Consider the following 144179-nt stretch of genomic DNA (forward strand, 5'->3'; position numbering starts at 1 on the left):
TGTAATGAAATTTGGAAGGAACTTTTTGTTTTGCAGCCGAATTTAAATATTGAAAACACTCAACATAAAATAATATTTTTTTACTTTTTTGTAAATAACTGGGAGTTAATATACAATTATTGATTTTATTATTACCTTTCTCCATTCAATCCAATTTTTTTTCGGTCCAATTGTTTGGTTCAGCGTACTTGTCATGTTTTGCCACAACAACTGTGAATCCTTCATAGTAAAAGAAGGTCCAAACTTTTTAGAGTTTAACTTTGGATGCTTATGAACAAAATCAATCAACAATTGTTTTTGCTCATAAGTTACACTTTTTGACTTCTTTTTTGCTTCCATTACAAGTATTGAAAATAGAAAAAATATCAAATAAAACTACCTATGCCATTATCGATTTCTCTAATGAGAAAATTCAAAAAATTAGCAAACACAAAGGCCGAAGAAAAACTTGAAAAGTAATAACTAATGAGTATAATAGTATATTATGTTTATTATTATCATCTTCAATCTTGTAGTATACTCACGATAAGATAGTACTATCTTAAATCTGGGTTATAGTGTATTTCAATAATCGAATACCTTGGTGTATTCTATTGTAGTAGAATAAAAATGAACTAAATTTTAAAGAAAAGTGAACGGGGGCTAAGTGGGGAGTGAGTAGTGAGAGAGTAGGTGCGTACCCGGCTCAATAGCCCATAAATTCCAATTCAGATAATAATTACACTACTACTTGATATTATTATTAGATTAAATTTTAGTTTATTAACCGATCTTATAACTTGAAATATTAAATCCACTTACCTTGTATTGATGTAGATCCTTGTTGTGGTGGTGGTAACGTCTCTGGTAGGTGTGGATCGATGCTCGTTACTATTACTTTATGACTTTTACGATACTACGTTCTTTTCTCTAAATACAGTGCGTTTACTCTTAGCCCTTGTGGTGGAATATAGCTGTTTTCTTTTCTTACTTTAATGACACTTAGAAAACTTTAATGCAGTGGATGGATTGGAATTAAGGAATAGAATTAGTCACTATGATTATTTTTTTTTTATTATTTGCACTCTGTGCTTATGTTAGTGTTAAAACACCTTTATAGTTATTCATTCGTTTACTGTGGTGGACGTTGCGTTTTGAATTTGGACCTCGATTTCGCCTATATATTTGAGGTTCGGTTTTTCTTAAGAGACAAGGAATCGGTTGTGAAATTACCTTCCACCTGTTCCAGACTCCTATGATCGAAAAACGTAGAACTGCAAATACACTTTGATAGCCCAAAGTTCGTTATGAACAATGAACTGTCAAGCGGCGCCTAGTATTGGTCGGGTGGCTATACTTATAGAATAGTGACTAAATGGATCGAGTTATTAGGAATATTTTTATTTGAATCCCTATTTTAATATAGGAAAATCATAGGATGATTTTAATTAAAGATCTCTAAGGCAGTGCAATAAATTTAAACAACAGATTTTAGTGGCGAAACAATGGGGAGAATAAACTAATATGAATTCATACCTGGTGTTAGAATAAACGCAATAATTTAATTAACTTCATCAGAAAAGAAAAATTAAATCAAAACGAAATTCACGTTTTCTTGAGACGAGCTTCGTGGACGTGGTGTGCCTTGTTGGTTGTGATGATGCACTGCGCCGACACAGTGCATCGTATGATTGCTGCGGCTGGATCCGACGAGCATAAAGAGTAGAGCGAGAGTGGGAGCTGCTATTGTTTGCGTGTTGTGTATACAGGGTGTTTCACGATGAACTGACAATTGCAATTACTTTTGTTCTACTGAGTATTTTCAACTTCTTTTTTTTTTTAATTGTCAATTGTCGTCTGCGCTACATTTAAAATAATTTTTGATTTTTTTAAACATTTTTTATGTAAAATTATAAATTAAATAAATTTCTATTTGACTTTAAAAAAAAAAAATCAGGATAGCCATTTTGTAAATCCGATTTTTAGAAAAATTTCGGTGTCAAAAACTTTCACTAAGGTCCAGTCAATAATTTTTAAACAATTATTAGAACTTGTTTAAATTCAAATGTATTTCCTGTTGGCTGTTAATCAGTGTTACAGCAATATTATCGATTTTGAATTATTTTTTTCCAAGAAATAACGAAATTTGTTATCACGAATAATCAACAAATATGATACTAAGCCCAATACAGTATTACAATTTACAATACACATTCAAGATTTTCAAGAAGAAAAATTCGATACGTATCGATACGGAATAGTTACGTACCACCTCGTATCGGAGTCCGAGTCCGATACGGGTCGGTACGTATCGCTTGTACATTGCACGTGTAACATCTTGAACGCCCAAAATTGACCCGATACGTACCGATACACTCCAAATTTTTTCTTGAAAATCTTGATTATACAATAAGTAATAACATACATAAGTACATAATGTATGTGAACAAGTGATTCATTTTTCGATGTTTGTTAAAAAATGTTTGGTGTTAAGTGTTTAGTAAAAGTTATGCGTAATAATGTAATATAAATGTCAATTATAAGTATACAACATGATCATTGAATATTATTCAAAAATTAATGACCAGTGACTACCCACCAGTTACCACCACCATATGTGCTGGACTCTTAGATATAAAGTACTTTATAGTTTATATCTATAATAATTAATAACTGGACTTCAATGTTACTGTAATCATGTCAATCAAGATTCATGACAGTAATTCATCCAGCAAGTAAATTATATTACCTACTCAAGTATTCTTAAAAAAAAACCTTACAGACAATTCAAAAAAACATGAAACCATTTTTAATGCATTGTATGCCAAGCAATTTAATGAGTGTTTATACAGTAATGTTGAACCTTGACAATGTTGTATAATACACAAGTGGCCTAAACTTAAAAAGATGTTTTTCAAAAATATCTCATGAAAATTTTAAAGAATAGCATCTACCTAGATGATAAAGTGCTATAATAAAGGTATACTATTTTTTTTACATATTAATAAAAATTAAATTGTATTTTAATGTCAAAGGTAGGTTTTAAGGTAGTTTCCGAGGTAGTTTCATAAACTATTGTCCAATAGTACATAGATAGAGGGCTATTGATTTGGTCCATTCCAGTAATGATAGTTATGGTTTGTCAGTGAATAATATGATTTTCATCAACTATCTTGTACTTGTGAACTGGATTATCAGAGAATAATAGTAAAATTTCATGTTGTTAACTGTAAGTTGAACCATCCAACTTGTAACCTAATACTTAATATTATTAAGTTTTAATACCATTTCAGAACTTTGGTCAGAATACAGAATATGATTGATACTAATTGATAAATTTTCATTGAATTAACCAATGTGTTCCAATCATCACATGTATAAATATTTAATGTTTAAACATTTACGTATTCTATTTTCACAATGTGCTTATTTTAATGCAAATTAGTTGATATTGCACTAAATACTAATAATACCTACAATTAACATTCTAAAATGTAAGTTAATTAAACACATTTTAATATTTAATAATAATAGGTTTTAATTATTTTTCAGTATATCAATTTTAATATTTGAAATAACTATGATGTAATTATTCAAATTCAAATTCAAAAATCAATATGTCGTCGTCATCATTGAAAATATTTGTATGTGCTGAAAATTTTGTAAAATTAATTTATAGTTATAGTTTTAGTTAATTTTATGGCTTTTTTTTTTTAAATTAATTATATTATGTAAATGTACCTTGTGCTGTATTGATTAAGTAATTCTAATCAAAATAGTTGAAGGGATGAATGTTGGTAATAAATTTAGTTTATTACAAATTAATATTTTATAAAAAAAAAAATTAGCTAGGTATTTTTATTATTTATCTAGATTGTAGGTTTTAGTTTGTCCTATTATTAATAATACTTGTGAATAAAGTACCTATCTTTTATGTTACTAAATATTTCACATAATATTCAAATTTAAAATTAATTAATTATTTTAAAATGCCTATTAAAGCATATTATATAATAATTTATTACTTATAAATATTTTTACATTCTATCTTCTATACTTAAAAAGAATACCTCATTCATCGCTGTTATTTGTATATTCTATTTTAGTTTAAATAATATATTATGTACTTTATATTTTGTGAGTTATGGCATTATTTATTTGATTTCTAAGTGAATTTTCAATTTACACTAATACTCTACTTATGCAATCCGTTAAGTAAATTCTAATATTTGTTTAGTTTTTTGAATAAATATAATCAAATACTTGCAAAAAATACAGAACTATATGTATAAATTAAACTAAAAAAGAATACCTCAAAATAACACTATTTAAATTATAAATTACTTAGTACCCACCTTAGATATCAGATTTGTTTATTAATCAGTACACAACCTAAATTAAATAAAAGACTTTTTAGAATATTTATTTATTATAATAATTAATAAAGTTGATTATCAATTTTGTGGCCAACATTTTGGAGTTTGGTAAGATATTGCTCCTCCTTTTTCCCGGTCATTCATAGGACACCGTGGATTGTTCTATAATTCAAAATGTAATACATATTTTATAATAAAAATAATTTATTAAAATCAATTAATTTTTTGTATACCTTATCATGGCCTTGCCAATAAACAAATCTAGACTTTGCCTTTCTAATAAGATACTGATCTTCCAACGATTGTTCCTTTATATTTAGGGATAGCAAGATCTCCATAAATGAAGAGTGTTTTGGACACCACCATTCTTTACAATCCTATCATTTATATAACAATATTTTTTTTAGGTTATATATTCTTTTACTGTGTTCAATTATTAATAACATGTTTGTAAAAATGCATTATTTAACTAAAGTTTTAAGGTATTAAGTACCTCCTTTACTGAGATCAAACTTGTATCATTACTCTCTGTTTTTTCTTCTAAATTCATTTTACCCAGTTTTGCGCACACTAATTTCTCTAAAAAAATCTATTTTAGATTGTATGGGCATCAACTCGTGTTTTTCTACATAACTCCTTTCAGAAGTTGCATATTTCTAAAATATTAAAAATTTAAATTAATTACCGATTCATTTGGATCATTCATATTTTTAACAGTAATAAAACCTTTTTCCATCTCTAATCCAACTAATTTTTTTTCAAATGTTGCCTATACAAAAATTATGAAAAGCATAGTTTATAATACTAGAGTTATTCAGAAATTAAAACCTACCAACTTATCCTTATAATCTTGATTTTCCCATTCAAGTTTTTCTGTACAACATATTTAAACTTTAAAGCACCTTTATTGTTTTATTATATTAATGGCTTTAAATTTATTATAATTATTATACTATAATATTTAAGTTTTTGTAAATTTTAAATACTTACAATTTTTCCATTTGACAAATCAAGTTTTACTTTTAATGTGTCCTACAAATATTTTATTATAATAGGCATTTTTAATTTGTACAATACAAGATTAAATAAAGGATTTAGTAAGTATTACTTACAATTTCGTTGGTTAATAATTTATTTTCATTTTTCAATGCCTCATTATCATCCGCACTATCTTTCAGCTCAGTCTTTTTGTTATTTAGTTCATAAAGAACTGATTTATATTGCTGTATATAATATTTACCCATAGTTAGTTTTATATTATAATGAAAAATTAAAATAATTGTACCATAGTATTATTAGTATAAGTTATTTTTTATTGTATTATTTTGTATAGGTATGTAATGTATACATAATGTTGTATTGCATTTTAACATAAATTTAAATTTAAAAATGAAATTATTTATTACAAATAATAATGTATGATCAAAAAATAAAATTTTGATTATTGAATATAGTACCTGTCTTAAAACATCCATTTCTGCAATTGATTCTTGGAATGCAAATTTGAAAAATTCCAATTCCGTAATCTTTTCGCCCGATTATTTTTTTTGTACTCTGTGTACAATGTACCAACGTCTTCTAGTACATCATTTTTGAATATAATGTATGCATACAAAATTAAATACTGGAGAAGTAAGTAAAATTGTTCAACCAACGTGTTAATATAAACCCTGAATATATGTAGAACTGATGACAGTTATGTGAATATAATCTATCAAGATAATATAATATCTATCTAATAAGATAAATAACTATTTGGTTTTTACTATGATGTGCTATTTTTAAAGTATAATGTACTAAGTGTACTATTCAGCTGTATGATAGGTCTATCTGACAATTGGCAGCTTTCTGTGGTAGTAAGCTTACATACTAATTGTTATAAGCTTTGCAGTGTTTTTTTGATTATTTTTTTTTTTGGTTGTAGTACAGTTTTCCCAATCCGTTTTTCCCTATCAATTTTTTCCAATACATTTTTCCCAACTTAAACATTTCTAAATCTAATATTCCCAATCTAATTTCTCCAATTTCAATATTTACCAAAAATATATTATCCCAATATATATTTTTACAAATTTAATATTTCCCAAAAAAAAACCGACACTGAGTGCATGTTAAGACAACTAAATCTGGGACAAAAAATAAGGAATGGTCGTAATATGGTACGACTAAAAGTAGAGGAACGAATACATATTATTGTTTCAAAGTATGACGAATTTGTTAATAACAATGATATTATTGCATATCTCACGGCCATTGGTCATAATTTAAAATTTTAATACAGTTTTATTTATTTATACTATTTTTTTACTATACTTGTACATTTAAAAATTAAAAATTAGTTAATTATTTGTATAATAATTAATAATTAAATAATTTTAACTACTTTTTTTATAATACATGCTTATACATTTTAAAATTAACAATAAATAATTTCTTATATTTGGTAAGATCGTATTATGATAGATTTGATATTGTGAAAAATAACTTTTGGGAAAAATGGTATTGTGAAAAAGAACTTTTGGGAAAAATGGTATTGAGAAAAAGAACTTTTGGGGAAAAAAAAATGTGAAAAACAGTTTGGGAATAGTGTCTCCCTACCACAAATTTAATCATGCTTAGTAGGAAATTGTACTAAGAATTATAAAAAGCTTTCAATTAGATTTAATTTACTAACCAACCTAAATTTCATTTTAAATTTATTACCTACCAACGTACGCTATCATATTAGTTAATACAAAAATAACAAAACAAAATCAAAAATTGTTTTAAAGTTAATATTCTTTAAAATAATTATATATAAATAATAACACATATACATTATTATTTTTTATAAATTTTAGTTTTATTTATTTTAAGATTTAAAGAAAAGTTATAATGACATAAAAACGTGACTTCAGAAAATAAACAACAAAATATATCTAATAAAATATAAAAAAATCCTTGCCTAAGAGTAGTATTAAAACAGTATTATAATTAAAACATTAATTTAATTTACACATTAACACAGTATACAATATCTCGTAAAAATATCATAAAAATTAACATTAAAAATAATTATAAAATAATTAACAATATTACTACTTATCATTTAGGTACTTTTCCGACCGGTGTAAAAAAAGGAAAATCTTGTTCTGCGTTGGATGAAAATCACCAAGTTAGTGTTTTAGCTGCGTTTGAACTTCAACCACATGCATCAATAAGAATGATAGCTAGTCAAACAGATATTAGTTGTTCTTCGGTCTACCGTATCTTACATCTAAATTCTTACCACCCTTATAAAATCCATTATGTGCAGGGGTTAAAACCTACAGACCCAAATAGAAGATTGGATTTTATATCAATAATGTCAGTGTTGCATGAAGACGATAAAAACATTTTTTCAAAAAATTTTTTGGACTGATGAAAGTTGTTTCAACAATAATGGCATTGTAAACCGTCACAATTTACACTATTGGAGTAAAAATAATCCACATTGGACGCGTGAAACAAATGCACAAATTAGATGGTCAATCAATGTTTGGTGTTTGATTTTTAATAATCAGTTAATCGGACCATATTTTTACGACGGTACATTAACTGGCCTTCGGTACCTGGATTTTCTGGTCAATATTTTGCCTAATTTGATGGCTGATGTACCTGATGTAGTTTGTGAAAATATGTGGTTTCAGCAGGATGGTGCTTCACCTCACAACGCTAATGTCGTTAAGGATCATTTGAACCAGCAGTATCTGTCACAATGGCTTGGTACAAATGGTCCAATCAAATGGCCTCCACGATCTCCTGACCTGACTCGGTTGGACTGTTTCTTGTGGGGTTATTTAAAAGACAAGGTGTTCGAGCAACAATCGACATCCTTGATAGACTTAAAAGAACGTATTACTACAGCATGCCGTACAGTAACAACAACAATGTTGAAATCTGTCATGGATTCAATCATACAGAGATATGAAAAATGTTTAGAAAACGATGGTGGGCATTTTGAAAATTTATTGTAGTTAATAGTTATTGTTATTTTGTTATTGTTTAATAAATTAAATACTTAATATTACATACACTGAACGAAAAAAGGACGTATTATTAAAAAAAAAGTACATTGGATTAATAAATTTAGACATCAAAATATCTCCGATGAAAACGGTAATTGATATAATCATCTAATGTTTATAAACAACATATTTGATGTATCGGAACGTTTAATGAATAAAAAGGGTTTTATTTTATTTATAATTTATGTTTATTAATATTATAATTCTAATTATTAATATAACGTTCGAAGTTAATTTTATTAGCAATACATTTTATCATACTGGTAAAGCCTGGTTATTTATTTGATATGTATGAATTCTTGATTCAATGTTACAGATAATTCTATCAATAAATAGTTGTAGTTGATTCAATTGATAGGTGTTGTTGAATTAATGAATGCAATATTTATTTATAAAAAACTATATAATTGTATAAATTAATTTAAATTATTAATTTAATGGATGCAATATTTATTTATAAAAAATCATATTATTGCATAAATTAATTTAATAAATATATTTTTATAATATACCTGATTAATTTTGCTTTACAGTAAATTTAGTTACTGTTAAAAATTACTATCGTTGAACTAAATAATTAGTTAATAATTAATTAAGAATTATATTATAGAAATATAATATGTAATAATTTATTAAACAAATTATTAATTTACCCTATATAATATATATATATATATATATATAAGGTTACCTATAAGTGTTAAAAAAAGCTAACCAAAAAGAAGAAGGTTTGTAAATAATTGTGATGAAATAAAATTAAACAGATTTATATTGTTTAATATAGTTTTATAATTATATAATATTAATAATAAGCATAAAATAATAATGTAACAAAATACCTATTGTAATATAGTAATAAAATTATTTATACATAAAAAAATTGCACTCTTCAGTATCTTTTTAAATTGTTATACAACTATATAGAAATGTAGGTAGTTAATAATACAATTTTTAAAATAGAAAATAGGTACATTAAAAAGATAGTAAATCATTGTGATGAAATAAAATTAAACAGATTTATACTGTTTAATATACCTAGTTTTATAATTATAATATTAATAATAAGCATAAAATAATAATGTAACAAAATACCTATAGTAATATAATAATAAAATTATTTATACATAAAAAATTGCACTCTTCCAGTATCTTTTTTAATTGTTATAAAACTATACTGAAATTTAGTTAATATTAAAATTTTAAAAATAGAAAATAGGTACATTAAAAAGATTTTTTTTGCAAGTATTCTAATAGAATATGAACTTTAGAATAACTTCTGGTGCCTTTAAAGTTATAAAAAAAACATTCAAGAAATGTGTAAAACATATTTGATTCTTCTGGAAATTGCATGTCAAAAAGATACATTGATTTAAAACAAGACAAGTATCTAATGCTTTTAAAGCGCTTTTAAAATTATAACGCACTCCCTCAATGTGAAGGAATATATCTTTAACAGTAAATATATCTTCCCCAACGCAGTAGAGTGAAGGCTGAACTGAAATTTTGGTTTTTCGAATATGTTCGATGTGATCTTCTATTGCTTGTTGTGTTTCCCCGACAAAAATTACAGATTCTTGTGAATCTTTTATGGTGAATTTTGTTGTTACCTTCTTATTTGTTTTTGGATCGATTCGAATTATTTTATTGGTTGGAACAAAATACCCATGCAATGCCCAAATCAAAGCAGCATCGCGTCCATCTAAAACATTCATAAAACATATTATAATAATTGCAAAAATTACTTAAAAATATGATTTTAACTTACTCTCCGATATTCCAATATCAGTCTTTAATGAGTCAATAAGTTTTTTTACATTCCTATCTTTAATTCGGTTTTCTTTTGATAGAAAAGATATGATGGAATTGAAAGACCGTTCCCATTTCTCAAGAAGAGTATCACCTTGACTAAACGCTGTCTCAAAGTCCATGTCGATCTACAAAATTATAAATATTATTTAAATACAAAAACGTATGTGTTAAAAATAAAACATACCAGGCGATAACCACTAGGTTGTTTATAAAATGGCCATTTTTCCATTAAGTCTTTTGTGGTATTATTTTTAATATATTCTAGACGAAACTGACTACATGCCTTCCACGTGTAATCAAATTCAATCGAGCTCAAATTGTCAAATTTCAACGCTTTAAGGCAGCTTTCTGCATCATTTTCTGGCTCTGAAAAAAAATTATTTATACAGTAAGTAATAATAAAAATTAAAAAAAAATATTATACCAAAATGTTTTAAATGTCTGCTAAACTTTTCTGAATTAACAGATGATTTCTTTTCAGTGGAGAGTCCGAGTGGTCCAGATACCACTTTGAACGATGTTGTCAGATTATAAAACTTGTTATAAAGTTTTCCTCTCTTTGACGTTCTGTAATATTCCTGTAAAATTCCAGTATTTTACTGTTTGGACATTTATTAATTAAAATTAAAATAATATTAATATTAATGATAGCATATTACCAATTTTTCGGATGGAAACCTTTCCAGAATTTGTTGTTCTAACTGATAACTGGCAGCTAGAGACATCTTGACACCCTTCTCTTCATAATATTGTGCAATCAAAGATATGAGAATAGATCTTTGATCTTCGTGGAAATTTGAAAACTTGTTGTATAACTCGACAAGACCCTTTCCTCTAGATGTTTCATTGAGGATGTCACTCAGAACAATTGAGCATGAGTTATCAGGGCTGGGTGTAGATCTTTGGTATGGTATGGATTTTTGATAGGGCGAAAATCTTGACGGTGTATTCAGTGGCGGCTATCCTCAAAAAAATATGCGTTGCTGAAAATATTTCTGAGGACCCACCCACCTTCCAATATTTATTAGAAAATACAAATAACCAATATTCAATCAGTGGGTACTCGTTCACATATTTTTCCGAATTTTGGTTGTTATTTAAACTGTGTGATAATTTAAAAAAAAATATATACAACACTATTTTATAAATTAGTTACAAAATTCATTATGCTTATAACCTATTACTTTAAAGTTTAAGACAAGAACAACTAAATCAAAAACTATATATTGTACATATTATGTAAAAAATAATGATGATGATAATATAATAATATTATAGTCTCATAATTTCAAAAGCTTAGGTTAATCACAGTTTAGTTTAAAATTGAAAATAGTAAATAGGTAATTAAGGAACTAGGAAGAATTACCTATAGGAAATATATTAGTGCAGTCAATAATATAATATACTTTCTATATTACTACTTTTATAAAATCTTTATTTATTTATAACCAAGAATAAAAAATTATGTATAACATAATTATTTATTAATCATAACTTATTAATTTTTAAAATATGTAATACAACAAATATTTAGGTAATTAAATTAAATGTTTCCTTAAAATTGTACTTTTTTCAGAAAATATTTTCAGTATTTCTTCATGGTCAATACTTTTAGAAATATCTTTCTCACAACTTATGATCATCAAATCTTCTAACCTATCTTGAGACATTGTGGTCCGAAGTCTATTTTTTATTATTTTAAGTTTGGAAAAACTGCGTTCCGTTGATGCGCTTGCAACTGGTAAGGTCAAAATAATTTTTAAAGCTGTATCTATCAAAGGAAATATAGTAGCTAGGTGATTAACTTGAAATATTTTATATACAGTCTTTATACTATCAACATTTATGGTTTTTTTTTGAAACGGAAGCAATTCTTCTTTCCTGTTGTTTTGTATTTCTTCTACTTTTTCTTCTTCTTCTTCTTCTTCTTCTTCATTATCAATAAGATCTTCTTCTTCGCTATTTTCTTCTTCTTCACATTCTGATACTAAACTTTCATTAGTTTTAGTATGAAGATAAATAGGTAATTGTATAGTTTCTTCAAATGAACTATAAATATTGCAAAACTGTATATACTCATTTTTTAAATTATCTTGATTTAAAAAATTGGAATAAATATTACAAAAAAATAGGAAGCTATCTTCAGGTAAAGAATCTGGATTTGCTTTAATTTCATTTATCCTTTTTTTTGTAAGCAATGACATATCTTTATAGATTCCAATCATCTCTGTGTTAAAATATTCTCTTATATTATTTGTTAAAACATCCAGACACTTAATAAAGGTTTCAATTTTAAATTTTTGAACAGGGCAAACTATAGGGCAATCATTTGATTGTTCACCTGGCATTTTCTTTTTTCTACGAATACGTTTATCTTGTATATCTGAAAAAATGAATTCTTCTTTGTCAGAAATGAAGTCATCAACCTTGGTCATTAAGCTTTCAAATACTCCATCTTTTTGTCGGAGATTATTAATTTTTGATTGCGCATTAGAAATACTATGTATGGCTGCAAAAAGATCTAAATCTGAAGATTGTAATATGGTATTCAATGGTGATAAGACATCAAATACTGTTTTAAAACTTATTGCTGTCATAATAAATCTTTTGGAGAGCAAATAATTTAACAAACAACCAGCCAAATGACCAACACTGTGATCATTTCTACCTTCAGTGTCTCTAGTTTGTTCAAGTGTATAAATTACGGATTCAAAAGTATCCAAAACAGCTTGCAAAGCATAATCTTGTGACATCCATCTTGTGGTTGATACACGTTTCAGTCTTCGTTTTTGTCCGGTATTTGAATATTTACTTTGAAAATCTTCGTAAACTGCAACTCTCTTTTTGCTGCCAGTAATAAAATTGTAAACTAATTCGAGGTTTCCAAATAAATCAATGGCATCATTGTTACAACTTACTGCTTTACCTACGACCAAGTTAAGGCGATGCGCAGAACACCAAATAAATGTAGCAGTTGGACATTTATTTTTAACTAAATTTTGTAAGCCATTTGTTTCACCTCTCATATTCTGAGCTCCATCATATGATTGCCCTACCAAAAATTTAGTCCAATCAACACTCAATTTAGAACATACTTCTTCAAATATTTTAAATAATTGTGCTCCTGTTGTGATTGCTGAATATTTTAAAGCTAATAGTCGTTCGAAAATATCACCATTGTTGTCAATGTACCTGATGATGAAAGAAATTTGTTCTTTTCGGGAAAGGTCAAAGGTCGAATCTACAGAAATACTAAAAAATTTTGATATACTCAAGTCTTTTTGAATAGCAAATTTTATGTTTTGCGCAATTGATGAGATTAATTGATTTTGTCTCAATTTTGATAAATAATTAATTTCAGGTTTTTTAGATGAAGTCTGTAATTTTTCAATATAAGCCGATAAACATGGTGAATATTTTGATATTACTCGAGCTAGATTTATAAAATTACCTTGGTTAGTGGTTATTTTTTTTAAATTTTCTCGATGACCACGAAATGGCAGGTTATTTTCTGACAAAAAAAGTGCTATATCGATTAAACATCTTACAATTTCCCTATTAGTAGCTTTTTCTTGGTTAACTTTTTCACGTAAAAGAGGAATAACTGGCATTGAACTTTTCCTTAATTTAAATTTTAGTGAAGCTTCTATATGACTATCTGAAGTTTCATGATTTTCGATACTTAATATTGCTCTAGGCCATGTTTTAAATCCAATTTTTGTCCAAGATTGTTTTGAGTTTTTACCAAATATTATGCAGTGTAAACAAAATGCACTATCACTTTTAATAGAATAACATAACCAATCTCTTTTTACTGTAATGTTCCCAGGTAGACTTTTCCAGTACCAGGCTGATTGAAAACTTCTACCATATTTATCCTTGGGAAATGACTGATTTTGTGGTAAATCAGATTGAGTAGGTTGCATTGGACCTTTCTTAATGAGATACTCAATAACTTCTTGAGGAAGAGTTGACAGCATACAAAAAGTACTAGGATCATTTGAGAGTACATCCAAATCATCAGTAATATAATTATTATCATGATGAACCGTATTCTCAGTGATCTGCAATGTTTTTTCACTTGAACCTAATTACAATTAACAAAATATATATATATACTAAAACTATTTTTCATAAATTAAGGAAAAAAAAATAATGCAAATTATTAATTAATATAAAATATTATCTGATAGTTTCGGTGAATATGTAATTAATATAGGTGTCTACTACAATGTGTATATTAGCTAATTTGATAGCTAATATTTTTTCTTATAGGTTTTTAAAAAAAATTACTGATTAACTTTAATTAAAAAAGTTGTGACCAGGAGTAGGATTTTGCTTTTTATTTTACCTTTCTAAATAGTTTTACAGTTGTAAAATCTAACAAAACAACAATGAGTTCAAAAATATAACTTTTATATTGCTTTTTAACATTTTTGGAATTTATAAATTAGCTTTTACAGTCTTAAGTTGTTTTATCATTAAAAATGTAATTAAATAAATACCTAACTTATACCTATTACAGTATTTCTATAATATTAGGTAGGTGTGTTGATATGAATGTATAATATATGTTATAAAAATTAAAAAATATCTTGTTGAACAAGCATTAATCAAATAAATAATTTAGATTTTGTATTATTACCAGATATTGTTGCTGAATTTGAAATTGATTTATCCGTTCCAACAATTTCATTATTTTGCACCACATCAAAAATGTCTTCTTGCATTTTATGTGAATTATCTATTTGAATGTATAAAATACGTTACAAAATTTAAGCTAACTTATTGAATTGAACATGTATGCATAAATGCATTTATCAAATAAATAATTATTTTATTTTATTACCCAATATTGTTGCTAAATTTGTTATTGGTTCATCTGTTCCAACAACTTCATTATTTTGCAACACATTTACAATTTGTTCTTGTAACAAAAAAAAAAATCATCAATAATTACTTTATTGTGACATTTTATTAACAATTTACTTATAGAATATTTATTTATTAGATTCTGAGCGGAGCGATGAATGTATTGATTTTACAATGATGTATGTTTTTGTGTCTGTCATCACGTTTTAGGACAGTGAAAATGCATAGATTTTCTCCATCAGTACTTTTTCTGATAGGAAAGTGAATCTAGTTGGTACTTTGGGGGGGGGGGAGGGGGTTCAATAGTAAACATTTAAAAAAAAATAACAGTAGATACATGAAATTTTGACTGAATGTTTGTATAAGCAGTTTCTACACCATACCGTTTTAAAAATATTTTAAACTGTTTACAGACATTTTCAGTTTTCAATTTTTTTAGTTTTATTTTTTTAACTGTCAATAAAATTGTATATAATGTACAAAAAAACGTGAATATTTAATACAAGGCTCCTGATATATTTTTACATTAGTAGCTTAAAAATAAAAGGGCACAATTTTTTTTAATAAGCACTTAAAGTTTGAATTTTGACAAAATTTATCAAAATTATGAAATGTTCAGTTTTTATAACTAAGGGTAATTTAAAACAAAGATTCTCATAAATAATTCATACATAAAATAATAATAATTAATAATTAAATAACAAAAAAAAAAAAATGAGAAAAATCAAAAAGAATTTATGTAAAACTATTAAATATTATAATTTCCCCATGAATTAAGTTATTGGTACTAACCTGTGAATTCACCATGTAAATTTGAAACAACAGATATGCTGCTGCTAGTCTCTGTAAATGGTATAGAAAATGATATAATGGTCTCAGTTTCTATAGACAAATTATTATTAAAACTAAGTAGGTACCTCGTAACTCGTAAGTAACAATAACTGAGTCAGTGAGTCCCAACTAACATCATATTATTTAACCTAGTTGATTTAATTTAATTAGCTATAATTTCATACAATATACTATTACACTACATTAATGCAAGCTGTTAAATTAAACCAATTTTTATTTTATAAAATTTGTTTACGTTATTAAATGAGTACTTACCTGGTCGCAATTTTTTTGTTTGAGTACTGCTCATTTTAGTTGATATCGTTGCAGCTGATCTTTTAAAAAATGATGAAATATCTGTATTTTGAATTTTGTTTTGTCTCACTTTACATGACGTAGTATGGCGTGTCCAATTTGTAGAATTAATATTACCTTTTTTTTTACCACATACGCAAACGTAAACGTAATCGTCATCATCGAACATTATTAAATATTAAAAAATATTAAATAGTATTTTGTAAGGCGTGAAGTAGAATAAGTATGTACCGAGTTGCGAGTACTGATTACTAATGTTTTTAATTATTTGCAAACCAATAAATACATCAAGATATTGTTAGCTTTAAAATATAAATTATATTCAAAATTCAAATTATGTAACTATTTTGATTTTTGAATAGTGATAAAAACTAATAATAGTAATTATTATAAATAATAGTGCTGATTATCTTCCGAGTATCCAATAATATTATATTTTTAGCATAATATCGGTTGCAAAGAGTAGCTGGTGGGTCGGTGGGAGGTGGTTACACTGGTAACTACTAACTAGTAAGTAGCCGGAATATCAATATTCAATAATCAAACTATTTTTGTTTATAAATATATCAACTTCCAAAATATATATACTAGTCTAGTCCGCACAATGCACATGCATGTCGGTAATCGGTATTATGTATATGTTTATTGTAGCTTACTAGTTGAATAATGATTATAAATAACATTCTACAGGAAACGTTTTCATCTGAAAACGATTTATTCCAGTACTCGTATTTAGTATTGTTTTGTTTTAATTATAAATCATAGTATAATACAAAATTACACAAGTACCCAACATCCATCCAAATTCCAACCACCCACCCGGGTACCCAACCACCCACCAAATTTTGTATGTGTTGCTCAAGCAACACATCCACCATAGGATAGCCGCCACTGTATTCACTTGTAAGACGATGGTCGTACGGAGTTGTACCACATTTTTGAGTTACACGATTGGGTACGTTTTGTTTATCCAAGATTTTTGTGCCGAATTTTCATAACGAAATATATAATTGAATAAATAATGTCGTTTATGGGAAGTTCAAGTTAAATTGAAATAAAATATTGCGTCAGTCGTCCCTGTGTCGGTATAATAACTAGCCATAATTGAAAAAAAGCTGACGGAAAAAAAAATATGCTGAATGACATCCAGATCTGCGTTCATCTGTCATCATGGTCGCTGCAGTACTGGTGCAGTCTTCCGAGTTCTGTTAACTTGACCTAATCTCAGACTTTTTAAGAGAAACAAAATAAGACTTAAGCCAAAATACCATGTAATATAATATTATACGTACACGTGTTAAATATTTAAATAATTAACGTTATAAATATAGGGTTTCGTCAAATATGACAATAAAAGTGATTTATTGTATTTCTGCTGCAGTGTAATATTAAGGTGCGATACAATGTGTTCAGGCCATAGTAAGGAATTAGTGAGACAATAGCAATAGTTATAACTTATAAGTTCCGACCGGAAATTAAAAACCTAACCCGTGGGCTGCTACCCATCAAGCACCGCGCGTTCCGTATTGAAATCAAAGTGTATGTATAATATATTACAATGATATTTGAAATAGATTTGGCGAAGAGAGCAATTATATTTCAGATGTATAATATATTATACGATTGTGCAGTAGTTGAGTGATTTATAATAATATGTGTGTTCGATTTCACGAGTACCCATAACATAATATGAGCGTGCCCTGACTCTGGCTTCAGGGGCAGCATCGGATTAATACTGTCCATTTTCCAATAGTAGATATTAAAAATAGGTCTGTTGCAGGTATGCGTTTTCAAATTTGGGCTATAAAAATGTAGAAAAAATGTAAGATTGATTTTTTTCGTCCGTTTGATGCCTTGTGAGAAAGAGGCTGTTATGCTGATTATTGAGGAAGCGGGGACAATAAAAGTCCAAAATGTTATGGCGAGGGGAGGGCGGGAGAGATGTTGAAACGATTCTACATATTTTCTAAAAAATACATAAAAAATAGTTTTTAATCATGAAATATTATGATTTATGATGTACGTTGTACATAATTTACGTAAATATAATTTTATGGAAGTAAAATTTACTGCTGCCCATAATCCAATATTTGGCGGCCGTGGCTGTCCGAAATAAGAGTTCAAGTGCAGTATTATTGTATGCTGTATCTGCTGCCTTCGTGCGCATGCCTATGGTCCATAAACTATGTTGGGCAAACAATCACTGAACAGGTCGTACTGCGCATAATACATTTTAAGATATAATTGTGACAGTAGATATAAGTAGTATGAAAATACTTACCTACATGAGTATGATATACGGTTTAAAGTTTTCACGGAAAAACAAAACGCATAAATAAGCACCTACAACACAAACATCTATATCGTTCAAGTATATATTATATTATTATGTAAAGGTGGGCTTACACGTCTTAAAATTTTTTCAATAGTATGTGTCCATATACGTTCAACTATTTGTGCAAATCAGATCTGCGAAAGTCGGGTTGTTTATTATGGCCAAAAAAAATTTGCAAAATCCATAAACAATCGTTTACACCTTCCGATTACGTTTTAATTTGTATCAAACACGGTTTTATTTTAGGCAATTCCGAAATTCGAGAAAGCCGCTTGTGAAAATCAAATGTTTGTTCAAATATCCGTCAACACGGTCAAATATTTGAAAAAACCGGATTTGTGCAGCCCAGTTTGCGCATGTAAGACTGAACATGTAAATCCATACATTTAATAGGTACATAATAATATAGCCATAGTACACTACATATTATACATGTGTCATAAAAGGGAAAATAAATGGAGGGAAACTCGACAAATGTCTACGGACGGCATTTAATATAACACAACAACAATGGTTTACACCCCTCTATAAATAGGTAGGTACACGAAGAGTATAATATATACGTGGCTTGTATTATGTTTTCGAGACTTAAAAAGTTGTAATACGGCAGTTTATATTTATCGGGAGCGATTATATTATGTTTATACTTTATGTAGATAATGCGGATGAAATATCACGCACTAAGGAAAACAAAAAAAAAAACATTATAGATTTATTATTATACAGGGACGAACCGACGAACTCACCTTCGTACTACAAAGTTTATTACATTGTCTGATAAACAGAGTGATTTACCAAGCTCGATCACTTCCAATCACGGTTATCTAGTAGATAACCGTGCTTCCAATCAACCGTATAAATAATGATTTTTTTCAAAAATGTCCTACTACGTGCCATCTTACCTCAGTCATGGACCACGGTGGGACAAAAATCTATTTTTATGTTTAGTAAAAATATACTACAACAAAACTGATTGGAAATTTAGAAACTACATATAATTTTACATAAAAAGCATCTTTTCTTTTTCTATAAAATAATAACCCCTTAAATAAAATGAAAGTCAGGTGTCGCATCTTACCTAGGTCCTAAAGTTAATTGTACATTAAAATCTTTCAAAAATCAACAATATGATTTTTTAGTAACACCAAAACGAAAAAGTTACAATTTGCAAATTATTTTGTAATTAAAAATGTTTAAAGTGTTTAGCTATTATATTTAAATAATTGGATACAACTATACAAGGTTCCATATTTTATAAGTTTTAATTACAAGAACTAAAAAAATGTTGAGCATAATTACATAAATATTTTTTATGAACGTTAGAAGTTTATATTTTAACATAATAATTGGATATTCACTAGTCGATTTCTCATCTAACTATTTTAGTTTTTTTGTTGTAATTCAAAAATATTATTCGTGAGGACTTGAAACTTTTATATATATTATTATATATTGTTAATAGGTATATAAACAATGACATTTTCAAAATATTTAGAATAATTTTAAGTTATTACCTTTTTATACTACAATTTATGTGGTACTGAGCTTTTACAGCATTTTCAATATTTTGTTAACATTTTGGGTTATTTATCGATATTTTAGATTTAAAAGTTTTCATACGCACTCAAATACTCAATTATATTTATTCCTACGTTTGCTCTTATTAGTTATCACATTATACAATTTTAAATTGTTAAATATTTAAATATGTACTTAAACATTTAACTAAATTGTACGTATTACACCACCTGAAACTTCGCTGTTGAGAATCGTGTCATTGAATGCAATATTTATTGATTTATCATCGAATTCAAATGCAATACATCCATTATAGTGACATTATCAATGACTGGCAAGTCTCAGGTACCTTCCACTCGACGCAATTCGAGTGGAGGTCCCAGGGCATATACCAGGACTAGGAACGATCACAGGTAGTATGATACTAGTTGATTTTCATATTATTTTAGGTATTACACTTCGAGGTAAGATCAGCATATTAATATTCTTACATTCGGTATTGTAACTCAATGATAATTTCAATAATTTATATTAGCTAACTGTATTGTATTTATGAAATATTTATAAAAATTTGAACTGGAAAATTAAATATATTTTACTCATGATTATTCTATTAAATTACTGCGATAAATGATAACAATATTATTTCCAAGCCTCGGCCCCCGGGAATATCCAAAAATAAGTTCCCTAAACAATAATATATCTACATAGTACAATATAGTACTGCTGTTGGTACATGTACGGCATGTACCTATTAAATTTCCTGTACATACCTAGAAGTTTTTGACCTTAATTATTTATAAAAGCATAAATTCATGTACCATATCCCCATGGAATAAAACAAAATATCTTTAACGGCTGTATTTAGTAATAATATAATAGTATCTGGTGTTTGATGACGTTGCATATTATGATTATTCATATTAGGGTTGAAAACATAATGTTCTCGTTACTTGTACTGTAGTGTAGCCAGTTAGGTGGGTAAGTCAATGAATATAATTCAAGTTAAGTCAAGAGAGCACAATAGTGACGAGATAGAAGTTAACAGTTACGAATCAAAACTTTAACTCGACAAGTTAAAAGTTATAATATAGAAAAAATAATTTTAACTTAGTTTAAAAAAGTTAGTCTAATCTTTTTTAATTAGTACTTATATGTGGATCACATATAGAGTGAATGCTTTCTTTCTAATTTCCTAAATAATTATAATAAACGATTTTATTGAACTTTTATCGTGGTGTAAAAATACTTATTTTACTTAACAATATAATTATTAAATATTTACACTATACTCATCCCAATCAATAATTTAACAAATATTATTCTTTTTATATTAAATTACAATGTAAAGTCATATAATACTATGCCTATCTAATCAATTAATATATATATATATATAAATGTACACAATTATTTTAATAAGAAAAATAGTAGATATTGGATTATTTTTATATAATAGCTGACCCAGCAATGCTTCGCTATTGCAAAATTTCTCAGATATTATATTAATATTTATTTTCTGATGTTAAATAATTATTTTTATTTTAGACCATTTTTAGTCACGTCTCCGTGGTAATGCATACATATCAATTTAGCGTCGCCACCGCGGATTCTTGCATAATGTTGAAAACAATTATTATATCGTCTGTTTTTGGTTACCAAACAATTATTGTATTAATAATACTATAATTTTAAAATATTCATAGGTATCTCTCCGACGATTGTTTTAAAAGATACAAAACAGAACTTGTAATTTTCAATTTTGACCTTTCAAGAGTCCAACTAAATATAATTTGCTACCAGAAACCGCAATTGATTGATTATAAATACTAATAATAGATACTCAGATAAAATTAATTGTTTTTTTTTGTTGCTAAACTAAATAATTATAATAATTGTTTATTATTCCACGTCAATACCGACCTGTCTAGAAGCATCTGTGATTGTCAAGTTTAATTGTTATTTATTTTCAGCCAGCGAGTATTTATTACTAAAAAAGGTATAGGTATACAATTTACACATTTATTTTAATTAATAATAACTTTATACTTATTTTTTATTGACAAAAGTGGTACTAAAACCTTCAGCAGAGTGTCGGGTAAAACAGTAAAAAATGTCAGCCAAATCGGTTCAGTAGTTTTCTCGGTTAGTGCGGTCGTAGAAAACCCCTTACAATTGTATATAATAGTATAGATTTACGTATAAAACCATCAAAACGAAAAATTTCAATAAATGTTTAACTTGACGAATTTTTAAATCAACTTAGAAAAGCTAAGCTATTTCAACTGCCAATTAAAATTAGTTACTTTAAAAAGAAAAATAATTAATTTTTTAACCATTTAATGCCCACATTTGAATGATGTGTATAATGCATACTTGCATGTTTATGGGCATTAGAGATTACAAGTATATTATTGATACATCGGCAATAGCTATTAAACCTATAAATATTCTATATAATTATTGGCTATTGCTACATATATAGGTAGGTATATCGAAATACTCGCTTTTATATTAAGTCGACCGGAAATATTTGCTGCAGGAAGCGTGCTCCGCGGTTATTACCAGTTTTCAGTGGTAATACGAAGGACGGACACAATAACAGCGATAATATATATATATATATATATATATATATATATATATGGGTATATAATATAAATAGGTTGGTACATATTTACCATATAATATACCGCGACCACGTCCGGTGAGCGGTATTCGACGGAAAAAGTTGAACTAAAATTTGCCGTTTGCAGGTAAACCTGGTAAACTGCAGCTTTTCACATGCACCGCGTCGAAAACTACTAAAAGTGCAACCACACAAAATCATATAATAAGGTACCCATGCTCAAACCGTCTAGACGGAACTAAATATGCGCAGGAAGGTGGCCTCCCTCGGGTAAAATGTAATATACGTACAGGTACAACAACGAATTCGCCGCAAAGTATACGTATTAAAACAAATTATATTTTGCAAAATTTACACGGTCCCGACGCGTGTATAATATTATAAATGTATGACTGTACAATAATTATAAAGTTAACCGTGATTTTTGTGGGAAACCTTTAATTTTATTTTTCTCATTGTGATGGTATATATTATAATGTTGCTCATCATATCTGTCTCATCACGCATCATCATTATAATATATTATATATTCCGGGCGCATTTAGATTCCACCGATTTACGGGCATTTGATTTGAGGGTCAGATTCCATACCGGTACGTTTTTTAGACCCCAAAAACAAAAGTAAGCTAGTAGGTACCTACCATAATAGTCATAAACTCATAAGTTTATAGTTACATGTTGGTAAATGGATTTTATGTTTAAAAATTAATGGTAAAGTAACTCGTTCAGTGAGAAATTGCTCAAAATTGCTCACAATAATTATCAAATATATATGTATAGGTATGCCTAATATATTATACATATAGTAGAAATCAATAAATTTAAACTAAATTTGACAATTATGGTTAGGCGATAGCGGTATAGTTAGAGTGATAAGAACTAGTCCGAAAAATGATAGTTATACTTTGGGAAATGTAACTTTATCAGGACAGATGTCAACTTTACAAATATATTACTTTATTATAATCTAAATTCTACAATGTACACGATAATAAACAAAATCAAACATTCAACCAATAAAAATGATAGTCCATGACATTTATTAACATGTTGTGTCTGAATTAGGAATTAAAATGTGTGTCGTTATAGTCGAATTTAGTTTTAACTTAAAATTAAAAAATAAAGTGGTTTCTGAATTTTCTCTGCTTCTTTTACTTTGTATAGAATCCAGAGGCACAAATTGATTATTTTTTTATTTTTTTAGTCTCCTGGAACTGCGTGCAGGTTATTAGCCGGTTGGTTCGGAACACGTGAATGTAGTATGCATGCCAAGGATTTGTCACTATGAGAACCCGAGTGGTCACCCATCCGGCAACTAGTGACACCTGCCGGTGCTATCACTCGGAGAACGTGCGGGACTAAAGCCAAACACCGCTTCACAAAAAAAAAAAAAAAAACAATACACAGTCAACTGAAATGCGCATATACAGGATTATACGTCCAAATTAGTTGGATTTTAGATAAGCGACATGAGATAATATTATTTTTGATCCCAAATTCGCAACATAACCTTATATTATAACAATGATAGTTGTACGTTTGTAAATTTGTAAATCAGTACAATATGCTGTTATTCGACTGTTACTCTCAAAATGTATTATGAGTACACATATTATATAGCAATAATGGCCAATGATTATGGTCCATTCGTTCATGCCAAACCCTCAAACCAATATTCACGTCTCGCGACAAAAATATATGACGACCAATGATTTGGTCGGGTTAGGTAAATTATTGACGGAAACTCGAGAAAAATATATAGGTGAAATTCACATAATTACATCGTTAAAAAAATTGAACTGAACGAATTTACAATCACGTATTCTATATGTACATATACATACGTTTGTAGTTATAACGTCATAATAGAACGTGATTGTACACTTATTCGATAAATTTTTTTTCGATGTTCTTATTTATTTTACTCTAATAAACTCGTAGTTAAGATATGGAATTCTCATTTCTGCATTCATATATATTCTTCGCTCGAGCTGAGATTGCATCAATATTTTGAGGTATTATTTTTACACTCGTTTACTAATTATATTACTGTTGTGTTAAATAGATTAGAAAATAAAGTTATTGAGAGCGAAAATCGTTGAAGCTAGTCTGACCTTGGTAGTGTGGGTTTTCACATCGGTAATACAATTAAAAACTTAATCGATATAATTGCCAATGAAAAATGGGAAAACGGATTTAATCCCTTACTGTTTAGCATCAATGTAATACAACTATTATACATCTACGTAAAATGTTTTTGACTATTTTATCGTTTGAGAACCGAGAAGGTTAACTTAAACCGCGGGCTATACAATATAGGTAATAAACTAACTGTACAACCATGACACTTCACCCTTGAAAAAATTAACAAATGTTAAATATATTATTAAAATATAATAACAAACTAATTAGAGATTATTTTCCCAGGGTTTTATTTTCCCATATAGCCGAAGCTTTTTTTTGGAATACCTATACGTCCTATACTTACAATTCAGTATCACCGAATACCTTGCTAAAAACGTTACGTTCGGAACTAAGCAGAGTCGCTATAAAATCTCGTAGACGATTCTCGTCGGAAATACAACCTTATTGTATATAAATCAAAATATTATATATATATATATAACTCAAACTAGTAAATCTACGCAAGACAAAAACTTTTAATTATTATGCATGATTTAAATTTAACTTCATATTATTACGCAATTTATTAACTAAATCAATGTTATGTTAGTTTATGTATAAAATACGCAGTAACTATATAGGTATATTATGTAATTTACACATTATTCTATACAACTTACTTTGTTTAAAAATATTATGTAACGTCCAAAATGGCCATAATATAGTCATAAAGATGCAGCGGATCGATTATAATAACAACAATAACAATAATAATAATAATACTATAATAATTATAAAACTAATACTACTACTACTAATAATAATAACGAAAATAATACTATATACTACTGATAATAATACACAATAATAATATAATAATCGTTCGTAAATCGTTTAATTTAATATGATCCCTTACAGATAAATCAAATTACATTATTCACGGCTGCAGTGACCTTCGCTGTATTGTTCACCCGCTGCAGTGATCTGCCGGCCAGATCTGAGGATCATCTTTATAATATAATATATATATACATAGCGTTGTAGCGGCGTGCAGTGTCCGCGTGCCGCGTTTCGCAGATATAATATGCATAATACAATAATTTATATAATATTATGACTTATGACTTATGAGTTATGACGTATACCTGCAAGGCCGCCCAAACCCAGAGGCCCGTCAACATATTTGAATTTTTCCGACAATATTCGCTATCGTATTTTAATTACGACTATTATAATTTCTTAACTTTTCGTTGTGTATTTAATTTTATTTACGGGAGTGCGTGTCCAGTTAGCATTGGGCACGCGTTTATTTATCAAATAACATGTAAACATGTGCAATTTAAAACTTTGTCTCGTTTAAGTACATATCTATTTAACTGTATAGGTATAGAAGAATCATATAGGTGTAAGCACGTCTTGTTCATAAGACGCCCCCCCCCCCCCAGCTAAATCCAATTGAAATTATAGACCGCTTCCAGAATAAATTGGACAGCCTTGCAGACGTATATAAACTGGCGGGATGAATATCGCAGTGTATAGCAAGGCATTCGAATAAATATGTTCAAATAAAAGTAGGTGGGTACTCAAATACTACTTTTCTCATTCGAATAATATTTTAAATCAATTGAACTCTAGAGAGAGTTTTAAATTTGTGACAAAACAAATTTTTCTATAAAAAATCGGGACTCATTAAAAACCATATTATACGAACAATAATTTTTCTCTTTGCGAATGAAATACGAGATTGGCCTACGCTAATCTGCATTCTCCAACCATTCTAGGACTGACAAAAATTAATTGAGGAAAAAAGCACATCCCAAAAGTATTCGAATAGGTATTCTAAATATAATTTTTTTTTTTAAACGTATCCTTATACGTATTCCGAACACGAAATAAAAGTAGGTATTCTTTACAAGACTGGACGAATAACATAATATCATCGTGATCAGCGCAGCCGCCGACACGAATTCAAATCGTCAGGTGGCATTATTATTATCATTAGTATCCATCACGCGGCCGCAACAGCTGCAGTTGATATATCATAATCATCCCGGACGACCGTGGCCTCTCGCACCCCGAGAGTCATCGCTTGCGACTTGAACACCCACCTCAGCCGATATGCGGTAATTATTGGTACATATTACCCATCATATGCATACCAATACGGTTACACATATCACAAGTATATGACGTATGAGTGTGTGTGTGTGTGTGTGTATTATCACATACGTATAAGTATACAGGGCGAAGCACTTATCGTTTAACTCATTAATTCGAGAAGTATAAACGTATTATTTGAAAGAAAAAAAAATGTTCACTTGGTTTCTAGACGTTACAAAAACAACGTTTATACGATACACAATTGTACACATATACCTATACAGGTTTATATATATTTTTTAAAGTTTTTTACTTTTTTTAAACGATAACATATACAGTTTTGATTCAATAAGATATAATAGAGAGAATATTTTTTTTAGTATTTCGACCCATACATCAAACAATCGTTTTTAGGACGAGTAGTTCATGAGTTATAGGTATATTTAAAGTTAAGAAGAGTAGAGTTGTGTGATCGCGGTTACCCCGCAGAGTGTTAGTCCACTGCTGAGCGTTACGGTTCATCTCATCATCTAAACTTTAAATAGATAGGTACCTACCAATAACTCGTTCTGAATTCGATTTGTAGGTGTCAAAGGACCCGGAAAAAATAGTCTGCTTTCGAATATACAATTAAAACTATATTATGTTGTAATCCAAAAAAGTAGAAAAATTATGACAACGAATATTTAAAAACATAATTTGAAACTAACGACATTGTTTTGCAATGACTTGAAATCATCTTTTCAAAAACAATAATAACTTTTGAATAATGAGCATGCCTTACTTAAAACGAATCAACCGGTATAGGTATTTTTTCAAATAACATAATCAGACAACACTCGCATATTACATACCTACTTATACGCTTAACATAACATCAAAATATATTATTGTGCGGCGTACGTATAATTATTACGTTTTTCGATCGCTCGCCAGCAAATGATAATATTGTAAAATAAACCCATATAGGTACCTATCTCATATTATATACCAAACGTTTATCGCGATCCGTGACCTATGCGCACACATAATATTGCCTACACCTATAACACGACTATACACTGCTGCTGCAGGGAGTGTCCTACTATTACGACTACAATCACCGTGTGCAGTACAATAATAATAATAATAATAATAATAATAATAATAATAATATACGAGTACACATTATAATGTTATTATAATATTTCGATTGCGCGCGCGGTTGACCTTTGGCGAATCAATCACGCCGCCGCGGCCGGACACACGCGCGGCCTCGAGTTTTATTATTATTATTTATTTTTTTATTTTTGCACTGAGTGTGCGGTGTCGCAGGTTCACTGCAGTGTGTATAATAATAATAATAATAATAATAATAACGATAATATTATATCTGATAACGTGATATTGACGATACACTTATTAAATATTACGTGATTCAGTTTCCCCTCGGACCGAACGAATTAGCCAATTTTCGAAAAACGAATGAAGCCGGATGCACTGCAGCAGCTATGTGTCGTGTGTCGTGTGTGCTATGGCGGTGTTGACTGTGGTTACAACGTGCAACTATATTGGTCGGAGCCGGATTCACGCAGCTATACGTCGTATCTTGTCGATCGAATCGTATCGTGATTGGGCATCACTCTCTTGGTATCATGTACTAACCAAGTTGCAACCGAGTATATACCAAGATTTACTACAGCTCAACTTTTAAACCAACGCGAATACTAATAATTGACTACAGCTCAACTTTTAAGCACGGCTTAGCTGTAAATCCAGCTTTAAAAGTTCAGTTGTATATTCAATTCTTGGTATACTCGGTTGCAACTTGGTTATTACCAAAAAGTATATAAGCCTTAATACTCCAATCGCAAAACCAGATTCGAGTGCATAATATACTACCATCGGGCCGGCGCGGTGTCTGTTCATTATTACTATAATGCCACCGGGTGGCAAATCGCTGAACATTATTTATTTTTAACGAATAGACAATACACAGTGCAGAGTTAATGGTCCCATAAACGTGATTTAGTGTGGCCCGCACATTAAATAAATAATAAATCGTCCACGCACCCCGGAACGTAAGTCGGTCACAATTATCTTACCCCCCGAAGCGACGTTATTTATTTTTTTCGACCGTTCCGACGGGGGCTCTGTAGATTATTGCAGATGATATTAAATAGATTCTTCCACCCCCCCTGGACCGAAAATCGTATAATATGGGTAGGTAGGTAGGTGCTCGACGCGTGGCTAGAGTGACAGCAGCGCGATGCAGGTCTGCAGATTTTATTCGTCTCGATTTCACTGGGAAATTCCTCATTTTCTTTTCCAAATACCCACATCGACCGTTGAGTATATATATATGTTGTCGGTACAACATATAGTATAATATATATATATATATTATATATATATACATAATATGATGTAGTCACGACCTCTGGACGTAAATGTTACCCACATAATATAATGTAATATATATATTTACATATATATCACATATTACACAGTTATATGCACATAATATAATATTGTTATGTTATAGAATTTTATTATAAAGAACACGACGGAGAAAAGTAAAGCTTCACAATATTGACTAAGATCACGAGTTTATTGTACAGTTCTTTTCGAAACATACACATAATATATCTGTCTTATAACACATGTGTATTTATAGTTTTTTTCACACAAAAATATCATCTATAATAACACTACATAAAAAAAGAAAAGAAAAAATACATTTACAACATTAATAACATATATATAGGTACAATAACAATAATTATAATATATTTTATGTATAAATTTCTGTTTAAAAATAAATATTTTTTTATGTGGTTATACAAAATTACGCAATAATAATAATTTATGATTTAATGTTTTTTTAAAAATAATAATAATAATAATAATAATAAATGTGACACTTACATATAAATATATTTATTCTATAAAGTATTATATCATCAGTGAGCTTTGTTTTTATTCATTTGACTTAAAAAAAAATATTAACATTATGTATTGGAGAAATAGGGCGGTAGGGTGATTAAGGATGGTTGGATATATAGTGAATACAGGAGATACATGACCCCATTACCGAGGATTTATACGTCGAATTTTTTTTTCTATGCGTGTAAACGATAAACTAGAACACTCTTTTCCGTGTAAAGTTTGCAATGAAAACAAACCCACGGGTTTAAAAACAAATGTATTAGAAAACGTACAATCAATTCTCAATGGCCTGGGGAGGGGGGGGGAAGGATCGACTTACGAGAAAAATGTTAGGGTTGGAATTCAGATTATACAATTACTACGCAATAATCAGTCTAAATTTATAACATAAAAATACGATTTATGGAAAACAATAATAGTAATAATAATAATATGCAATATGTTTAATGTCTGGAATGTCGAGACGCGGATAGAAAAAATAGGTAAGTAGGTACGTTAATTTTTTTCCGATTACATAATAATTTTATATTATGGGTACCTTGTAGCATTGTTATACACGCGTATTGTATAATAATTATATTATATTATACTATATTTCAATTTCTCCAACCGTATGAGCACCACAAAAGTAATTAAACAAAAATAATAATAACAAAAAGTATTACGATAATATAATATTGTATAATACAGATGTATAATTGTATCTTTGGGCCAGATTTTCTGAAAAATATTTTTAACACGAGCTAGTTAACCAAAGCTGTTTATTTGGAGTTATATAAAAAACAAGTTGATGGGTCTCCTTCGTAAAAAATGCTCATTCATGCTGACACTCTTTATAGCATAAGGTATGGTTTCCTGTAATGTCTAACATTGGAACAGCACACCGCCGTGACGCCGACCTATGTCCAGACTGGTAATTGACGCTAGACATCGCGTCCAGACGCGACAAGGAAAACGTACCTAAGGCGGCAGTTGATTTATAGAAGAGAAGAAACAAATTCATCGCATATAACCTCTATGTTAACTAGAATATTAAAATTTGAAGAAAAAAAATAAAAATTCACATCGATAATCGTATAAATATATATATATATAGACAAATAATAGTGTAAGGATGGCAAACGAATGATTTATCGTCAAAAAAATTGATTTGAAACATTGAAACACTTAAAAAAAAATAATACATAATATATATATATATATAGATATATTATATTATATACTCGTTATAAAATATCGTGTACGTGTTTATTACATAATATGTATTATGCGCGTGTGCTATGGCAATAATCATCGTCAAGTCCAAAAATATATCGTCTCGGGATGTGCAGTATAACAATATAATATATAAACGTAGATATACCTACATACAGACGCGACGAGGACGCGAAAAGGATTAGATGGTGATGTTGTTGTTGTTATTGTTATTGTTGTTGTTGATGATGATGGTGATGATGATATGTGTGTTACGTTATACAAAATATATAGGACGATGACGATGTTTATGTTACAATTGTATGCGGTAAAGACGAGAGAGTATCAAAAAAAAAAAAAATGGCAAAACACAACATTTTTTTTTTCCATCTCGTCGTATAGGCATAGTATCTCTACACATCCATAATTTTAAGTATATAATAATAATATGTAATACAATTACGACGGAACACCGTCGCCGGTCAAGACGTGGCCGTCAACGACGAGTCGGGTTGCGACAGATCGATGGAATCACATTCGGGCGGCGGCGGTCGGGAACTGCAAGCGCTCGTGGCCAGACTGCTTTCGATGCTGTCGAAGAAAAACTCGTCGTCGTCGTCGTCGCCGGCCCCGTCGTCCAAGTCTCGAAGTCGAGCGGCCGCGGCGGCCATGGAATCGTCCGGTGGCTCTTGTACTTCGTCGACGGCCGGCAGGACCGGTTTCTTGCAAGCTTCCATCAAGCAACGGCTCTGCCGCACGAGGTTACGGCGCCGAAACAGTTTCTTGGAGGCGGGCTGTGGGCAAACAGGGAGAAAAAAAATCCGTAAGAATCGAGCACCGTAATCGTTAAAATGAAATCGTTATTAACATTGATCGCTAAATTATTATGATATATAGATGTTATGTTTGATATTAGTATTATTACTATGCATGCAAGTGAAGCGTTTGTTAGATTGTTGACAGGTATATAAGAAAAAAAATCAAAACCGAAGGACCAGAAGTAATATACGCATCGTACATAATAGGGCTAGGATTTATATGCAATAAAAAATTGGAAAATATGCAAAAACAATTTTTTTTCATTTCTATATAACATTTAATACTTTTTAAATAAAAATTAGAAACTAATTGAAACATTAACTCTACCTACCTACCTACTATTTGTCGTTTATACAGAATCATTATTGACTCATACATAATACAGACGAGTTAATAGTTATAAATAGGGGGTACAGGTCGAGAAGTCTATTTATTCGTGGCTACAAAAGTATTTTAAAGATCAACGCGGACTAAGCCTGCTAACCGACTTCACTATATATTAATACACTAATAGCCCAATAGGTATACAATATGTACGTTGTTCATCACTATAAATATTACATAATAATACGTGAAATATAGCAGGTCGGCAATGAAGTCAAGGCGAGCATAAAAGCGATCGGCTTTGGTATAGGATATATAATACACATATATAGTGTATATGATACGCTTACAAAAATACACGATTGCACGGCGGAAGTCTTTGCGCGGGCTCGTTACCACTTCGGAAATTTTTTTTAAATCCTCTATATACAATGTATTTTTGAAATCTCGTCATATACTGCTGCAGCAGTTGGTCACGATTTAGAGAATGTTTGGTTTTTGGTTAAAATGTTTGTTTTAGGATAACGTAACACAAAAATCTTATACCCTAGACTCTAGAGCAGTGGTTCCCAACCTATTTGGTACTATGGACCACTATGAGAACTTTGGATACGTCACGGACCACCTCAATTGTATACCATATTTTTCTTACAAATAAGAATCAATTTTTTTTCACATATTTTAGAATTTTGATTATTATTACATGAATATGAGGCTTTTAATAACATGGATTTCACTATGTAATATAAATTTATAAAGAAACGACGTACTATACACGAATGTCAGTAATTAGAGTTATGCCTCAAAGGAAAATTAAATTATTAAAATATTTTTACATTTTGTAAGTATGGCTCACGGACCACTAGTGGTCCACGGACCATAGGTTGGGATTGGGAACCTATGCTCTAGAGTATCAATAATTAAATCATACTATTATTTAAATTACTAATTTAGACATTTAGTATGAGCAAGTTTTAAAATGTATAGGCCGCTATAAAATATTATGAATTTATCGAACCGGTAAGTTCTGCACTCGACACTCTGTATATATATAATACCTAAACAGTATAGAAGTGAGTCGGCAAATTTCGTGTGTACGTACAGCAGCTTTTATTTGTTATTATTTTACAATTTATTATACTATGTTAGATGTTACAGTATACTAAAATACTACTACTATGAGCTATTATAGGTATACTATACATTACGTGTAATCGATTGCAACGAATGTTAACGCGAGAGAGTAACGCGATTTTCTTTTTCGACGGTTTTATATATAACGTCTCGCGGAGAGATTTTATTTATTTTGTCGTTTAATCATTTTTACTCGTATCGCGTGCGTATGTGCGTGTGCACACGCGAGCGAATGCTTTTGATTGGAAAAAAATACCAAAATCGTACCCCTATATTATATGATATCACTTTACATCATTATATACTTATATAATAATAATATATATGATATAGGTAACACGGTCGAAAAAATCAGAAATCCGTTTTTGGCTGGCGAATCTCGTCACTGCTGAGGGAAATCTTGTACAGAAACATCATTCTATGCGTGCGCTCTGTATATCGTAACAGTGCACCGTGTAGCAGATATTTATTTCTTTCAGCGGTATATTCGCTGCACAATATACAAGTCAGGGTCAATTTATCGCGAAAAAAACCAAGTCTGGGAAACGAATCTCATGATGCAGAGGCTATACGGTGCACACAGAGCAAAATATAACGTTAAAATACACACAACGGTTTATAACGCGGAAACGGAATATAATATTATAATATGTATATATCGTTTTAAACTGCAGTCATCTGCGAAACTCGCTATACATTTATATATAATGAGCGTATCTCATAGCGCAGAGTGTTTGTCTCCTCGCCCGTCCGTCCACCTATACCAATAAACGCTGTGTAAATACGTAAGTATTATTTATTAAGCTCATATCTTTAGTACCTAAATATATACGCACTTCGTACACCTTTATGTGAAGCATAAAACACACGAATAGGGAAATCGATAATTCAACTTTTAAAACATTTACGCTGTGCGCACATAACTGGGCCGTCTCACGAGTAGTGGAGCGGAGAAAAGAATTTTTATCAACGACGGTATACACTATACACGTAGGACGTAGATAGGTAGGTACTCGACATCTTTTTAACAGACGGGCCCTTAAAAACGTTTTTCAAAAATATTACGATCAGAGTTGAACGTTAAACACACCAGCTGAATGTATGATATTATTATATAGCGTGGTGCGCGTCGTTGTGCGATTTAAACGACAAGATTAGAGACGCAACGTACAGGCGTATGCGGAAATCCGTTAAAGTCTCGGAGGAGGTATATTCATTTTTTTTTCTGACGTATTATACCTATGTGGATAGAGCACGCAAGCATAATACAAGCACACTGCTCAGTCACTGCAGCAAACATCGCGTTTATACATTAAACACACGACGAACCGCACGCGCGGTTTCCAACGACGATAGATCATTTTGATAATCGTTGTACTGTAGTACATATTATTATACGTTGTATTTCTATGTAAGGCGAGTGTATTTAAGCATTCGGGATATTTCCTCAACGTACTGTTCACCCTGTTATGTATATGTATATATGAGCCAGTTAATATTATATGTTATATGTATATACTCAAATATATATATATGTGTACCTATTGTACAGCTTTAATACACATTTGATATGTACTACGGGGTGCGATCGAAATTAGTTAGGAAAATTAGTCCAATGGAGGCACATAGTTTCTTCTAACTATTAAAACAAGAATATCGTACTCGTTTTTATTCGTTACTTTATTCCAAGCTCGGGAATTTATATCAGCATATCAAGTCGAAAAAGTAAAATTAGTAAGTAAAATATAGAAAACTATCTATGATAATGTAAGAAACCACATCAAATATTTTATCGCTATGAAATTATGTTTAAATCAAAAATAATAATATGTATATAATGAAAACTCATTCCAAAAAGTATTGATATATTTTATAATACTTGAAAAATGGGTCACTAACGAGCTAAAAATCGCTTTTATCTTGTTTTTTGAAGGTTCAATTGTATTTTTATTTTATTTTTATGGTCACTATGACACTATGACGTAGTATATGGTGTATAAATTTGCCGTAAAAATTTTTCGATTAACACGAAGACACACACGTGATTTTTACCGTAGGCAAACCAAAATAATACTTAACAATTACCAGTAAAATATAGATCGTTAACGTGTTAACAGGTACCCTGTATATAGGTTTGGTTAGGTTACCTACGCGTTTACGAGCAGCATTATATTGTTGTACGTACACAAGTACCTACGGACCTGCACAGGAAGACACGGTCGGCTAACCGCGCGCGGTTGTTATTATAAATTGGTGTCGCAATCCGAAAGCGACAGCGGCGGTATAATATATATACTATTATAGAATACATGCGAGTTTCCCATATATAAATTATAATATTTACAGTTTACAGTCCGTATTACTTGTTAACGTGTGTACCCGAGTACCTATATAATATTATTGTCATTCTACCGTATAATATATGTATAAGTCGTTGTCGTCGTCCATTCAGCGGGCAAGGGCGGTTTTCCGGGTTCAACCCATTCTCCCGAAAATTTTAAGTTTCGATGGTCGGTTTGTTACATTGTGACTTAAACGTCCCCCTCTTTCAACAAAAAATTACGATTTTATAACTTAAAACTAATTTATTAGATATATCATTACCACGTCCAGAATACGGTCCTGTCGCCGAGCGCGATGACCTCTGCAGCGGCGTTTGGCAATCGGATAATATGATTAACGATTTCTCTCCTGCGAATTTTTAACGACATTTTACGACTTGTATGCATAACACCCCCCTCCCCGTCACTACTATTCGCGTCATACCATACTATTTAATATATCTATACAACAATTCAAAACATGCGCTAATACAATCACTGCAGCAACAATGTCATTCAATTATACTCCGTCGGATTTTTTAAACGGATTCGATTTATTTCGCGGTAATTATAAATACATAACACTACTGTAGGAGCAGTGGCGTGTACATCACGAAATGGTAAGTTGATGATGGGGGGGGGGGGGGTACTATATTATTAACTTAACTAACTAAACTAACCTTTGTTATTCGAACTTACTCATATAGTATGGGCTTATACCTATAATATACTGTATGTTTGTATAAGTATTAAGTACCTAAGCTACAACCGTAAAGTGTACAACTGTACACCCCTATAATATATTATAATTCTCACCGGCCATAATACTTTGTCGTCGCGCAAACTTGGCATCATAGGATCCTGCAGCAATTATACAGAGTGCGTTGCATGTATATAGACAAACAAGAGGCCACGATGCGCGCACGATGTAAAATTACACAGTACATAAAAAAACGTATGCCTACAATAGTTAATAATAATATAATATCTGCAGGTCTATCGGTCTGTCTACATCGGTCCTATATAGATTTATACATACTATATAGATAGGTTATATATGTTGGCTGGCGTTGGGAAATCAGTGACGGACCGAGTGTGAAACGCCTCGAAAAAACCGAACGCTTTTTAGTTCATATTCTTATTATTTTTATTTATAATTGAACAACACTGCTGATCCGACGAAATCGTTTACGGTTATTGCTGTGGTCTCTTATATAGGTAGATGTATATTATATATAATGTATAATAACGAACCAACAAAAAAAAAATCGGGAGAAGATTATGTGTTATACACCATGTATATACGAGCACGCCAAGTAGGTTAACATTTTCTTTTGCGGTCCGTAACGCAGCTCACTATTATATTACCTACCTATATAGGTACAACACACGAATGTATAACATGGCAAATTAAAATATTAATATTATAATGTATTATATAGGTACCTATATCCGTTGTAATATGTATATACATTGTTCTCAAAGTGATCTTATTTTACATCAATACACCAAAATACACCACATAATATATACTACAATACCCGAAATCCAATAGTTATAACTTATAATATACATGCATAATACATGCCCATATTATATATTATGCCGCGATAACTACAGGTAATATACCTACGTAGTATAAATTGCAATTTGAAAAAAAAATGATATAAGTACTTATAGATAGAATATTATGTCATATGATTTAAGAAAATTATATTAATACATACGTTATTGTATAGAATTTTATAATAAATAATGTAAAATATACCACGATAAATGATTTCATTTTTTTCGTAGATAAAATATACTAAATGAAGAAAATCATTTGGAACGCCTGTTGTGATTGGCTCGAAAATTTTAATATTGACTAGGCATATTATATATATAAAGTATATAATGTAAAAAAAGAAGTTTTTATGATCATGATAAAAAAGAAATTAAACTTGTAACGATTTTTTTCTCTACACATATATTGTACACACCTTTACTAGGTACAACACAATAATATGTTGATGGGCATATGATTAACTACTATAAATGACATTAGAAGTCCCGAATGCAGGAAAATTTCATTAATCTAGTCGAAATAGAAAATTCCTATGTATATATAGGTACCTACTAGCCATTACCGCTTATTCGAGTAATTGTTTGTGGCTTAAAAATTATGTACACGGACAGCCGTGACTTTCTATGCGAATTAAAAAAATATCAGAATATAATATGTACAGATATACAAACAATACCAGACACCGGTGGATTGCAATTTTATCAAGAAAACACACACACACATACACACATACACAAATTATATATAAATATATAAATATTATATATTAATCTGTAGCCAAAATTAACGGATCCAACGTTTTGACTTTCGTTTTCGTATATCATAATGGTACCGATGAATTAAAAAAAAAAAAAAACGAAAAACGAATGCGATAACTGAGTGTAAACGAGCGAGAGTTTATAATATTATAATACAAATAATATACGATTTAGGCGCAGCGATTACTGCGTTATAATAATACATCGTCGTGGTATACGGTAGGTACATCGTATATAACGCAGATGAACGGATAATCTGTTAATACATTAATATAAAAAAAAAATTCACGACGCGCGATGCGGGCCGATGGACGCGCGGTACGTGCGCTATTGTAATGTGCATAGCAATCAGGAAGTGACAATTTCCGGTCGTACACGGGCGGCTACTCTATTCCTAAGTTATAAATTATAATATATATTTAGGTAAAAACAACCGAGAGGAACCGAAACGCGAATAATATTATCGATGACCCGCCGGTTTTCGGACAACGACGCAACGCAATTAGCAACGATTTCAATTCTCTCCGCACAGACACTGAGGTTCGTCCGTCCGGACGAAAATTTACTGGTATTAAGGGTACCTAGGTATTAATGGTACCTAGGTATATAAATAATATAATGTACCGGCGACGAGTCACAAAAATACGTAACAAGTATCACTATTATTTCCGAAACGATTTCGCAAAGAAATTGTGTTATATTGTTGTTATCATGTGCCCAAGAAGCTGCAGTATACGATTAAAATAAGAAATCTGGTCCACACCGAATGAGCAACATTTTTTATTTTCGTCGTTAATAACTATTTCTGTATATATATATATGTAATTACTAGCAAATGACGATATCTGTGTATAATAATATATAATGCACCTACAACAATCGACGCGAAAACGTATTTTCTCTCGAACCATATAATATAATATATCTATATCTTCTGGCGCACGTGCCTATTTGTTGATTACAATCGTTACTACTATAGGTACAGTGTGTGATCATATATTATGTACAGGGTGTACCGGTGTACGGTTTAACCGGCCACACTAATTATTCGATCAGTCATTATATGAATTCGAAAAGAAAAGTGAAAATGTTTTTCTACGGTTTGAATAGTATACCTACCCACTCTATTTTTGCAAAAATCTATTACAAATTAAATCAAATTTCTTGATGTTTTATTTTTAAGAAGTATTTACTTTTAAGCCAGGAGGAGTATATAGTAGTGATGAGGGAATTCTTACACTTCCCACAAGTTTGCGGTGGACTACTTCGAAGATCTCTAAACTTAATTTGGAATATTGAAGTGTTAGATTTGAGAAAAGTAAAAACTCCAAAAACATTTCTGTGATGATAACAAATTAGTAAAAAGTTGTAACATTTATAGTTAAAAGTACTCGGAAGACGGAAAACATTTGTTATCTCAATTAAATGACAGAAAATGAGTGCACTACTCCAAACGGATTACTATCCGTATACACGATGCTACGTGCTGCAGTCCACATATTGTTGCGTTGGGATTTTCGACTATAAAGGTCAGCGCTCAGCCGGAAATCGAACGGAAGTAGAAAGTACGGAGCTATTATATTATACATACCTACACATAGGTACTAAACACCGGACAACAATAAATTGAGCGGACGGACGGACAGAGTCGAAAAACGACGCTGAGTACTATTATTATTGTACAACGATGACGGGCCGCAATTTAAACTCGACGGCCGATTTTCTATCGAATTGTTTTTCGTTTTTCTAATAATTGCTAAATCAATTTCGGGACGTATATATACAACGCGTTGTAAAAAAGCGGCAGTGGAGTCGTTTGTACACTATATTGTAATATAAATATAATATTAATAACATTTTCACTCGGCTTCGGCGCGGTCGCTCGTGTTTGAGTCGAACAGGGTGACGAGCGACGACAGTATAATAATATTATTATGTTATTGTCGTCGTCGTCACGTAGGAGGTGACGAGGAGCAAAGAGGGAAGGGGCGACGAATCGTTTTGTGTGAAACGATTTAAATTAAAAACTTATGCTGCAGCAGACGTTGTGGTTTGTGCCTATATATAACATAAGTACGACGGAAAATCGTTATAAGCGTTGGGCACGCGTGGACGCAGAGACTGTATATATATACACATTGCCCATTGGTATACGAGCATTACATATAGGTGTATAAACTGCTGCAGTGGATACCGTTTTTGTCCTTGATTTCGAGTTGAGAAAAAAAAATAATAAAGAACCGCCGAATGGAAAAAAAAGAACAAACAAATTATTGTAATAATAATTATACGGCTGCAGCGAGCGGGGAGATGAGACGGCGGCGACTATGGGCCTTGAATCTCTCGATTTCTGCTCTATCTCTCTCTCTCTCTCTCTCTCTCTCTCTCTCTCTTGTGTCCGTATTTATACACTACACGCATGCGCACGTATGCTATATACATACACACGAGGTATATACCTATTGCAGGTCCTTTGTATAATATACATTATAGTTATATCGCTAACCAGACGCTAAAAAGAATTAACGGACCGTGTCGCGTCGAAATATCGTTGATATTATTACTGTCCATATACACGTATAGGTATATTATATTATACAACGCGGTTTTCATTATTATAATCGGACCGGGACGCAGAAAAAAATCCCATTAAAAGTTCGGAAAATACGTGACGATCGCCGTTGGATAGAGCGTAAATCGACCTCGCGACGAACAACGGATTTATCATACGACGGACGGACACGGGCGGCGATCGCGGTAGATGATAATCCTGAATGCACAGCAGCTACCACCACCGTCGTTGTTTTCCTGCGGGTTTACGCGATTCCAAGGCAAATCGAAAATCGGTTATTTGTAGGCAACCATATAGGTATACACCTATAATTTATATTAGATCGTGCGGATCGAACGAGCGCAGCGCGATGTAAACGTCTGAGTATATTATACTGCGGTCTGAGGGGACTGGAGCGAGACGAATTTTTGCTCAAAAATATACCTCCTTGATCGACCATATATAATATCGTGGTCATATTTTATGGCGTGGTCGAATTCGGATTCCCATTATAGTAACGATTGCCACGTGGCGACTTTCGAGCGTACAATAGATTGAGCGAAAAATTAACAGTCCTAAAATGAGCAATAGTTACAATACATAAAAATCAAATTCAAAAAATCAGTAAGCCATAATCTATTTTTTAGTGTATACCATTAGTGATATAATGAATCGCATATATATCAGTTTATTAATTTTATTTGTACATGCGCGTAATTAATAAGTGAGTTAACGCGCTCAAACATATGACTCGTAAACATCATAGATTAATACAATAAATAATATTATGACAATCGATGAAATATAATAAAATTCCTAAACATTGCCTATCTATAACACGAGTGAAGGCGAGGAAAGTCTAAAAAATAATAATGCTTGTTACACGCGGAGGGAGATGCGTGACCTATACATCATGCAATAAGCCACAACTCTACAAAATAATACATATAAAAAAAAAGGGCAAGAAGACGGTTATGTAAAATTTGAAACTTAGTAAAAAAAACAAAAAAAAAAGACAGAAAAAAAAATTATCAGACTTACGGGTTTCGGCCGACTTGAGTCGTCGCGTGTGAACGGTGTGTGATGGTAATCGCGGGGACACGATATGCATGCGTAAATGCACGTATGTACTATATTATGTATATATTTGTTTTACTGCGTAATGTCCAAAGAAGCAATAACAAGCACACGTCGAAAAGCTAATCCTTTTTCGCATCATATATAGTATTATATAACAGATTTTTTGGTATATTTTTTTTTTTTTTTTGGTGACTGCGGTGTGATCGGAAACAACAGCATGGTGCGATAATATATATATATATATATATATACTTATTATATTATATATATATATATAAAGTACAGCACGCACACACGTACGCGCACACACAACATATATTATATATACATATACACTATCGACTTGAGTCGGCGTGCGTGTGAGTGTGTGTGTGCGCGCCAAAGTATACGATACATATATATTTATATATATATATATGTGTGTGTGTGTGTGTGTATGAGTTTGTGTATGTGTGTCTGAAAACGTGCGCATGCGCACACGTTGTAGACCATCGGACGATAATATGATGACACCATCTTATAATAATATATAATATATACGGCCGAGTGTGTGTGTTTAAAAGCCTTCCGTTAGGATTTCCGCATCCAACTGTTAAGCATGTTGGTGAATCTCTTGGTCGGCCGTACCTTGTTGGTATCGTCGGCCGCCGACTGTTGTTGCAGCAGATGCAGCTGATGACCCGCGGCCACCGACGACGCGGTCCTGTTGAAGTCTTTGGCCGCGCCACCCGCCGTCGACGGCGACGAAGCGGCGCCGCCCCGGTGAGCGTGATTGTTTTGCGACCGAGCTCGCGTCAGGGACGCTCCGCCGCCGCCGCCGCCGCCCGAATCCCTTCGGGACCTGTGTTGGTGAAGGTGATTCTGCGACGAGTCGAGTTTGTTGCCACGCTGTTTGACGCTACCGACGCCACTGCCGATGGACGACCCGCCGTTGCTCTTGTTGTGACTGTTGTTGTTGTTGTTGTTGTTGTTGATGGACTCCCAGTTGCGGGGCAACGACTGGTCCGACTTGCATTTGGTCCACGACTGGTATTGCTGCACGTCGCTTCCGCGGTACGACGATGTCGGCCTGGGCTGCACCGGGCACGACGTCGGCTTGACCACCGGTATCTTGCTGGGCTGATGTTGCACGCTGTGCCTGCCGCCGCGGGTCTGATGCGCCGACTCGGTGCTGCTGCTGCCACCGTTCTCGTCCTGGCTGTGGTTGAGGTGGTGGTGCAGGTGGTTGTTGCTCGTGTGCGGTGTGGACATCGCCGCTGACGGCGTTCCAGGCAGCGCGATCTGAGGTAGGATCGGGTTCGATGGCACCAGGTCTAGCCACTGGTTGGTGGCCGCGGCTGCAGTGCCGGCAGATTGCGATCCCGCGGTGACGGGACCGTGTTGCTGCTGCTCCTGGTGCAACTGCAACAACCTCACCCGGGCCATGGTCCCTTCCAGCTCGATACGCTTCTCCTCCAGCTAAAACAAACAAGCATGTGATGAAGTCCAACCCTCCATCGACACGCCACTATCGTCGCCGCGGCACGGCACTCACTTGGAATTTCAGTTCTTCGTTATCCTCTTTGCTCTTGTTCAGCTCGTTGGAAACATCGCTCTTGGAAATGTTCAACATCTCCATCTGACGAACAAGATTCTGAAAATTGAAACGAGTTAACAAAATTCAATATAATAATAATGGTTTAGGACATTTTGAGAATATGTACAACAATGATGCAGCTTATAGCACAATTGCGCAGCAATAATTCCTAGTTTCCAACATTGCTTAGACAAAGTATAGAACAAAAATATGGTGCAATATGTGAATATTATCGAATTATTAAAAAACTGCAGACTATAGTGAAACTATAGGTATAAGGTACTAAAAGAAATATAATTTTGTAGATTTTAAATCAAGTAACATTATAGTGTAATATTTAACAATATTAATAAGTTATTAGGGATAACCATCAATTTGTTCGTAATTCTATTGTTATATGCGTTTTTTGGGACTTCCAATCCATTTGTGTAATTAGCCCACGCGCGCGACAGACAAAAGCGTAATTGTATGCTGTATTCGTACCTATTTATTTTTATATACATATAATTCTAAAATGCGTATATAGAAGCGCACGGCGAAACCCATCATGGCCAATGTCATCGAAACCCCATAAATCTAATACGTGTCGATCGAACATATACGACAATACTCACATCATAAAACCCGAACTGGATTACGTATAAGTATATAATATTATTGTGTTTTTTTTCCTCTCATTCATTTGCGTCAAACGTCGCGAGCCCGCTTTATAATCTCGTCGAAGGGCGTTGGCCCGTTTTCGTTCTCCGTACTATATATAGATACACAGGTATTTATATTTTATTATAGGGAACGTTAATTCGTCGATATTGCGAAAGTGGATATCGCACACACGCACACACACACACACACACACACGAGTACGAGCTAAGGTCAGTTAATTATCACCGGGCCAGCGACTCTACGAATACTCGATACCATTGGTATAGTATAGTACTGCATCACCACAACCTGGGTGTCCCAGATGACCAGGACTGTGTTTCTAATTGGCTTGGTTTCCGAATACCCAGTACAATAATATATAATGTAATATTATTATATATAATATTTTTAATGCTATAGGTAGCCAGGTAAACAGCTCTATACTATATTTTACGGTTAGGATTTTCGTTCTGCGTTCAGGAATCACGGTTACATAACCCTGTATATACCAACTGTATGCCTACCTTACCTGCGGGACCTACCATCATTGTTTCTCGAACAAAAATGCATTCGAATTCACAACTCCTCTGTAATCGTTGTACGCGTCAGACGGCATTAAAAACAACAACGGCTGGTGTACGAATTCATTACAATAATATTTTATTATACAGAAATAATAATAATATTGTCGTCGTCACCGCCACGGGATAATTAATTATTATCGGCTCTACGCAGCGATTTATTACTATTGCATTTCGATGACAGAGAATATTATAGTATATACACATAAATCATGCGTTGTAGAGATAAATAAACGCCATACATCCTTGAAAAGTGCATAATCATAATCGTATGCGTGTTTAGAGATGAAATATTAAAACAGCAATACGGTCCGCCTACCGAAAAAAAATTAAAAGTCGAAACAATGAAGACCTTTACTATACACACAACAATAATAGGTTTGGTGTAATAAATTGGAATCGCGTGGGTTTGCGCACCACTCGCAGTGCACGTATATGGTCAACTTGTGACGAACTTGAAACTTCAATGTAAATATATGTCAATGTGGGTTCAAAAACAAAAATTCATATAGTACATAATAATATTAATAATAACGACAATAATACAAACGTCCGCTGCACGACAAAAGGGGTTCTTCAAACCGGTGGGCGGTCGATTAATAATACCGAACAGTCTTTCTAATTTTGAACGTCGTTTTTACATTTTTTTTAACCAGATACCCCCATGAGTCTTTCACCATCACTAGCAATTCTATTATATTGTGTTTATAGACGTCGTCGCATCGCTACAATCATTTAATTATTTATCTTCTATATAGCTCTTAATTGCACGGCAGTCATTATACTCTATAACGACGTTCAACACGTATTCATCGAATGTATTTAATGCGGGTTTGGGAGCGTGTCCAGAAAAAGTCTACAGCAATTAAAACGAATAATCATGATCATCTGTGACTGACTGTTTAATAAAATATGATGTTCTTTATTGAAACCAACTGATAGATATGCTAATAAAAGCGAGGAAATATAATATATTTTATGCATACGAATTGTTATTGGAATAAAATATAAGACGACGTACGGTAGGATGCAAGAAAAAATTCGACATTTATTTTTGACCGCAAAATCCTACAATGATATTTCATGTATCACGCACCAACATCCTATAAAGAAAATTGTATCCACTCATTGAGGGCGGACGTGTCAGAATATATTTGAGTTATATTATGGTCAGAGCAAAATATACGTGATTTAAATGTAAACATAATTTCAGGTAGGTTTTCTGCACACATAACCCTCGTAACATTCGCTCACGTAAATTGCATTTTGATCTCATTCTCAATTTCTCTATCTAATCTGCGGATTACGCGTGGTTATGAATCGAACCGCGTGTTTGCAAATAGAAAACTTTTAGCACGCTTTTAACCGCAAAGAAAGTATCTAAACAAATAATTGTTCCAAATTGAAAGCGTATATGTTTATTACTACACGAGGAAAATCGTATTAGAGATGATATATATATATATATATATATACTATATTATACATTATTCATAATAAGAACGAGCGCGTACTTAAAAGTTTGTCAACTGGAACCATTTGAAACGTTCATTAATATTATAATATACATATATATAAATATATACATATGTATTGTTTTCTTTCAGCTGTATCAAATTGAAGAGGAAAAAACAGATTTACAAGTCGTAGACATTCTGGGCGCACGAGAAGGCGCGAAAGTAAAAAAAACTAAGATGATGACTCATCATAAATAATTTCAAAATTACAGGTGAATGATATTATATCAAAAGAAAAACACACAAAAAAATGTTAACCACAAAAGTAATGCGCGAATTAAAATGGTTTAGTTGAAATAGACTTAACTACCAACCACTTTCCAAGAAATACCAAAATTAAAAATATTTGTAGTTCTTCCATTATTACGATCGCGTTATTATTCGTTACGTTCGTATTAATTTCATGTAAAATGTAACACAAATATTAAATTATGATTATAATATTATAGGAGTAGTTGTTCGTAGCAGCACAGAATGCGAAACACTCAAAGTACTAACTGCAAGTACTCGACTATATTATAATTTTATGTTTGATCAAAATAATTTTTTTTTATCAATCATTTTAATGCGACCAACAGCAGACTATACTTGTCCAAACATAGCTCACCTTGTTCTCGTAGGATACGGTGATGAGGTGACGCTGGAGTTCGATGGGATTGAACGTTTTCAGTATGGCCGCCAGGGTTTTTTTGGGCAACGGGGTGCTAAAACCGGGTGAGTAGGGTTTGCCGATCCGGTCGCCGGGACTGCTGACCACGCCGTCCAGGGCGCCCAGCCGCTTGGCGAACGTCGGCGACCCGATGTCCAACGGCGGCGATGACGCGCGGCCCTCCAGGTTCCGAGAGATCGGGTCAGAAGGCCGGACCAGCAGGACCCTCCTGGACCGGTGGCGGGCACGATCCCGGTCATCACCGTCGTCGTCCATGATGGCGGATGACGAAGACAGCGACGCACAGGACGCGGAAGACGAACCGTCGTGCAACAGTTTGCCACACTGCAGTTCGATGGACGATAGGTTGCAGGCAGAATGTTGGCTAGGGGTGTAGAATGCGTCGCGGCCGGCCGATGACGAGCTGGGCCCCGTCGACGATTCGGGCTGAACCGGAGCGAAGCCGCCGTTATGACTAGATGACGATTTCCTCGCCGCGATGGTCGCGGCTGCTATGGCGGCGGCGGCCGATGGCGACTTGCCGCCGCACAGCCGTTCTTCGAGTTCTCTGTTCTCGCACACGACAGTCTTGAGTTCGGCGAGCAGCCGGTGGATCTGTGCCGCGTTCGACAGGCTCTCCGCTTCCATTTCGGTGACCCGATCGAGCAGCGCGTCCCGTTCGCGTTTCACGTTCGCCACGTGCGCCCGGAACACGTCGTAATCGGTGGTAGCGCCACTGCAATAGGTGCGTAGGTCGTCACCGTCGCACGGTCCCGGCCGCAGCAGATCGTCCACGCTCCGACACGGCCGCAACCGTAGTCGGCGCCGGCGTCTCCGCAGCCGCTCGTCGTCTACCAGCAACCGGTTCTGCAATGACTCCACCTCGAGTTTGAGCTTGGTGCCTTTGTCCTGGATCATCTCCAGCAGGCTCCACAGCTCGTCCTCGTCGTCGTCCTTGCCGCAGTTCTTGGTGGTCATCGTCGTCCGAGAGCTGGTCGAGCTGCTGTCCTTGCTCTCCGTGCAGAAGCCGCTGTCCTGCACGGTGCCCACCGACGAAGCGGCCGCCGGTTCGCCGCTCTTGGGGCCCTTCCCGTGGCTGTTGCTCCGGCTTCGGGGCGCCGTCCCGGCCGCGGCCACCAGTCCGACACCGCCGCCGCCTCCTCCGCCGCCACCACCCCCGCCGGCGATCCATCCCGACGACGAGCCCTGCAACTTCCGGCGGACCCGCACCCCGGGCTCCCAGCGGCTCTCCCCGGAACCGACGCCCTGCGATCCCGAGCTCGGCTCCGGGCTGGACGCCTGCTTGTGACGCAGGTGCGGGAACGTATCCATGACCATGTCCCTAAACTCCAACAGCGCGCCGACCTCATTCTGTAATTCCTGAAACATTGCAATTGTTATACGTTCAGTGCGTCAGTTGATAAGTAGGTAAATATTATATTTAGACGGGGTCCGGAGGCTGCGAGAACAGACTTATTATTATATAGCCGCATGATAAATACTGCGCTGAAACGTGTTGAAGGCTAATTAAAACATATTTACGGTATAATATTGTACCTGTGGTATTTATTATTATAGTAGTATTCTGAGAGTAAAATTTTTACGTTTTTCAACAAATCGCAGTTCAAATTATATTATTATAATATGCGTTCTACATTTTTTATTATATATATATATATATATATATTTATTACATTATTATGTGCGAACGTCAAACGAGGCGGATCGTTATTGCAATGCCTTCCTAAACGAAACCATAGTTGGTCTTGAGATTCGGGCGAAAATAGTAATTATTCATTATTTTATTCATTCATATTTAGTTTAATAATAAAACGAAACGTACTTCCATTCCAAAACACATCAAACGTATAGGTTTTATTTATTCAATTGGTGGGATTAAAACCGTGAACATCATATACATGCGACCCATATATAGAATTATAGACGAATCGTGTAACGTATCTGCACATAAACTTTTTACTATGATTAAAACCTAATTAAAAATGTATTTCATTAAAAATTTAAAAACGCACTAAAATGAATAATGATATACACCCATGTCGTGTTCCTTTATCGATCAAACGCAAAATACGAGTTTGTATAAGCGTCTACAAAGAAACATTTCTGGGAGGAATGTTGGTTAAAATCAATTGTCGACTCAGTATAATAACACAAAATTATAACATTAAAACATTATTTTTTAGTTTTAGCGTTTAAAATAAATATTTGTAATTGACACTTGAACAAAGTATTTTAGGTATTAACGAGGAAATAATTGTGTATTTAAAATAAATGCCAAACCCACTATTATGATGATTGTAAATTTAGACTTATTAAAAATAATAAAATGTACCCAATAGTCATAGGTAATAACAATAATAATAAATAATTATTATTTACAAAAAATCATAATAAAGCGTTTTCGAAGCCATTGAATTAAAACGCATTAATAGTAATAATACATTTCAAGGTCTATTAAAATTAAAAGAACAATACAAATTTAAAATATAACTCTCACTATGACTGTTAAGTGACCACATAAAGAAAAAATAGAAAACCTAGCAAATAAAATAATGAAACATAAATCGCCCGATTTTTTTTAATGCATTTTAAGTCTTAGTAATATATTTCTATTATAATTATAGTTATTTTATAAGCCCACACTTCTGTGGTATCACATAAATATAAATATAAATACATAGTAGCTACCTAAAGTATCTAAAAAAAGGTTTAATGTTTTTACATTTGAATACGAAAAATAAGTACATTACGTTAAAGTGGGAAGAACAAACGTCACAAGAAACATTTTGTTATTAATCGAAGAATCAATTTAATAATGTGATACTATTTTACATGTGTAAATACATGAATGTGTTAATTTTTATATGACATTATAATTTACAGACAAATTTGTACGATATAACACGTCCATTGTTCAATATCGTGAAGCAACACTATAATAAATATAGGCTATAGTTATGTGCAAAATATTTATATATGATATTATGTTTTATTAAAACTGTAATAATGTAAATTGAAAAAATATTGTTTAGTTTTATGAAATTTCGTTATAATGATAGGCGTCATAAAAATTGTAATACTATATAATGTTAAATATTATATCAACAATGTACGGCGTAATATTTTGTTTTACAAACACATATTTTTTATTAAAAAGAAAAACCTTTGGTCTTGATGAATTGTATTATTAGGTATTGTACAAATAAAGTTGAATTACTTTAAGTCTTTTTAGCCATGAAAAATTACTATACTTGACCTATTTTTATACAAAACTAAAATATATAAAAATACCTTCAATTATTTCTATGGATATTTTGTTTAATCTATAAACTAATATAAAATTCAATATAAGAACATTGATCAAAAATAGCTTGCAAAAGAAATTGAAAATGTTAGCTGGCTGTGGCCTGTGATCCCTGTATGCCTGTAAACGTACATAGTAGATTTTACTTTCGAAACACGAAATTCATTTACGATCATGACGATTTTGGCATCAATCAACAGGAAATCGAAAGGTAAAACTTTTGTTTTACCTCATTCGTCGAAAATATACAAACCGGTTAAGTGGGTCATGCATGCAAGTCATATGCGGGATTATCATAACCAAATAATAATTAAAAGAAAATACGTTCCCGATAAGGTATTTTTGAATTTTGAATAATATAACCCGAGGAATACAATTTTAATAATTTTTCCCGAACAACAAATGATTTATTTGAAAGCGGAATGGGCAAATAAGCCGCGTAATAATAGGTTGTATTTTTTAAGTCATGCTTAAAATATTATATTATTAAGTTTCAATTACCTACAATGTAAAATATATACTATTATATACTCATCTTTAAAAATCTCTAATAATTAACATGCAATTTAGACATTTTAAAACATTATATTTTATATTAATAGCATAATGCATAAAGGTACACGCACACCAACATAATATTTTCAATCACGATGTTATAACTTATAAGCAATATAGTACACCCACGGATAAATACTTATACATGCAGTGGTCCTAGATAGCTGTCTTCGAATACACCACCACGAAATAAGCTGCAACGCTACGCCATATGCAAAGGAGACAACTCAATAAACAATTAATGTTATCGATATTAGATTATTATCAATTTAATACATATTATATTATAAATGTATTCTATTTTTATTATTGTTTCAAAATGAAAACTTACTTATATTTTGTTATTTATCAGTTCTCTGTTATATAGTTAAATAATATTATGTTTTATATTATTAGATTAATTTATACAACCTATGTACGTATATGGTATACTTTTATACATACATTTGGGATATCACTAAATCGTAATGTTCTATAAATTATGAAACAACGAAACACCGTCAAAAATACTACGATTTAAATCGCAGGTACTACAGGTAACATTATTATTATTAAAACGGACAAAATTGTACAGTTAGCAAAAAAAACGTAGAATAGGTGTACCGTATACATTGATTATAAAAAAGAATAGTTCATAGTTTTCGTTAGGTCGAATAAAATATATAAGTTCAAGCCTAAATTATAAATTATAATTGAATTTACCAACGATAATTATTTTATTTGAACAATATTTCATAAGTGATAATTTAATCTATATGTGTCTGATAGCGTTTGAGTATCGAGTAGTATAAATTCTTTGCATATGGCGGCGTGTTTCATTGATAACGAGAAGACGGCTATCTAATATTAGTATAATATATCTGTGAGTATACTTGAATAATGGTTGTTTCAATGTTATGAATCTCTGCTAACCTAATATTATTATACATAAATATTTGTTATTTATCAATATGTACGGTAACAAGTGGTTAAGAAGACATTGAAATTGATATTAATCAAGAACTTAATACTTATTGTTATCGAAAAATCAAGTTAGTTGAATACGCAGAAAAATCACTGTGATGTTGCAATCCATTTCATTTTTTTTATCAAAAGTATTCTGAGATTTTTAATATTACTATAAAAGATTAAATAAATGTACAGTCCACATTAACATAATGAAATAGAATTATTCAATATTACGAAACTGCCTTTCCATTAGAAATAATTATTCACGACATTTTTAGTATTCGAAATTATCTCCCATTATATAATAATATGTTATATTATATCATACAAGCTACATATCTATTGAAATTCAACTATCCTTTAGTAATTGGGAATAGTGATAGGCCAATGTAATTAATATTAAACAAAAAAGTTTAGGAACACTCGAATAATATTATATCTTCTTCATAATTAATAGTAGGTTTTTTATACATCAACCATCAACGCAGACATACACTATATATATAAGCAACTATAACGAGATGATAATTATCGATTTCGTAACACGTGTTGTGCAATGCATTAGTGGGTAAAAACAAAAAAATATTGAAATAATAGTTTACACCGACCTGTAGAGCGAGGATAGACTTTGCCTGTTCGTTGATGAGGTATTGAAAAGGCACAGCTTGTGCCGCTGTTCTGTTATTGTGTTGGATGAGCTCGTCGCCACGGCAGTCCATCCCACAGGGGCTCGAGGCCCCTCAAAGTCTGTAAACAAAAAATTAGATGCCATTTTAGTTAATCCAATGAAAAACTTCATCACAGTATGTCAATATGTGGGTAAACTTAGGCCGTGTCTTTGAAAAAACGTTATTCGTTATCTTTATATTGCATGTTAAAGAAATACACGCAAATGAAACGGATTCAACAAAAACTCGTTTGCACAGAGCAGCATATACTATACTATTTTAAGTACATAACGACGTAACATATTGCAATACATAAGTCCTATTTCATCGAATCGTCCAATTCCGGTTATCGTAATATTCACATATGTTACCTATATTATTACCATTAAAATTCGCAAAAGAAATAACAATATATTCAAGGCCTGCTATTCTTCATCGGCTGCGAGCGAGATTTCGAATATTGTATAAATTTTTTATTTTTTCCCCATACACGTTCACGTGATACACATGCACGTTATAAATGTACAAAATACGTATATTATAGTATTATTTTGGATTTCAGTACAAATCAGTGCTGGTCCACCGAACGCGGTATACACGAACACGAGTATATTATAATATATAAGTAGGTACACTTTCCTGTTATTTTAATATAAATATACACGTGTGCATTACGCGTTATGGACCGTTCAACAACAGTCCTGCATTTCAAACACAACTGTTTTCTGTATTTCACGCATTATTAGCTGCTGTCGTCCGCGTGTACCTACTACGTGTAATATAAATGTTCTTTTACGCGCACCGAGACAAATCGTCCGTGGACATTATTTTTTAGCTTGTCGTCCCGAGTTGCGGCACAACCTCCCTCGAACAACGTGGAGTACCTCTCGCGCTCCGCATAAGGATATAATAAATGAAAAAATAAAATTGTCGAAAAAATCACAAATCATTATAATATATTATACAATATACTTGACCGAGAGAATAACTGTGCATGTACAAACGCATGCGAATGATATCATTTATATTGTATCCGGTACAGAGGAAAAATTATTTCGAGTCATCGGAACCTGTGGTCAATTTCTAGCTCGCAGAAACCGCTAGTCGATCACACGCTCGCGAACACACACCGACTCGCGCACGCACATACTGTCGACGACCTGATTTCGTGCGATATCGGAGAATATAATTTTATATATACATTATATATAAATAGGTGGTAGGTTATAGGTATACCACTATACCCATCGACAACCGCTTATAGCGCGTGCGAAAGGCGTCGTCGTCGCGCCGATCGATCATTTATCGCGAAAATAAAAAATGTTAGCATTATGTACCAGACAGTTTTCTATACTACGACCTTCTGAGTGCGAAATAAAAAATACTATATTTAATTAACTGGTTTCGTAACGCTGCTGCTCCTACTGCAAAAAACAACTGCAACACACCGACGATCTGCACCCTCTCTCTTCGGATTCATAAATAAAACGAACGAAATCGAACCAGTCTGGAAACCCCGAAATAATGGCACGACGCGGCCGCGGCCGTGAAAGTCGTATGTTACACGGCGGTAACCTATAAATAAGTACCGTGGTCGTTATAACTTATATTATAATATGTATATCGAGCGTCGGAAACGTATTTAACACTCGGTCGATTTTATTACAATCCTACATTAACTACCATATACTTGCACAAAGATAATAATACCTATCAGTTTTAGCGCATCTATCTGGTACAATTTTAATCGTAATCGAAAAAGTATTCCATAACAAGAAAAAAATTAAATGTAAAATGCAATAATAATAATAATAATTAATAATAAACGTAATTTTTAACTAATTAGACCATGTGAACGGACGATTAACGTCATGTCCGCGCACGCTTTATAACGTACCTACTACACTAATTACCACGTCGTCGGGATGGCCTAGATCAAGATTTTTAAACACACAATAAGCGTACACGTATATATAGTGTAATATAAGTGAAGATGTTATATCTTATATATACACATTTAAAAGTGAACGTCTCTCAAAATTACAGAATAAATGAAGAAAAAACATCATTATTGTTCGCGGAATCTGTCCGATCTAGATAACAAACGCGGAAAACAACGAAATCCTAACAAATAAAATAATTAATAACATTAATAGCCGTTGTGCGCACAACACAGGATGGATTATGCGAGGCAGAGCACCCTAGAAATTGGACAATAATGCCGCTCCTAACTCCAACGTGAATATTAATTAGTAATGACGAACGCTGAAATGCTATACGTTAGGTAATCACTCGGTAATAAATGAAAAACGATAATAAAATGAGTATTACGCGTGAGCATAATATTATGCATAAATATATGCGTGACGCATTTAATCGTTATCGAAATGAACGCGTGTCTTAATACGATTTATACAAACGAATATTGCTGAATTGCATCACCCAAATAGGTGGTAGTTAGGTGAATAATATATTTCGAGCAAGTTGGCGGGATCAGTTTTACGCTCATTCCAGACGATGGCAAATTTATGAAACCTATAACAAAATCAATATGGAATAATATAACAGTAACAATATAACACTATATTATTTATCTTCACGTCGATGTCGCACAAATGCACAATGATTGTTTAATCTTTATGTATATTACAGTAGTTACTTGTGCACATCGAAGTCGCAAAATATATAATATTAGTTACCAACAATTACAATTTATAATACGTACATTATTATGGTTACCGGCGACAAAACACCTAAATAGTTTCTGAACAGATAGTATAGCCGTTGACAATTTGTCATCCATTTCGGTTACCTTTATTATTATTAAGCGTATGTGATGATCGTAAATACGGTAACAACGACTAGGATGCAAATCGTTAAAAATTACAAATATCTATACTATACGACCTTATATTTTCATCCTTACGTATCTGTGTGACTGTGTGACTGTATGATATATTATAAAATGTATGATAAACGGTATGTATTTGATGGAATAATAGTAGACGCGAAAACACAATTTTACTATACTGCATGTCATGACAAAATCGTTACATCAAGGAGTTCAAAGATATTATTTTATGGCGCTTCAAAACCTACACTATGCGATAAAAAATAAAATAATGAAAATAAATGTTCAAAACCGATCCGCTAGACGATTTAACGATTAACTATATCGAAATACTGATAAAAAAAAATTTCAAGAATTATAAGGGAAAAAACGATAAAAAAATAAAAGACGACAGAAAAACAGGATGTGGAATATGAATGGTATATTTGATATATTTTAAAATAGATAAAAAGATTACACGAATGATTCGATAACAAATAGTCAATAAAATCATAAATTCATTAGATATACAATCATTAGTTATTAGTTATAAGTTATTACTAACAAATAAATCACATATATATTATGTAAAATCAAATTTTAGATTTCACTTCTTCGTACAACAAAACATCTTTGCTTGCACTATATTTCTTGGTATTTTACAAAAACATGCGAATGGTAATGAATCCGTTTCCTGGGACAAACAGTTCGTGGTCTAGTGGCAATTATAATTTATATTATATTTGTTATTCGGATAAAAAAAATTATAATACAACATTTTCAAACCATAGTTTAAAAAAGCGATTAGCCGCCCACCACTGTTCGCACGATATATAATATAAATATAAATATAAATATACTTCAATCGTAAACAACACAATAAAATATTATTATTATACTCCGAAAAAAACTGCTTTCAAGAATAGTCATCGTCGTCTGTATAACATAATGTGCGCGTGCATATCCGTTTATTAACATAATGTGGGACAAGCTAGAACAGACTTATCCTCACTTATCATTCTTGTGCAATAAAATTAATATTTAATAATATTTATATAATCCGCAATAAAATGTGGGTAGTGGGAACATTTTTAATTACTTTGCGAGACAACCACCGAAGATCTATCCAGCAATAGATCACGACTATCCCTATTTATTGGACAGGACTAACATAGTTACCCTAATTAAACTATAAGCCCATAGTTCACTCAAAATAGTTGGACAAATATATTGCATAATAATACCTACACATCAGCAGAATCAACTACAAATCGACTGCAAAATCGTTAAAATATAATATTTTCTTATCCACCTATATCATGCGGATCACTCGTTATGGGTGGATACAGAGCACATTATTCCCCCTCCCCACAATTGGACTGTGCAAATCGTAGTGTTATACACTAATTTACAACATCCCCTCTTCAACATGAGAAAACAAAAATTAATAAGAATTCAAAAATTAAAATTATTAAAAATTACAGATTAATTTTCCTTTGTACTATATTGTTGAAAAATCTCCTAAAGTCAAATACCTACATGAAGATTCAACTATGGCCCATACTACGATTGTTTTTTTCACGTTGACTGCAGGCTCGCAAAAACATATGCTGACGAGTGACGACTGACTAAGACCATAATCAACACCATAATTCTGTATGGCGAGTGATGGGAACCCTCCATGCGGTAAATCGGAATATTATATATTATATTGTATATACGTATAATTGGCAGAAGGACGACGCCCAGCTTTTAAATTAATGGACACACCGTAATATATTATAGTTAACAAAACCTAGTATATAAAAAATATAAATGATTACATTTGATGACGTGCAGGATAAAATCTAGCCTCCGATAATAATATTATTTAATATGTATTCTTGCGGATACAGCTACAATCCCTTTGTAATCCGGTATAATGCATATCATAATAATAGTGCAGTTTGATTCCTCCGTCTGATCCAATGCGAATCTTTTATCACGTTGTATCAATAGGTATAATGTAATGCATGTACTGCGTAGTAATTCATGGCATGTAAGCAGCCATACAAATCATTTCATAGATTTGTAGAAGACGAAATTACACTTACCTAACATGTACCTATGTCTAACAACGGATAAAATTTGGGTAAAAGTGACAGAAGAGATACTTCGCAAAATAAAACCTACCTAATTATTAAAAAAAAAATGTTGGTTTATTTAAGTTTTCGTCATAAAAATCTATAATAAAACGCAGAGGAAAATGACAGTGGAGATGATCTTATATTAATGATAGTCGGTAGACAAGCAAACGAACAAAGGATATTTTTTTACATGATTTTCTTTTACGAATTTATCATACTTCGTTCACGGATTTCTCGGTGTCATAAAACCGGCAACGCCGTCGTTCGACTCAAGTCGCGACGTGTATGAGCCAAGGATACTGGAAGGGAGAAAACGACAGTCGGACAGCCTCGTATCACATTTTCGTTATTGAGTTATTATTTTCAACCCGTTGTGAATGTAAACAATGACGGCAGGGCGTAAGGCCGATCGGGTCTATACTCCGCTATACTAATTATAGTATAATTTTATGAAATCGAGCTTGTCAATTATGATGAAAACAGTGGCCAGAAGTTTTTAGGAGTACCTACAAAATTTATAAACTTACAATATCGCGTGTCAGCCATTTGGAGTAAGTTTCTGGAGGGTGTTAGCAGGGACAATGAAGTAGATCATTTAAACTAGTTTTTAAATAATAAATCCTCTGCGATCTATCACCTCACACAAGTGCTAAAAACATCTATAATGTATATGGAGATATTTTTTCTATCAGCTATCCAACTCCCTACGTATCCCTATGTTTACATCGCCTGCACAGAGGTAGTAAGGGTAGCAATCACCTAACCCAACTATTTTATGTGTGACGTAAGATCGAAATACTTATAAATTATTTCATAATACTATATATCATTTCGATGTCGACCTTAACAAAATGTAACTGAATATCTATTTATATGACATGACATCTGAGAACTACTTAAACCAGTAGGTATGTAACATCGAAATACCATATTACAACGTAATTTAAACTCAACTCATATTACATAAATATCTTGATTTAGGACAACTTTATGAATCATATAATACATCAATGTTCTAGAGCTAATACAAACAAGTATGCATAAATGTTTTATTTTGTTCTCGCCGGTGTATTTATTCATAAACATTTTAAAATATAAATGTTTGTATCATATTACTTATACATAATATATATATAATATGTGAAAGATATTATTCTTATTAATCTTATAACTAATGTTTAAATTACCCAATTATCTCTCATTAAATAAAATTGATTGTTAATTTTGAAATATTTCATGTTTTAAACAATGTGCTCGACAGTTAGGCCATATATTCAAGTTATCGTTTTATACTTACGAGTTATGACACATTCAAGTCAACAGAACTCTACCTTTATATTATAATCATACAATAAAATATTATTATATGTTTAAAATATTTAAAACATGATAAACCTTATTATTAACCTATACATCAATGCAACCAATGTGTAAACTGTTCTCAATTTTAATAGATTTTTTGTAATTATGACACTTCGATAATAGCAAATAGTAACCCAAAACATACCTAAATTTAAAATGAATTCAAAAAAATTTATAAATTTCTGGTATTTCAAATAGTAGCTACTGCCGTGTGCACTTACATGAAATATTTATTATTTATATTATACTGTTAAGAAGTATTAACTTTTCTTTAGGTATAATATCATGATAAATCTGTTTTAAAATACCCGAAAGCAGTGTATATTCTATAGTAAGTCGATGTGCAATACAAACATTCTTTTAAACAGGTTTAGCACGTGAATTGTGTGACCGGGTTAACGAAATGCATAGGTACATGCCATATTTATACAATAAATATTACATGCTTGTGTAAGTTACGTTGTTTTCTTTTTATATATTACATATATTTAATATTTAGGCAACACTTAAGATTTTTTTTTTACATGAGGAAATAATTGTATCCTACATCTACGGGACATGTGTGTGTGCACACGACGAGATTATAATCTATTATTAACTACGTTAATAGAAAATGGCATTATTTTCACAATATTGTAGTACATAGTCTTGTATATAGCAATATACATTACATATAATATATAAAAGGAGATTCGCCGTGAACGACAGAGATGATTAAATTCAATGGAGACTGCAGCGACATTTTTCCATCATTTTCTACCATATTGTTATACCAATCTCCACCAACAATTTATCGTAAAATCTATCTATTCGACAATTAATTACATTGATAACCGGAAAACGCAAAAAATTATTAAAAAGTCTAATTCCGAATTTCGCGTATACGCGCGGGTGCTTGTCCGGTATATATAATAGAGATGACGATAATAATAGTACATAGGTAGATATTATATATATATATATATGTAATAAACTGGTAAATAATTTAATTGCTGCATTGTACGCGGACATATTTTCTATCTAACGGCATCTTCTCTGAGCGTATACGCAACGCGTTATGTATAAATACTACTCGTGTTACAACGTGTGCTGTGCGTGCGTAATTATACATTATACATACATTATAAATATATACATGTTCATAATTATACATCTCAGTTCGATAGACTATAGAGTATAGGAGAGTACATAGGTATACCTATGATAATAACTGCAGTGCGAGACCAAAACGGTTTACCTAAAAGATTTGATCGAGAATGTAAAAACATCATTTGCACAGATTTTTAAGTTCATTCGTAGAGATAACACATGGGAAATCCAATTACACGGGAGTAGAAAGCGAACAAAATGCTGCATCAGCGACGGTTTTATTTTAATTATCAGTGATCTATATAGTGAACCTCACTAGGTGAATCGTCTATTTTTTTCGCCCGTCTCCAATAAGCGAGTTTTTCCTCTTACGAGTACAGTGACGTGTAAAGGTCGCCGGAATATCGTATTAAAAATTAAAATATTATAAATATATATGCATGTACCAAATGCAACATCATTACGCGCATATTATTCAGTTGGTCATTTTTGTACCTTTTCGGAATTGCGAATAATTACTACACGCGTGGTGCAAACGGCGGCCGTGTGTCCGGGACGACCACAACATCAGAGAAAGTTATATACGTGTATCTATACGTTATAATATGGTATTTTAAAGGAAAAAAAATGAAAGTCGATATATTAATATGGCCGGACATCATGATGGTCAATTGTGAGGATTCGTACAGCGGGTATATTGTATAGGCGAGTATTATAATATTGTATCCGCACGCATTGGCATCGACGACCTTTAAAACAATAGAATGTCAAAATATCCGAGACGAGTACAAAACGTGTGTGAAACAAGATCCACAAAAAACTATTCAAATTTTATGAAAAAAAAAATGTTTTGATGATTTTCAGAATGAGTCCATTTTTTATACATATAGGTACGTGCGGCAATTTCTTGTGAATTGTGATCGTAAATATGCTAAAAATGGTATCAACTTAGAGCGGTGTGATTTATTGTAGTGATGATTAATGCACATTGTACAATATAAAGGTTAATAATAGTAAGCTATGTTAAATGTTATTCTGAACAATCATGTACAAGCCATTAGGAGTTTGAGACTTTAATTATCCATATTTAATTTAAACTTCGAACAATTAATGTTTACATAATTACATAACAATGTATAATAATTGTTGTCCATATAATATATTATAAATATATAGTTATTATTAATTATTATCATTATGATTAATTGCATAACCAAATCAAAAGTATTTGATAAATCACAATCGGAAAACGCAAAACGGCTGAAAAAAAGAGTAAAAATTAAAAACTTGGTGAGAAGCTATTGATGAAAAGCGCATAACTGTTTCTATACACTATCGAGGTGTTACCTACGTTTATATTATAATAAAATTACTACAGTTACCTATTATGAGGTTTTTTTTTTTGTTACGGCTTGGTCTGTATAATATAATATAAATAGTATACAGATTTTATTCGACAACCATACGACAGCAGAAAACCGTAATACAATCTTATATGAATACATAATATAGGAATATTTTTTTTGGATTCCGGACAAGCCAAGGTTAATATTATGGCATGTGCAACGAAAAATTATAATAAATGACCTACCCACCCCGAAATCACTATCACCCAAAGCAAACGTAGATAAAGCGTATAACCAATGACCATATAGCTAGTATATTATAGTATACTCGTATATCAATAGATTACCAACGCCCTTCTGCTGCTGCTTCGTCACTATAACTAAAAACAGTGCTTCGGCAGAATCGATAATGTTCCGACACGTTCCGTTGGCGTTAAAAACACGAAACCCACATTATAAACAATTACTCAGAGAACGCGAAACAAAAAAAAAAATCTGAAACGAAAATGCACGGGTGTGAGCTAGATGAGATTATCTTACATATATATATAATACCTAAATGTTATAATATAGTCACCTTCAATACGCATGCAAAAGACAACGGATCGAACAGTTTTCGAACAACGGCGTTGTACCTACACTAAACGGACAACCGTCGACCGATAACACAGCAGTCAGCAGTTGTAGCTACTTACAAGTATATATAATAATATATCTTATACATACGGTCTGCCGTCTAAAAACGAGTGAAAGCTTCGGGTTGTCATGACTATGAGATGAATAAAAAACAGCCTACTGATTAAGCGGTTTTATACAACGCAACTATATACTATTGGGTTGTTGCCCCGTTCGGATGTGAAGTCACGGTTATCAAAAACTCGTCGGAGAGTAATTCGGAAGGCACACCGCGCGGGTTTTGAAAATTCAATAGAAACACATAATGCATGCTCTACCTATCCAATAACATTGCATAATACGTTTTTTAACAATATTTTCGTCGGTCCAACACACACAACGCGTGGCCTCGGCGCAGATGCAACCGTCTATAGACTTTAGTGGCCATAGTGGCTATTATACATGTATTATTTTTGTTTATGCGAGAGTGTGCGTGTGCATTTGCATTATACATTTTACAATAGGTGAAAAATAATAATAAAACCTACGTGATGGTGATATTATGTGGAACCTATTATCGCAATAGGATTTGATTATAATTATTTTTTCAGTTTTACATTTCCTGTACGAATTTATTTAAAGGCTACAGTCACACACACTCATAATAAACACACACACACACACACATACACACACACACACACAACCGTAACATAATAATCGGCTTCAACTTATAGACCGAATGGTCGACAACCGTGACGGAGCGGACAGCCCGTTCAATTGAATGTTTCACAGCCTGGTAGCTGAACATTATAACAACCACACGCAGTTTGTTATACAGCTGTAAGTCTGTATTTATAACGAGTCCTTATACGTTATTTTTAGTTTTCAAAATTAAAATTAGACTTTTTGTTATTATTTTTTCACCATTTCAACAAGATAAAGATAATTTATAAATCGTAGAAATACGAACGTTCGTGTCAGTGTCACACTAACCACGCCGATTCAACGTCAACCGGCGCGGCGGTGCCTGGTACCGACTACCGTTCGAGTTTATTACGTCATTTCAACGTTCCTAGTCAAACTTATCCCCTTGTGTATACTTCTCTCTGAATACACAATATTTCGACAACCCGACAATTTCAATTTAACAATGATAATTTAATATAAATATTATAATGTATAATACACCTACTTAACCCACTTACTCATGTGCCCATGTAAAATTATTTTTAGCAAATCATATATGAACAGACACACAAATTATATAATGTACTATAATATATAATTAAAATCCTTGGCATCGGTGGGGTATAATTATTGTATCAGTCAAATAACAATTCCACCGATATGATACATAAACATCACTGCACATACGGGAAGAAAATAATTTGAAAAAAAAACACTTATGACTTATGAGTTATGAGTAATGTATATAATATGTATAAGTAATAAGTATATATACGACGGTTCTATTGAGCATTGCTGCAATCATTTATATAAATGATGTAGTAATGTGTATTGGTTATATAGGTACCTAGTCATACGTTAAAAGTTAAAACCACTAAGTACTACTACATGTTACATAAATAATCATGTCATTAGAAACTGTTTAATATACCTAACTTATAAAATAGTCTTTAAAAATTACCTTTAAAACTTTATTGCCACAAATATTTAAGCAAAAATGTTTCATCCTAGTTTATGTATGGCATTGTCCGTTTAAAGCTTTTCTCAATTATATACTAATATCATGGTTATACTATATAAATATATTTTTTTTAATTTAAAGTTAAGCTTCAGCATTATTGGTTATTAGCGAACAGTTGTACAATATAGAGAGAAAAAGAAAACAGGTTGAGAAAATTAAAATTAAATACATACAGATATTTACAATATTTTACTACTTAACTGTACGGTATGTAAGAACTTGTACATTGCTTCTGTGTTTTCTTTGTTAAACGATAGTCGAAGAGAAGAATTATACTCTATTATAATAACGAATTACTACAGTTTCGAGGTCCATATATACAATATACTATTATCATCATATGTCCAGTACATATTATTCAATAGAAAACAGCATTTAGGACCTATCACCTATATATAGTTATGCGACCGCTGTATGTGCAGTTACACATTCATTACGCCATATGTCGAAATATTTCGTCAAACCGCCGTGGTCACACTGTCTATAATATGTATATATACGTATAGTTATAAGTATATTACGTAGCGTACACTAGCTACTTCTATACCCAGCTGTTGTCAAACGTATATAGACGTAAAGTATAAGTTTGTCGGCTGCAACTGCGAACACAGGACAGTTACCAGATACCTATAGTAGTACCTACATAATATAATATTATAATATTCTGTATAGCTTGTATTATAATGACACCGTATAATGTTATCTCGCCAGCCATGGCGTATGCCACAATGTAATAATAATATGTAATGTAATAGGTATGTATAACGAGATCCCGCCATCGCGAAAAAAACGGACTCGCGGAGCGGCGGGCGCCGCCTCGGTCACGACCGTACTGAGCGGGTACCTCGTCCACATCCGACGAGCCATCGAAAAAGGCACAATTACTGGACAGGATTTTATTTTTCAAACGAAACGACTTGTAAGCGTTTTCGTGGTATCTAAACTCTAAACATAACCGGTTCCACCGACTGGTTGTTCGCGGGTATAATATTAATAACTAATACAATAAAATGTATTTACGAAAAATTATGTCGAGAATCACACATGCAAACACCTACGTAAATAGCCACTTGTGTACAGTTGTTTCCGTTGCCAATACATCACAGTCCACAGGCCTCAGTAATACGAAGAAAAAAAATAGTCCGACGAGCGAAAGACTGCACAAAACAAGAAGAACTCGAAAAAGAAGACGTGAAAACGCGCTTCATCGAATGTGTTATCGCGGCAGATAAGAAACCATATACCACGCGTAAGACTTTTACCCGTACGTATAATGAATGTCACTATTGGCTGTCCGAAATAAGACCAAAAAATACGAGCTAACGGAAAAATAGTGTGTTGCAGATCCCAATTTTTTTTTACATTGCACGCGGATAGACAGCTATATATTTTAATAGTATAGTTGGGGGTAAAACCGCAACTGTGCTCGGTGGTGATGCCAATGAGAGCGTGTTACGAGAAAAACATTTTCGTCTCCTTCCACGGATCGCACGTAGTCTGCACACTTAGTCGACTTTCTATGGCGGTGGTCTTTGCGTGACATTATGATGGAAATTCTGAAATACCACCGTATATAAGACAATATATAAGACGTATATAAGACGTATATATACAACTACAATTATAAATTTAGATATCTATAATACATTTACTATGTGTTATTATTTCGCTGCAGAAAGAATGTCAAAACGAATATAGGTATCATAGAATGTACAAATCGTATAAATTTATATCCACAAGAGATTAGACCAAACTCATACATACCTCAAATACGAAAGACGAAAAACTATGAAAATCTGTGCGTAACTATATTATAACAATGCAATAAGTTTGCAGTGCCGGATAGAAGTAAAAAAAAAATACATATTTGTTCTCGAACGCGACTGCTCTGCAGCTACAATCAACAATTGATCGAGGGCCTATGAAGAAACCTATAGATACCCACTATCCGATATTCTAAATACGATTGAAGTTCACGATGCAAAAGCAAATACGCGTAACGATTCATATACATTATCATCATATATATTATATTATGTCGAGCAATATTTATTTTGATATTGGACATAGAGATGGGGAGGAGGGTTCCAAGAAAGAAAATTTAAATCAATATCAAATTTAAATCCTTCTTTGTTCAATAAAATAATTGAAATAAGTATATGAAATATATAGAATTTTACATATTTCGCAGGTGCTCGAGAAACAATGTGTATATAATTACCGGCGACGTTCGATGTAATGAGTAAATAATTCATATTATATTGTATGAAATAAGAGTTTTTTTTCAATACATTAAATTATTTTACAAAACAAAAAAATGCGCTTCTAAAGGTCTTCCCCTTAATTCTTTAAGATTGAATTACATAGAGACGATCTGATTTTAATTTAAAATTTGAATACATCTGATATAATACCATTCATGTTTTAATTATTTTTTAAGCAGTAATGTTCTACCTATACACTGTCTTAAACTTTGTTTGTAAAATATTTATAGTTCCCGTGTTTTTTTAAGTAGGTACACGTAGAAATGTAGAATCTATATAATTATTACTTATAGAACAACTATTGAATTTAAAGAATTTTCCCACAGAAAATTTAGAACACATCTTTAGTAATATTTCAATATTAGATTAGAAACATTTTTAAAATACCTTGTGAATGTATTCAATAGTATACGTATTGTGCAAATACAGTGTCACATTTAGACAATTTCGAAATTCAAATGAACTTGAATTATCCTTATTTCATATAGAAACTACATATTATCTAATAAAAAGAAAAACCTTTAAAATATTTTATATTTACATCAAAGAAGAGTTAATGTAAAACGTTAATATGTGATTTATTTGGTAGTAAGTGATTGGTATAAGTGTGGTTCCCTAGACAGATAGTTCGACAGTGTTATTACTGAATAACGTCTTAATGCAAAATACTATAAATTGCATTCAAAATTATTTAATATTTATATTATTATCTGGTTCAACAGGGTATACTCGTAAACAAAACAAAAAAAAATAATTCTACAGTTATTAGTTATTATTTTATACTGACCACTCGCTTCGCTCGATGAAACGTCACACTTTTAAAAAAAGTCTACTTTATTAAACAAAAATCAAATTGCTTGTGTAGTTAGTGTAGTTACGTAATGTAAATGAAATAATAAAATAATAATAAATCAAAAGTAAAATGTGCATACAAATGAGTCCCTAGTGTTAAGCTAAAGAAAATATTAAGTGTCTATTGACTTATTTAAGGCTCTTAAAAATTAATTTGACTATGAAGTCGTTAGAGTAATAGGTGGAAAGTACCTAACCCATTTAGAATAAACATTTCAATTTTAATCAAGCCGTTTAAAATTAAACAAAATATATAATAAGATTTAGTACTCTTTTACAACCATTGTCTAATTATAGATATATTCACATACTGTATTATACCTATTATAATATGCTTAACTTCATAAAAACTTAAAGGCTAAGGCATAGTTTTACGTTTCCACGTACATTATATTTAGATGCAGTATACCTATTCACCACTAAAGTTAATTATTAAATTACAGCATTGTAACTACGAAAATATTATTGATTTGGGATATTATTATAGCGATAAGTGGATATAACGTGGGAAGTAAGGGTAAGGGAGAAATACAACCAAATAAGCGTTATAAAATATATTATATACAATATCTACTGACTTTTTATTAATAAAGAAGGAACATGAGATTCCATAGGTTATTTTAATAATTTAAATGAGAAATGTTTAATTGCAAAATTTTAAAATTCCTTTTAAGCATCTTGTATTCTTGTACCAACCATAAATCATAATCGTTAAGTAGAAACAATATTTTATTAGGGTTGTAAACGTTTATGAAAATACCTTGTATAAAACAACGTGATAAACTCACGTTTGGATTGACGTATTTTGTAGTATTTGACGTGACTTAAAATAAGAAACTCGGGTTAATAAAAGTTTTTCGTGATTATAATAAAGTTTAAAATTTAAATTCATAATTATTTACTACATCAAGTTTCAAATATATATAACATCTATATAAAGAAATATAAAGAAATATACATATATACGATCTCATCACAATAAATGTATTGTTAATCACGAACAGTTTCCATTCGATATGGTAATTACTACAGGGCTAGTAATTGTATGTCCTATAAACATTTTATAATATTTCATTTATCTCGAAAACGTGTTATTTTATTTTAAATTAACGTATAAAATGCATTATAAATCATAAAAATGTTATTGAAAATTAAAAACCCAGTGTCAAAATAAAATTTGATATAAATATACCGAATAAATACCGTAAATAAGGTGTAAAACAGATTGGTACCAAACGATCATTCAAAAGAAAAATATGCCAACTAGAAACATTAAAATCCAACCCCAAGTAATTATTATAACTATAGGTACCTGTTATTTGTTTAAAAAATAGCATCATTATTTTTTTTAATAACTTTTCCACTGGTGTGGCATCTATATATAAATTACCTCACATGGTTCTACAGATAAATGTGCCACGTGCGTCTTCTTTTCTGCCATTGTCTTAAAACGTGTCACAATCCCACTTGCCTCCTGCCACGTACATATACGTATTTTATTCTCTGAAAACCTTCATGGTTTTGCCTTTTTTTACTTTTTGTCTTTTTAATTTAATTTTTTATAAAATATTTATTCTCTCGCTCACAATCGAATGCTTCTATAGTTCTATACCATCTATTCGTCTATAACAAAAAACCGCCTCCGCCAATCGCATTGTATGCTATATGGGTATATATAATACATAATATACAGTAGCTTCGGGAAATATACTAGTACGCTTCGTCAAAGAAGGTAATCCTTGCGCGCAGATGACACAAGTCCCACAATAATCTCCGTATTAGCCAATACATATTATATATACTATGTAATACCAGCTAACCGGACGATAATCCGCTAAATAAATACTTGCAATTTATTTTGTAGTTACAAGCGTGTATATTATGCTACTTGCGAAGGTGGTTTTCGCTAGAACAATAGGCGTGATAATAATCGGACTCGAATGAGCAACAGGTACGTTTATATAAATAACATAATACATAGGACATAGGTACCTACCTACCTAATTTTGTTGAAATCCTTCATATCAATAATCAATGTTTCGTAAATATAGCCCGAGTTACCAAAAACCGCTTAAATTGCATTATATACACCATTCTAATTTTATATGTTGTTGTTTAAATCTGTTGTTAACTCAAAAATAGTTAAGTAATAATTAGTTTCAAAGTATGCAAATATGTATGTTTCTAATTTTTATAACAATTGTTATTGAAAAATACGAAATTATTGTGAGTTTAATGGAAAACATAATAATAATATATAATATATAAAATATGTTTCATATTTTACGTTAAAAAACAAAATTATTCGTTTGCTTACATTAATTCAATTAGAATAATTTATGATTTTTGTACAATAAAAAAATAATATATTATACCTATAGAGCTCTGGAGCTATATATAGTTGAAAAATATATTTCCCCGCAGGCTTAAACCTATTATTTGACAATTAAATTAAACTTTTATATATTACATTTTTAATAAAATGTAAGGGTACAACAATTATTGTTATATTTTAAAGTTTTCCACAGTATCATGTTATATACTTAAATAAGTAGATTTTCCCATGAAGTGAACACAAGATAACGAGAAATTTAGTGACCAGCTCTATATACATCATTAAGGTAAGTATTAAAATATTAAAATAAATATTTATGTCTTATAAATAATTTATACATACATATAATATATTTAATATGTACATAACATATAAGTGTACATTCATTTCAATCTTTAACTTTAAAACCCATTCTAAGGTAAAAATGGACTAACATTTATATAACCACTAAAATAAAAAAATACGTTATACATAAGTTGTTATAATAAATAATAATGAGTTCCAACTTCTCAACAGTCAATTCCATTGCACAAGAAAAAATGAAAATATTATGTGCTTAACAATGTGATTATCACCTAATTGCATAACATAGATTATTATACATCAATTTAATCCAGTTAATAATAATAAGGATACCCGGACATCATAATTTTTGTTTCGACTTCAACATATTAACCATCAACAATCAACAGACATCTACAATGACACCAAATAAATGCGTTATAACTTGTTTTAGTTATTTTGCAAACAAATACATTTCTCAATATCTTACATAACTAAATTACACGTTCCTTCAGATTATAAAGACATAATATAACATTTATAGTATTGGTGGTCCTCCTTTTATATTTCTATAGCCACAAAAATTGTGGTTTTGAATAAATCATTAATAACTTGAATCTCAAAATAACGTGTACATCACAAAATTAATAGAATTTGGTTCACCCGCATTTTTTTTACAAAATTACATAAAATATAAGTATATAATAAGTCTACTTTAAATGGAAGAACTACTTTAAATTTTTTCATTTTCTTCCTTACTTAACTCATAGATATGAATAATATATTAGGATAGTAGGTACCTATCCTCAATTTAACGCGCACTGAACTCCCCACACATATATATATATTTTAAATCCTACACTATACAAAACCAACGAGTGCATATAGATTTTTTTAAATAGTTTAGAATAACTGAATGGGATCACTGACATCATGTTGATATACTTTTAATTATACGTTGAATTGAAATTGTATATACATGGTGTACTTACTGTACCTATTTTTAAATGATAAAATATTAAATTTTACTATAAATTGTAAAAAAATCAATTAAATACAACTTATTTAGGTATCAAGCAATATTATAATCACACAATAATGTAAAATACACTATCCGATTTTTAACTTTCAGTTGTTAGCTATTTTGCAGAAAATAACAAATGACTCATAATATCCTAAAAAATAATAAAAACTATGTTAGTACAAAATAATACATTATAATATGTTATCCTGCAGAAGTGAAATATATTTTTTTACCACGTCTTTCATACATATTTATACTGGTACAGTGGTACCACATGTCACAGTAAATTCAAATATACTTAAATATTTGATTGAAAACACTAAGATTCAAGTTGCTTTCTAAGTAGGCATCGAAAAATTACCGAAAATTATTATATAAAACGAACAACGAATATAAAATATACCTAATACTCGTCTGCTTGTATATTTATAATTTAAAGTGATTTTAAAAGTGTTTATTATTAATTATTATTAGGAACCTATCCAGTTATCAGTAGGTATTATTAATCAATAATCATGAAATAGGATGTGTATAAAAAATAGTCTAGTACTATTGTACTAACATATTATTATTATTTTTGTGACATTATAAATATAGTACCTACCTATATTCACATAATTATTAGAATATACCTAAAAACAATATAATAATTAAACTGCTAAAAACAAACCAATACAAATTAGGTATTAATAGTACATTAAAAAAAAAAATTAATAATAGTTTATACTCTAGTACAATTTATAATTTTATATACAGTGTATAATACCATGCATAATAATATGCATAATAATATGCATAATCTCACATAATTAATAATATATAGGTATATTATGTACAGCAAACTAGAAAAAAATCCACATAAATCAAAGACAAATATATTATACGAAACAGCATTGACCAGCGGGCTCGAATGAAAATTTGTCTAGAGTAACAATCGTATATATTTGTATAGAATCTACACATAATATCAGAATACCTATACGTTTACATATAGTTACATAAATTATGTTAAATATATTATATTATATTTTAATATTATACGACCAATATATTATTTTCATACATTAATACATGTATATAACACGGTAAAATACCATCCACCGAGGCCATTGCCGCAAAGTATGCCTATATAATATACATAATATAGCTGTGCTCTACATATTCGTCACGCGAACGTTATACTTAATATAAAATGGGCCGGAGGCTAGGTAGGGGAAAATATAAAATGATGCAACTCCTTTGGACAAAATGCATCTGATCAAGTATACGTATATAATAATAATAATACTATCACCCGGAGACCATAATATTATTTTGTTTCGGGTGGCATATAGCGACCGTATAGCGACGTTCGGGGCCCCACACGTATAACTGATATGCATTATGTATTAGAGTGGCGGCGGCTTATATAGTGCATGCTGTCTATTGTCAGTGTAACTACTACACAATATAGGCGGGCGAAAAAAAATTTTTTTCGAACGGTGAAAAAACTGTATAATATATGATTGAATCCGTGTATATACTTGTTATATGAAAACTATTGGAAAAATATGATCACGGTGTTTTGGGTGAATATAAGGACTGACCGTGGTAAAAGATCATTTGTCACGGTTGCCCGGATCCAACTGACATCGAACAGTATAAGATGATGGTACATATAATATACAGTAGGCATACACACACATATGTACGCGCGAGCTCATACACATACATTCAACATTGTATACATACACATTATACATCAGGCCGTTAACCTCGTTCCATGTTCGGACACATGGTATAACTGACCAGAAGTTTACATAATGGTGTATTATTGTAATATATATATATATATATGGTTTTAATTGAAGTACACGCAATAATGTGCAGGAAAAATAATGGAAAATAATTTTTTTTCATACATTATATTGTCAGCTTTTGCTATACCTAATACCTATAATACTATGAGCGATTGTACTCTTTTTTTACACCCATAATATCGTATTATAATTTATAACCCACAGTATAGGAGAAGAAAAATAAACGCATAGGTATAAAATAATAATAAACTACCTATTATATCATACAAATTATTATATTGTGGTCCAAGCACGTGGCCACTACCCCAGAGATATTTTATGTTAAATAAATGCCGTGAATAACACAAGCGAAGATACAACAATAGACGATGAACACACGAATTTGACATAGATTTTTTATAACAGACAAAGCGTTATAATGTAAATAAATTGCACGACGAATAATAATATAATGAGTAATGACCAACAAGTGGGTGAGACAGCTAGGACTTCAGACGGGTACTAGGTATACGAAGCCGGAAACATATCCCTTTCTCTTAAACTAGAGGTATACCTGATATAATAATAATATATTTATCATACGGTTTATGTTCATATCACAATTTTTAATATTATGAATAATTATTTAGTATATAATGAACGTAAAGTTATTCAAAGTAAATCATAATAACTTGTTATACATTGACTGTTTACTCACATTCACATACACAGTACTTAAGACTCACAAAAAATATACAATAAGTACTAAATAGGTATACCTACCATAGAACTATCATAAATGTAAACATTAAAATACTTGATTTAATTATTATATGATATACTAAAAAATAATATGATTCATATAGTATTTAGTATTGTAGTGTCTTCTATATTTATACAAATAATAAACTTATATTTCAATGGCATATTATTAAATACTGTCTATTGAATTGAATCCAGGACCAGGGCAGGTATTATCGATGATACAATGAATACTGGTAGGGATTTATTGATGACATATTTTTTTTTTTATTGTAGTAGAAAGCATGTAATTCGCCAGGATGAATGCTTTGGTCGCATTGTTCTGATACCTATCTAACGGAACCATGTCGTTATACTGCTTTTGTTATAACGTTTTTTTTTTACAATTCCTAATCGCGATTGTTATCGTGTCGTATATAGGTACACATTATGTGATATGATGATAATTATTCGAAAAATATATTTAATTACTCAATGGCAATGGTGTAATAGAAAATGAGTGAATAATTTAAATATTCTTCGACTTACATAATACTACCCACGTATAGTATGCATACTCGTACAAGTCGTACAGTCGTACAACTGTAGATTTTTACTGTGATAAATAAACTATATATTATTAGATAGTGTATAAAAAAAAAATTAAATCTCATTGGGCACAAACAGTTACATTGTAACGAAGTAGATTTAATTAATAATCTTAATTTAACAAATAGGTTGTTTTCAGTGTAGATTTGCTGCGTATCAAAACATGTAATTGACGCATAACGGTATATTTTATATTTTGGTAGAATGTTTTTGTGCATCAGCTAAAATGTGACTTTTTCCGAAAAAAAATAATGCAATCACATCTGTTATAGACTGAAATTATAACAACATTTTTTACTCCTATACACATTACTGTACAAGAGATTGTAATTAATGAGATATACCAAATGCCAGCTGGCTTTCAATGTCTAAAAATGTTCTCACTATACAGCTGCACATATTTAAACTCAATTGTACCAAAAACAAGTAGACCATTTTATGAGTAGAAAGTATTAGACGTGTTGGATTAGTTATAAAAAATATACACAGTGTAAGGGTAAAAAAATGAAAAAATATATACAGATGAGGTTATTGCCATCATTGTATGACATCGAATTCGTCGTGCATGTTGAAATTTTGTTGAACGATAGAACACATGATGTCATTGACCACGTGCATTTGAAGAACACCGTATCAAACACCGTGGAAACTATTTGATATTGTGCGGGCAAATAGCTATAAATGTAATGAAGAAACAACATAATATATTGCAGACGAAGCGTGCTAGTCTAACAAAATATTATCATTTTCAATTTGCCTCTTGCTCAGAAGGTGCACTTTTTGCAATAGCGTAGGGCGCACATGCCTTAAGCTTTGTTTACGCCCCCCAAACTGGCGATTTAAACATTGTGTACACTTGAGTATTATTGCCACTTTCCAGAGAAGCAATCAATTTTTTCAACAAAGCAAGGTCGTTTAACTAACTGACACTATATACCATGTAACAGTATTAATATCCTAAATAAATATGCAAATATTTAATTTAATTTAAATTTATATTAACAACAGTAGAATTTTACGTTTGAAAAAGAAAGAACAAAATTAAAATTTGAATAAATTATGCACCTAAATATGTGTAATTGAATTAATGAATTACTATAAACACATTTGAAGAAGAATAGTCTTACCCAAGCTATATATGTTTTAAACCTTTCACAAATAAATATATATCTGTTGGTATCAGGACAACCTTGAATAGAATCGATGGAGGTGTGTATATAATAAAAAATAGCAAAGACTAAAGATTATTAAGGTATTATAAGTATGAAAAAATCAATAGAAATGTAAAATCTAATAAAACCGCATAAATAGTAAATAAGATATCAAAATTGAAATTCTATATAATTATTACCAATATAATCTTAAAGAAATCTGCAATATTACTGTCTTGTGATAAAAATGTATACTTATTTTTATATGTCAATCTATTTTTGTATTTTGTACAATTTTGTAGTATTATCATACTATATATATCTATCTTGGGTAAAAGACAGTGTAATAACATACAGCAATAGTACAGTTCCAAATGCAATTATTATGAAACACAATGAATTAATAATATTCGAGATAATATTAATAATTGTAAATTTATTAAATTTATTATATGTAATATTAATACATGTTGTTTTCTCATTTACAGTAAATACTAAATACTAAATAAATAAATAATTCATTCAATTGAAAACTGAAATCAAAATTTTTTTGTTTTCCTTTGAAATTTCAGTTGGCAATGACACTCACCTTACTAATTTAAAGAAAGTCTCGCTATACCTAGGTACTACACAGACAACTTAATGAGTAGGTATGAAATATGAATTACAATAATTAAGATGGTTTAAAGTTTGGGTTGCACTCTCTGCGAAAGCAAACTGGATATGCCATAAGGGTTTAAAGTTATTAGAACACATCAAAATATAAGTCATAACTCAATTATAACTTATAAATTAACGGTATTTTACTATCAATATCATTATGACATAAACCTTATACTAATACTAAAATTACTTTTATATAATTCAGCTTATAGACATTTATTTTGAATGAAAATCTATTCATAAAGTCGAATTATCTACCAATATACTCAATGCGAATTAATAGTCGATTCTTAGGTAGATACCTCGGTAGATACTAATTTTAATTTTATCAACCTTGTTACGATTTCTAATGATTTCAATTGATTTTTACGGACCTAGATCCATTGGTTATCTTAAAATTATTTTTTGATGTAGAATAACTTCACTGAATATCAAAACGGACAAAACGAGGGAAATAATACCAAATGAAGAAGCAAAATACGGAGAAAGTATACGACGTAGGAAGGTCGCACACTATTTTGCAGTGTTGTGACCAATGTTCACTGTTCCGTGATATCAATTCTAACTGTACGAATGTTAAATTAAATAATAGGGGAGTAATCTGATGACACTAGAAAAAATAACTGATTGTATAGCGAAGATAGTGAGTATATTATATTAATATTATATATTATTTTTATAGTATATACAATTATAATTTGTAATAACATAACAATGCTTAGGTGATATTGTATTAGATCGAAACCCAACACCGTCTTGAAAATGTATATCTATAACATAGTTTTCAAATTCAAAAATTCTCAATGGTCTTTCTTTAGTAAATAAACTTACCTATTTCCTATTTTCAATTGTTAAAAGCGTATTATGTGATTCGCCTTGTGGGTTATGTGCCTATATAATATGTGTACACACATTACATTGAACAAAAGGCTTTAAATTATGAACGTACATTTTTAACTTATATCACATTTTATACGGTCTAATGTACTATTGTAGGAATGAATAACCGTTAAGGAGACCATATAGTAAAATGAGTACTACAATAGTATTAACGGACAATTAGATTGCTTGTAGCCAAACACGAGAGCACGACTAATTTGATAATTATCTCGTTGGTAAAAACTTTTTAAAAAGTAACATGAACACTGATTTGCACTTACGGTTTATAACAAAGTTTATAATCATTTAAGCTGAGAATGCATATAGATAATTTACAAAAATCAACATGATAATTATTAATTTATCTGGCTATATTATTTGGTTCATTCACAAAATATATATTACATACATGGTACTTTATTTTACATAAATTATATTGTGTCAAAAATATTAAATATTTATATTTGGGCCAAAAAGAAACGCTCTGGGGGACTTCGAATTAAGAACAAACCGAGAAATAGAAGAACTATATGGTGAAACAAATATAATTGGAGTCCTTAAGAGTAATAGACTGGGATGGGCTGGACATGTGTGGAGGTCCGGGGGCCCCATAGGATTGGCCTCAGGCTAGAAGCCGGACACAAAACGGCCGAGATGACGACCCAGACAGCGGTGGAAAGACTGCAGGATTACAAAAGATGCATCGAGACTGGGAGTGAATGACGGAAAAGAACTAGCTCAAGATAGATAGATGGAGACAAGTGGTTGTTGCGGCAATGGACCTAAATGGCCCGTAAAAGCCAAAAAAGAAAGGAAGAAAGAATATTGGGTCATACCTAGGAAATTCTGAACCTCAAAAAATGTAGTTCCCCGATGGTTAATACTGTACTATACTTATGAACACAATTATTTTAATCAGTAGGAAAGTTGCATTTGTATAAAAAATACCATAAAAATAAGGAAATGTTTTAAGTCCTGGGCCCTGACCATGAACTATTATATAATTGAAAATTAAATGGACTTTCATAAACATTATTAATTTCAATCGTATATAAGTTGAAATTTTTTCGATTTAAAATATTTACAAACAATATTTTTTGTTTTTTTTTCTATGGGTGGTAAAACGATTAATATTACTCATTAGTTCATACCAATTCAAATACAGCTTAATAAATATGTAGAAACGGACATGCATAAATAGGTATAAGAGTATTAGAGTTGTAATCAAATTAATGAAGTTGGGTATTTAAACTCATCAAATATACGCCAATAACGGTATTACTGACTAACGATATAATTTATGAGTATTTACTATTTACAATACACAAACAGTGGAATGTCGAAATGAAATCTGTCATTTTCAAAACGTATGACAATCAGAAATACAAGTGTGAATAAAAATACTATAAGCTTTAGAGGTGAAACAAAACGATTCTGGTGTTTAAGTGGTTTACGCGAATATTATGAAAAGTAGGTAATTTATAACAAGCAATAACATTAAGTCGACAACCAAAATATTTTGTAAAAATAATAAAAATGTTTGCAATAAATGTAGCGGATTTATTTCATGACAATATATTTTAAGAGAAACAAATAATTATTATAACATAATACTTGATAATAGTTAGCAAATTCAGGTCAAGTATTAATTAGAAGCTACATTTAATCCACGTGATCTGGTAAAGCCTAAAGTGTGAACAAAAAGTAGTTCAATTTGAATCTTTTTTTTTTGTTACCTATTAAAAGTACATCATGAAATATTACAATGAAAAACTAAAATCAAACCACACTTACAAAGCAAAATTACTCAAATATATTAAATAATTGGATATAGGTACAACTGCATGAATGTTGTAACATTTCTTTCCAATCAAAATAAGTTAATGCACCTAGATTTAAGATATAGAAATTGGTGTGGCATTATTTAAAAATTCTTGATTATATATATAAATATCAAGGTGAAACCTCGGGTTTTGAAAATATAGCATAAACAAAGTACAGAGACAAATTTAAATTTAATATTTTACATACTCATAAGTACTCATTACTCATATTTAATTGATGGAAGTAAAAAATAGCAACACAGAGGCAAACGATTGAATAATAATAACTACAATAGAATATACCTATGTAAACATTTAAACAAAAACATTTAATAACTCATATAGTCATAAACATAACTAATATTTTATTAGTAGGTCACAGAGAAGTCCAACACAATTAGAGGTGTCGATCGTAGCCAAATAATAAACTATGGAAGACCAAATAAGTCAATAAGTTCAAGTTTTTAGTGTTTGATAATGATACATATAACTGTTCAAAAAAAAATATGAACTTTTTATTTTGATTAGGTACTTACTGTCATTGTAAGTTAATTAAAATGTTAAATAGTTTAGTCTCTGACTACTTATATTGATTTTTTGGCCCCAATAATTTATAAGTCTATTGCACCAAATACCTATTAATATAGGTACCTTATATTATGTTCACCAAACAATATTAGTTTTTTCTTCACATTTTACACTGCAAAGAGCACCACACCCCAATCTAAGCTAGGTATAATTATTGGGAAATCATTCTACAATTTGTAAAGTATAAAAACATTATAAGATCATTTTACATTTTTAAAGCAATATGTAGTAACAAAAAATATTGTAACAACTTCCAATATTTAAAAAAAATAACGAATGGCCTCAGTCTTAAAGATTAACGCACTAGCCACTTTATAATAAATGTTTTATAAGAAAATAGAATTAGACGCAGCTCGATGAAAGTAAAAATATGATAGTACGACACCAAAGGCCAATGTCAATTTTTTGGTCTAGGACAATTTGGCATCAACTTGTTTTGCAATAATTGGCAATCATATCTAGAAAACGAAATGTCTACTATTACTCTTTATAAGTATATCCGACCAAAATAATTATTCAAATAAATACGTCACAGCTGATCCTAGTATATATAATATAATTATTTTATTAAATTAATAATATTTAAGTATTAAGATAAATATAGATATAAATATTTATACATTGTAACTTGTAACTTGTATTACGACATAAAGTATAAAAAATGTATAAATAAAAAGACTGCGCCCCATTTAAGTAACGAATTCCAGATGTTATAGAAATAAGCCATAAGATTTTCTATATAGATTTATCGCTCTGGAGGGTTAATTCTGTACAGTTACTCTCCGTGGTACAGACATTTATATTGATATGAAACGTTTCTGCTTTTCATCGGCTTTCGTCAAACATTTCAAAGAAGGATATTAACAATCAGGTAAACACTAAAGACTAGAGTGTGTGCATTCTGTCGACTGGAAATTATAAAACTTTCATGACTTCCGTTTTAATAGTCCAGCATATTATGCTCTTGAAGTGAAACAGACTAAAACTAATAGGTTATAATAAAATCGCATTGTTACATCAACATGGAATATTGTGCATGCATATTTTATTAATACATAAATAATTTAAATATCATAAGTTAATGACTACAAGTTTAAACAAAGGTATACGCACATTAGTACATAATATGCTACACATACCTACCTAATAACTTTAGACGCAATTCCGCTGTTTAACCATACATAATTATATTATTAAAAATGAATAATCATTAGGATTTTTTTTTATAATTTTTTAAACCAAAAAAATAAAATGTTTCCATAATTTTCCTAAATTTTCACGGAATCCACACTTCTCCTTTTTAGTCTTATTGCACACAGGGGTGAGGACATAAGAAGGTACTTGTCATGTCCATTGCAACAATTGCGTCATGAAATCATAAATTGTATATTTGTATATCTACCTATTGGCTATCATATTGCGATACAGTATAAATGTATAATAAATCAACGAGAACCAGCACGTTGGACAAAACTAGTAGGGCATTACATAGTCGGTGCTTGACAAGGCGGTAGTCCTAGTTAAACAACCCGTATGGACGTATAGTGGTAATAATCGCACGATGCGGCCGAATTCATTAAAATACAATATTGTAATCACGATTTGATGAGTCACGCGCGAGTGTGACCGGAAACCGATTACATTATTACAAGCATGACCTTCATAGGCCTGTAGCAAAGATGGATAAAAAGTCAAAAAGTCCATTTTGAAAAATAGTTTTGTGTAGTTACATATTACTTTTGTCTTTTGATCAACTCAAAAAGAAAATAGTTCTAAAATTTTAAATTCATACACAAACAACAAAATGTAGGAACGTAACCTAAATGGCTATATAGTAGGCCATATAATGGCTATACATAACACCATGAGCTCGACTATGAGCGAGTTAAATAATATATAAAATCATAAATGCACAGCAATGAATGTTATATTCATAAGTAAACCCATACTTATAAAATAATCATTTTGAAAAATTATTTACCATCGATCGACTAAACGATCATCGGTAATATACAGCAAATAGCAGATAGTTCGGACACAACATGCAGCTAGTGTGGTTCGATGTATTATAGGCACAATAAGCATGAGGAAATCGAAATAAACCGTTGTAATTTAATGTCCTACTACATTACACACCTATAGCTGATGTACGGCTAGATGGACCGACTAATTTGTTTTTGAAACAATGTATTTTTATTGGTTTTGAGCAGTAATAACAATTGAATTTGTGCAAGGCATCAAGAATGAAACGTACGAGAAAAAAATTAAACAAAACGTGACCATATTATAATACGGTTGTGATACCGTTAAAATTATGTTTATTTTCTGCGATATGAACAGACCACAACTATAAGAGTCCAATATCCAAAACCCACTTATCGTATTGCAATTTATAGGTATCAAATTAATACCACGATACAACACACAAATAATAATAACATTACAATATAGTATATACATTTCGTATAAATAATAAGTAGTAGATAAACCTAATTCTATTTTGATATAAATATATCATATTATATATTCATAATTATTATCAGGTGAATGTAATTTTAAAAGTGTACCTGTACAGTTATGAATATTGGGTTATATATTATCCGAATAAACCGTGTATAATAGTGTATGGTGTATATATAATGTAGGTATACCTGCTTCTTAGTTTTTACTATGATAAAACCAATTTCGCTATAGTATTTTGATAATGCTCAACAAGTCGAATAATAACAACCAGTTTGAACTTTGAAGAGCGAAATTATATAAGTGCTACCTACCACATACATCAATAATGACAATTATTAACAATAGAATTTGTGAAGTAAGACAACACTATATTTTTTTTATTATCAACATAAGTGTGCCGTTGAAAAAAAAGTCCTTTCGTAAATATAAATTTTTGAGCGCATGTAAACTCTGCCACAAGTACCTTTTTTTAGTGTAAGCTCCGCCAGAAAAAAACAGGTAAAATTGGGTTCATGTAAACTTTGTCAGTGAAGAAAATCAAGTCACAGTATAAAATAATATATACGATAGATATCATGTACATTATTATAATTTAGAATATCCCAAAAAATACACAAAAACTAATAAAAATAATAATTGTCAGTACAAATCATCCAAATTGCCATGAGTAGTATTAATCTATTACCATAATAAATAATTTTAATAATCATAAAATATGTATCTGGCAACCAAGGTATATTATGTTATGTTATAATAAACCATATTGGAATATACCAGTTGTGGAACTGTGAACTAAAATGATGAGATACAATTTGTAGATATTCTGACATCTCAGTCTAATATAAATCCATTATCATAACTATTTATAACGTTCTCTAACACTATCATTTTGGATTTTTGAGCTTCTTTAATTAAGATATATTATTGATTTTTACATAAGCACTAGCGGAGTTTCCATACATCTATTACAGGTAAGAAAATAAAAAAGTCGGTATTGTCTAATATTGTTTTTTTTTCAATACACCTACCTAATTTGTACTCATTCATTTTTATAAGACTTTTATTATACCTACAATATTTACGTACTCTCATATTTATATTATTTTAACTGTTTAAAGTTAATATTAATTATATTTAAAAATATATCATTGCACAGTTTTGAACCTGTGAATATTAAATATAAACAATGGTATTATTCTTATTAACATTTTTTTTAATATTGATTTTGTAGGTAAGCAACTGTTTTTTTTTACTGAAACAAAAAAATGAAGGTTGATAGATAAACCTAAATCACGCATTCAATAATTTATTTATCTTACTAATTTTATCTTGGTTCTTAAATACCAAATACTTTAAATTCATTTTTACACACCAGTGAAACAAACATGATTTCATACTAAGTATAAAGTAGTAAAAATAACGTATACAGTAGGTAAGTATAACAATACAAATATTTAATAAGTATGTAAATTATTGTTATGAAGATTTTTAAGTTTTCTATGGTAACAATAGGGTTTCCCATATCTTTTGAATGCACTGATCACAAATGCCCACACGGAAAGATATATTGCTTATTATTTCTTTAAAAAAACCTCAAACATAATATACGTAAATTGGCTTTCAAACATGCATTATAATAATATAAAATCGTAGCCACCCAAAGAATAACCTTAACAAGGGAGTTGAGTTAAGGCTCTCATAGGGTTATAACTTATATTTCACTAATTGCTTTCAAAGCATCATACACAGACGTAACATAGTACATCAAATAATAACATAATACGTAATTAGTTATTACTGATTAGTGGTTAGTTGCCTACCTATATATATATATATATATATATATATAGAGAGAGAGAATATTAATACTATATTTATGCATTAACTCACTACAATCATTAAATGAAAAACAAAATGTATAGGAATATTCAATATTTTATATTAGGTATAGTAAATAGTAATGTTTTCCTCGCAGCCGTAGCCATCGAAACTGACGATTAAATGCAATAAGGCACTAATAATGCAACGAGTGCTGATAATTAAATTAATGCATTAGTGCTTATACAACGACAATCGAAATCTCGACCAACGATAATCTAATAAACTTATAGGTACCTACTAAAAAATAAAAATCACGTTTTCCCTGAAAAGTGATAGACAGTACGTATTGTGCACCCAAATACTGAAATACTGAGTGTTATCAATTATCACTTATATAATATACATAATATCCTTGGCCCAGTTATCTGCAGTACCTAGTTCCAAATTTTTTTACTATTATTATTAAAAATTATAACCATTCGTTTTGTTCAGATATTACGCCCAATGTCAAACGACGGTGGAGGTATGAAATTCACGATAAATAAGAATGCAACAACAATAAAAATAATAACAATAATAGACAGATACACACACACCTAATATACAACCATACAGCTTTCACAAAACGGCGGTGGAAAAGAGAAGAAAATTATTTGACAGTTTGGAAAACTGTCATAACAATAACCTACACCTCGACCAACACCGAGGTACCAATAGTTAAAGACACGACTACTCGACTAAAACATAACTGTTAATAACGCGTATACAACCGACCGAGTACTCGACCTGTCAATAATACCTACTGCACAGATTATGACCGATAAGTACTAACTATTAGGTATTCGGTATCAGCTTCCTTATCATCGTCTGTATTTTACGCAATAATCCTCCATGTCCCTCGGAAAAACCAGTGGCAAAGACAAATCATTCCGGAAATAAATAAACAATTATAGATGACTTTACTAGGGTAAAGAGCATCTAGGGCGGATGAAAATATGATAGCGAATTAAATTTTACCTTATTCGCACCAGTCGCGTAGTCGGTGCTGTCCAATGCGTTTGCAGTGTCATTTGCGAAAACCGACGGATACACCTTATTTACGATTGCCACTTTAGATGTACAACTCCAAAAGCCTGTGGACGGCGAGTTGTCATATTTATTATTGGGAGAACTAAAGGAATTCGGACGCACAAATAAAATACAATAATAATACACTAAATAGGCAGGTACGACCTATGTTACCGGTCGTACAATTAGGAATTGCGAACGCTTAACACGTATCGTTTCACCTCGTCACAACAATAAGAATAACAACAATAATAAAACATAACGATAATAACAAAATGAAATTGAGCAACTACCGACGACGGCGGATTTCGACACTATATCACGGGCAATGCACTCGCGAATTTATATTAATTTACTATTTTCACCAATCGGTACGCACACCAACTACACGAGAGCACTCGACACCAGACGGCCGCGATCGTTACCGGACGATTACGATGTATTAATTAGACTGAAGGAACGGACGTAGATTGACCGGACCACACGCGCCGTGGTTTACGTCGGTTTTATCTTTCAATTTTTATTTCCACGATACCCGCGACGAGACGGTCGAACTTTGCACTACCATATCGTTCTGATAACAATATCGTTTGTGATTAATGCACACCACAGACGGACGGCGCACACGCACGCAACGTTCACGGGCACTGCACTGCTGATGGAGCAGGCTGTGGCAGTGACTGTCTGGCGAGTGGTGGGGGCCGTGCAGTTCCAGTGTAAACACGACCCGGCCGAACGAAATGTCTCGGACCACTGGTGGACGCGCACAGTTGGCAGCGCTGCCATCTCGCAGCCGTGAATACGATAAGTCGATAAAAAAATGTTATTGTTTATTTCGTCAATGGTTTAATTTGCTATTTAGAAAATTCACTGTTACATAAAACAACTAATAAGTAAACAACAGATACCTGTGGGAAAATTATTACTTAGAAGAAAAATGAATGACCACGGACCAGATCTTTAAAACAACACTATTGACCTACAGACTGTCTACAGCATTCTAATAAAATACATATTTACAATGTAAACTTGAAAAACTTTGAATACTGAACAAAAAATATCAATTGAACACCTTTAGTTGTAGAATTTTTAAATTTTTATCACAAATATTTTTATAATAATTCCATTCATCCAATTTCCAATTTATTATTATTTTAACTGTATTTATTACTATTATAACATAATTATAGAGGCAGTATAATATATATGTTCCTAAGCAAAATTTAATATTAATATTATTCATTATTAATTCTAAGTAAAGCTAATAGCGATGAATTTATACGTCATATGTGTATTGGTTTTACAATGTGTGTTTTATTGTGACTATATTTTTAGAAATTTATAAAATGTTCAACTTTTATAGCCAAGTTTGAAAATGTAATACACGGTTTCTCATAAGTAACTAACTACCTCATACTAAAATCCAAAAATATTAAACTCACTTGCCCACTACTTTTAGATTCTGAACGAAGCCATGAATAAATTGATATTACTATTATTTTTTTTTTGTGTACATGAATTATAACGAATCAATACTTAGATTTTCAACTTTGAGGGGGGGGGGGTGCTTTCTGATTGCAAATTAGATCTTGTTAGTACTTTAGGAGGGATCATAAGTAAAAAATTCCCAGTATTTTTCAAAATAATCGGAGAAAACAAAGTAAGTGAGGAAAAACGGGAATTTTCACGCAAAACCAGTTCATGACAAAATGTTTTTTGTTTTTTGCTGATACTTGAAATTGTCATCAAATGTTTATACATTTACATTTACTAAACACTAAACAGTTTAATTAATGATATAATTTTCAAAATATATAATATTTTGGTTCTTTTTGTGCTATATCTATAATAGACAATAGAAATTTGAAATTTTCTATTTTTTAAGTTTATTTCCTGTACACAATGAAATTTTCAAAACATTTAATTTAATTTTAAGCCACTAATGTCCCATAAACCTATTCACACTGCTTAGATAACAGCTTGTTCGAAGTACATATCATTATCCGATAATCGAGATAAACATTGATTTCAGAACATTTCTTAAGAACTGCAGTAAACATTTCCTCGTGAGTCATGTGTAATAAGAGTTTTTTTTTAATTAACAAAATATTGGTATTATAAAATTATCAAACGTTTTAATTATAATGACATATTATTGAAAACTAAATTCCGAATTCAATTGTTTAAGTTTGCATCGCAGAACCACGCATCTACTTCTAATAAATAAACTTCATCCAATGAAAAAATGATTCGCTCATTCGATTCCGGATCATTATCATAAACTAAGAATCTTTCGTCATTGTTACTCATTCATTTTAAATTATAAATTCTGACAAACAATTTAAAGCTTATCAGTTACAATTTCAGGAAGTTACTAAAATGGTCTGACATTTTTCGTCATTTTTTTAAAAACATTTCCACTGAATACTCGAAACAAGTTTATGATAAACCGAACATGAATACCCATTAAAAACATTTTTTTTATTTTCTTTTTAATAATCACCTGCATCTCAACTAAACTTGTCACTATACAATGACTAAGTGACAAATTCAATTTATAACTCACGTTCGGGACGTACCCCAGGAAATCGATTGCATCGATGAAATAAATTTATGTTATATGGGCACTTAAACTACTTACATATATTATCTAGATCTATATAATCATCATGGTAATAATACTGATTATTGCCTGTTGGTATATAATGAGTAAAAATGTAATAACAAATATTAGACCGATTGAATATTTGACTGAAGAAAATAAAGGAAATAACATAAAATGTATTTATAATATAATATGTGCCTTTATAATATATATGTATTTTGATCACCTGTATATTTTTACATTCATTTTTTTTAATATAAAATAAATATGCATGGGGTTATAGATACCACATAATTATGTTTATGATGCATTATTTTTTTTTCTATCCATAATTAATAATTAATAATTTATCATGATGTACCTACAAAGCAGGACACTTAATATTATTTGTAATTACCAATTACTTAAATGTTAGACTCATAGAAAAAATAATAATTGTGTAGAAAGGTACTAAGTAGATAGGTAGGCATGACAATATGACATGATATTCGATCAATACAAAATTGACCAATGTAAACACGATAACATTCATATAAATTGTTTTCTACTAATGGCCCTTGCTGTCAAGTTGTAATTCCAAATCAATAATGAATAAAATTGTTTTCTATAATTCATATTTATATACATATATTTGTTTCATGTTTGTATATTATTATTATTGTATATACTTTTTATCAATATATGATACAATTATTTTACCTATGTTAAAAGCAAAATTCAGAATAAGACATATGTTAGGAACATATTATTAATATATTCTCAACTATTATCATTTATCACATATGAGTATATGACATAAATAAATATGTGCTTAATATACTAGGTATATATAAATCTTATAAAAGTTATTACTTTCGTAACTTTGGAGACTTCAATTCTGATTTTTATTACGATTTTCGCATGTCAAATTACAGTAATGTGGGTATAGCACTGTAGCATTATAGGTATACTGTGCCTGTAATGAGTTTATTAAGAAATTCACTCAACAAATAGGTACTTATTTATTTTTATAATGATTCACTTATGTCAACATTGTTAATGGTCATTGGCCTTTCATGATTACACACGGTGATTGAAACTTTTATTTTCGTCGTAAGTATTTAATAGATAAATAGTTGTCATTAATCCATTAAAAATATATATTTTTACAGTAAGTATTATTATAGTTATAAAGTTTATAATATAGTACCTACTATATTATAACACTGCAGTATATTTTAGCCGTAGATTCTAAACTCAGTGATTTTTACGTTAGGTGCTGTCTAAATCAGCCGTTTTTAAATTGACTGAGCCATGTACGTTCGGACTCGCTACTGAAAATACCGGAGTGTGGAGCAGCCCTTACCTACTTTTTTATATACTTCTCAATAATCTTTTTCAAAAAAGTGTAGAACAATATCGCCGGCCTTAGTGACTGTTTTCCTAAAGGCGGGTTTCCACTACACACGTTGGCTTAAAACCTTTGCTGTGATTGGTTGGTTACCTAAGTTACCTTGTTGTTGAACATAGCTGAACATTTTTCGTATACCTACACGGTACACACGTATAATATAAACCCTCATTAAGACGAAAAATATCACTGTTACCCGAAAAAGTTTACCACTTTTGCGATTCACGGGTTTAGAATCTTATCGAGCTGTGGATTACTGACTACTGTGGTATCAAAAGTCTGATATTATTGAGATTTGGTGATACCTACCGATTATATAATAGGTGTTTGATAGTTTTATTTTAAAAATACCAAATTTGATTGTTAGTGATTAATTATGAATCTCAAAACCATCTCAAATAATATTCTAAAGAATTTTTTCTACGTGTTATACCTATACCTATGCACTAAAAATTATTCTTTTACCTATAACGGCTATAACACTATTAAATATTAATTTCCATTCCATTAAATACACCTGTATGCTTATAAATGTACCAAAAAGTCCATCACGTATAGTTATTATCTGCATACTTCTTATTACTCTGTTGCCTAGTTTCTACTATAAATATTGTAATTACCAAAAATAATACCCTCCACCTCGTAAGGGTCATAGGTACTTCAGTACTTGTAATTTTATAAAAAAATTAAGGTATAACATAATGAATGGTACTATTGTTATTGTATTTTACAGCAGTAATAATAATATATAGTTCCCAACTTCATTGTTCTGAGTGATAACTAAAAAATGTTTACTTCCCACATTATAATTTGTAAATTGTAATTGTTTAGGGACATTATACTCTATAGCTAGGTTAAAAATTAAAATAATTAATAATACTGAACATTGAACAATACAAACAAATTATGTAATTTTACTAAAAAAATAATGTATTATTAATTTGTAAGAATTTATAAGCTATTTTAACTTTTAAAGGCAGATACTTAGTAGGTAGGTACTTACTGACTATTCATTAGGTATCTAATGTTTAATAACTTATTATAATAAGCTGTAATATTTGAACTTTATATTTTATGTATTACCCTCTATTAGTGAACATAGAAATGCTCCAATTATGCATAAGTACATTGGTGTTTTTGTCTAAGCCAAAACTTAATAGTTAATAGTTTCGTCACATTCATTATAATTTCTTTAAAATAGTAAATGAGACACTTTAAGAGTCACGCGTTCAGCGTGGATACAAAATATTCTTATGACTGCGCACTTAAGTTTTATGTTATATTTTTTCAACTAAAAAATTACCTGGGTAATACATGTTTATATCGTTTTACATTAAAGTATACATTAATGATGGAAGGACATATTCATTAGTCTTATTATTTTTACAATATTTCAAGGTTTCCATTATGTGTAAATACGAGTTTTTAAGTTGAACAATATAGAAGTACCTAAATTACATTATTATACCTATGTATAATATATGTATAGGTAACCTAACTTAATGTATACCTAATACCTATATTGAATATATATGGTACATAATTGTATACATGTACATTGTATGATGTACATCAAAATAGTCATAAATTACAATACATACAGGCAACAATATTATCCTATATAGCCATATATAATACTTATACCTATTATAATACGTTAATTTTTTTGCTATAACGTATACAAATATAATTTATAATATATCAGTGGCATGGGTAATGAATGAGTGTAAGCAGTGATACATCCTAGCTTACCCCTCCTCTAATTATTACTCTTCTTAATTCCTAAAATATAATAATAATATGATTAAAGGCAAATTGAAATATTTTACACTACAAAAAAGAAACAGTGTTTGATGCTGATTCTGAATCTGAACCCATCTCATTGTTAGACTTCTATTTTTTGACCCGAATTTTATCCCTGAAGTGTAACCAGCAGATGAATAACTCTTAAAAAATGCAATTCAGCAGATGAATAACTCTCAAAAAATGCAATTAAAATTTATGAAAAATATGTAAAAATAATTTTTTCTGGTTTATCTGATAAGATTCATTTTTTTGTTGACCTAAGCCATGCACATACTTTGCGATGATTATTATAATTTACTGATTTCAATAATTTTTTCTTAAAGAACGCCTCTAAATTTATATCATGACTATTATTAATACACTTTTAATTTTATCCACGCTACCAATAAAAATTAGCTTTATTTATATTTTACTAACCACTGTGTTTGAATTAGTATCTATTGTTGGGGTTTTTTTTAGTACAATATACATTCTTCGAGAGAGTTGTAAACCTAGGACTGAGGTCTTACGCGTTACGAAGGCTTATATTTTTTTTAATTACACATTATTAGCTTAACTGGCAAATGCAAAACGATCTTAAGCACCCCCAATGCTCAAATTTAGCACCTCTTGATTTTTTAGGTCTATGCCTAACTATTATTTCTAAATTGAAATAACATTAATTTTATGTTTTTTAACTATAAAATATTTACAGAAATTTATTTTTGAAAATGTCGATTATAATTTATTCATAAGGCATAATATTGTATTATATATCATATCATACATTATTATTTATTATTATTATATATTGTATATTAAATATTTTCATAAGGCATTATATTAGTTCATTATAAATTAAATAGACTCTTGATTAACCCTCGTAAACCATCATGATTTTTTAAAATAATTTTAACTTTTTATCCTAAAAACCTTAATAGATTATTAATAATATTATAAAGAGTATCTATTGACTATTATAATAGGTATATACAGTAGCCAGTAGGCATATTTTGTTTTTAACATTAATATGAAGTATGTTAAAATGTGTTCAAAAAGTTTCCAAGTATCAACTGTTGGATAAAAAAATCTTTATTAAAACTAATTATAAGTATGTAATATTAAAATATTGGTAGTAGAGGTGTAGACGTATAGTCGAGACCTTTTAGGTTAGCCACGGCATCCCGTCGGCCGCGGCGTCTCCTTGTTAGCCGCGGCGTCTCCTCTTTGTCCGTGGCATCTCGTCGGCTAAGACATCATTGGTCGTCTAACTAAGAATAACTTTTAAGTTGTAATTATAAGTAGGTATAGGATTAATAATTTTACATTGAAACATGAAACAAACTAAGCTATATATACCAATATAAATTAAAATGTTGAAAGTGTTTACTTCTTAATTTCCTGATATACTTCGGTTATTTTTCGCTGTGGTTGTCAGGTAGTCATACAACATAGAGCCTACTTGGCCAGCTTCGATTCTTAAAGCAAAAATAATAATAATAAATTTAATGCAACATCAACAATTTTTTGACATCAAAATTTCTTTTATGAGTACAATATTGTACACGTAAGCAAAGCTTGTGCTGGGAGAGCATTTATTTAAAAAATATAAATTAGAGAAGAGAGAACAATATAATAGAATACAATTTTTTATGGAATAAATATAAATAGTATTTAGAGACGAATATAGGACCACGCAATGTGCACATATCTGCCGTGACGTGGAATGAAATCAAAACCATTTTGGCGTTTTATCATTTTACATGGATGATTCGCACCATGCAACCGTATGAATATTCAATAGCAAATACTAAAATACCTAGGTACCCTAATTTTTTCTCTTATTAATAATTAATTCAAATTTAGGTTTTTTAAATTGTTTTGTGCCTGTATTAAAAGGCCATGGGTATATTATTTTACATAAAGATAATGCGGTACAATCTTATCTTTTTTCAAGATGAGAGGACCATTTTTATTATAAATTATTAGCAAATTATTTTTTTTTTAAATATACGTTGTTGTTGTAGGTAAGTATGTATTAAAAATCAAAATTTGAGTTAGTTGTTTCAAAATTGTCATGCTTTATGCAGGTAGGTAATATAATAGATTGAAATATATAAAAGGCAGAGGCTATGATGAACTGAAAATTAAATTAGTAGGTATAGGTATTTTAATATTTTATATTTTGTAAAAACGTATATTTTCATGGAATTACTAAGTAGTAATAACGATGATAAAGAATTTTATACTTTGATCATAAAAATGATGAGTGTTTAATATCAACATATTAATAAAATGATCCCCTTCCGAAAGTTGTTTCAGTTACGGTTTGGTCAATGAATATTTTTAAAATGTGAAGAAAACGAATCTTTTTTTATAATAAATAAGTAACTACCTATAGTACCTATGTGTTCAGTGTTGATACTATATTGTCTTCTAAAATTTCATAAAAATCTTAATTCTAATTTTGCAATTATTTATAACCTAGTTATTAGCTTAAATCTTAAAATTCTTTATAAGTAGGTATATAGTTTAAAGAACAAATGATTTGTAGGTAATACTGTGGATACAAATATGTAAGAGTGCAACATACCTCATCTACCTATATAATTATTAATTTTAACGACGTGTGTCTTATTTCTATAACGCAAATTGTATCGCTCTAATTATCAAAATTAAAAAGGTATACCTATTCAAGTTTATGTGTTTTGTGAACCTATTTAATGCGTATCCATAAATTAAATTATATTTTTTAATGGTTTAGGTTTAGGACATGGATGAAGCATTTCATACGATTGCATTTCCGAGTCCTCATCTAACGACTAACACCCGCCAGTTTGACACCGATGCACCTACATACGCTTTAATATCAGGGAAGCGATGTTATGTCAATGAAGGAATCGGAAGCCACTCGTACAACATATTTTGGTAGCCTATACATTGCAGACGTGAAGATCTATAGGGCACACTAGATCTTTAATTGCGTCACTATACCTAAATCTGTGATCGAAGATCCTTATTCAGGTCCACTTGGCATTGAAGTTGTCCGCTACGATCACCGCACCATCAGCATCGAGGCATCGAGCAATCAATATTATTCTTGACTGCCGAGGAACGCATTGTACCTATTTAGTCATGGTGACATTGGGCCATTGGACGAACAATAGACCATGAGCGTGCGCAGGATTTTGCGTCTTGTGCAGTACACATTTTTAACTGACCCGACAGAACAATAAGTAAGTAGCTATAAGTTATTTCCCTCATTATGGCATAGTAGTGTAGTACTTGCACGAGTAAAACTAGGTGGTGAATGGTTTGCAAGGTAAAAATGATGAAGTCGTAAATCATTGGATTATATAATGAGATTAAAATGTCGTTTAGTATAATTAACCATGAACTAAGAATCTTAGTTCATGGTATTAACATATGTACCTATCTATGGGTACTTACTACATACTACATACAAATGGGTTATGAGTATTTAATGTATGTACTATATTATGTACATTGTAATGTCTCAATGTCTATAGCCTGTAGGTATGTGTAGTGTGCTGCACATACATCGAACACGTGTGGATATGCCTATCAGTATAAAACCCAGACTTATATTAGGGTCACAATAATACATTTTACTCTGTAATTTCTGAAATTAGAGAGAATTTACCTCTGAAAAATTCAAAGGCAAGAATATTATCTAGGGCAACTTGGAAGATTTTATTAATATTATTATTTTTAAGTAACTAATGACCATTTTTAAACTGTACATTTAAATTTGGCGTGTTGTACTTCAGATTTTGTAAGATGGAGACAACAAATGTCCGTTGGTGGTCCTTTTAATAAATACATCATTTATCATTTTTCATCAACATTTCGTGTCCGGACCAACGTCCAACATCCAAATTTTTATTTTGTTTTGAATTGAACATTTTTAAAATTATTCATATCAAGTTCCTAAAGCCGTTTTAAATAAATATTATCAGCAGGTGTAGCGAAAGCACCATTCGCTGCATCTGTGAGTACGAGGTATCTACCATCTACGTCTATCTAATGACGTTTGTCATTTTTTAGAATCCGCCGGAAGACGGGGTTTACATCAACAGCGCCTATAGTCGGATTGTCGTTGGACACAAATACGGCAGTTCTGCCTACAGTATCGCTGCACCATTCCACATCTTAGCTTACGTTACGGTAGGACGTAGGTACTGACTATAGCATGGGCAAGTTAATGATAATTGTTAACTGATTTAAATTATGTATATTTATGTATTTACATAAATAGCCAATATGATTTAAGATAATATAAATCATGAATATTATTGAGCACAGGAAATAGATTTACAATACGTGTAAGGTATAACAACTACATTTTGAAAATAAAGGTACAGATGAAAAGAAATATGTAGTAGGCACCAAAAGCATACAAAATAAATATAACCTTTTAATTTATTAATATAGGTTTATTTTTAAATTATTAAATAAAAACAACATGGCATTTAAGTCATGCCGTATAAATAGTAAAACAGTAAACACTAATAGCTATTACTTGACACATAGCGATATAAAATAAAATTATAAATTGGCGACTTATGTTAAACAATGATAGACACTTCTAATATATACACCATCTCGTTTTAACATCCTCATTCCTCGCTCGGGCCACACTGCGTGGTGAGCGTTCCAGTTACCTATTATATAGTTCAATTTGTGAACCTGGTTTAACTATTGTAGTCCATAATGCGATGTATTACATCGGCAAGCTGCTCTGAAGTATGAACTCCCTGCTTGCATTAAATGCCATAATATTTAGGTATATCAGGCGCGTACACAAAAAAAAAATTTTGGGGGAGGGTTTTGCTTGTAAATTTTCATACTTATATAATCTAACTTAACCGATAACCTAACAAAGAGTTTACACAATTTCAATTATAGTACTATTTATTTCTTATAAAAAACGTCATACTTAAAAAAAAAATTTAATAATTGTTAAAAACATGTATTTACTATTTTTATAATATAAAATCTAATTTTCGAGGTAGTCTTACAAATCTGTTAATGACTTCGTAAATATCAATGTTATCGTTTCTATAAATATTCATGAGCGCTAATCCTGTCAGCCAGTCTTGTCCAATATTATTTCTCAAATAGGTTTTCAGTCTCCGCAATGTTGAAAATGAACGCTCTGCAGTAACAGTCGTTACAGGCAAAGTAGCTAATATTGTTAAAAGGCACTTTATATTCGGATAGAAATCACTGGAAATTTGACTTCCGTCAAACTTCATTCATCGTTGCTATTGTAATAAAAATTATATCGGCTTGCATCGGGGTTTCATATGAAATCTATATTTATTTTGATGTAATCATGTAGGTAGTGGTCCGATTAATGATTGTAGATAAAGATCGATCACCAAACGAGAATGTAATTCATATTACGAATAGGCAATGCGGGAAATTAAATAAAACCAAACTAACAAATAATAAAACTTATTTCCTGAAATTTCGGGGGGGGGGGGTGAACCCCTGACCCCCCTCGTATACGCGCCTGAGGCATATTATAGGAAAAACGTAAAATGCTAAATACATGACCATTTATCCATCAATTTTAAGTAACATTTTTAATCGTATTTTAGTTCCTGAGATCAGAGCGATGAATGTGTTGATTTTACATCATTGGTTTTTTTTTGTCGTTTTTTTGTGTGTAGGTCACATTTATTATATTAGAGGGAAGAATGTTTTGTTGTTCAACTTTAATATAAAACTTCTACTATTTTCTGGTAGCAAATTAGATCTAATTGGTCGTAGAGCTGTCTCCCAATGTATATATTTTTTTTTGATAAAAAATAATCAGAATAAACAACAAAAATAAGAGAGAAAAACGGGAATTCGTTTTAGATAAAATTGAAATTATTTATTTATTGTTATTCAAAAATTAACCTAACCGTAGACTTGAAATTTTCACAAAATATTTAAAAATATTTCGACTCATTTATGCTATTTATAGATATTTGATATTTCCAATTTATGTAAGATACAATATTTTTTTTGCCAGCAAAGAAGCTTGATAAAAAATATTATAAAAAATTGATAATACAATCTTTATCTTAAGTAGTTGATATTACTGTTAGGTAATAAATATCGAAAATTTAGTCGAGTCTTAAATCTACATATTATTTTTTATAAATATCTAAATTATGTACCTACCTAACATTTTAGCATCATTCCAAAATAGATAGGTAGGTACATAACCTTTAACTATAATACCTAGATATTGGCTCAGACACAATTAGTGTTTTAATTGCAAGATGACTAAACTCTTAAGCACACATTTAACATAAATGAATTTTCCTCTAATTAAGTTTATGTATAATACTAAAATGTATCAGAACAAAAAGTATAATTTCTCTACGAAAATAATGATACCATTTTAAATTAATAATTCAATAATCTAAATTTCAATTTAAAAAAGTAAAATATTCAAATTTCTTATACAATGAACATGAATTTATTATTATTAGATGTTTTCATCAACAATTTAGCAGCATGTAAAGTTGAAATTGAGATGGACTATAATATTAATAATATTTACATAATACATCTGTAATCTAACAAATTACAGGTACATTTTAGTATAAAAAATTTAAATAATCATGTACCTATTTGACTAATAATTGCAAAGTTTTTGTTAAACATTTGTTCAGCCTGCATATTAATAATATTAATATATTATAAAATATCCCCATTTCTTTAGAGACAGAAGCAGCATTGTCAGCAGACAAATTGTCTCTGCTCAGATTTGTTTGCTACTTTTCAACATAATGCTTTATTGTTGATTTAACACATCTTTCTATTGATCTACTCAATGAGGTGTCAAAGTATACAAGATAGCTAGCTAACAGGTTTTATTTTTACGCCAACGAACAAAATATAAACAATTGTGTACTAAACACTAGTACAACTGAACAATCTCATGACAAATAATGAGCATGAGTTATTGTGTATAACTTTTTTTTGTAAGCTTTGATATAGCAAAATACCATAACATTTTAATTAACAAAATGTAACCTATAACATTGTTATGTACAATTTGATTTAAATGTAGAATATTTTAACATAGGTAAGTAATATGATGACCATTTTATATCCATACAAAATTAATACTGAAAGTATTTGTTGGACATTTTAAAGATGTCTTTATATAATATTTTTATTACAAATCCTAGATAGTAGACAATAATAAAAGTAATAAATATGTATGTTTACAAAACATATTTATATTGTGCAAAGAAACATGTTTATCATACAATAATATCATAAGACAAAGATTAAGAGGATGCCAAACTCTTAAGTGTTGTCACAAACTGGTTTCAAATTATATACTTCATAAATTTTCAAAATTCCATCAGCCTGTCCATAGCAGTAAGTACTTCATTATAATGTTTTCCTAAAACAGATTAATAATAGTTGATTATTTTTAAAATTAAAAATTTGTTTTTAGTTGAATATATAATTTGTATGGGTTTAATTAAAACAGTTGTAAAACATAATTGAATATCAAGGTACCTACATACTGACATGAGCATTTTGTTTTAATAAATGGTAACATTTAATAATAAATAATAAATATTAAGCATCTTTGAATAAATATTTCAATATGAACGATTGTTTCAATTGTTTTAACTTATCATATGGAATAATTGTTCTTAATATTTGAAAGGTAAGTAGGTTATGTACGATTATAAATTATTATTATTAATTATATATCAATTAAACTAAAGTTACCTCCAGATGGGACCTTAAAATTCCCACTTATCAAACAGTCTTTAAGTTCACATCCAGCACTAATTACAGCATCATGACATACTATGCAATTTTGAAGTACACATCTGAAATTTCCAAGATTTTTCATCATTTACAATTTTAATTATAATAATATTAATATATATATATTTTTATTGTTAGTTAAAAGGCATATTGTTTAACAATTGTAAAAAACCATAATTATTATATAATAAATTCTCTGTCTCGTCTAAGCTTGACTTGGGAGTTGGGGGTTGCAATGGGCATGCCTAACGTGCACCAAAGAAATAGGAATAAGAATGTATCTCGTCTTAAAGGCGGCAACCAGATTCTTACTTGCAACCTTATTATAGTGATAAATATAGTGTTATAGTCATAAGCTTGACCTGTACGCAGCTCAGATACATTTTTATTCCAAGCAGAGTAAACAGTCTTGTGAGCAATGAGAATCACTTAATTATTCTATAAACTGTCTTTTAGCAGACTTAGTTTGCAATTTTTTTAAGATAAACAAGGGGCAGTGTTTCAAACCAAAACTAACAAACAAATTGTCAAGAAGTGTAATCTGACAAAACTAAAATAAAATAGGTCAGACTTAAACGGGACAGAGTATATGCACATATCAGAATATTATGAAGTCATTACTCATTAATAACAAAAATTTAATTTATGTAGCAACTGTAATATAAAAGAAATGTATTTCAATCCGGGGTTAAAGGGGGGGGGGCGCAGGAGGACTCAGTCCCCTTAAACAAATTAGGATTTTATACATTAGACATTATACATAAAATTATATATAGATCGCTTTAAACTATATGGAGACAATAGTGCCCTTTGGAATTTTTTCTCACTTTAAACTCTGATTTCAATACTTGAAGTCAAGAGTAAAATGTTTAATGTAAATATCCATTTATCGTAATTTGCATATTTTAAATAATTGGAAATTAATATTGAATAAAAAGTAAAAGCTCTAAAATTATAATATAGTAAGTTCGTTGTTACAATAATAATAATAATATATGTTTATTGTAAGAATGGATTATTAATCTCAAAGATTCTAGTTATATGTTAATACTAATCACCGTATATAAAAACTACTGAACTATCAGTCACTAATGATTGTTGGCAAATATCAGATATTTTTGAGAGAATAAATTACCTCTCTTCAATGGTAACGCCATTCATTAAAATACAATCAGTTATTCTAGTTTTTGAATTGATTGTACATCTTGAACCAATAGTGCTACTTTTAATAGATGTTTTCTCCATTATTTTAGTATTAGGTCCAACAAAACAAGTCTCCTTGTCAAATTGATTTGATAAAATTTCAGCACCAGGTGAAATTTTATCTTTTTCATCCCCTAGATTTATGTTTAACTTGTGAATCTACAAAAAAACAAGAAATTAAACAATATGTTAATACAATTAGTTTTGATTATTACTTACAATTTTATTGATTCTACAATAGTCGTACAAAGTGTTTGCACGTATTCCAATATTTGAATCAATCACACAAGCATAACATTTAATCATTTCTTCAACATTTGATATATTACCAAAACAAGACATAGAACGAATATTAGTTTCAATATCAGATTCTTTTGATATGTTAAATATATCAGGTTTTTCATCTTCTTCGTCTTCAATACACTTTTCATTTGATTCAATTTTTTTACAATGTTTTGATAGTTGTTTTTTTACTACAAATGGAAGTAGCTCTCCTTTAAGTGTTGAAATATTACTAAAATAAATGAAAAGTAGTTTAAATTAATAATTATATCTACATAGGAGTAAAATAAATAAAAATAATTTAACTTACACATCTTTTACAAGATATTTAACCAGCCAATGTTTCATAATATACATATGAGAATCTAATAATTTTGAGCAAAGGGTTAGATTTGAACATTTATTTAGTAATGAACTACTGATTGGCATGGTTTCTTCATAATCCGAAGCTGAAGCCATTAATAATAATCTAGACGTTTTTGAATCATATCCAATAATATCTTTTTCTGTAACATTTAATATTAATTTTAAAATTAGAAAATAATAAAAATCCAGTAAACACAGTGTCCGATAGTACTATTTCTTATAGTAATTGATTTATTACATTTTTAACAATTTGATTTTTGAAGATCAATATTGTATTATTATTATTAATATTTTTATTTCAATTGTTTTCTAAATATTATGTTGATGTAAGTATGTAACACCAATAAAATAGTTTGTTAATACTTAATTATAATAAATAATAACATTAAGTTTAGTTTAAAGTATTTAACAATAGTGATACACATTTCCCAATATTGAAAAAATCTTATTTATACTTTCAATAAAAATTTTAAAAAAATCTCAATTTAAATGAATTTTCATCAAAATGTCATAATTTTGAAGTGTTTAAATTAAATGGTAGGTTGGCTAATTGAAGAATTATAATTAGAGAATAGTATCAAAACTTTGAAGAAATAAAAATTAATAATAATTATACAAAGATTAACAAAAGTGGTAGGTTAATGTAGATATTGTTAATCTAGTTATTGTTTAGCAACACCTACATATTGTTATGAATTATGGCTTTACCAAACTTATTTTTTGATTTAAGGCCAGGTACAGTAAAAACACACTGTTCATCCTGTGATGGTGAAAAATACAAAGACACTAAGGATGCATTATTATTTCTGTAGATATTTAAGACTTGGTGTAAATCAACATCAGTTATTAAATCACAACTAAGAACGATGACATCGGTCTGAAAAACAAACAAATAAATATTATAAAGCAAATAATTGATATAATATAATACATATATTTACTATTTTAATTATTAATAATAAATTACTTGGATATAATCAGAGATATGTCGAAGAGAATCAGCTGTACCCCAATCTTCATCAGATGGAATTGGAACAAAACTCAAATTCATTTCAAAACCAAGGTGATCTACTTCTTCTTGTATATCACTAGCATAGTTATCTGCCACTATTATTTTTGTATCTAAAACAATAATATGAAAATTCAGAAAAAAAATAATTTAAGGGAGATTATTTTATTACTGACTACCTACCTATGTGAAGATTAAGATAGATATCTTTAAATTTTATTAATTTTTCAACTTAAACTATCAAATTAGTAGGTATATTATTATTTTCCTTTAAGTCAGAAATAAACTAACATTTTCTTTTTATTTGTTAAGATTTTCAAAAAAATGTGACAATTATTATATTATTGCTCTAAAGTGTGAAAGTCAATTAACATTGCTAAAATCTTAATATCTCATTGAATATGGGTACCTAATTGACAATAAAAAGTGGTAGTTACTTGTTAAACAGGATCCTTTTTTAACTTTTACAAACAGGTAGGTTTAGTCAATGTAAACATGCAGCAGGTACCAATACGCTATAACATTATCTACTCACCTCTGAACCCGGCGTTCTCAAGCAGCTTAAGAGGATAGTATATCATTGGCTTATTGCCGACTGGCAATAGACACTTTGGTTTCGTGGCCGTCATCTCGGGTATTCGGGACCCTTTGCCGGCGGCCATGACGACCGCTTGGAATTCCAACCAATTTTGCATGGCGATTAGCTACCGTCGAAGAGAAAGTTCTATATTATTATACTGTCAAAGGTTAGTCACAGCCCATAGGCGAGTGGCTACACAAGTCACAAGCTCACGAATCGATTTAGATGAAGTTACAAAAGCTTTTATACTAATATCGAATCTCGTAAAACGCAACTGGAGTCTGACGAATAGAATTCGTCGTCTGACCGTCTCACAATCGGCCCATCACCGAGATTGTGTGTCGCCGTGATAATGGCACGTCGAGATAACCCTTATCACTCGCAATGGGGAAGACGCGACGTTCCAGCGGAAGGGAGCCGCAGCAGCTGAGCTGACGACTGGACAACTACAGTTCAACTTCAATTCCAGCCTGCCATCAGTCACTTCAGCAGCAGCCAGTGCGGCCATAGGACTGGAAAATGGATAATATACGATAGGTTTTGTGAACGGTCTAAGCAAGGCGAGGGAAGAACATAATAATTTATGTTCTAAGGTTTAGCCCCATAAATATCGTAATAATCAGGTGGTCGGCAACACTGCACACAGTTGCACCTTTCGGGAACAATGGACTTGTAGTAATGTAGTAGTGGTCTGACTAGGGAAGAGAGAAAGCCCTACCAGTTCCACCTCCGACCTCCATAGATATCCGATATCCATTATTTTTATTATTGTTTGGTATATAGAAGGTTTTTTCCCCCTGTGTACCTACCTATTGCAACTCTTCTGACCGATAACAAAGGACAGCCAAAATACGAAATGGATCTCAAGTGTTCGTGATAATCGTCTTGTGTCGTAAGGACACCGCGAGCCGACAGCCAGCGGTCCATCGCTCTCTCCGTTCGTCGACGTCGTCAATATTCGCCGCTGCCACCACTGACATGATTGTCGTCACAGGGTGATCGGGGTCAAAAACCTCTTGTTCCAAGGGTTCAAGGTTGTTATCGTTCCTGACCGAGAGAGGCTACGATGCGCTAGGCTGCATAGGCCCACTGCACAGCACACATACACACACACACACACTCATAATTTCATTCACTTACATACACACTCTCCCACGGCGCACAGTACTGTCTACACATAGGATAAGTAGCATCAGTGTGTATCCTTTGTGTTTCTGAAAACGGTGTGAGCACTACTCATCCAAACTGGCGCATCCCGTTTTGCCCAGACGTTCCGGCAACGTCCATCACGATGGTCGACCTCCACTAATTGATGATAATATGCTGGCTTTATGGCATGAGAACGACCGTTTCTCGTTTGAGGACTCTGACCGGTTTGAAGAGGATTCACTATGTACATGGAGCAGTGAACCTGAATCTGCTTGCATAAACTGGAGAGGATGGAGGAAACCGACCGAACTGAACACTGAGGACGGTTAGTACATACCATAAAATAAATACTTTTGTGTTTTATATAGGCATGCTAGTTTGTCATTTCTTTTATTAGCAGAAAGGTGAAATGTATATGGTAGAAGTATTATGTTTTTAAAGCATCAACGTTCAATATGTCTACTTACTCAAATAGATTAGGTGACTAGGTACCATAATTATATATTATCCTACAAGGTATATTTTCAAATTATATTTTTCAACTACTTTAATATTAGCCCTGATATAAGTAAGCAATTTTTGGTATATTTCAAATAATTCTTTGGTTATTTAATACGATCATAAATATAAATTTTAAGTGTAGCTATGCTAGACTAATGTTTCTAATCTTGTGATTGTAAAAACAAAATTTAACCTATACAACTTGAATAGATTGTACTCTGATTTTTCATTAAATTTACCATCTATGGAACATGAGTTGCTTTTTATTTAACTTAGATATAGGTAGGTATTCACAGGTATTCAAGTCTAATGTCAGCCAGTTTATTAATTATAATTAATTTTATTAATCATATAATTAATTAAAATAATAAAATCTAAACATTTTAGATTTAATCCTGATAAATTAGGGAGATCCAATATAATTTATATATATTTGAGATTGCCCTATTTTCATCAATATAGATAATATAGTTAATATGGGTTAGGTTAACCAGTTTCCAGAAAAAAATTCTTTAAAAATTGAAATTTAAGATTCCTAGTAAAAATTTTTTATAGATGCCTAAGTTGCTATTTTAAAGTTTATATTATTTATCTATTGAATTTTAAAGTCTTAACAAAAAAAAAAAAAATGGGTTCCATTATTTTACATGATTTTTTAAAAGAACATTCTGATACTGTATCTCCCAATTATAACATTTATTTTATGGTTGATATATTTAATAATTTAAATTATCATTATATGTGATAAATTTAAGTCACTGGTTTAAGGTATTGCAACTTAAAAGCTTTGGCTATGTGGCAGTACCTATGTAGAAAAATATTCTCCCTTAAGTTTTAAATATTGTAGGTAATGATTTATTTATTTTTATTTTCAATTTTAGAATGTATTGGTATTGGTATTTTCTAAGTTTTTGATAACAATTATCCTCACATTAATATTTAACTGTTTTTACTAGTTATAATAAAAAATAACTAAAAAGTATAAAAATGTAGTTTTTACCAATTTACAACGTTTCAAGTAATGATTAGCAAAATTTGTTGCAAACTATCCATTTGTAAGTTAACAATCATAATCATTTCATTTTCAAAATTGAATTCAAACCATACATTTTTCTAAAAAAATAGCTTGGAAAATTAGGCAATTCATAAATACCTATAATTAAATATACCATTATGTACAATGCACATGAGGAATATTAAATAATGTAGGAGGTATTTTAGAATTAGATGATTATTATTATTTTTGTAAAAGAAAAAACGTGTATTAGTTAGGTATTAGGTATATTTTTTTGTAGTACCAATGTCCTATTAATGACCTAGTTACTGTTTTCTATGGTTCTGGTCCACACACCGATAACACTTGCATTTTAAATGTGGTTTTAAAAGTTCTATAGAGAATTGACAGTTTTCCTTGTATTATCCAAATAAGTATAATTTCCTATTATTTAAAATATCTTAATACGCATGTAAAATAACTAAAACAATTTATTATTATTATTAATAATTATAAAGAAACAAAACAGTTGATTTTTCAAAATGATACTTATAATATTATTGTTTTTATTAATAAGATAAATCAAATGATGACCTAATTAATTTCATTAGGCAATTATTAAATTGCCTATTACCTAAAAATATTTGGTTTGATATTACTGCTCAAAATTACACAAAAAGTAGCTAATTTTGGTTATTTTGTTTCATAATTTATATTATAAATTTCATAATTTATTAGTTATTACCTACTTAATACATAATTTAAGTTAAAACAAACGTATAAGTAATACATTATTATGTGTGTAGTAAATATTGAGTTATAAAAATGTACTTAGGTCTAACCTGACTATGATACTGTATTTTTGGCAAGAGAACATTTTCTTCCTAAACAATTTTAGTTATAAGAGACATTTTATTTCCATGTTTAATGTATACATAAGCACATAAGCATATTGTACTCTGTTTACATTCAGAGCTTGACTATTGACAATCCAAAATCCAATATTTCTTGTCACTGAATGGAATACCTATATCTTTTCTCAAATTGTCAATCCTCATATAGTATTGTATGATACAAAAATGATACAAAAAAAAAAACCAAGTACCTAATTGTTAATAATTTTTTTTTTTGGTACATTTATAGTTATATATTCCATTAATTCTATCGTAAATATAATGTGAATAAAAATGCCCAACGCTCTAAGAGAAAATTTTCTAGATTCTGTATTCTCGCCTTATCTCATAAATGAAATATTCTAATACCTATCTAAATGATAAATGTATTATCAATGTACCATTGTAGATTATAAGCTAGGTACTATTTGTTCAATTTTTTTATTTAGAGATGTTGAATTCACATATTATTTATGAGAGATGTATATGAATTCCTGGCTTCTAACATTTTAAACATAGTTTAAGTTTTATTAATTTATTATAATACCTACTAGATGCTGTTCACTTAAAAAATTTTGGATGAAGCTTTCGAATTTAAATTAGAGTTTCTTATTTCAAATTGTATGTAATTTATATAATTATTAAAATAACAACTATTAAATGAGTGTAGCAAATTAGAATAGAAGTATACATAGGCATGAATTTTATTTTTTTAATTGCAATAGGTACCAAAGTCAATTTGATAGTTATTTCTTCTTTAAATATTATTGTAAATTTTTCCGTATTAAACAATAATAACAATAACAGCATTAATTACATTGAGAGGGAGGTTCTCCAATATAGGAATCCTCAAACTTTGAAGGAAAATGTCTTATTAACTTTTTAATCAAAGAAGACAGCTGTTCAAGACATCAGTGTCTTATTAATTAATCTCCAGGGAAGTGTATGGGAACTAAGATGTAAGTGTTTATTATAAAAATGTTTGTGAAAATTTTATCATTTCTCATATTGATTTATTATAAAATAAATCCCTTGATACTTAATAGTTAATCTACATAAATATATTTAAAACTGTCTACTTGTATTACCATTTCTCCATTTAAATATTATTCTATTAAACATAATATAGGAAATCCAAAACCCAAATAAATTTATTGCGGTAATACATGTGCATTTTTATCTATTATTAAAAAAATAAAATTATTTTTTAAATATTGAATGTATAAACGTTCTCCTACACTTATTGATTTTCCATTTTTTTAGCTCATTATTTGAATTATTTCCACAATTTTACACCATCTACTTTTTATAAGTAGTTATTAGGCAATGTTGTGTGGTGGGAGGGGGGATAAACACTCAAAACCCCTCCTAGCTATGCCACTGTGTAAGGATTTATCGAGATTTCTTTGAATGTTTTTGGATGCTATTGTGGGGTCATAATTTGTAGAAAGAATTTCTGTACATCAGCTTAAGTGGCTATTAATGTGTTTTCGGAGTTAAGAATGTCAGCTGTGAAATGGTAAGAGATCTAGTCATAAATCAGATGTATTCCTGATTCTTATTGAAAACGAAATGAGAAGGAATTACCTTGACAAACAAGAAATATGCTGTTAGAAGGTAAAATTGAATTAACAATTATTTCTAAATATTTACTATAGTGAAAAACTTTAATCCAAATTTTCAGACATGTGGAAAGTCATAGACCCAATCTAAACTAACCTAACCTTATACAGACCCATAATCCCATTGCCAGTACTCAGCAAATTATTTGACAAAACCATACTCAAAAGAATCATAGGTACCCAATTTCAAGTCCCAAAAACTTTCCCAACTACCCATTTTTGTTTTGGAGCTAATCACTCCGCAATCCATCAAATTCAACAAATTCTCGATAAAATAGCCTCCTCGTTCGAAAACAAAAATTACCACCCGGGTGCGGCATTGTATTCTTTCATGGTTCTAAAGCTTTTGGCGGTGTGAGATACACTGACCAGCTTTTTTTAAAATTTAAAGTTAAAGTTTAAATATAATTATATTTCTTCCGCCACAGCCGTATATGTTGTTTCCATCTTAAAGAACGTAAAGCATGACAACATTTTCGTTCACAATAATACACTGGACCGTAATTTCTAAAATTAGAGCGAATTATTTTTAAGTTAGTTATGATCATTTTTAAATGTACAGTTTAAGAATTTGACGTGTTTTACGTCTGCGTTCTCTTAGGATTGGATACTTAAGAAATATTATTGTATTGAAAGAGCTGGTTAGTGTATTATACACCGTCAAAAGATTTAGAAACGTGTAAAAATACACCGCCGCCCGAGTGATAATTTTTGTTTTCGAACTGGGAGGCTATTTCATTGAACATTAATTGAACTTGATGGATTGAAGAGTGATTTGCTATATAACAAAATTGGGTATTTGGAAAGCTTTTGGGACTTGAGATTCGGCATGATTCTTTTGAGCCTGATTCCGTCAAATATTTTGGTTTTGTGTCAGTTTAAGGTTAGGTTAGTTAAAGCTGGGTTTATTACTAGTCATTTGTCTGAAAATGTAGATCAAAGTTTTTCACTATAGTAAATATTTAGAAATAATCGTATTATATTTTTATTAATGGTACATTGGTACTCACAACCTTGACGTTAAATTATTTATCAATTTTAAATTTAAAAAAAAAAAGTAAAATAATGGTTGAAATTACCAACTACTATTGAAATTTGTTTTTTAAAGGAAACCTATCAATAGGTTTCATAACAGTTAGTAATATAATAATAGTATAATAATAGTAATAACACTATTACCTAGCCACTAGTCAGTAGTTAAATACCAACACGTCCAACACTATGTGCAGTTTATTGTATATTTTATAATAATATAGTATATAGTTTAGGTACATCAATATAATCCTATGTTATCTAATAAAAAAAATCAATTTTTTATGAATACACGCCGAGGTATGAAATGTACTAACGATGAGCTAAACTTTATTCAACTTGTAGGCTCGAGTTATTCTGTGATCTAAGAAAAAAAATAAAAACCACACTGTACAAAATTGTATTTTTCTCATTGAGCAATAAACCATAAAATGTTGTATTATAATTATTATATACATTTATTTTTCATTGTTTGATTTTTATCTTTTCTGAACCATATCCTTTTGCTTGGCATCTTAAGAGGACGTTATACCCGCATGCATTGTCTCCGTCTTATAAGAGCGTAACATATCAAATTTTACGTTCAGCTGATCACATTTAACTCAGTTAGCTTAAAAATTAGAGTGAATTGACCTCTTATTAAAATTGAAGGTAAGATTATTACGGAGGGCTTCTCTTGGGATTTTTGTTATATTTTAATTTTAAAGAGAGTTATGAGTATTTTAAGTTGTACAAACAATTTACAATTTTAAAATTAAAATATAATAAAAAGCGCTCGAGAAGCCCTCCATGATAATCTTATCTTAAATTTTAATATGAGGTAAATTCATTCTAATTTTTAAGTTAACTGAGCTAAATGTGATCAACTGAACGTAAAATTTGATATGTTACGCTCTTATAAGACGGAGACAATACATGCGGGTATAACGTCCTCTTAATTAGAAATAACTGTTGCAGCCCGCTTAACAAAAATATGCAGCGGCCCAAACAAAAAATAATGCGAGTATAGCTATTATAATTTATAGCTAATAATATTATATTATAGTTGCTTAAAAATCTGTAGGCACCCATTTACTTGTATATTAATGGGTTTGCTACTACTACTAGTTACTACTACTAGTTACTACTACTATTACACTATAGTGTAATTATAAGTATTTATAAAATAGTATACTACTTTTCAAAGTACGTATTTTTATTTAAAAGTATCGGGGCAGTTATCACTTACAGCCCATTAGTTATAACTGTCCTTATGACAGGCGTCATTTTCGTACAAAAGTGTCTTCGAACGGCGTCCAGTAATATTAAATGTTTTCCAAACAATTGCAGAGGTAGAGCCGTAGAGGGGCTTGTGCTCTCCCTCACTCTTTATTTCTGTAAATAGTCACCTGGCGGCTGGCCCCGCTGTACATTGGCTATATAGAAACAGTGGTGGCGTGGTTCACAGTTAGTGGAGGGGATCAATAAATATCGTACATGATTTGGTGTGTGTGTGTTTTACTTCTTTCATTTATGTAATTATTTAATAAAAAAAAATGACAGCTGCGTCGTCACCACTGCTAAGCCTAACTGTATTCTATAACATTACGAAAATAAAATTAATTTTATTTGCTCTCTTCTTATTATTTGCATTTCCTAATGTAAATAAAAATAATGCCATAATGATGTTTTTTATGTAGGTATAAACATATTCATGATTTTAATTTTTAATTTTCAGAGTTAGGTATTGAACAATAGATATATTGTGTCTTGACGACATCGGTACGTTTAAATTATTAAAACCTTCATTTTGGATATTGTTTTAATAACTTAGAAAATAAAATATAATTTACGAGATTGGAATTACGGAAATAAAAGTATTTTTAATTGCAATATTTTACTTACTCATAACTTGCTCAAAAATTAAAATACCGCATAAACATAGATAATGTTCTTACTTTTAAGTTTGATGATAGCCAATAATAGATCAATTCACTTTTATATTGATGATTATATAAAATAAGTTCTAATGAACTCAAATTTGCAATGTTATACACTTGTAAGAGTAAGAACCCTTACAGTAAAACGGTGACAAAACAACAATAAACAGGGGTGTTTAGTGCTTACTGCAGCCTCTTTAAGTAATCAATATTATTGTTCGGTTATATCTTATATAAGTATATAATTCAAATTTTTAATATATATATAGATATCATTTCCCTTAATAGTTTATATTTTTCAACCTTCTCAGTATATTATATTCACTTTTCTATTATACTTCCATCGTAATTTTTATTATTTCTATTACATTCTTTGGCCTTAACCCCGTGTATTATTTATTATTTTTGTATAGTATTAGTTGTTTTAACTAAATCTAATTAAATAAATGATATCTATTGTTATCTAAAATTGTGATGTTTGATTGTTTTTAATTCATTTTACTACATCCTAAATTAAATGTACAGGGACATTTACTATTATTAAAATATAACCAAATCAAATAATAATTTTGTTGTCATTTACGAAATACACAATACATAATTTAATATTTAAATAAAATGCTTGTATAATTATTATATCATTGTTTCAAATATGTAACCAGTATTCGTTTCTTTAATTAGAATATTAAGAATAGAATCCCTGTTTTTTCATTCTACTACTGACGAATGATGATCATAAATTATAAATGTACTTATGTTCATTTTTCAGAGCCTAGAAATGTAGTTAAATCACTGGTTGAATTAGCTGCTCAATGTGTCGCTCTATTCATACCTTATGAACTTGTTGAACAAGAGTACCCACCTGTACCAGAAGAACTTCAGCTTCGTATTGCCTTTTGGAGTTTTCCCGATAGCGAAGACGATATTCGCTTGTATTCGTGTCTGGCCAACTCAAACTCCGACGAATTTTTACGTGGTCAGAATTTATACACATCCAACGCTGTTAAAGACTCTGTACAAATAGGATTTCATTTGAGTGCTAATGTACATCATGGTGGCCGCAGTGTGTTCAATGTGGCAATTACATTCGACCGAAAAAAAATAACAACATGTAATTGCACTTGTGAACCCATGTCATATTGGTGTTCTCATGTGGTTGCTGTCTGTTTACATAGAATATACTGTGTAAGAAACTTATCATTACTTAAAGCGAAAAAAAAATATTATGCACTTATGACAGTATAATTAGTGCATACCACCTGGTGTAGTGAATTTTCTCAATTTTTGTGTAATATTATATTTTATTTATTTTTGACATTTAGTCTGATGAAGTTTGTTTGAGAGCACCTGTTAGTGAAAGCCTTTCCCGACTAGAAAGAGATCAACTACAAAAATTTGCACAGTATCTGATTAGTGAGTTACCTCAACAGATATTACCTGCTGCACAACGATTACTGGATTCACTGTTGTCTTCACAACCAACTGCTATTAATTCTGTAAGATTTATGATAGTTGAAATATAAATGTCATACTAAATTCTAAGTTTTACCATATACTGATTATCACTGTATTTTAGACAAGTGGAGCACCAGATCCAACTGCAGGTGCATCTGTGAATGAACAAACAACTTGGTTTTTAGATGAAAAAACATTGCACAACAATATTAAAAAAAGTTTGATCAAATTTTGTGTTCCTTCACCCTTAGTTATTAGGTAATATAATACACTCTAGGTTTTTTTTTAAAACTTTTCAGAATTGATTAACTTAAGTTTTATTTCTTAGCGATGTAAACATCTTATCACAATCTGTTCCCCCTGCTACTGCAGAATGGGCAAATCTATTGCGTCCATTACGCGGTCGTGAGCCTGAAGGATTATGGAATTTACTATCAATTGTGAGAGAAATGTTTCGTAGAAATGACGAGAATGCTTTACATCTGTTGGAAGTGCTGACAGAAGAAGCTATTGCATGTGATCAAGTATGGAAATATTGACTGTTATTATTATTTGTTTTTTTTTCTAAACAATGTTTAATCATTATTTATAGATCATGGTTTGGTGGTTTAACACAAGAGTAGCATTACATAGCGGAGGAAGTGGAGGAACTAAGCATACTGGCCCAGCTGGCAATACCAACACAGCATCTCATGCTTGCGCTTTACTTTGTGATGAAATGGTAACTCTGTGGCGTTTGGCCGCTTTAAATCCAAGCATTTCACCTGATCATAAAACTTCATTAAAAATAAAATTTAAAGACTGGCAAGAAAAAATATTCACTAGAGTAAGTAATTATTTATATAATTTAACAATATTATTTTATAAATTTGTTTACTTAAAATTGTAGGTGATGAAACACAGAAATTTGTCAAACAGTAAATCACTAAATAATTTTCGCCAAGATACAGAAATTTTTGTGGGATTCAAACCTGCTTGTGAAGCTTGTGACCTAGACTGGGTAAATTATCCAATAGCTGGAATCACTTATGGGACTAATTGCTGTTGTGATGATGGTTCTTGTGTGCACATTAAACGGACAGGAACAGCTACACATTTTATGGGAGACCATATAAACTGGAATGAATGCAGTTCATCTGCAAGAGTAAGTTTAACAAAGGAAAATATCCTTAATAAATTGTATATTGATATTTTTAAAAAGCTTTTTATTTTTTAAACTGTGTTTGCAATAATAAATATTACTTATTCTGATACTTCATAATTATTTTAGGGGAATTCTTCTCAAATATGCTTAGATGAATGTTTCTTGGATTTAAAGAATAATCGACATTTGCACTTTGGAAGTAGGACACATCGATATGATTACCGTACCAGATGTAACATGATTCGCAACCATATGCCAAATAATGAGTATGCTTAATACTAATAAGTTCAATTTGTGACAAATAATAATAATAATAATAATAATAATATAGGAATAGAGCAATGACAAATGTCTACTGGGTGCATATGCCAAGAAATATATCATTACCTCCACCGGATGATGAAAACGCAAGCAATAATACCACTAGTCCTGAGGAATTCTCAACTAATGAGTCTTTAAGTGCATCAGCAAGTTGTACAAGTAATTATTTCAATTTTATGTTCTACATTTTAAATTTAAAAATACATGTTCATATTTTTGTTTAATTTTAGATTTTAATGCATCTACAAGCTCCTCGTCTAGTACCCAACCCAGTACACCTCATCAAATCAATAGTACATGTAACACATCTGAAAGCTTGAGTAGCGATGAAGGGGATCGAATAGCTGCACAAAAGTCTACTTCTTCCCAGACTATCACACCACCTGATATGGATGAATACAATTTCCTTTACTTATATAACCCAAAAGACTTGACATCAACAATATCCTCAGATTTTGTTGCTAAAACAATAAAAGATCTTGATCATCAAATGCCTTCGACATCCAAAATACCTGCTACACCTATTACTCCATTAGTAAAATTAGATGCAGAGTGGGAAACAATGTTTGCAAGAGCAGAAGGATTGTATGGTTATGGTCATACGAATGAAGCTTGTGTACTTTGTGTAAAGCTTGTTGACCAGTTTTTAAAAAATCCACCTAATTTTATTATTGAAATACCGCCATCAATGATAAAAGGAAAACGAAAAAAAGTATATACTCATTATATTAGAACTGATAACAATATTTTCTCATGTTAATAAATAAATAAATAATTATTTTATATTTTAGATTAATCCCGTCAGTCACCACTTGTCTACATTGGCATCAGAAATTCTACAAAAATGCTATTTTTTGTGCTCTGTTTTAGCAGAAAGGAAAGAATATTATTTACATGCATTTAAAATTGGTTTATATGGATTGGAGATGCCAAGACTGCCTGCTAGCACAAAGCCTTTAGAAGTGAGCTTTGTCATTAATAATAGGGCTCAAATTTGTATATTCTTGTTAAGTTTACCCACTTTTGCACCTAACGATCTTACCTCTCGTAAAATACCAGATTCTCTATGATTGATTGGCAGCTACCACTGTAGATACAGATTACAAAAACTTAATAATCAAACATAAAAAATATTATATCATCTGATGTTCAGGGGCCATATAGTACCATATGGTTTCATAGCGTTCGACACTAGAACTCTTAGTTAAGTACCATGACTGGTGTACACTTGCCAAGTGCACCAATAATTAAGTTGGCTAACTGTTCTAATGACTGATATATTTGTCAAGTATATTCATTAGTTCATTGACCGTTCTATGACTTGTAACATATTACCGATAAGGTGATAATCATCGGGAAAGTTACCAGTAACCAATTGTACAAGTATATTGTAATTAGAGATGGAGGATTGAACATTTTTAGTAAAAATCATAAACATCATACAGTCAAACTACCTCCAAAATATCTTTAATTCTGTATGAAACAGAATTTTTGAAGAGGATATCTGCAATATTTGTTTTTTCTCAGACCCAAACGCGACATACAGAAAACCTTTTCACTTAAAATTGTTTTTTAAAATGTTTTATTAATTTAAGCAGCCCCTATACAATCAATATTATTGGTATCAATAAAAAACCATTTTTGTTAGTCAGGTGTGCACTGTATGAGTTGAGTAAGCATAAGATAATATGATTGATGAAAGTGTGATTAAAATACTTTCAGAATTCTTGTTGAGCATATTTGAGCATACTCCAACAGTTTACAATATTGAGGTCAATATATTTATCATATAATGTACATTTAATAAAAATTTATAAATAAACATTTCTGTAACTCGTTTATTAACATAATTTTTGGTCCATAAACAAATTGGATTTAAAAACGTATCGTAATTTTTGATCCATATTAATCTGAGCTTTACTCATCGCATTATTTACTCTATGATAAAATGTGTATTAAAATTAAATAGCATGTATATTGTATAAGCATACTCCACATAATATATTATGTAAAATAAACAAAAAAAAAAACTGAAGTAAAAATTATTTTTTAGGTTAAAATGGCTCATCAAGAAGGAGAAATATTAAATCATTTAAAACGCATGTTGCCATTAGGTAAAGAACAAGTGAGCATTCTCCAAAATAGGGCAAAACTTTTACGTGAAGGTCAATAAAAAACACGTGGTGAATCGTTATTGCCATTAAATTTGGCCTCATTAATTTTCGAGTGTTTGGCGATGTGTCAGTCACCTACGCAAGATAAAATCGGTGATGAGACTTTAGGTTTTGAAGCATCTGTAGCCGCTTTAGGTATGAAAGCGAACATAAGTGAAGCGGATCATCCATTGCTCTGTGAAGGAATTCGAAGACAAAGGTTAAGATTTTGCTAGTATTTTTAATTATTCTTATAATGTATTGTTGTGACTAAATTATATCAATTATTTTAGGGGTGATTTGGCAACAAATATATTAATCCGTTATAAGAATAATCCTACTCGTTTGGCTTTGGCTATGGACAAACTATTGGATAGAGAAGTTCATCCATTTTTACAGTCAGCAATGGACTCTTGTTGGTATCAAATAAGAGATCCTAGGAATTTACCATTAATAGCCATGAAGAATGTTGCAAACAGCAATATTCATAATCAACGTAAGTATAGATTTATGACAATCAATAGTGTCACATTCGTTTATTAAAATTTTTGTTTGTTTGAATGTTTAGCACTACAATGTCACAATCCAAATGTAACCAGTGTTCCTGGAGAGTTGGACGCAAACATAGCTGTTATGACGTTAAATCCCATACCGCCTCAATCGTCTAGTAGTTGTAATGTAGGATTATCCTCTCATAGGAAAGATAATAACAGGTATTATTTCATTAATTTTAAATTTTATGATGGATTAATACTTTTGTTAAGGTTTCTAATATTAATTTTTAATAACTATCTTTAGATATAAAAGTAGCAAACGTTTATATCCCAGTCAACCAAACCAAGCTTCCGAAGCAAATGCTCACTACTTATTTGAATTGGGTAAAACGATTCTGAGCAAAGTAGGTGGGCCGATACAAACTACAGTATTTTCACAACCTCCATTACCTACTCAACCACATCGTGCACTACACATGTGTGCATTCCAATTGGCCTTGTATTCTTTGGGTCTTCTCAACCGTGTTACGCCCAACTGGCGAAGTCGCAACTATTCATCTCAAGTTACATGGATTGCTGATCACGCAATGGAAGTAGGTGCACCAGCCACACTGTTCCTACTAGGTACATGGGATGGTCATTTGACACCAACCGAAATAGCAAATATTGCTGATAGAATGTCCAGGAGTCATGAACGTAATACTGTCGAGGCAGCAGCACAATTGGCATTGTCATGTTTAAAACATTCAGTTGCTCTCAATCCAAACGAAATAACAAGAGCTATAATACAGGTAACACATAATTTTATAATTACTAAGAGTTTCAGATTTTTAATAAATCTATATGGGTTTTTGTCATGTCTAGTGTAAAGAACAGTCTGATCACATGATGGAAATTGCTTGTCTCACTGTAGAAATGGCAGCCAAAGGTGGAGGAGTTTTTCCTGAAGTTTTATTTAGTGTAGCAAAACACTGGTTTGACTTATATATGAGGGTATGTGTTCTTGGTTTACTTGTGTAAAAGTATTTTAACTTAGGTGCTTTTTATTTTTATGCAGAATTCCAATCCAGACGAGGACAATTACATGCTACAAGTTGATCCCAGAGAAGAATTCAAATGCCCTTATGTTTATCAAGCCAACTATTCAATGTCAGTTGACACTTCCCAACAACCACCTCCTCCTCTATATGCGCATCAATTGATGGTGCCACCTCAGACATCTCCAGCTCATGTGTACCAACTATCATACTTTCCTAACCAATCAATTCCTCAAAATTCACCACCACTCAATACTCAACAGCCCAAATTAATGTATTATCCATATCCATCTGTGTCTACATCAAACCAATACGCACAACAGTACTATTCTCCATACATACATCAAGTAATAAAAATTTTTTTTATTATTTATATGTGAACTTAATGAATAAATAAATGTATTTTTAAACTCTAAAAACTATTGATAGTTTAACTTCTGTTTAAATTCAATGATAAACTGTTTCTATTTAAGACTCCTGTGCAGTATCAAAATGCAAATCCTCAAAGGCAACCACAGCAAGGACCACCGCAATATTTTGTTCAGCCTACTAATCAAATCAGAACCCCACAGCAACAAGCAGAAGTATACATTTTGTTAAATTTAAAACAAAAGCACAACACAATCTTAAAATTTGCTATAATTCAATTTATTCATGTAGGCAAATATTATGTCCAACCTTCCACCACCAAATTTCAGACAAATTCATCATTTGACATCAGCGTACCGTGTTGGGCTTTTAGCTTTAGACACGTTGGCTAGACGTGTCCACGAACCTAATCAGGCAAAATACTCTAGAAACCCACCATTCAGAGAAGACATACAATGGTTATTGCGTTTGTCAAAGAAACTAGGTACATGTTTTAAATCAATTAAAAACAATACACACCAAAAAAAGCTTGGTGGTCGACTTATATATTATTTTTACAATACACATATATTTCAATATTTGTTGTATACAATTTATATAATTTTTATTTTTTCTTATTTCTTAGGACCTAATTACACTCAACAGTTTTGTTTGGCTGTCACTAACAGTGTAGTGAATCCTTTCACACTACACGATGTTGCAATGGAGGCTGTTATGTATATGGCACATTTTAATCCCAGTCCTACCATCTGCTCCACATTGAGTCCCTTAGTGGAAAAGTGTCATTCAATGTATGTGTTATTACATTATTATGTATAAATAATATGCTGTTTCGAATTGATCGGTCTATAACTTGACTATTTGTACACAGGTATATTCAACTGTTACATCAAAAGTTATATCAATTGTCAGCAGCAGACTACGAAGAGTATGTCGGAATACTCTATTCTGCTTATGGTGCATTCGCTATGACACCTGAAGGCGGTACCATGTTCAAAGACTGGTTGCAGTCTGTTAGAAGGTGAGCAATATTTAAATTGATTTAGTATTTAAACAGTATTTTTCATTAAATTAATGATTATTTATTTGTATTTTAGATCTAAATCGTGTAAAAAAGAACTATGGACCATGATAACAAATATGCTACCCACTACATGACATTGGTGTTCTGAAGTAGTTGTATTCTCCGAGGGCCGCGTTTCGCCCTAAACAACGATAACATATAGCGATTTTAGATTTTTATTTTTCTTATTTTAATTTTTAAACAATTATTCTCAGTTAAAACAAAATGAAAACTCCAATGATTTTCCATACTCGTACTGTGTTGACCTAAACCTATGAAATAACAAATTTTTCAAATGTGTTAGTTAATTTTTTAATTTTTTAATTTTTTTTTTTTGTTCACCTAGCTAATTTTTTGTGAATTATATCTATATTATCATTAATATTGCGTTTACTCACATTTGACTTTTTCTTACTTTTTTCTTTCATTTTTAATTATTATTATTATTATTATTACTATGTTGATTTTTATTTCTTATTTTTGATTTAATTGTGCGCGCATTAAGTCCGTTACACTGTATAAGCATAAGCTGAATATTATAATAAGACTGTTTTTTTATGTACTCAACACGTTCAAGTATTACTAACATCATAGATTTAGCTTATGTTTAAGGCTTAAATTAAATTTAAAAAAAAAAAACTACAAAGACTTACTTAGGTAATTTAATTTGCAAAGAAAAGTTTTTGTTTGCCTTTCATTCCTCCCCTATTCAGGACTACTTACATAAACAATATTTAAGATCTCTAGGCTATTTACACGATTGATGGCAACACAAACGTAGCAAATTGTGTAATATATTTTCCGTGTTGCCATCACCGTAGTTAATTTTGTCAAAAAAAAAAAAAAACATTCACTCTATTCAATTGATTTTTTTATTACTAGTGCATTATATTAAAATAAATAGTTATTATATTATTTTAGTATATATATATAAATATATATATTTTTTTTTGCGTTTAAAGTTTTGTCAATTTATCATAAACATAAATAGGTATTGTGTGCAACTCTAAATGAAAATGCTGGAATTAAGTATTTTAGATAAAAAATATGAACAATTATGTTTTAATACATGCTTTGGTTTTACAAAATTTGTATTTTTGTGCTTATTTTTAGGATAAAAATATTAATGAATTTAGGTTACATGATTTTATTAATCAAATCTAGGGCCATGATTTATTGTATTAGTTATAAAAAGTAAAGCTATGGTTTTTGCTCTCAATATTTATTAGTTATTACTAATATTTTATTGTTTTAATTACGCTTTCGATTACTTGATTTTGTAACTTCTTTTAATTGAATTGTATTTAGAATATAAGCAACATCCGATCGCTCACTCACCTGTGCTCACCTTAGTACTTAACTACAAAATTTATAAAATAATGAATTATAGAGGGTATTAAGAATAAAGTATATTATATTTCTTCAAAATTAAATTATAATCCCATCATGCAGTGTAATTGAATTAAAAAATATTATAAAAAAAAAGTTGAAAAAACATATATTTATATATATATATACATTATACTAAACTTCCCATAATATTTTTAAGAATTAATTGTAAACGATATATTATATATTATATAAAATCATTAGTTATTGAATGTTTTATTTTGTAAGATCAATTTTAATTTTATTCAATTTTTTCTTTTTTTTTATTTGTGATTTGTGGAATTATATCAACCTCATAATATTACATTATGTGTGTTAATCATATATTTTTGATTCATATGCATTTATATATATATATATATATATAATATATATATAATATAATTAACAAAAATAAATTTATATAATAGCCTTTCATTATAATATAGGCATGAGTAATAATTTCAGTATTATTTATTTTATACCTTATTGGTTACTTCTCGCATTTATTAATGTTTTGTACATGTATTACTGACCCTTTCTAGCATATATCCGTAAAGTTATAATTAGTTAGGTATACCTACTATATGATATTTTCATTTCTTGAAGATTGTAATTATACATTTATAATGATACTTGACAAAATTAGGTTCATGATATGATTATGATATATTGTTTTAGTGATTGTTCAAACAGTGAAAGCTATTTTATGTATATATATATTTAGTTATAGTAAATATGCATCATATGAGTTTAATCTACATCAGTGTTTCTTAAACTATGTAAGAGATCACTTCAAGGTTCCGCAAAACTTAAGTGCTTTTCTCAAAATTTTTCAATATTTTTCCCATCTTAAAAATGGATTGAACAGTCATAAGTCTAAAAAGTGGATTATTAGGTGCTTATTAAGTTTAGAATATGATTCTAATATGCTCTAAAAAAACCTTAAAATATTCTCTTAATAATCTTCTAACTGGCAAAATATGCTTTTTTTTTACATCAAATAATTTAAAAATGTACCATGTAAATATGTAATGATGTGCTTAAACTTGAAATTGATTATTGCTACCTTTTCTTTGGCAAATTATTTAAATTCAGTCGCACTTACAACAATTAAACAATTAAAAATAATTTCAATTTAATTACAAACATATTATGGAACAATTTCTTTCATTTTTAAATTGAAAACATTTTTTTCGCCTGACAAACTATTTTAACTCAAGAAATGAACAAATATGACTTATGGACAAATAATACAATATATTCTTAAATACGAAATACAGCCTGAATATTCTTTAATCTTTAAAACATGCTGTAAGATACAATATAAATTTTTTCTACAAATTCTGTAGATACCTACTGATAAATTTTCCAGTTTATTTATCCCTGTTGAGCTAAACAGTTTGGCATAAACTGTAAAGCCAAAAAAATACAAGTAAAAACCTAAAAAAACTGCTCTCAAGACTCATAATAACCTATATACCTTCAGTTATGTCTGAGGGGGGGGGCATGCCCAACGCTATTTTAATTAATATTAACAATTGTTTTATCACTTGTAAAAATAAAAAATAGTATGTGCCGTGTATAAATAAAGACACTACAATATTATTTAATACAAACAAATTACAATAAAAATACTTCACATTTAAGTATACATTTAATTGATTATTTCATATGTAGATCTAAAACTAGACTTAATGAACCTAAAGATATATATGTGTTTAATACTTTAATATGAATTAGTTGTACATTTATAATTTATTATGAATATGTATAAAATAATTATAAAGTTTCTTGTTGTATTTGTTACGCAGGTATCTAAATGTGTCTAACCTATGTGTTTTTACAGTTACATAAATATTACTTAATTTTTTTACTTTTTAGATATTTAGATCAATATTCATAAAGGTAGGTAGTAGGTACAATAGTTAAAACTAATAATATAAAATAAAAAAATAATCTAAATTAATCAAAAGATAATAATATTAACATGCATGTTCTACGGTTTCACTTATGGCCGGGCCACACATAGCGATCGAGCCGCAGCAGATGAACCGCGACAAGTTATCTGTGTCATTATTATCTAATGTTTAGACGTTTAGTTACCATTGTAATGTATAAAGTATTTCAACTTATTGAATACGTATTAAGTACCTTGGTATTCAGTTGATATGATGTGAAGTAGACTACCTTAATGCTAGGTATTGAACTATTAAATCACTAAGTAGTGTAGAAAGGGTTACAGTGAGTGTTAATTTATCCATTTTTTACAAACATCGATGGTTCATGGACCCATTTTTAGACCGACATTTTTCTTCTTGGGATTGTTTTTATTTTTTCCGTGTGTTTTATTTGAAAATTAGGCAATGTTGTCCCTTTTTCAATAGTAATGACTTCTTCATCTTGTTTCTTGTGTAAATTGTGTATAATGTAGGGTGCTGTGCTGGGGAATATTCCTGCTAGGAGTCTTAAACAACAACCAGAAGTTTGGTAAAATATGGTTGTATTAATGCTGATTTTTATTAATTTTGATATTGCTCTCCAGATATAAAATATGCCTAAGAGTCCTGAAATGCAGGTTCCGAATATAGTGAACCATCCCCACATTCTGTCTTCAATTGTTTTTGATATGGTAATTTCATCAATCAAGCTTTTTAAACGTAATCCTTGGTCTACGTATGAATGTCCCATGGATTGTCGGGCAATATTTTTCTGGACCGTCTGAATTTCTTGTGGTAGTAGTTGATATTTTTGTAATGCTGCCATAGTGTCTCGAGAGTAAATTCCTTCCTTTCTTAAATACTCAAGATTTATGTGGTTCCAGGTCCATGATGTAAAAGGTTTTAATGTTTGTGGTTTTACAATTTCTCTAAGAGTTGGTGCAATTGTATACCAATCTGAATGAAAACGGAATGCTACTGGGAGGTATTCATTGCAATCAATTTGTGTGCCATATTTTTGTAGGATATATGTTTTTGGAGCCATGAAGTAGGTTTTATTATTAAGTGTTACTGGGAATTCATTATAACATGCAGTTTGTTCTGCATATTGTACATCGACTGGTTTGCATTTTATTAAATAAATTATTTCGCCTGATTTTATTGCTATGTTTCCTGGACCTTGTCCCATAGCATATGCAAATTCGTCTAGACTGTATGTGGCTAATGATAATTTAAACAATAATTGTGTTCTTTCTATCTCACATTGCGTCCTTATTAATTCATTGTATAATGAAGTTATTGTGTTTTCTAAGGAGTTTTTTATGTAGACAAATTTTGTGTTAACATATGATAATTTGAGATCCATGTTTTGAGATAAAATATTTTTGGTGAAGAAATAATGCATAAATGTACTGTCTTCTAATATGAATAATTGTGGGTGCTCTGTTTGTATGACCGGTACTTTGCACACGAGTGTTCTTTTTATTGGTTTTAGAGTGAAAACTATGTTTTCAGATTGAATTAAGAAAGTATGTGTTTGTAACGCATTTTCTAGTGTCTGTTCTGAAATCATTAATGTGGCAGTACCATCATACAATACATCGAAATTCTGAGTGTCACAATTTTGATATATAATACTATTATCCCAGATTATTTCACCTCTGTATGGATCTATTCCATACATTTCTGATAGTTTCATTTTAGTTCCTGTCGGTAAAATTAATAAGTCATCTTTGCTAATAATGTTTGCAACGCCTTCACTTAATAGTATTTTATAGTTAGCTTGAACTACAACATTATTCCACGATCCTTTATCAGTAGAATATGATGTTCCTCGACAGTTCCCATTTTTGTCGATATTACCAGCTATGGTGTGTGTAGTCCACGTGGTTTCATTGGCTTTTAATTCTATTATAATGCCACCTGTAGGGAAATTAAATATTGAAGATCTGTGGAGTTCTGTGCAACCTGAGTTTCCCAACAATAATAACTCTGAGAAATATTCGTCTTTTACTACTTGGGCATCATCAGACGTTGCACATTTAGTGATTAAATAGTCTACTGAAATAAGACATGATTTGAAGGATATTGTGCTAGTGTCAGGCTTTTGGATTAGTTTGATTCTTGGGACTTCCGTGCTTGTTGCCGGTGGTGGAGTCTTACAGTGGTCAACTTCTAAGCTGTTGAACGATGCTACATTTATTCCTTTTTCATTGCAGTCATAGGCTATGAATCCGTACACTGGCATCAATCCTAGTATAATGCACATGGCAATTGATTGTTGAGTCATCATGAGTGTGTATAACCTGTAATATTTTACAATTTGGTATAACTAATTTCTAATATTTTTATTTTTAATCATTATTTAAATTTAAAAAAAAGTCTCATTAGGTATATTACACTGTACAAAGATTAATAATTATATTCTTGGAAGTATTTACATATTTGTCATGTCTAAGATTGTAATAAGATTTGACTTAAATAGTTTGTCAAATAATATACAATATTTTCCAAAAATTCTTATTAGTCTTCTTATTTAGTATTTTTTTTTTATTATTATTAACATATTATCTTTCATGTGTTGTACTCTTTGTTTATTATCACCTTATGTAGGGATACTATTATTATTTTTATATAATTTTATTTATTGTTATTTTATATTATATTTTTACAAAGCTTTTTATTTTAAAATTCAAAGATTTATTTTTAATTACTTGTATTTTCTTTGTATTTTATAACTTTTATTATTTTTGATATACACTTTAAAGTTTTCAGAGAAAAGTTCATTAAATCAATGTTTTTTAAAGTTTTATTTAAGTTTAATTGGGCTTCATCAAAATTGTTGTCAGATCATCTATATAAATGATTTTAGATTTGTATAGTAATGCAAAAAATGATTAATTTAATAACCTTTGGAATATGTTACTGCTATTTTTAAATCCTTGATAGATAGCTTTGCAATAAAAAAAATAGAGAGTGTCATTAACCCATGAACTGAAGTAACTTATTTTTAATTGTGTTTGGAGTTCATCTCTTTGTTGAGGAGATACTCTATGAGGAGCGTGCAATTATTTTGGATCTTTATAATTTTGTTTCATTCTTATTTCACATGGTTTTATATTAGATGCGTCTGAAGCAAATAAATGAATAAATTCTTTTAATAATTTCATAACTCGTCTGTATTGTGGCGGATTTAATTCATGGGATATGTTTATAGGGGTGCCCTATCTATCGTTTATGATTTCTGTCTTAATTGTTTTGTCATAACTCATAATCATGGTCTACATTAATTGTTGTGTGCATTTTATGATTTCTTTAAATTCGTTATTGATAATTATAGGTATCTTAATGACTTAATACTTTGATATTATATTATACTAGCTGATCCCGTACACTTTGTTGCCCGTTAAAAATGCCAACTCTATATGAGACTCGATGGTGATAATGCGAGCAGTCTATTGTGCCTACCTGCTGTGTATTTTTGAAATAATATGTTTTATATTTATTTTGATTGCGGACAGACCGATGAGCGACTTGTGCAACTCAGCCACCTTGGCAGTTAGTAGGCAATGTGCGAAAATTCAATTGTATGCGTGCTTATACCTGATCTGCACGATGAATCACTGCAACCTGCAGGCAACCAATAAACAAAAAAAAATAACCATTTATAGTTTATACTAAATATATTTATATTTCTTCTATGACCAATAGCAACCGTATATAAACAAATATTTTCTTCGTAAATCTTAAAATCTTTGTTTGAGCAACTCCCAGGGTCGGACCTATCGGGTCCAATTGTGAATCTAAACCATCCAGGATTGTGTCTTGTTAGATTAGTAAAATAAAATAAACTAAAATTGCACTCGGGCTGATTTTCTGGTAACGCCAACAACGGAAAATGGAAAATGAAGTCGTAATAATCGAATAATCATATTTCATATAGATAAAACCTAAATTTTATCTCTGCTATCGACTATTGCGTCCTATGTAAAGAGAATATTACGGCTATAAATAAAATCGAACGGAATAAAAACGATACGAAAATTATCACTTAACAAAATTTAAACTTTACTTTATGTAGTGAAGCATAATATTAATACCAAATAATTAATTAAATACACGACATATTTCTCCATGTTGATCAATTTTTTTGGTGTTGGCCGGGGGCCCCATTTTAACGATTAATTATGGCATATGGACAATTTTATAAGCTAAAGCTTGCTGTAGCTTATTCAATTCGAAAAAACATTCCAGAACTCAAATGATAAATCATCAAAAAAAAATTTAAAAAAAAGGGTTTTTCCAAAAAATGTTTTCGTAAAAACCTTCTCCTGGCAATTATGAACAATTAAAAAAAAAAAATTGAGTCAAATCGGCCCAGCCGTTCTCAATTGATGAATTGTTATACATCTTTGGCTCAATAGTCAATTTATATATATTATATACATACATATAGATTTTTCATCTTTGTGATTATTTTTTGTAATTGTGTGATATTGTTATTGTTACAATATAATCGTGTGGTTTCATGAGTGACGGCTATATAGATTTAGTGCCTGGGATTCAAAGTGTGTTTTCGTTCGTATTAGGCATACAGAATAATCTTAGGTCTTGTATTATTTTTATCACGGTATGTAACAGCAGTATTTGAATTATCGTCAAAAATACAATTGTCATGATTATAATAGCAATTACGTAGGCCAACTTATTGTCGGACCACCAGTGGCCTGGAAGGTTAGATAACTGTAACAGTTCTAAGTTCTAACAATTATTGACATAATATGTTTGTTCTTTGATAATATAGAAGTTATTTTGTCCTGTTTATTTTGTATAATATATATGTATTTGTCGTTACATTATTTATAATTTATTTATTTAATTTAATATCGGTAAAGATTACTAGGCCTCACTGAGCTTAAACTATTCTACATAGAGATTAATTATAGTGACCACAGTTCCCATCTCCAAGGACATTCTCGCGATTTATATAGTTGCTTAAAATTTAATTTATCTCTTTATTTTCGTTTACATTTTTGTTTGTATTATAATTGTTATAAGTTGAATTTAATTTATTGATGGCACCGGTGTTATTATTGATGTTTTTTGTTAATGCTAAGGTTGAGCATAATTTTGTTTTATTATTAAAATTATCGTTGATGTTGTAAGATTTTTAATTATTTTATCAAAATAGTAATGATCATGTATTAAATCAATAACCTTTTCATGTTCTTTTATTTTCTAATAATTTACCATATTATTTATTGTTTTGTGACAAATAAGTGATTCTATATTAGAATTTTGGAATTCATAAAAAATGTATTACTTTTTCATAGATCAATTTCGTTTGTTTAATTCAGCTGGTATAGTGGGGATCTGTTTGGATCATTCGCAAGGCTCTATTTCGAAAGCATGCCTCTGTGGTGTGCAGTAAGTGGGCAAATTTCACATTTTTGTCTTTTATTGTTAGCATAATTTTGATTTAATAAAAGTGTTTAGTCTAATTGTCTCATTAGATATGAAGGTCTCGAAAAATTGGTTTTGTTTATGTTTGGATTTTTATTGTCTAACAAGTTTTCTATTTTTTAAATTAATTTTTAATGATTTTAACTAGAGATTTTTAGTTGTCCATTGAATTTTTCTGTAGTTTTATTTATTTGGTCGTTCACAATTGATTTTTTTATATCCATTTATGTTAGTCGTTTCTACTGTTACCATGCATAAATTCGATTAAATCATATTTTCCTAAATTGTCTTTTAGCTGTTTGAGAGTGTTCATACTCCATACCCTAACGCCCGTGTATCTAATAGTATTTGGTTTTGAGTCCTTTATGATTGATGCATTATTTAAGTTTCAGGCCTGAGGGATTTATCGTCTTACATAAGGATTCTACTTTGTTGACGTAACTTATTGTTTTTTCATAGTCTAATTGTTTAAGTTTTTGTAATATTAATTTTAAAATAATATCTAGCCAAGCTGTGGTTTTAAATTTGTTTTCTATCATGTTTTCAAATCAGCCCATTTGTGTCATTTGTTAAATTCGACTCATTATTGTCAAGGAAAGTTAAATTTAATCTTCTAAATATAGAGGTAAAACGTAAAAACTTTATTTTATTTTCGTCAGACCGCCCTTTTATGCTAGCTTCTCTATTATATTTTATGTATCTGTGTTTCAGAAATTTAACTGGAAAATGTTTCAGGTTTATAGAATGGTTTTTTCTGTTTGCATTAAAGATATTGATAAAATCGTAGACTGAGGATCTCCGTTAAGATATTGTGTTAACCTATTTTTTAATACAATTCGGGAACTGTGTCCGTGCCGATTAAGTTTCGTTTGGTAAGTTCAGTTAATAACTGAGGTTTTAGTAATTTCTTGACGTCTCTTGAAATTAGTATGTATGTTTAGGTGAGTCTATAGTTTTGTTCCTCTTTAGTATTTTGCTGTTTGGTGGGATGATAAGATTTTTATATTTTTTAATTATTCTTTATTTGTTTGTGTTTATTTTTTTGCATGTTCTGCACCACAAGTTTAGATGTCTCTTGTAATTAAAAAAAGTGCGTGCGCAATGTATATTATATATTAATGTATTTATTTCTTTTTACTCGTAAGTCATTCATTATTTATGTTTATATTACTAACACACTCTACGTTACTACCTTCTTATACGTATTATATAAACGCGTGTAAGTACATATATTTACATGAGGATTTAATTTTATAATAAATTAACTCACCCTAAATTGTAGTGTAGACTTGTCATGCATTCGATGAACGAAAAAAGAAGGTATATGTTTTGTATTTATTTGCTTATAGTTTAATATTAATTAAAAACACACTTAATACATTGGAAACACTTTAAAGAATACATTTATTATTTAAAGACATGATATATTATGCAAATAATACAAATTATTATATCATGTTGCTCATGACGTATGACTGCGACCGTGGGCAAACGAAGGGAGAATGCTGTGGTTAGGACCAGCGCGAAGGTAGGTGGGTGTCGTCCGAGCCGATAAAACGGATAACTTGGATAAAGACATAACAAAGCATACAAAGCCACAGATGTCTATGAAGTGTAAACATCTGTGAGACACCATGTACACTAACACAATGATATATAATTTATAGTAAGAGATATGATGATGAGACTTTTGTTAACCGTTTTCTTTAAATAATAGCCATCAATACAATATAGGTAAATGGTAACACGTTATACCTATACAAGCTCCATATTATATTATTACTCGAACTCACAAACATGTTATAACATTTGAGCATATCTATAACTTATAAGTAATCTCTCAAAGGTCCTACGCTTGTGCTCTTTTCTTTCCCTTATAGGTATTACTAAGTATCCTTATTATACAACTAAAATTGACTTATGATTGTAATTACTAATTATAGCCCCCCGTCCAAGCTTTAATATATTATGTTATGTTGCAAATTACCTAAGTAGTGTAATAATAAATAATTAATAATATAATATATAGATATTATTGCCTACTTATTACGTCTATAGTACAATTTTTGTGTTTTTTTTTCAAAATTAATAGTCCTATAGTATCCTATACTGTAATGATATGCTCACACATTATTATAACAATTCTTAAAAATGTAACAGATAAATAAATAACGATCAGACTGTCGTACGTAGAAATCGGAAATCTCCAGACTCCAATAAATTATTGTCACAGACAAAAATAGTCTACTTTTATTATACGATCACCGATTAAGAAATCGACACTTACTTATGTTTGTAACGGTAAAGCGTAAGGCGTGTGGCTTTCTTACATGCCGCCAGAGAAAGGATAAAAAAGGGTCCATGTCGTAAAACAGAAATCTACTTATCCCTCTTTGGTCGGTACAACCGGGTCATCCCTTATAGCCAGTGCAATGCGCACCACCAAACACAGTAACAACCTCTCTGTATACCGAATCCTACGAAAGACAACTGGACTCCTTATGACGATCAATAATCAATGCGTTTTATTACTTGGATTCGAGTATTTTGAGTAATTAATTTGTGTCACCTAAAATTTCTACAGCACAACCCAGACACAGCTGCGAGTCAGGCAAGACATATAATATAAAATATACTATTATTGGCTGCATTATATTACATTATATATTTATATGCACATACCTATACATTTATACTGTACAGTGTATTTGATCAAATTTTCGAATACACGACCTCGAGATCCCTCCGAACACCTGGAGGAAGGCGAGAGCCGTCCTTAGGGGGGGGGAGGGGCGAGCAGGGCCCAGGTCCTGAGCCTCACGCTTTTTGCTTAAATTTGGGGTTTGAATAAAAGTAGAAATTTTTTTTTTAAATTGTTTTATTTTCATAGTATTTAAATTTTATGTTTTATATAATTAGTAAATATCAAAAATTATATAAAAATAACGAAGTTGAAATATCAACAATACAGTATTAACGTAATAATTACCTGGGAGGTTATAATAGCGTAATATTGCAATACTGGCACCGGGTATTATTCTCCAGCACTTATTGCGGAATCATACAGATACTTTAGGTTAGTATCAGATTTTATTATTTTAATATTAATCTAGGCAGGAGATTTATTTTTGTTTATTCTATTTTTGCGTTATTACAATAATTTTTATTATGTACCTACGCTTATACCAAACTATCCAAAGATCTTACATCCATTAATGATCATAATAAATATTACATTAAGAGAATGCTACTCGGGGTCAACTCGGATATTTTTTGTCTCCGTCTTACAAGTGCGTAACATATAGCAAGTTTAGGCACAGTAGATCACGTATAGCTTCGTTAGTTTAAAAATTAGAGTGAATTGACCCATTATGAAACTTGATGGCAAGAACATTATATTTCTACAATAGTTCAGTTTTCAGGTGAATTGCGAACATTTTTATTGTAAGCTATAATATATACGCAAAACTTGATGAAAATTGAACTATCCTAAAAAAGCCCACATACAAACACAGATTTAGTTCTTACTATCAGTTTCGTTGTAGGTAGATTCATTCTAACTACATTCTATTTTTAACTGTTAAACTAACTAAGCTAAACGTCATTTGTTGAGCGTACATTTGTTATGTTACCTAAGCACTCGAAAGACGGAGACAACAAATGCCCGTGTGGCGTCCTCTTAATAATAATAACAGGTAGGTAATAATAATAATAAGCAAAGAGTAAGGATTTTTTACTCCCACTCAATGTACAACATTTAGTCGGATAGCTTACACAATAATATATTTACCTATACCTATCTATATAGGTAAGACTGCAGAGAAGGTCACGTGTAATGACTAATGGAAGTGGGAACTGCGATTTTAAATTAGTCCATGATATTGTATATATAAATATGAATTCAGAATTTCTGATTATGATAATATGTTATGATTGTGACCACCTACCAAAACAACAAATCTTGATGTTCGCTGTTCAGTATTATACCTACCTACTATTTCAGTGTTCCTCAAACGTCGGCCATGTATACTCTTCCGGAAATCAGACGATAATAATATTATTATAGTAGATACTAAAATATTAGTTGCAATAAGGTATATTAGTTTCGTGCGTATAATGAAGAGTCTTACAAGTTTACAATGTATATTTTTGCTGTTTATTGTAGTATGTATTGTACGTTTGGGATGGTGTGCACCGCAAAATAAAGGTGAGCTTATCGTTTTATTTAATATTTCATTTTGTAAATTATTTTACAAAAATCTCGATGACATTCCATCGTCTCGTAATTTAAACATTTTGTTATCGTTCTTGCTACAAAACTTTAACCTTAAACTTACCTTCATGTTTTATTTGTAATGACCAATATAATAATATGATAATGATAATGATATAATAATATGATAATGCCGCTGTATAGGTATCTAACTAACTAAAAAATTATTATATTCACGTTCCTTAGCTGATAGCCGAGTACATGCAGATCATCATTACTTCTCAACCTGATCAACAGCGTTATTAAATATTCATTACCCTGCTTTGTTAGCGTAATTCATTTTTAAAGCTCTCCAACGCCATATTTATAAATAAGAAAACAATTTTAATATAAATGGTATTGTTGGGATATTTAATAAAACTAAAATAACATAACCAATTTTAACGTCAAAATGTTTTCACATGCTATATATTTGTCATCCTTGACTTATAGTAACCAGCACGCATATTTTAATCCGATTTGGACGGTAACCTTTCTGACCGTTACCGCAGTGGGTATTTTTTACTTTACAGCCCGCCGATATAGAGATACAGAGATACAGAGATATAAGTACTAGTAGGTACAGTTCACTGGACGGAAAGAGATAATTTTCGAACTCTACAATTGGAAAATTAAACTTTCAGTGCAGGTGTCATAAAAATAATTAAAATACCACTGCATATCTAATCAACTCAAACAATACACGCTGACAAAATAGAAAAGGCTGCTACATTTTAGGGGGTGCTAAAACTATATAGATAATATAAATTTCAAAATAAATAATAATAACATTTTTTTTTAACTTCAACATTATTACCTATTTAATGGTTTATATTATACTAACAAAGTAAATAATTATCTTATTATTAAAATAAAATATGTTATAAGTTATCATCTGCAATTCAACAAGTACGAATAACATATTTTAATTAACTACATACAGGTGATAAGAATATAATGTATTATTTTAAACATATTTTCCTTGTCTTTGTGATATCTTATACTTATTCAACACTTGATTATGTTTTTACGTTATTCATTGCAACATTCCCACTTAATATTTAAAATGGACAAGTCATTAAACCATTGCTGTAACGCACTTGCCCTCAACCAATTTTTAATTCGTTGCATATTTGAAAATCTATGTTCCCATGTTACAGAACTTATTGGAATTGTAACTGCAATTTGAAATAATTCGTTTATGTTAGGACTTAGGAAAGACTCCTTTTTGAATTTTTTTTTTAATAAAAATGTCGAAAAAAATATTCTTACATAAAATAATAAAAGAAGCTCTTTTCTCGGATTATTTTTGGTATGTTATAACAGTGGTCATGGAGTATTGAATAAGAGCTTGAGAGTCCTTTGACGCTGCCCTAACCTCAAGGGCCCCAAGCACACTCCTAGTAGCGCCTATGTCTCAAGCACAAAATACTTCCATTCCCTTTATGGTTCTTTTCCATCCTGCAGTGGTGTAATTATAGTGGGGGAGGGGGTAGAAAGTATTATTGAATATTGCAATATTATTGGTGCATGCACCATTTTATTAATAAAATCTTATGTACCTACTCAATATTTGTTATCAATAATTATATAATACTTACAATTTGTTTCTAAATCATAAAATACTTTTTAATCGGCCAAAGCTAATTGTCAAATACCAACGTATTCTGGGGTATGTCAATTTTGACCCACCTAGCCCATCGGTATTAATAGTTATAAGGTCATGTGTCAGGAAAATTGTAAATCATTAATTATAATAATAATAAATAATAATTTATATGAAATAAAATTAGTATTAATATTGAATTAATCGATAAACTTATTGTCCTGTATACTACGGTTCTTGTGCAGCCTATAAAGTATATAGAAAAAATAACAGAAAGTTGTTAAGACCCTTTTATTTTGGTGTTGTACTATACTAAAGTATAATCCCATGCATCTATGTAACAACGTTTTAAAATTTTAACTACAAACTGTGAAGTAGTTTCTATTATTTTTACGTGATGAAAGGTAAAGACTGAAGACATAGGCATGAATATCAAATAAATGTATTTAATTATATAACTTAAAACTATAAAACGAATATCTAAAAAGAACATTACAACTCTCTCTCATAGGTACATATAGTATTATAATAGGCTATAAATACATTGGTTCATCCGAAAACACCCAGAATACGGTTGAAATGAATTAGTGGGTTAGGTATTTTTTTATGCAATAATAATAATTATGTGATAAACATTTTCGGTACAACGAAACAAGCCGTGTACCTATAATATTATTATATCTTCTTTTTTACCAAGCTGCTACCGCTGAATCTTAAGTCCGCATTCTTGGCAAATGAATTGTTGTGTCGATGTGTCCAACGCATCTATAACTATCGACGTGTTTAGATTTCGGAACGATCTCAGATCTTTAGTGGCCGATTTTTTGAACGGTATTGATTCCGCTTCTCCGAGGTCGTCGCAGTATCGTTGACGATTATGGGATTTCGTGTTCAGTAAAAAATCCAACGCATCCGCCAACCAGTCTATAATATCGGAGGACCAATAAGATAAACGTTAGTCATCGTTAATAGATTTAACTTGAAACCTACAAAGGTAGGCGAATTAACCAATTATTTTTTAACATCATTATACAATTACCTACATTCATATAGAGTTAAATAAAGGGTGACTGGGTTGAGGGCTTATCCCTCCCCCCCCCAAAAAAAATTATGGCATCACTACATAATACATGGGAGTATATTATTATTATTAGGTATGAAAAATGTTTAATCTCTGTTTTAAAATCTGCGAAATTCATATAATCTCAGTTGTGTCATCACTCACCATACACATTGGTCATTACAACAGATATTTCAATACCTATATAAATAATAGTTTTATACATCTATGTTACCACCCATATTTCAAATACTATTTGAGCCTATGAACAGGTATAAAATGCAATGTACCTATATAAAAAAAGATAAATTCAACGTTATGTTAAAATAATAATAAAAGTAAAAAATAATTGAATGACTGAAATTGAACTCTTAACCAAAAGAAAAAGATAGTGGAGGCCTTAGCCTCCTAAAATTAAACCAAATCTCCACTCATGACACACTTACCCTGAAAACAAATCCATCAAAAAGTACTCAACTACTGAACTACCTACTTATTTATGAGTACATCAAATTAATCTAATAACGAGGAACTTATCTATTGATTATCTCTAATTATTTAAAATATATCCAGCCTCGAAAACATAACGAATTATAATCGTAATTGGTTTTTATAGTTATTATTTCCGATTTCCATATCACCCACTTCACCCTGAAAGTACGATGCAGTGCCGAAATTACCGTAAATCATAAATTGTTGGTCTCGTTCATTTTGTGTCTCCTTTTCGATGATTCTACGTTTCAGCCATGCGAATTTTTCGATTTGATTCTTTTCGTGGTGACGCTGCTGGCGCATTAACATCGTGTCCTCTTGGAAGTGTTTCATATCCAGTGGTTTCATCCGAAACATGGAATAGACTCGTCGGACCACCATTTCGGTATGTTTACTCGTAGCGAAACACAATCGATCAAAACTTCCTGGCAAATTGTTTTTATAAATAACTAAATGATTTTTTTTTCTGATCGTCCAAAAAAAAAAAACTAGGTACAAGTAATATTATTTCCAAAAATAAAAGTTTACACTTATATAGTGTGTAAAATATAACAGATAAAGCTACACGTTAATTGTTTCCAATAGATCGATAGATCAGAAGCTCGAGGTATTTATAGAGAGGGATGGAACATAGTCCTGTACAGTGTGTTATTATAAATTATTGGGTATTTAGGTAGGTACCGTTGTGTGGTGCCTATAGCCACAGATAGGATTTATCGTTTAAATAGAGAAGGTGTGGTGATGAGCCGTGATTTGATTTGCTTGTCGCAATCCTTTCTGAAATAATAATGTAACATACTAACATATTATATACACAGGTTGTACAAGGCGAAGACTTGGTAAATAAGAATATAAGACGACTTTGGTTCTAGGTTTCTAATCAATATTTTTTAGTTGTTTTATATATAATTTATAGATTATATATCTACACACTATAATGTAACCATCCGTTGTGCTTATTGTGCATTTCTGTTACAGATTTTACTAGTTAATAAATGTTAAATATATATATATATCTACACGTACCCATAGGTAATATATAACATTTGTTATTTTTAATACTGAAAATAAAAAAAAGTGAAAATAGCCGATTTGTATATCTGGGTTTTAGAAAAATGTTAATTGTAGAAACATTTATGAACGCATATCTACGGTTTATTTTTTCGTGATATTTTTAAATGTCTACTATTTTTGAAGATCTATTAATATGAAAAGTAGGAACTTAAAAAAATATTAGATTTTAATGAGTACATATTCAAAAATTCTCTTAAAATATGTGAAAAAAGTTTATTTTTTGAGTTTGCAGATATGTTTTTTACGATTAAATAAACATTACTTTACAAAAAACAAAAATGGGAATTATAAATAGATGACTAAAAAAAATTACAATTAATTTTTTTCTAAAACCCAGATTCACAAAGAGCCATTTTGAATTTAAAATTTAAAATTTTTTATTTTCAGTATTAAAAAAAGAAAAAAATGTTATATCATATACACATGTATCACAAGAGTGAATAAATTATATTCATACAATTAAATTAAAAACTATTGATTAGAACAAAAGTTATATTTCATTTGTGAGGTCTTCCAGTTACATTCGATGTATTGTACTAGTCGCATAACGGTAATTTAGGAATTTATTTTATTTTACCTATAGTACAAGCTCAGTCTTCAGGATATCTATAAATACTTGAAAATTCATACAAATAAATGAAGCAAATGATAAGTAAGAAACCATAATTACGTTTGTAGACGTAGAAAGCATAGGTAATATTATGAACACAGGAGACAGGACATCCTTATACCTCGTTATATACACGGTATATTGTGAGCGAAGAGTCTACTAATTACCTTAATGGTTATTTGAGGTTATAGATACTGGTTATAAGATAAAGACAACTTATAATATCATTTCGATGTCATCCAATTTTCCGAATAAAATAATTATATTCAATATGGTTTTTTTCTCACTATTTAAATAACTATATAAATAGTACCTTTGCATAAAATATGTTTGTGTTATCGTTACTTATCACAGTTTGTCAGGATACCACACTTTAATTAAGCATTTAACCACTTTGGTAACTAGTAAGCATGCTCTTCGATCACACTTGAATACCGCGGTATGTCCCATCCATATATATATATATATACGGATAATATATATTTTCTATATGATTGAAAGTCCCCTTTTCCTACATGGCCACCATCCGGAACCCTTCACTGCACGGTTTAGTGTGGCTTAGGCTTACTCCTTTTATTCCTGTACTATTACATTGAGCTACAGATTACCGGTAATCATGGTGGAAGAGATCAAGAAAACATTCGTCCAGAATACGATAGTTTTACCGATTTCGTAGTAAAACAACAATAGTTCAAAACAGCTATCATTATCATCAAATGGTTTTTCGGAATGTGCAGCCATCATTGTGGTTAATGATGAATCAGTTAATTATTAGCAGCAAATAATTAAACGAATAAAATTATATGAAGTTCGTTTTTTACATGAGTAAATAATCACGGGTGAAATACGGTAAAACAATAGGTACCTAAATAATACAAACAAGCGTTACCTTGAGAACAGTTTATGTCGTATACGGTATTAAGGTACGCATGTTTATTTTTAATTTTTTTAAACAATATATAATATAATATCATATTAATTATTGAAAAAATGTTTTTCGTTTTCATCGGTACAGCTGTATAAGTGATATAACTGCAGACAATACTAGAAAATTATGAAAAAATGTTTTGCCACTACAATTTCGCTCATACGACTCCTTGATTTGTATTGCTTATTGTCTTCTTGCAGGTAATAAGACCAGTAAAATTGTTTTTCCGTCAGATGATCAAACCAAAGACACGGAAACGTATTCGGCCGCTGAAAGTATGTGTTTACATTATATATTTGTAGCTATAATTTGTTATATACGATGTAGCTGTTATAAAAATATAAAAAATAATATTAATTGTTATTTGTTTTAATTTCAAATAAGAGTGCAGCGAGTATTCGCAGTTGATTTACAATTACATAAAGGATCCAGTATTATTGTCGGGTCACGACCATGTTATCAAAGTGAAAGATTGTCACGATGTCTTAACCTTAATCGTTAACGGTACGAGGACTCATCCAAAAGAATTTCCGCACATGGTAATGTTATAATAGTAACAATTACATGAAACACATAGATTTTAATAGCCATGATGTGTTAATACTTTAATCGATTTGTAATTTATTTGATAATTGTATAGGCTTTGTTGGGTTATAACAAGAACCCCAAAAGTAACGCATGGGCCTGCGGTGGATCTCTGATCAGCAATAGATGGATCCTGTCCGCAGCACACTGTGAAAAACTAGACGAAAAGTTAGTATCATATAATATACAATATTAATTTCACAGTCTTTTGAAAGACTATTGACACCGTAACTGAAAACATTTATTATTTGAGTTCCATGACTATCAAAATAATATGTAGAATTTTATATTCTTCAGTACAGATAAATACATAGTAATATCTTTGAATATCATTTTAAGCCATCTACTTACCATTTTTTAGCAATTTAAAAACACATGTAAAATACGCACTATCACGCGAAAAAGAGTAAAATAATCAAAAAACATTACTGTAGACTCCTGGTATTGTAAAACAGATTTCTACATTACTAAGCCATATTTTGAATGGATATTAGAAAACATGCAATCTCCTAAAAGTCCTAGTAATTACTAATTATGAATAATAAGTTACAATTAATTTAATTGTTCATATAATATTCGTTATTTAATATCAATCTTCAGTTAGTAATGTATACAATTCAAAATATTTATCATTCCACTTACAAAATAAAAAATTGTTTCTTATGAGGGCGGTATGATATACGATTCGACGATTTGTCTCAGTTGTACCATATTATCCTAAGCTAAGAAAACTTTACAATGGAGTATAAAAAGAAAATTAAAATACATTGATTATTAGAACAAAAGTTATTTTATTCGTCCGGTCTTTCTTGTGTTACACCCTACATGGCCGTATGAGCTACAAAAACGATTTATTTTGATGAATTATTTCTGTTGTGAAAACATTAATATTATGTATTAGTATTTATTATTGAAGAACGTTCGTGCGCTGGGCACGCCTGGGAGAACTCAACTATCTGATGGACACCGACGATGCAAGACCAATGGACTACCAAATCGACCATCGAGTAGTGCACCCGAATTATCAACCTCCGTCATTGTACAACGATATAGCGTTGTTCCATCTGGACCGAGACGTGAAGTTTTCGGCTTACATACGGCCCATTTGTCTTAACGCAGATTCCAACTGGCAGTCGAGTACTTTGCAGACGGTGGTAGCGACTGGTTGGGGACAGATATACTTCAGTTCGTTTATTTTCCTTGGCTTAAAACGATTATCGTCCAGGGCCGTACTTAATAATTAGGACCGTAGGAGTGAAGGGGGGGGGGGGGGACACGGGTGCTAAAATTATTTGACAAATGTTTTTACAGTTATAAATTATAAAATGTTGAAAATAAAAACGTTTTTTTAAATGAAATTGAAAAAAAATGTTAAGGACTACGCTTGAGCGCCAACGTTCAAAACGAAGTAGGTACCCATAGTATCTATTATAGATACTTAACAATAGGGACGTCTTAAAATGCATAGTATATTTTAAACTCTGGGTCACTATAAAACTATTAACTCGGTCTTGAGTCTTGGTACATTTTCAGAATGATGTCACGTAAGCATGATTACAAGTAACTCGTTTTACAGATGGACCAGCTAGTCCGGATCTGTTAAAAGTGACTTTGAACATGATCCCTATAAACCAGTGCAAAAGCAATTACGCGTCGATAGGGGGAACTCAGTTGGCGAACGGAATACTCGAAGAAAGTATGATGTGTGCGGGCTATGCGAATGGCGAAAAAGACACTTGTGGGGCAAGTTACATATTATCGTGTTTCGTGTTAGTCATTTTAAGAGGACTATGCTGCACTCGTACACACGCATAACGTACAAGAGTCATGTAATTCTGAATCATTCTACACGTTAGCCATATTTAATATTGGAATACATCTGCCCACATTAAGTAAACGAAAACGTTATAGCCATCGCACGATCTACTGACTGCAGTGTCGATGTCTTTCGATATTTTAATTTTAAAGCAAACGATAATTCTTTTTAAATATTTTGTAGTTGTAATTTTTTTGTTTTAATTGCCGACAAATATGTGCCACACCCACGCATATGGGACATCATTGATTATTGTGACACTTAAAATACGAACTACGTTATACGTGTGTATAGTGCATATAGTCGCATACACATATAAATAAATGGACTGCACCTCCCACACACCCCGTCTATGTCTCCATGAAATCACCATCGTCAGTGAGAGATGCATTAATATTGTATATGATAAAGATAGAGTAAGAAAATCATAAAGGTGACATACACACTGTAGCGGTTGCGGTTTACTTGGCAGTAAAACGAGTACAATATTATCAAGGTACACGATTTACCGCCACAACCGCAGTGTATAACCTTTAAAGAAAACATGAGGTATCGTGGAATAATAATCAACAATTGGAGATGGAGATCTAACTTAAATCATGAATTCATATTGAATGGTTGCCCAACGAGCTATGTCACAGGAAACGAATCCAGATACCACTATTAGCTCTTAATGGACTATTTTATTTTAAGTGTCATATTTGCATCTTATTGAAGTATATTATATACTAATCATAAAATATTATGAGTAAATAACAAAATAAACAATAATTATTAATTACTATTGAATTAAATAACATTTTAACAAATTGTATGTTACCACCGGAACGCTGTCGACTAAAAGATCACTAAGTGGATCACTTATAGATCGTTGGGCAACCATACTATCCTAAATCGCGCTTAAAACTAACAGCTTAATGTTTTCATCAGTGATAAGGAAGTAAGTTTTTATGAAAACTATGCGTATTTCCATGAAAAATAATGTGTTCTTCTATAATAAATCTTTTTATGCTTTATCTCCTTCTAACAATTTTGGAATAATAGATTTAGTACCTCTCTTTCTACTAGCAGTCCATTTTTTTATAGGTCTATGGAGTCCTCTGTGGTAGTATTCACGGTCATCCGTCTTAACACTGCTTCCTCGATTTTGTCACACAGGGCGATTCTGGTGGTCCACTACAAATAGCGCACGGCAATTACTCGTGCATGTATACACAAGTAGGCATCACATCGTTTGGTAAGCTGTGTGCCAAGAAGAATTCACCTGGCGTTTACACGAAAGTATCCAAGTTCTTGCCGTGGATCGAACAAATCGTTTGGCCCAAAAAGTCAGCCTGAAATGAACATAAATAGATTAAGAGGATGCCGCATGTGTTGTCTCCGTCTTATAATATTAAATAATTAAATATTAATAATATATTAAATGCAATGTATTCTGCAAAATTAATTTAACCTACAGTATTACTGTGGTATTACTCAAGGGCGCTTGCAGAAATATATACCAGGGTGCAAAGTCAAAAGTCTCTGACAATACACCACATTTAAAGTATTTTTTAACAACAAATATTAACTAAAAAAAACGTGGAGTCCATGACCCTCCCACAATCTCCCGCGACGACCTTGGTATTACTGATAGTGAAATAAATTACTATACCTAGTGACAATATTACTAATAATAATATAAGTATATAATAGAATATTATACTAAGGTTGTATATTTATAAGGCTGTCTACCAACTTCGCCCCATAACCGTTTTTTTGTATGCAATCATTTATCATTGAATTTGAATTTAACATTTACATTATAGTGACCTACCTGCTTAACGAGATGACACTTGACACCTACTGTACAGCAGAACTCTTCCCTACTTTCCCCTTTTAAAAAAATTTATTTGGTGCCTATGTTGTGTAATGATATGCTCACATATAACAATTCTTTAAAATGTAACAGATAAATAAATAACTGCCAGACTGTCGCACGTAGAAATCGAAAATCTCCAGACTCCAATAAATAATTGTCACAAACAAAAATAATCTGCTCATATTATACGATCACGGATTAAGAATCGACACGTCCTTATGTTTGTAATGGTAAAGCTTTCTTATATGCCGCCAGAGAAAAGGCATGGTAAAAAAAGGTCCTTGACGCAGAAGGGAAATCGGATGCACAAAATAACCCTTTGATGAAGCTTCCTGCACTCTTTGGTCAGCATAACCGGGTCGTTCCTTCGCCAGTTCATTCGCACCACGTACCGAATCCCACAAGCGACAACTGGACTCCTTATGACGAGCGATAATGAGTGTGTTTTATTATTTTGATTCTAGTATTTTAAGTAGTTAATTTGTGTCATCTAAAACTTCTACAGCATAACCTAGAGTCAGATAAGAAATGTAATATAAAATATATAATTCACACACGTATTCCCCCCTCCCCTACAGTCCCAAACCTTACAGTACCACACAACCTACAGATAATGGCCTCAGTTGCCGAAGCTTAAATCAAAAAAAAAAATATATATATATATAGGTATTATTATTGACCACATTTTATTACATTTTATGTACATACCTATACATTTATATTGTACAGTGTATTTGATCAAATTCTCGAATACACAACCTCGAGAGCCTATGAACACCTGGAAGAAGGTAATAACGTAATTGCAATACTTGCATCTGGTATTGTTCTCCAGCACTTATAAGTGTAGATAATCATACAGATTCTTAAAGTTAATGTCAGATTTTAATATTATTGCAGGCAACTGGGAGCCGTATTTTTGTTTATTCTATTTTTGCGCCATTACAGTTGGAATACTGATAATAATGTATTAACGTAAGTTCGGGAGTAAAAATGACAGTTATATAATATTATATTTTACCTCTCATACCAACCTTCCATAAGGTCTTGTAAGTTATAGTATATCTATAAATTATTATAATACATAATTAATAACTATACAAGTTTAAAAGATTCATATAAAAGAGTAATGAGTTACTTATACCCCCACTCAATACAACATTTAATCGGATTTCTTACAGAATGTGTTTTTACATACCTACTTATATCGTATAAAATGTTATTATATACAGAGAAGGTCACGTGTAATAGGAGTGGGATTAGTGGTTTTAAATTAGGTAGTCTTTAATTTTGTATATAAATGTGAATTCTGAATATGTTTATATTTTATACTTGTGACGTCACACTAATACAACAAATATTGGTATTCATTGTTCAGTAACTTATTTGCAGTGTTTCATAAACGTTAACCTAACGTCGACCCTATATTCTTCAACAAGTTATACGATAACAGCTATAATAGTAAATATTAAAATATTAACTCTAATATAGTATCGTACGAAATGAAGAGTCTTACAAGCTTACACTGTATATTTATGACGTTTCTTGTAATATGTATTGTGAGTTTGGGATGCTGTGCTCCGCAAAATAAAGGTAAGCTTATTATAATATTTAAATATTACGTTCTGTGAATCTTTTTATGGTGACATGTAGTGTAATTTACATTTTTTGATATGGTTTAAAAAAAAAGTAAGACCTCAAATACCTATGCCTAAATGGGTTTTTTTTCAATGCAAAATAACTAATATTATAATATACTACATTGTGTGAAAAGAGTGAGCAATGTTAGACGTGGGAGACATCAAGGGCTGCAATTTGCTCAAGACTGAAATTGGATCCCCGCAAGAGCTATATGCCTATATATACTATATTTTGTCATGCATCTGTTTCATGTACAACATCCTAGGGTCTAGGAATAACCCTGCACCTGAAACTTATATAGCGAGAATCCCAAATTGTCCTAACTGTAACGTGCTATGGCTTTCTAAACTATCCGAACCTAACGGTACGTGTCAAAAATTACTTGATAAACTATGTTGTACTTATGGGTTGGATGTTGGATGTATATTGTATACAATATTATTACGATCATCAATAATTTGATTTATTCATGTAATAACACTAAATATTATTGCTTAACTATTTCGAATCTAATGCGCACGTAGAATATATAGGTATATATATAGAGAGAGGTGAGACTTGAGAAAAATGTTTTTCTGCTGCAATTTTGATCATTTTATTTGTTGGTTTCTATTATGTACTATCCTCTTACAGATGATGTGACCAATACCACTAGTAATCTACCAGATGATCAATCCAAAGGCATGGATACATATTTGGCAGCTAAAAGTAAGAGCTTATATTATGTAATTATAATTTATTAAGTCAGCTATAACTGTTCCAAAAAAAAGATTTTTACTTGTCATTAGGACCGTGGTGAGATAAACCCTGTTCCGCGGATAATACCTGGGGGGGGGGCACACTTTTGTTGACCACCTATCATGAACTTTATCAAATCTCCAGGCCCTCTTACAAATTCCGGATCCTGGTAGAATAACTCCTCTCTCACCACAGGTATGCTTGTCATTGCAGTATTATACCTAAAATATTTTAAATTTTGAAAAACAAGATTCAGCTTAACACACCGCTGAGTTCTATTGACATGTTTACGTTTGAAATGTTGAGTGTATACAATCGTCACTATAATTCGAATTATTCATAGAATAACATAGTTATCATTAATTAACTATTTAAAATCTAATACCCACAGGTAGTATAAAAAGGGGGGGGGGGTTAGGAAATTAAGAAAAATGTTTTTCCATTGCAATTACGATAATTTTACTCGTTGATTTCTATTGTTTATTGTCCGTTCACAGATGATATGACCAATAATACCACTAGTAATTCGACAGTTGATCAATCCAAAGGCATGGATACATATTTGGCAGCTAAAGGTAACATATTATGTAATTATAATTTATTATGTAACTGTTCCAAAAAAAAAGATTTTTACTCGTTATACAATCGTCACTATAATTTGAGTTCTTCATAAAACAACAATAATTTTTATTGATTAACTATTTTGAAACTAAGGGGTATGAGAAAAATGTTTTCCTGCCTCAATTTTGGTCATTTTAATAGTTGGTTTCATTTGTTCATTGTCCACTTACAGATGATGTGACCAATACCACTAGTAATCCACCAGTTGATCAATCCAATGTCGTAGAAACGTATTCGGCCGCTGAAAGTAAGTGGTTACATTTTGTATCTAAAATTTGTTATATAAGCCAGCTGATAAAAAAAAAATTATTTCACTAGTTGTTGCAGTAGTATAGTAATATACTGCAATTTTTTTTAAATTTTAAATAAGTGTGCATGGAATATTCGAAGTCGACTTACAAATATATAAGAGATCCATCATTATTTGGTGAAGACGAGGATGTATTTATCCGAGTTAAAGATTGTAAAAATTTCAAGACATTAATCGTTAACGGCACGAAGGCCGATGCAAAAGAATTTCCGCACATGGTAATGTAGTAATTATAATATTAAACATAACCATCATAAGAATGTATTAATAGTTTTCTAATTTGATAATTTTATTGTATAGGCTTTGTTGGGTTATAGCAGGTATCCTTCAAATGACACATGGGGCTGCGGTGGATCACTAATCAGCAAAAGATGGATCCTGTCCGCAGCGCACTGTGCATTTGCACAACTCGACAACGAAGAGTTAGTATGATATTATATACATATTATAATAATGAATTTACACTTCTTATGAACACTGAAAAACATTCATTATACCTAGTTTGATCAAAGAGTGATCCAGAGTGGCATCCTTTCTCAATAATATTGTTGATTGCATACATGACTTTTTATCAATTCAAAAACTGTAAAGAAATAACGATAATATTCGGGACACTCAACATTTAACTGCACTTTGTCATACTTTTGGGTGGCTAAGCCTCGTAACCCCTTAATTTGTGCCATTAGACCAGCGTTTCCCAAAGTGTGTTCCGCGGAACCTTAGGGTTCCGTGGGACAATGTCAAGGGTTCCGTTAGATGTATGCGATTATTGAGAAAATTATGTTTATTTAATGTTTGTTGTTCAAAAAATGTTTGATTGAAAATTTTTTTTTTAACTAAGTTTAATAATGAAAAGTCATTAACAGTATCATTAAAATATTATTTGGACTTGAGAGTTTAAGGAATTGATTTTCCTTTTTTAATTTACAAAAATTGTAGTTGAGTTGGATTAGACATTGGGGTTCCGCGAAACACAAACAATTTTTTAAGGGTGCCGTGGTCGTAAAAGTTTGGGAACCGCTGCATTAGACTATCACTTCACTCGTTACCAAGGCGGCTGAATACGCCTCCGAGTATAAGTTCCATTCCTTTTGCGCGTTGTCACTATTCTCACTACAGTCTTTCGGGATAGTATGTGTTTA

General features: G+C 30.6%; 8 protein-coding genes across 9 annotated transcripts in view; 3 read left to right on the forward strand and 5 right to left on the reverse strand.

Annotated features, from left to right (window-relative positions):
• Positions 1 to 339, reverse strand: part of LOC111035513 — a 638-nt gene extending 299 nt beyond the window's left edge. The window contains exons 1-2 of the mRNA XM_022317155.1: positions 136 to 339; positions 1 to 58 (exon numbers count right to left, since the gene is read on the reverse strand). The exon at positions 1 to 58 is cut by the window's left edge and continues 299 nt beyond it. Of these exons, the coding sequence (XP_022172847.1) occupies positions 1 to 58; positions 136 to 339 (262 nt within the window). The remainder of the gene's footprint in view (positions 59 to 135) is intronic.
• Positions 340 to 7978: 7639 nt separating this feature from the next.
• On the forward strand, positions 7979 to 8350 carry LOC111035503. Its single transcript, XM_022317147.1, has one exon. It carries the CDS (start codon positions 7979 to 7981, stop codon positions 8348 to 8350), a length of 372 nt encoding a protein of 123 aa, XP_022172839.1.
• Positions 8351 to 29907: 21557 nt separating this feature from the next.
• Positions 29908 to 84154, reverse strand: LOC111035511. Of its 2 annotated transcripts, none has more exons than XM_022317153.1 (6): positions 83441 to 84154; positions 52012 to 52150; positions 46534 to 47955; positions 43145 to 43243; positions 42238 to 43068; positions 29908 to 31850 (listed from the first exon to the last, which is right to left on the reverse strand). In XM_022317153.1, the coding sequence occupies exons 2-6, from the start codon at positions 52120 to 52122 to the stop codon at positions 31539 to 31541; spliced, it is 2775 nt and encodes a 924-aa protein (XP_022172845.1). In that variant the 5' UTR covers positions 52123 to 52150; positions 83441 to 84154; the 3' UTR covers positions 29908 to 31538. The 2 variants fall into 2 exon arrangements, 1 of the variants encoding a protein (XP_022172845.1); XR_002604652.1 differs by having other exon boundaries at positions 31736 to 31850; positions 41572 to 43068.
• A 12365-nt stretch (positions 84155 to 96519) lies between these two features.
• LOC111035515 (translation initiation factor eIF-2B subunit gamma) lies at positions 96520 to 100988 on the reverse strand. Its single transcript, XM_022317158.1, has 8 exons — positions 100485 to 100988; positions 99908 to 100062; positions 99649 to 99817; positions 98885 to 99080; positions 98512 to 98806; positions 98225 to 98451; positions 97048 to 97151; positions 96520 to 96709 (listed from the first exon to the last, which is right to left on the reverse strand). The coding sequence occupies exons 1-8, from the start codon at positions 100642 to 100644 to the stop codon at positions 96657 to 96659; spliced, it is 1359 nt and encodes a 452-aa protein (XP_022172850.1). The 5' UTR covers positions 100645 to 100988; the 3' UTR covers positions 96520 to 96656.
• Positions 100989 to 101849: 861 nt separating this feature from the next.
• LOC111035514 (zinc finger SWIM domain-containing protein 8-like) lies at positions 101850 to 117540 on the forward strand. Its single transcript, XM_022317157.1, is given in 22 exon segments — positions 101850 to 102003; positions 109409 to 109824; positions 109962 to 110135; positions 110216 to 110352; positions 110423 to 110618; positions 110687 to 110920; positions 110984 to 111238; positions 111365 to 111504; positions 111570 to 111718; positions 111790 to 112271; positions 112351 to 112521; positions 113613 to 113932; positions 114006 to 114208; positions 114281 to 114425; positions 114511 to 114997; positions 115071 to 115199; positions 115264 to 115590; positions 115717 to 115827; positions 115904 to 116096; positions 116238 to 116403; positions 116484 to 116633; positions 116710 to 117540. Coding segments are annotated over 22 exon segments (4800 nt in total). The 3' UTR covers positions 116771 to 117540.
• A 964-nt stretch (positions 117541 to 118504) lies between these two features.
• On the reverse strand, positions 118505 to 126929 carry LOC111035512. Its single transcript, XM_022317154.1, has 2 exons — positions 126717 to 126929; positions 118505 to 122289 (listed from the first exon to the last, which is right to left on the reverse strand). The coding sequence occupies exons 1-2, from the start codon at positions 126740 to 126742 to the stop codon at positions 120342 to 120344; spliced, it is 1974 nt and encodes a 657-aa protein (XP_022172846.1). The 5' UTR covers positions 126743 to 126929; the 3' UTR covers positions 118505 to 120341.
• A 2451-nt stretch (positions 126930 to 129380) lies between these two features.
• LOC111035504 (transmembrane protease serine 9-like) overlaps positions 129381 to 144179 on the forward strand; it is an 18019-nt gene continuing 3220 nt past the window's right edge. Inside the window, 13 exon segments of the mRNA XM_022317148.1 lie at positions 129381 to 129653; positions 135669 to 135743; positions 135853 to 136007; positions 136109 to 136221; positions 136970 to 137238; positions 137630 to 137796; positions 139028 to 139201; positions 141206 to 141320; positions 142002 to 142076; positions 142604 to 142681; positions 142900 to 142974; positions 143098 to 143255; positions 143338 to 143459. Coding sequence (XP_022172840.1) covers positions 129563 to 129653; positions 135669 to 135743; positions 135853 to 136007; positions 136109 to 136221; positions 136970 to 137238; positions 137630 to 137796; positions 139028 to 139201; positions 141206 to 141320; positions 142002 to 142076; positions 142604 to 142681; positions 142900 to 142974; positions 143098 to 143255; positions 143338 to 143459 — 1667 coding nt within the window. The 5' untranslated portion in view covers positions 129381 to 129562.
• LOC111035507 lies at positions 131552 to 135652 on the reverse strand. Its single transcript, XM_022317150.1, has 3 exons — positions 135149 to 135652; positions 133045 to 133281; positions 131552 to 132228 (listed from the first exon to the last, which is right to left on the reverse strand). The coding sequence occupies exons 1-3, from the start codon at positions 135282 to 135284 to the stop codon at positions 132005 to 132007; spliced, it is 597 nt and encodes a 198-aa protein (XP_022172842.1). The 5' UTR covers positions 135285 to 135652; the 3' UTR covers positions 131552 to 132004.

Source organism: Myzus persicae, unplaced genomic scaffold (assembly GCF_001856785.1).
Source record: "Myzus persicae strain clone G006 unplaced genomic scaffold, MPER_G0061.0, whole genome shotgun sequence".
In the NCBI taxonomy this organism is placed as follows: Eukaryota; Metazoa; Arthropoda; class Insecta; order Hemiptera; family Aphididae; genus Myzus; species Myzus persicae.

Bases quoted from the DNA above. Each gene is read 5' to 3' on its own strand.
- LOC111035503 (XM_022317147.1), top strand. From the start codon at position 7,979: ATGGCTGATGTACCTGATGTAGTTTGTGAAAATATGTGGTTTCAGCAG.
- LOC111035511 (XM_022317153.1), bottom strand. From the start codon at position 52,122: ATGGACTGCCGTGGCGACGAGCTCATCCAACACAATAACAGAACAGCG. The intron at 43,244-46,533 runs GTGAGCTATGTT...TTCAATTTTCAG, and splicing joins CCGTATCCTACGAGAACAAG to AATCTTGTTCGTCAGATGGA. The intron at 31,851-42,237 runs GTACGGCCGACC...GTTTGCCCACAG, and splicing joins CGGCCGACGATACCAACAAG to CCCGCCTCCAAGAAACTGTT.
- LOC111035515 (XM_022317158.1), bottom strand. From the start codon at position 100,644: ATGCAAAATTGGTTGGAATTCCAAGCGGTCGTCATGGCCGCCGGCAAA. The intron at 99,081-99,648 runs GTAAAGCCATAA...TAAATGTTACAG, and splicing joins TAAATCAAAAAATAAGTTTG to AAAAAGATATTATTGGATAT. The intron at 98,807-98,884 runs GTAAGTTAAATT...CATTTATTTTAG, and splicing joins AAATATCTTGTAAAAGATGT to TAATATTTCAACACTTAAAG.
- LOC111035512 (XM_022317154.1), bottom strand. From the start codon at position 126,742: ATGACAAGTCTACACTACAATTTAGG. The intron at 122,290-126,716 runs GTGAGTTAATTT...AAAATATTACAG, and splicing joins AGTCTACACTACAATTTAGG to GTTATACACACTCATGATGA.
- LOC111035507 (XM_022317150.1), bottom strand. From the start codon at position 135,284: ATGATGGCTGCACATTCCGAAAAACCATTTGATGATAATGATAGCTGT. The intron at 133,282-135,148 runs GTAATCTGTAGC...ACAATTTGCCAG, and splicing joins CTCTTCCACCATGATTACCG to GAAGTTTTGATCGATTGTGT. The intron at 132,229-133,044 runs GTAATTTCGGCA...CCGATATTATAG, and splicing joins CCAACAATTTATGATTTACG to ACTGGTTGGCGGATGCGTTG.